The sequence below is a fragment of the Micropterus salmoides genome, unplaced genomic scaffold, assembly GCF_014851395.1.
Source record: "Micropterus salmoides isolate LMB-PRFRI ecotype aquatic unplaced genomic scaffold, ASM1485139v1 Ms_hic_scaffold_9, whole genome shotgun sequence".
Lineage (NCBI taxonomy): Eukaryota > Metazoa > Chordata > Actinopteri > Centrarchiformes > Centrarchidae > Micropterus > Micropterus salmoides.
Window position 1 is genome coordinate 13,783,015 of NW_024044681.1, and position 116,750 is coordinate 13,899,764.

The 116,750-nt window shown below is 39.7% G+C and overlaps 9 protein-coding genes across 11 annotated transcripts in view; 8 read left to right on the forward strand and 1 right to left on the reverse strand.

Moving 5' to 3' along the window:
• The first annotated feature begins 1,194 nt into the window (after nt 1-1,194).
• Nucleotides 1,195-10,704, forward strand: zw10 (zw10 kinetochore protein). 2 transcript variants are annotated; one of them, XM_038707728.1, is made up of 16 exons: nt 1,195-1,377; nt 2,350-2,484; nt 2,627-2,728; nt 3,079-3,156; nt 3,866-4,025; nt 4,389-4,565; nt 4,767-4,964; nt 5,195-5,331; nt 5,925-6,107; nt 7,070-7,293; nt 7,682-7,753; nt 7,841-8,010; nt 8,182-8,312; nt 8,550-8,681; nt 9,212-9,414; nt 9,928-10,704. In XM_038707728.1, the coding sequence occupies exons 1-16, from the start codon at nt 1,273-1,275 to the stop codon at nt 10,046-10,048; spliced, it is 2,328 nt and encodes a 775-aa protein (XP_038563656.1). In that variant the 5' UTR covers nt 1,195-1,272; the 3' UTR covers nt 10,049-10,704. The 2 variants fall into 2 exon arrangements, with proteins under 2 accessions (XP_038563656.1, XP_038563657.1); XM_038707729.1 differs by having other exon boundaries at nt 1,196-1,377; nt 4,413-4,565.
• Nucleotides 10,705-14,426: 3,722 nt separating this feature from the next.
• Nucleotides 14,427-16,939, forward strand: LOC119895551 (G protein-activated inward rectifier potassium channel 3-like). Its single transcript, XM_038708731.1, has 2 exons — nt 14,427-15,600; nt 16,612-16,939. The coding sequence occupies exons 1-2, from the start codon at nt 14,427-14,429 to the stop codon at nt 16,818-16,820; spliced, it is 1,383 nt and encodes a 460-aa protein (XP_038564659.1). The 3' UTR covers nt 16,821-16,939.
• Nucleotides 16,940-18,349: 1,410 nt separating this feature from the next.
• Nucleotides 18,350-30,955, forward strand: pom121 (POM121 transmembrane nucleoporin). The gene is given in 14 exon segments (XM_038707730.1): nt 18,350-18,858; nt 18,860-18,937; nt 20,034-20,243; nt 21,191-21,340; nt 22,208-22,288; nt 22,422-22,593; nt 22,682-22,770; nt 23,450-23,529; nt 24,710-24,831; nt 24,927-25,026; nt 25,577-25,849; nt 26,111-27,571; nt 28,209-28,307; nt 29,559-30,955. Coding segments are annotated over 14 exon segments (3,510 nt in total). The 5' UTR covers nt 18,350-18,364; the 3' UTR covers nt 29,660-30,955.
• A 2,439-nt stretch (nt 30,956-33,394) lies between these two features.
• Nucleotides 33,395-41,687, forward strand: tbl2 (transducin beta like 2). Its single transcript, XM_038708098.1, has 7 exons — nt 33,395-33,592; nt 35,346-35,470; nt 35,907-36,091; nt 36,864-37,015; nt 38,926-39,052; nt 39,467-39,619; nt 41,051-41,687. Exons 1-7 carry the CDS (start codon nt 33,466-33,468, stop codon nt 41,508-41,510), a joined length of 1,329 nt encoding a protein of 442 aa, XP_038564026.1. The 5' UTR covers nt 33,395-33,465; the 3' UTR covers nt 41,511-41,687.
• A 1,132-nt stretch (nt 41,688-42,819) lies between these two features.
• On the forward strand, nt 42,820-63,405 carry mybbp1a (MYB binding protein (P160) 1a). Its single transcript, XM_038708097.1, has 27 exons — nt 42,820-43,055; nt 43,733-43,828; nt 44,644-44,727; nt 44,815-44,889; nt 45,745-45,852; nt 46,075-46,265; nt 46,502-46,669; nt 47,770-47,887; nt 48,818-49,107; nt 49,244-49,351; nt 49,442-49,567; nt 50,075-50,281; nt 50,642-50,750; nt 50,950-51,043; nt 51,864-52,024; nt 53,709-53,816; nt 54,002-54,166; nt 54,486-54,659; nt 54,768-54,925; nt 55,764-55,898; nt 56,380-56,470; nt 57,162-57,293; nt 57,410-57,478; nt 58,906-59,019; nt 61,168-61,269; nt 61,372-61,496; nt 62,912-63,405. Exons 1-27 carry the CDS (start codon nt 42,879-42,881, stop codon nt 63,255-63,257), a joined length of 3,831 nt encoding a protein of 1,276 aa, XP_038564025.1. The 5' UTR covers nt 42,820-42,878; the 3' UTR covers nt 63,258-63,405.
• An 8,620-nt stretch (nt 63,406-72,025) lies between these two features.
• On the reverse strand, nt 72,026-74,332 carry LOC119894853 (uncharacterized protein C11orf87 homolog). The gene is made up of 2 exons (XM_038707545.1): nt 73,908-74,332; nt 72,026-73,521 (listed from the first exon to the last, which is right to left on the reverse strand). The coding sequence occupies exon 2, from the start codon at nt 73,414-73,416 to the stop codon at nt 73,003-73,005; it is 414 nt and encodes a 137-aa protein (XP_038563473.1). The 5' UTR covers nt 73,417-73,521; nt 73,908-74,332; the 3' UTR covers nt 72,026-73,002.
• Nucleotides 74,333-86,815: 12,483 nt separating this feature from the next.
• psmg1 (proteasome (prosome, macropain) assembly chaperone 1) lies at nt 86,816-98,672 on the forward strand. The gene is made up of 7 exons (XM_038709143.1): nt 86,816-87,017; nt 88,575-88,678; nt 92,111-92,256; nt 94,049-94,111; nt 94,965-95,163; nt 96,406-96,536; nt 97,613-98,672. The coding sequence occupies exons 1-7, from the start codon at nt 86,899-86,901 to the stop codon at nt 97,688-97,690; spliced, it is 840 nt and encodes a 279-aa protein (XP_038565071.1). The 5' UTR covers nt 86,816-86,898; the 3' UTR covers nt 97,691-98,672.
• A 970-nt stretch (nt 98,673-99,642) lies between these two features.
• Nucleotides 99,643-107,448, forward strand: ccdc15 (coiled-coil domain containing 15). 2 transcript variants are annotated; one of them, XM_038709408.1, is made up of 10 exons: nt 99,643-100,054; nt 101,196-101,345; nt 101,794-101,922; nt 102,566-102,682; nt 102,787-102,909; nt 104,949-105,059; nt 105,147-105,250; nt 105,536-105,730; nt 106,631-106,779; nt 106,873-107,448. In XM_038709408.1, exons 1-10 carry the CDS (start codon nt 99,881-99,883, stop codon nt 106,920-106,922), a joined length of 1,302 nt encoding a protein of 433 aa, XP_038565336.1. In that variant the 5' UTR covers nt 99,643-99,880; the 3' UTR covers nt 106,923-107,448. The 2 variants fall into 2 exon arrangements, with proteins under 2 accessions (XP_038565336.1, XP_038565335.1); XM_038709407.1 differs by having other exon boundaries at nt 99,645-100,054; nt 102,787-102,963.
• A 2,041-nt stretch (nt 107,449-109,489) lies between these two features.
• slc37a2 (solute carrier family 37 member 2) overlaps nt 109,490-116,750 on the forward strand; it is an 18,067-nt gene continuing 10,806 nt past the window's right edge. Inside the window, exons 1-6 of the mRNA XM_038708402.1 lie at nt 109,490-110,097; nt 112,426-112,507; nt 113,588-113,678; nt 114,027-114,105; nt 114,194-114,329; nt 116,278-116,354. Coding sequence (XP_038564330.1) covers nt 110,039-110,097; nt 112,426-112,507; nt 113,588-113,678; nt 114,027-114,105; nt 114,194-114,329; nt 116,278-116,354 — 524 coding nt within the window. The 5' untranslated portion in view covers nt 109,490-110,038. The remainder of the gene's footprint in view (nt 110,098-112,425; nt 112,508-113,587; nt 113,679-114,026; nt 114,106-114,193; nt 114,330-116,277; nt 116,355-116,750) is intronic.

The window sequence follows — 116,750 nt, forward strand, 5'->3', positions numbered from 1 at the left end:
ACACCTTGAGAAAATCAGCTCCTACATCAAGATACGGTTTGTGTGTTTCCTCACAACAGTTCAAATAGGTGGACACACCTCCTCCACTCTTGTGCTCGACACCAGAGCCCCCAAGGGCCTTGTGCTCAGCCCCCTCCTGTACACCCACGACTGCATCCCGCGACATGGAGAATTGAGAGGAACTTAATAATCTCATGCACAGATAACAACCTACTGCTCAACCTCAGCAAAACTTAGGAGCTGATCAGTGATTTTTAGGAAAAGGGAGATAAAGACACACACTCCTGTCTACATCAGTGGTGCTGAGGTGGAGCAGGTGAATTGTTTCAGCATCACAGAGAACCTGACATGATCATCTCAAATCTCCACTCTGTTGAAGAAAATTCAAAAACGACTGTATTTCTTAAGGAAGCTTAAGAAGTCTAAATTCCCGTGCAAAGTTCTTGTCAGTTTTTACAGAGGAGCAATAGAAAGCATCCTGACTAGAAACATCACAAACTGGCATGGGATGTTTATATACAGTCTATGGATGTACATGGCCCAGGACCGGAGGGCTCTGCAGCGGGTGATTAAAACTGCTCAGAAGATCATTGGTACCCATCTCCCGAGCGTCAGTAACATCGGTGAGGTGAGGTGTCCACGCAGAGCCCAAAGGATGTTAAAGGTCAGTACCCAGTGACATCGTGTTCACCGTGCTGCCTTCGGTGAAGAGATATATAATTGCTATATATAATTGCTTTTTATTGTATATAACAGAAGTGAGTTACAAATTTAATTTAACTTTACAACCTGTTGTAATGTGACAAATAAATCTACATTGTACCTGATTACATTAAAATAGGTGTATACGCCACTCGGTTGTTTATCTATTTTTTTATAGGCTTGTATTTATTAAGTTTTGAAGTAGCAGTTACACATATACAGTTTAAGAAAGCATAAAATAGTCAAACTGTAGCAAACTTCCCAACCAAGGACCCAAGAAGGGGGAAAAAAACGTAAACAGGGTAACGATATTACATAAATGAGATATGTTTATCTGTCCTGGTTTCAATCGTCAGCTGGCAGGCAGGTGATACACACTCGTAACATATGGTGGCGGTAATGTTATGCTATCGTAACAATTTGACATCAAATGTAAAACGAAGAAGAAGAAGGCACCGGAAGAGGATGCAGTCGCCGACATCTCGGAACCAATCAGACCGCCTGGCGGGTCTTGGGTTGTTGTGGTGACCTGTCACAGTTTTGTAAAATCGAATAACGTTATTGAAGACAATGGCGTCGTTTGTGACTGAAGTGCTCGCCAGCTCTGGCAAACTGGAGAAAGAGGACCTGTCCAGTAAAATAAGCAGTATGTCGCGCAAGGTGGAAGATACAAAGGTAATCCAAGAGCTAGCTTAGCATTAGCTACTTTAATTAAAGTTTGAACTAGCGTTAGCTGTTACTGTTAGCGCCGACATTGATCGGTATGAAACTTCATTGATCGTTTGACTAACGTTTGCTGGGTTTTCATGGTTTTCCTTGAAACTACTCTCCACTGCAAAGGAACATTAGCCAGTACAGAGTGGACTATCCAGCTAGTTAAATTCAGTGCGTTAAGTGCAATTTTGTTTGCAAGACCGTCAGCTAAGTTAGCCGTATGTGGTGCACACTCAGTGTTGACATCTGACTACGTGGCTTGATCAACGTTGTTTTCAGTAAAGTTAAAAATATACAGCGTTAGGGACGATGCTTAAGTTAGCTTCTGATTCGGCAGTAATTTACTTGTCAAAAACTAACACGCATAAGAACAGGTCCAGACAGAAATCCACTAAGGCTAGAGCTGTCAAACCTGGACTAGATTGTCCCAGAGAGGCTAAAGATTATTTAAAACACAAGCTCAGAATTGTGAAACTGAGCCTTAAGGACGTAACTTTATATAAGCAGTACTAGCGTTGCCTTACAATGGGTCGGTTCACTATGAGTGCATCAGAATAGCCAGAAATGAGAATCTTACTCCTTACCGCTATAATAACTATTAACAAGAATCATCAATGAAGTTAATTCTACAATTATTGAATCCGTGATCTGTTGTTTTTATATATGTAATACATTTATAAATAAATTCATCCATGTTCTTTTGTTGATGTCCTTGTGGTTTTCTGTGTAAACACTGTTAAATAGACTGAGTACAGAGTAATTAACAGTATGTTTACATCAACTACTGTTTTACAGGAGGATTAGAGTTATGATATAGCCAACTTGTAGTCATACTCTAATGGCTGTACTTATATACAAATTGTAAGCAGTCACGCCCTTAAAGCAAATAATCTCTTTGTTATTCTGTTTTCTTTGTGTTTTTTTTTTTCATAGGAGGAAGTTTGTGACATGATAAACAAGAAGTATAGTGACTTCCTACCTAGTCTTCAAGGATCTGAGGAGCTTATGGTACAGGTCGATGCGGTCTCCAAAGAAATGGATGTCCTTAAAAATTGCATTGAGACTGAGGTATGTGGGAAACTTTTGAAGCATTACTTAAGTCATCTCACCTTAAAGAGCAGAACAGACGGGGTTCAGCCCTACTTGAGGCAGATTTACAGCTGTGTGGTAGTTTTTTAACTGTTTGGTGTTTTGTGCATCGTGGACACAGGTGCAGCAGAATATCCATGTGGCTGTGGCTGAGTATGCAAAGCTGAAGCAGCAGCTGGAGAAAAACACTATCATTCTAACAATGCTTGGGCACCTAAAAGAGGTATAACATACACAGCAATTTATTAAGTAAAATACAGTTTCAGAAGTCACAAATTAATAGTTTCTGGGAGTTTCCAATTATAAACATTTATATAAAATTAAAGTTGCTTTTCTACATAATGAAATCATAAGGATGATAATATCTTCACTTTCTTTTCTATTAATTTCTTCCTCAAATGAGCTCATAATAAAAGGTTGTCCTAAAAAAGAAATAGAACAGGTCTGTGTAATCCAGATGTAAAAAAAAAAGTTTAGCTCTCAGAATTGTATTAGCAGAGAAACAGATTATGAGCATCCATCCTTTACATGTTTGAGTGTTTCTGTGACTTTTATATCATCTGTGTTACTCAGTTTCACAATGCAATGGAGGAGTTCAGCAAAGCTTTACTGGACAAGAAGTATGTTGATGCAGCCAACCAGCTGGAAACGGTAAGAGCTGCTTACTTAATGTCCACACAACCTTACCTCTGTACTATTAAGCATGGCTGGGCAATTAATCAAAAACTGACATCATGAAAGAGCTAATTTAGATAATTGTGTATGTACGATATTTTTTTTCAAACAGGCTGTCAACTACACTATAATACATATGAAAATACAACAACAAAATCACATCTCGCTCTACAAACAACAAATCACTGTCAGTTAGTGTTGTGTGTAACGTATTGCCTCTTCACCTTTTTTTACCCAGCAGCTTTTTGTGACATAATTAATAGCAAATGCCCAATCTAAAGCCCAGGTTAACTTGTTATAGAAAAGGACTCAAATGTTGGAAGAATAGTAACAGGAAAATATGCTGTGTCTGTGTGCTAAAGGGCATGATTTTGCTATAGTAAACAGGACAAAGAACAAACAAAAGCCAAATAGTCAGAAAATAGGACAGTGTTATAAGATTAGTGCAGCTCCTTTGGGATCAGTGTTTATGTGTCACTTAAAGTGACCGACACCACCTTTCAGTCTTGTAAAAAAGAAAAAAAACATTTATACAGTTACAATAAGCATTCCATATTTCTTAAATGAGCTAGATGTTAAGGCAGAAATCTGACTACTGACGTGCTACATGTATTCACCTATTTACAGTAACCTGATCTCTTAAGTGCATGTTGATGTACTGAAGGACTGATAATATTTTTTCCAGGCAAGGGCCAGTGTGGATTCACTCAAGGGCTGGAAGACTTCCCAGCTGCCACTGCTCAGTGCTCTCAGCTCTGAGTTGACTGTCCAGAGAGAAAACTTAATTTACCACCTGGGAGATGAATGGAAGGGCCTCGTCATCTGGAGATTACCAACCTCAAAGGGTAAGACTTCCTCAGAAAACTGGATGAAATTTTTCAATATCTGTGTCAGATGTGGTTATAATACAACTATATGCTGGGCTGAGTTTAAACTTTTTGCAACACAAAATAGTTTCATCAAACAAAATAAGCTAAAAGTTTCAAATGCAACAGTGTTCAGTGTTGTATTAAAGGTGCAAGAGACTTTACTTTATGTGCATGTTGCAAACTAATACTCACTGGCTCTTTCACCCAACAACTGCATTAATTCCAGTCTTTGTCTTAAAATGTCACAAAAGATTGCTGCGCTTCATAAACTGGTCTTTTACTTGTTAGCATTTCCTGGTTAGGTATGTTTCTAAAACATGGCACATGATGCATTTGTAGTGACTGTTGGATCTGTACTACCAGAGCCCGCAGATGTGAAGTCCTTAATGAAGGTGGAACTGCGCCTGAGCCATGCTTGCAGTAAGGACGGTGAACCAAAACCACCTGCTCTGCTGCACTGCGTCCTGCAGGCTCTGGCCATTCAGGGAGACCTTCATCACAAGATCAAACTCTTCAGTAAGAGCAAGCAGGCATATTTGTTTTCCATTTCTGCACTTATCGGCTGATGTACAGCACAGCGCAAAGTACTGTAGAGTACTGTGTCTGCAGTTACCTAATATCAGCTGATTTATTGTCCCAGTTAATCTATTGATCTAGTTCTAAAGCAAAATGTATCCAAGGTCAGAACCTGGTCCATTAATGGTTTCTGTCATTCAGGTCAGGTGCTGTTGAAGACCATGCTGAAGCCGCTGGTGATGGACCCGTCACTGTCAGTGAGGGTAACAGAGCAGCAGAGTGAGGGAACCATCCTGGCCTTACAGTGTTTGAAGGAGAGCCACGAAGAGAGATCCACTCCTTCACAGGTCTACACCAAACTGCTGCTGGTGCTCAAGACACTGCACTCAAACCTGCTAGGTACAGTATGGTTCTCATTCCCAAAGCAGTAGAACCAGTAGACACCAAAAGCAGGTGGACCATTTTAAAATTACAAATAGTTTTCTCAGTAGTGACAATGAATATGAGATATTAACATCAAGAGACTGTATTCATCATATGTGTAACCATGTTTACCTCAAACTTTTTATTGTTGAAATAGTACATTGAGCTTGAGAGAGGTAAGTCCTAACCTTACTGTTATTTTGTAGATGTTTCCATCGGTGATAAAAAGCTTTCGGCCATCTTGGGGGAGATGATTTGGGAGGAGATTTCCCAGTGCATCATCCACGAGTGTTTGCTCCACTCCATCCCCACCAACAGTAGCCAGCTGGACAAATACAACACTGTATGGACTTATCAACAGTTTGTATAGTATAATGATATGCATAAAATATACAGGGATTAGCTGTTAAGTTTTGTGAGCAGTTCTCAAAGATCACTTAGGCTACGTTCACACTGCAGGCTCAATGCTCTATTCCGATTTTTTTCCCGATTTTTTTGTTTGACAGTTCACATTATTGCTTAAATGTTGCCCATACCAGACTTCAGTGTGAGCTGTCCGCGGCCTGAAAGTGACCAGCATGCGCAGAAGTATTAACATGACGTCACACGTAGCACGCTGTCGTATAGAAGTAAATAGAGCCACAGAGGTTCCTCTCACTTGCTAACGCATATGAAAGTGAGCCAAATCCAAACTGGAAAAGATCAGATTCCGTGTGACTTGACCTGTTCATACTGTTGTAAAAAGATCAGATCTGAGTCACATATGAGCAAAATAATTGGATTTGGGTCAATTTGGTCTGCAGTCTGAACATAACCTTATAGACAAGTATCGTCTTTTTCTTGTGGGGAGATTATTTTAGTCTGTGTAATTGTGTAGTATCTATTGATAAGAAATACATTTTTACTGAATTATTTTTGTTGTTGTACATATTCTAGGTGATCAAGGAAACTGAGGAGTTTGAGAAGTCTCTGAAGGAGATGGAGTATCTGCAGTGTGATTCCACAGACCTGCTCAAATATGCCAGAGATGTCAACTGTCACTTTGCAAGCAAGAAGTGCAAGGATGTCATCGTGGCAGCCCGCAAACTCATGACCTCCAAGATGCACAACACTGTGAAAGTATGTGTGAGCTGGGGCTGAGTGTCTGGATGAATAAACTGGAGACTGGTGAAATGCTATTACCTGAAATGGGAAACAGGAAATATTAAAGATGCACATTATTTACTTTAATGTTTAGTTTAGCTGTTTGCAGTGTTTCCCAGAGGTACTGTTAGTCGAAGTCAAACATAAAATAGGCTGCCTTCTATTTCAGCAGAATGAGAATCCTACATTTGTGCAGCTACTTCTTTATTCTGTTTATCAGTCACATACTTGTGCTCTCTCCTGTCAGGCTCCTGGTATCAGTCAGAGTAATTTTCTCTGGCATGTTGGCATTTTTTCAGACTCTTTTGAGCTCCTCATCATGACATTTTGTGACACCTGCCTGAAATTTGATATGGTCTCTGGCCCATTTCTGCAGTATTTCACTCTCTTTCTTTTTTTTTGTGGTAGCCAAACACAAAACCACTGTGAGTTAAACTTCGCCTCCTAAATACTTTTAGTGCCAAAAGATGCACAATAAATGGACCTGAATCTGCTTGCTAGCCTAGAAGCATTAAGGCTTCAAACATCCCACAATGCAACAGTCTCTTAATGTAATTTGATACAAATACTGGTATTGGAGGTGTATTAAATGTAAAGAGAAAGCTTAATAATACATAAATCTCTAGCCTATCTAGTCTTATACTCAAGTATAAAACAACCCTCCCTTTTTCACACATAAGATCCAGAAAAAATATGTATAATTATGTAATATAATAATAATTAATGAAGAATTATTAATTATCTCCATTACAACTGCAATAATAAACCAGGAAACAAAGGAATTTACCTCTTTTACTGTCTCGCAAAAAATGGGGACTATTGTATTAGATTGCACTATACTGCAGTCCAGCTCTTCATGAGATATCCCCCAAAATCTCCCGATGCTTTTTGTTTGTTGTATTTAGTCGATTTTGTTTCTTCCAATCTTCATCTGTTAGATCACACCAGACTACAAGCTGCGTCTTCCCAAGCTGCCTTCTCCTGGATCAGAGGTGAAAGTGAAGCAAGAGACCACCAAGGAAGGGATTACAATGGAGAACGCAAAGCAGCTGTCTGCGTGGAGTCTGTGTCTGCCAGCCTGCCGCATCAGTGAGTCGGTGCAGCAGCTGATGGAGCTGGCACTAAACACCCTGTGTGAAGCTGTTGGAAGCTCCACACAATGGTATGTTACAGTGCTTAGAGACCAAACTGTCCTCTAAGGGTCAATATATATGCCTAACGCATATACAACACAATAGTCCTACTGTGTTTTTTAAAAGCAAAAAACTCCCCAGACAGATTGTCTTTGTCTCGCAGCACTGTTGATCTATCATCATCACGAAACACTAAAACTACACAAGTCAATACAGCTGCAGCCTACTATCAGCAGAAGTGCAGTGACCTTCATGTTGTCAATACATAAATGAAAGTCCTATCAACATGTCACTCAACAAAAGGTGGATTTTTTTTAAATTACCTGACCTGTCTTTCTTAGGCCACCAGCTTGTCAGAAAATCATCTGTGACTTAGTATTGTAAAATCTAATCTTTTACTGTTATTGTTCTTTTCAGTGCATTGCAACTATTCTTCACTGTGAGAAACATCTTCCAGCTGTTCTATGACGTTGTACCGACGTACCACAAGTAAGGACGTTTCCATCACGTAACATAGGCGATCAAACCAACACATTTCCATTGAAGGTGATCGTGGTTGTCTTCTGTTTCATCCAGGGAGAACCTGCTCAAATTCCCTCACCTGGCAGCCATCCAGCACAACAACTGCATGTACCTGGCCCACCACCTGCTCACCCTGGGCCACCATTTCAGAGCTCACCTGCCGCAGCCTCTCAGCGAGGGCGTTGCAACATTTGTTGACATGGTTCCTGGATTCAGGAAACTGGGTAAACAAATAGTTCCACAACTGTTGGCTACATTTGTTTTTGATGACCTTTCTGAGCTTTCTTGTACTCTGCCATTGGGCCAAAATGTCTACTTCTACATATGAAATATCAATACCTATGCTGCAGTTTGCCTTGAAATATGCTGAGCACCCTTTTGTCAAATTTCTGTAGGTGCCCAGTGCTTTTTAGCACAGATGAATGTCCAGAGAGCTGAACTGTTGGAGAGACTTTCCACCGCTCACAACTTCTGCAACCTGGATGATGAAGACAACTACATTGCAGCCAGCAAAGCAGTAAGACAGGTGAGAGGAAAGCTTCATTTATGGTCAATTTAAAGCAAAATTTATGGTAATAATAACGAGAACGATGTATCATAAAAATGGTGATTCAACTCTTCAACTGGTAATTTGTAAGGCTGCATTGCATTGCAGCTTTCAGGCTGTAGCTATGACTGTATGAGGCAGCTCATCATAAGTCTCACCAAGGCATTATTTTTATACATTCTTTCATCCAGGGATCATCTGTTTGCTTGATTGCAGGTCATCCATCAGTTGAAGCAGTTAGGTACAGTGTGGCAGGATGTCCTACCAGTCGGCATCTACTGTAAAGCCATGGGCAACCTCCTCAACACAGCCATCACAGAGGTCATTGCCAAAATCATGATGCTGGAGGTTTGTCTATTTATTTATTTTTTCATCACAGCCTCTTCATATAAATGTAGGACTTGTCTTATACTGATGCAGAGGTGTTACTGCTGTAAAATGGACATTAAAGGAAAAAAAACAGGGTATCATTAAAACATTTCAGTTTTAAAATATCTCCTGAGCTCTCCAGGGAGCACTGTCAACAATGAGTCTGGGACTAAAATTGTGAGGTCCAGCTGGGACACAATTACGACATATTCAATCAATGAGCTAGTGGCCGGCACAGACAAATAAGTGCTGGTTACTAATAAAGGCCAGGTGAAAAACACATAGGAGGGTTGGATTACCTGCACTGTAATGGTTAAGATAACAAATACAGCATGATTTACATTTAAGTTCAAACTCTTAAGGAATCTTTAACAAAGAAAACACAGAAAGTCATGTTATCTTGATAAGATATGATGATGATGAACTGTCTACTCATAGCATACCTTATTATATCACTGATGATGATCAATAATGTAATTTCTCACCAAACTAATATAACTAACCTACAGGATATTTCCTCTGAGGATGGGGAGCACCTCCACACTCTCTGCCAAACCATCATCGAGGAAGGTCCGCTGGTCTTCATTCCTCTGGCTGAGGAAAACAAGAACAAGAAGTATCAGGAGGAAGTGCCTCTCTATGTGAAGAAGTGGAGTACCTTCAAGGAGCTGGTCATCGTTCTGCGGGCCAACCTGCAGGAGATAGTCGACAGGTAAGAAGGAAACGTGATGATCAAGTATCAGTAAATTATTATATAAATAAATAAAAATGATCTATGATTATCTTCAGGTTTGGAAGTTGTAAAATGCCCTAAATGTGTTTTTTACGTAAAGCAGCTGAAGTTAGTTGCTTTTATCTTATTGTTATCCCTTCTGCACATTTCCCCAAATTTACCTACAGCAGAATGAATGAACTGATATTTTAAATTATAGATTCAGAACTTTAATTAACCAACTCTTATGTATAATGTACTGGTTTTCCAGTTGTTATATTTTATAGATTGCTGTACAGAGACATTTTTTTAAAGAATGGTCAAAATTGAATCTGCCAAGATAGCCTGAGGCTTACTATTAAAAACACTGCCACAGACGACATTATACAAACATTCGTTCATGATGAGCAAACTGAATTTTATGTGAGTGGCCCTTTAGCTATGGAAGATACCATTATACTGCTTCCATCAATGTGTGTGAGTGGCTGATTTGTCTGTGACTCCTCTCCACAGGTGGGCTGACGGTAAAGGTCCGCTGGCGATGGAGTTCTCCTGTTCGGAGGTGAAGAATCTGATCCGAGCCTTGTTTCAGAATACGGAGAGGAGAGCTGTAGCTCTGACCAAAATTAAATAGATACTTGGAGCAAATGACCAGAAAGAACGATACTATAGCACTTTTTCCTTTGAGGAAAATATGATCCATGCCTTATTCATTTCCATTTTCCAGTTGCGTTAAATATATACATTTACATGTATGTAGGTTGAACAGTTTGTCACAGAGAAATGGTTGCCCTGTCTGATGGAGGGGGTGTCGCTGATTATATCAGCTGGTTGTAATCAATCTGTGGGAAATGTTCCTTCTCGGACTGCAATTAGTCCTACAGAGATTACATTAAGGCTTCTTTACGTCAGCATCCCGTAGCCTCGGTCATATAGTTTTGTGGGCTTACCACTACAAAGCAAACTGAGGTTGTGTAAGCTTGCCATCTGTTGACATGTGATGTTGTGTCCAGGGTTAACTTTGCTACACATTATTAATCAAACTTCATCTGTAGCTTGTTTCAGAGGTCTCAGCTTTGCAGTACTGATGTCATTTCAGGAGAGAGAGTTTCTTTGGCGATGTTTATTTCAACCTCAATGCCTCTAAATAACCATTTAGTTCTGACACAGACACCCTGGACCTTCCATCTCTTAAGATTTCTTTTTGTACAAGCCATTAAACTGAACTCTTCTTAAATGTATTTATTACTTGTCCAAATAAACCAAAATACTCAGCTTTTCAGAACCTTTTCCAAACTGTTTGTTTTTAATGATTGTGATGATGAGCTCGGTGGAAAGGGCAGGCCGCCTTGCCAGCTGAGTATGTTGTTAGGAAGAAATTGCAACTGCTTATTCTTTTGTTAGCTGTCATGTAATTGTGGGGAAGTAAATCATTCACCATGTTATCTTTGTGTTGGTCAAAACGCAGACAGGCTTGTGGGTGGCACTTGCGAAACTTGTGCGAGCATAGTTTCTGCTGCATGGTCCTTATTGCTCTGCGACATCAGTGTTTTATATCATTTTTGCAAGACATTGAACCCCAAATTGCTCTTGATAGTCAGGTCACCACCTTGCGTGATAGCTCGCTGCAGTCCATTTACAATTACTGTGGTAAAATGACATAACCTAACAAAACAAGGTATCCTTAACATAAATTGGGCATCCATCCACTGCAGGTCTGTGGTTCTAACCCTTCTCTCCTTTGTGTCCTTGGATGAAACACTGAAGTTTTTCCTGAAGGTTAGCCCAGCACCTTGCATGGTAGCTCACCGCCATTGAGTGTGTGAATGGGTGACTGAGAGGCAAATTCTAAAAAACCCTTTCGATAAAATTTGAATGCAGTCCATTTGCCATTTTGCATTTTACTGTACAGCTGACATGTAGCTTTTGATAATCTGTAAACCTGCACAGGATTTGTTAAAGGCACAGTTTGACATTTTGGGAAGTAGTCTTCTTGCAAAGTTAGATGAGAAGATAATTACCACTCATATCTCATATGAAGCTAGAGCCAAGAGACCTTTGCTTAGCATAAAAAAGGGAACCAGCTAGTCTGGCTCTGTCAAAGGTCAGATCAGCACCTTTTAAAGGAAATTAGGAGCCTTCACTCCACCGCCCCGGTCACAGGGCCCGGCCAAGAAATAGTCCAATGCAACAGATTAATTTTGGCCCTTTTGACTAAATACTGACTAAATAAATGAGATATAACGTGATAATTAGTGAGCTTTAGAGGTCCCGGATAGAACCATCCTAGTTGCTTTATGCTTAAGTAAGCTGACAGAAGTGAACTATGATAAATTGACCTGATGTGATGACACTTAAGGGTAGGTAGGTGGTCGACTGACACAAAGCTGCCAGCGCTTTGGGTTGAGGGTTGTCAGTATTTGCTATATGAGTGACGCTGGGGGAGGAGACAAACAGCTGGACAGTCACACAGCAGCTCCTCGCTCACTCCATGTCTCTTCCTTCATCTGATCAAAACTGATGACTTCAACAAGGATGTTAAGTTCTGGCAGAGGTATGAGATTACTTTCTCTTTTTGTGTTTTGTTTTTATAAATGTTCATATTACCACCATTCTCTATTAGTGTGTCAGTTACAAATAATTTTAAGGAACTAAGGATTCTTTTATATTAGATTAATTTGCAGATTATTTTCTTAATTGATTAATCTGTAGGTGTGAAAACTTTTTAAAAAAAGCAGAATATGCAAAAAAATAAAATAAAATTGTCTACAATTATTAAGAATGAATATTTAGGGTTAAATGGACTGTTTCTTTCAAAGAGGTTCCTTGGGTGTGTTTTCTGTATTCTGTACATACATATTAGTCATAATATGCATGCAAAGTATAGCACTATAACTCTTTTTGCGTTGGTTTATGGATTTACAAATTAGTTAAAATAATCCTAAAGGGTATCTGAAGTTTCTGTGAAGATGTTTTTTTCTTCTTGGTACTCGTCTCGGATATATTTCATCATCCTTATGTCAGGAGGTCACTGCACCCATAATCCAAGTTCTAGAAGCTCGCTCAGATTCAGAATAAAAAAAAATTCATGTTGTAAATGAGTCTTTATTTCCTCCCCTCCCTTCTAATAACTGGAGTAAGAAGTTTTAAGCTATTTAAGAGGATAGAGGCCGTCCTTGATAGCTGGGTCACGTGTGGTGTGGATTCAGAAACGTGTTCACCACTTCTGTGTGTTGTCAGTAAGAATATCAATGTTAAACATTTTCACAACAGACAAGTGAATTGACGTTCGCCGTTCGCCGTTCATTTGGCCACATCTGGACAATACTTTTTCTAAGCCTTCTGACAAATACAGTCGGTAATCTTTTCAAATCCGTTGTGTTCCTTCTGTGTTTCTCCGATTCATTTTGAGGATTAGTGATAATCCCCACATGTGTAATAAATTGTAGCAGTGACTGAGACCCTAAAGTAAGTTCAACATGAAGATAGACTGAGAATGAGAGGCTGGGATCATTGTTTTATTCCCCCACAGCTGAGGCCTTTTTGATTTCTTTCAATAAGGTGTTTTATAATTAGTGTTTTATATTGATTTTTACTTGTGCCCATGCACAACTACATCCTTGGGATGCAGTCCCACCCTCGCGTAACCTAACTTCATGTTATGCTGATGAGGAAGAAAAGCAACCTTCGCTTTTGGCACATCATCATATAGCATCACAGCTCAGGCTTTTCTATAGACGTGTGGAGGAATTGTTCATTAACTTGGAAGGGGAGTAGAATATAAATAAGGGGTTGAGTTTAAAATGGAAAATGTAGTAAACTGTACATGTTGCACTGAACTAAATTCTCAAAACCTCTATGCTCTCACCGTTGTCTAAATAATCATTGTACTCTTAACTGTTTCCACAAACCTTTTGTAGAAGTGTTGAATCAGCATTAACAAGTGCCATTTAACTCTGCTGAAAACTGACTATATATATCATAATTCAGTGTAATCCTATTGCCCAAACAGAAGCAAAACTTGGAGAGGATTCAGCATTTTGAAGAGCTCAGCAATGATCTCCACTGTGATATGCCGCAGGGAGATGCTACAAAACGTTCAGTGCAACAGTCACATCAGAAGCCCTGTCAGGATCAAGCCTCGCAGGAACTCCATTCCCCCGACGCAGACTCTCACTGCTAAACATCTGCTGGCATATCTGCCCAGACCCCTGCCAGAATCAATCCATTACACTCCTTATACTTACAAGGTACAGCTTTCTATATTACATGATAACGTGTTATATGAAGTCCCTCTCCTCTCAAAAATGTTTTGCTTATTGTTAGAAAGCTGTTTCCACATTCATATCAGCTTCACTTTAAACCCTACCCAAACCTGATGTGAATAAAATAATTAACAGATCTGATCCAAAATCCAGCCTGAACAGACCCTGATAGAGAGAGAACATGTGGACTGGCAGCTGCCTGATTTTCATTAATTAACAAGCAGCCACCATCAAAAAGAGCCTGCCTCTAAAAAAACAGGTATTTCTCTGCTGTGATGTATCTGATGCGCTACGTGAAGCTGATAGAGAGTCTTCTTGGGTCCACTCTGGTATTAACACATATTGACGCAGACCTGGGACCCATGGCAATACAATGGGACCTTACCCGACCTGATTAGATGGAATGATTTGGATGCAGCCAGACTTAGATCTTGGGTTAGGTCGAAAAGTCACAAGGAACCATGATGACCTGGAAAGACCTCTAATAAAAGCTAATGATTCAGTCGATTCTGTATACCGAGCACTACTACTCCTCCCAAAATGAGACAGCGACACAAAGCGTGCACAGACCACATCACCAGTATCCACAGCCACATTTTAGAGGAGGCTTTAGAATTGGATGGCCTTCAACAGGCCACAGCTTATGAATCTACTTCTGATTTATTTGGTGTTTTTGTACATTTTGTGAATCTTCTGCATTATTTTCCTTCATTTCAGCTAACAGCTAAACCCTCTGTTGCTTCTACAATGACCTCAAAAAGAGCCTCTCTCATCGACAACTGGAACAATGCTAACTCCTCAACACTCCCACCATCCCACGAGGCCTCTCCCTCCCAGACCCAGAGTCCCTGCAGCCTGTCCTCTCTGGCTCTGACTAATCAAGAGCCCCCCCAACAGCCCACTATCCAAGCAGCTCCTCTGGAACCAGTAGAAGAGACCTCAAAGCCTCCTCGTTTGCATTGCAGCATACGTCTCAAGCGTTTCAGCTCCAGATGGCATTCGAGAGGCTCCACTGGCAGCAGCAACACTCCCATCTCTCCAATAGAGAAGCTGCATGTTGCAAGGAGTCACAAGAAGCGCCGTAAGCTGCTCGGTGATGAGCCCACATTGCACGTCACTGCCAGCAATCAGCGCCAGCGTTACGTCACCAAGGATGGCAAGTGCAGGGTCAATCTGGGGCCTATTGCAGACAAGAGTCGCTTTATCTCAGATATTTTCACCACATTAGTTGACCTCAAGTATCGCTGGTTCCTTCTGGTCTTCTCTATGTGCTACATTCTCACATGGGTGGCCTTTGGTGGAATCTACTTCTTCGGTGCCTGGGTACGAGACGACATTTCTCACGTTCAAGACCCACAATGGAAAGCATGCTTCGAAAATGTAGACAGTTTCCTTTCAGCCCTGCTGCTGTCAATAGAGAGCCAGAGGACTATTGGGTATGGCTCCAGGATGGTGACAGCTAACTGTCCTGAGGGTGCGCTGATCCTGATGGTCCAGTCCATCCTTGGCTCCATAATTGATGCTCTGATGGTGGGCTGCATGTTTGTCAAAATCTCCCGGCCACAGCAGAGAGCCCAGACGCTGATCTTCAGCAAGCACTGCGTCATATGTGAGCGTGATGAGAAGCTGTGCATGCTCTTCCGCATTGGTGATCTGAGAGAGAGCCACATGGTGGATGCCAAGATCCGGGCCAAGCTGATCAAGTCCAGGCAGACCAAGGAGGGCGAGTTCATCCCACTGGAGCAGTCAGAAATCAATCTGGGCTACGACACTGGGGGAGACAGGCTGCTCCTGGTGGAACCTCAGACCATTACCCACATAATCAGTGAAAGCAGCCCCTTCTGGGAGGTGGGGTCTGAGCGTTTGAAGAGGGAGAGCTTTGAGATCATTGTAATTCTGGAGGGCATCGTGGAAGCATCAGGTTTGTAGAACTATTTTTTTTAGTCTTGTGTTGTGCTCCAACAATCATCATGTCCACAGTAATGCAGCTACATTTAAAAATGTTGCATTTTTTAGATTCTTTCCCTGTTTTAAAAGATTTGGAGAGTTGTCAAAGAGTTAAATGATCCATTTCATAAGAGGTGTGGTTGGATGGAAAGACCATAGCCTGCTGCTTGATCCTCAGAATACAGCTCTGATCTCTCTACTCTGACTCTCTGTCTTGTTTTGTGTTTCGGTATCACTGAACAAACAACACAGCTGTTATCCTTAATAACTTTTGCTACACTGATACCTCAAATTTAATTACTATTTTATTCCCAGGCAGTGTTGTAACAACACAAAGAGCAAAACATTTCAATTACGTTAGTGTAGGGCGTTATTTTAATTCTGCACAACTGAAAAAATTTCGGGATAAATCACAATCAGTGCTAATGAGAAAACCTAAAGGAAACTGGATGTGAGAGATTTGAACTGCTGTAATTTGCAATGCCTATATTGTATCGATCATAGAGAAAATTGACGGCAACAGAAGAAATTTCAACATCGATGCTGAGCCAAAGTAGCTATGTTTGAGTGGTTGACTGAAAACAATGAGGGGGCTTTCAGACAGTAAGTGGTTGCAACCTCCAATGTTTCCAATGTAAACAGCGTAAACTGTCTGTAAGCAGAAAATAATTTTAGTGGTATCTAGTATTTACTGGTATATTGTTGAAAAAAACAAAACAATGTTAGAGCAACATTTTGCTTTGAATTTTGATTAATTTGATGAAATTTGATGAATTTTGACCAAGACCAATAAACAATGTTTATGACAAAAGATGGAAGATGGAAATTTAAAGTTCTATTTCCATAATATTGGACATAGGCGATTTAAAATGCTACATTACAATACATATGCCTTGATACCAAAGCTGTTCTGAATGTATCTGGCAGATCTTTTTCCAATAAAGTGACTTTTACACGATCCTCCGGTGTGTTTGTTGTCTTGCAGGTATGACATGCCAGGCAAGGACATCCTACACCGAGGACGAGGTCCTCTGGGGTCACCGATTTGAGTCGTGCATTTCCTTAGAGAAAGGGGCATTTCGTGTGGACTACAGTGCATTTGACAAAATCTTTGAAGTCCAAATGTCCCGACTCAGCGCAAAAGACAGGAGCACAGCAAAGGAACAATGTTGTGTTTTAGAAAATGTTGGCTAAACAAGCAGTGTCTGTACATTAAAATGGCATATATTGAGTGACTTAAAGTGATTGTGATATTTCCTGATAAACTATAACAATGATACTTGATGAATATTAGTTTCAGGGAAGCTTCTGTTGTATATGTAATAAGGCTTGCTCTATGTTTTATTATAATATGCCATTTAATAATCATTTAATAATGTTACATTATGACATTTTTATGTTGTCTTTAAATAAAATTTATTTTGAAAATAAAAATGAACATCCTGCTAAACTCAATTGTCTTTGGTGTAATCTGGGCAATTAAAAAAAGACTGTGGCAAAATAATCGTAACTCAAAGGTCTGCTTTCTTTTTGACGTTTTCTGGGCTTTTCAACTCCAGAAGGTTCAACTCCATGTTTTTTTATTTATGTAAATGGTTCAGTTGACATCGTGTGAACTTCTGTCCTGTGGATGGTGGTCATAGTAGTACCATCAGAAAAATGCACTTAAAGTATGAAAAGTAAAAGTACTTATTCTACAGCACAATTGTCCCTGTCAGTTGTTTTCATTATTAAATGAATATTACTGATGCATAAACATGTATAAAGCATTTTATTGTTGTAGTTGGTGGAGGTAGAATTAATATAATTGCCTAACATATACACTGTTGGGCAGTTTAATGATTATTCATCATATTTTATCATTTGATCAGCTTGATTATATGTTTTTGCAAAGTAACTTACTACAGCTGTCAGATGAATGTAGTGGAGTATAAGTAAAAAGTAGCACCAAATGAAACTGCAGTACAAATATTTACTTAAGAAAAGTACTGGAGTGTCTGGAGTAGTTACCTTCTACTCTGGGCTTGACGCTAAATGTGAGTGGATTTCAGCACTGACAGTGTTAAAGATGCTAGGTTCACTTTAGTTTTTATCTTTTCAAGTAATCCTCTACACCCATGCTCCACTTTTATTATATGCAATAGGAAGCTACTCTTTTTGTGTCTTAATCTGAATAGAGTGCATTTTTTCATTAAAGAGCTTTACACACAACCTTATCAGAGGAAATGAAAATCACCTGGAGTGTTATACATTTTATGTAGTCTTGATTTGGGTGTGTACAGTGGTCATTTACATTTAAAAGGGATGTAATTTCCCAACAACAACAATGTGTCCAGTGATTTTGGAAAACTACTAGCCACAGTGCCTGCAAAAACGTTAATATCAAGCCATATACACTGTTGGGCGGTTTAATAATTATTCATCACATTTTATCATATGATCAGTTTGATCGTATGTTTTTGCCTAGTCACTAACCACAGCTGTCAGATGAACGTATAATATACAGTAGCATCAAATGAAAATTCTCAAGTTAAGACTGTACTTAAGTAAAGTACTGGACTATCTTCTACTAGTCCAGTACTAGCTCCAATTACTGAATATTGTTTATGGATGTTTTGGAAACAGTTTTGATTTTTTTTTGAACTCCCGGCCTTTAGATGGCGCTGATTCGCCAAAACGTCCGACGCCGTAAAATCCAAAGAAAAAGAAGCAGCGCCAGAAGAGCAGCATGATGGGATATGAGAGTCCTCCGGCGGCGCGGTGCCGCCATGTCACCTAGAGAGAAACGTATAGCGCTTCTCTCTGCTTTATGCGTAGTTAGTTTTGCTCTTTATTATATTCCTACTTTTCTTTACGTGACTTTAATTCTTGCAGTTTGTTGTATTGTGAGTTACTATCACAGCGGAGAACCGCTTCCCGCCTGGTTAGGCCTGAATCCGCGGGCTGGCCTGAGCGTCGCAGCCGTGCTCCGGCGCTGGTTGTGGGGCTGGGGGGTGACCGGCGTGTCGGTGGCCGCAAGGGGGAGAACGAAGAGTAGCAGAAACAAAACTGAGCTCAGGGAGCCGGAGGGACACTTCAGAGAAAGGCTCGCTGAAACGGGGATATATCGGAGGGAAACACTGTCAAGTGACTCTTTTCTTTTCAGCCCTCGGGATTTCCTCATGGGGAGTTACATCGGGAAACCTGAGAGTCCGACCGCTGATCCTGGGAGGCCGAGAGCGGCGAGAAACCCCCCGAGAGCAACTGCGGGAAAAGCTGTCCAAACCCAACCATGCAGTTTATACCCCAAACAGGAGGCTGTCATTTGCTGGGTACGTTCATAATTAAATCACGCCACACCAACGTACGCTCAGGGTCAGTTAGGAGGCAGTACCGGTAGAGCTGGGTTCAGTTTCTTGGCGGGTTTTAATCATTAACTCAAAGCCTTTGAAAGGATCTTTATCAGCACACTCAAATAAGCAAACATAGTAAGTTAGCCCTTTTCTCAGTACAGTAGGCTTACGTTTTGGAAGACAACAACATGCCTCATCTATTTGGTTTTGGTGTATTGAACATTCTGTAATATGTAAATGAAACACAATATATTGGAATTTTACAGCGATGAAACGATTCAATTATGGACTTGTTTCCGTGGTTGCCACTTGTGTTTACATTGTGCCAGTGATATTGGATGTCTGAGGTACTGGCATATTAGAAAATGGGAAAAATACCATTTGATATCGATATCGATAATTATCATGATAAATATCAAATCATTATAAGTTTAAAGGCTGAGTTTTGCTCCTTAATGAAAGTTGAAGAAACCAGATGGTTAATTGTTGTTTTTAAACAATTCTTTATGGTCAGAACAAACACTTCAAATTCAAAACAGCTCAAATCTCTTTTCCTCAACAAAATAAATATCTTCATAGAAAAATTAATCGCTAATTTGTAAGTGATTCAAAAGAATTAAATCAAACATTTGTTATAGGAAAGTTACACTGCAATAATTACTATTATTGTTTCATTGCCCAGCCCTGCGATCTGCTCAAAGTGATAAAATGTTTATCCAGGGTAAACCCAGCATTTGATTTCAGTAATTCCTATATTGGAACGGTGCGAGATGTGGAAATATTGAATTAAAATGTTGTTTTCAGTGCATGGAAATATGTTATCATTCCTGGCAGACAGTAGACATCTATGGGATGACAAAATAACTTTAAAGATGCAACCAGCTGCTGGACAACAAGTTTTAACAAATCAAGTTTTAACTTTCCCCTTTCCCTAGAGTAAAAAATGGAGGGCTGAAGTCAGAAATGAGACTCATGATGTAGATTATATAAAAACATACACACCGTGGCTGTATATTTGTTATTGGATGCAGGTTACATGTGTTTACTCTTACATCATAATGTTTTTTGTTCTCAGGGAGCCGCTGGGCACAGTGGGCAGGTTCACCATCACGCCCCAGCGTCACTATCCCCTGCAGCAGTCGGGTGTTTCCTCAGTTGGAGTCCTACCTCCGGTCAAGTGGGATGGCTTCCGGAAGAAAAACGTCCTCAGCCCCCGCAACTCCCCGGCTGTCCTGAGCCCCGTCACTGTGAAGATCGCCAGGCCCGACCACCACAGCACCCCCAGGTCTCTACATTCATGCAAACACTTCATCATACCAGTGTTAAACGATTTTGTCCGTTATCTAGAAGAAACCAGACGCAGTACATTGTTTCAGATTCCAGAACGTAGTTGTTTTTATTCATGTCACTGTGCTTTAAAGGTCAACTTGAATCAGCTCAGATTGGAGACAGATAAGCTGAGACTGTCAAGTAATACATTCATTGACAGGTGTTAAGCGAGTTTTGCATGCCTCCTGAGAATTGCATGCACCTCCAAATAATGCTTTTAAACGCAATAATATCATTTGTGGGGTTGAGCAATGGGTATATAGCCAAAAGTATATAGCCTATTCTATGAACATTTAGAGTCGTTAATATTTTATTACACATTGAGATGAAGCAAAAATATGCAGCGATAACCCCGTTTGATCAGAGCAAAGTATCTGAGAAGGACCTTTAAGAGGTGAACGCATAATTCGGCAGAACAGATGAGGAAGGCTAGCTGCCGAGATTTGCATCCACCTCTTGAAATTCTCGCAGGTATGCAGAACTCCGCACAACCGGGCAAGACGCTGACAGCAGAAACAGCTGATCAGACGTGAGTTACAAGTTCGCTACGTCAGAACTTATTCGGAAAAAGTGTTTCCATCTCCCATTTAGCGCATTAACTCTTTTTCGACAAAGGCAAAAACCACCGCAATGAGTGCAAAAACATTTTTGCGAACATTTTTTTTTTAATTTTGCCGTTTTCATCACCCTTTTCTTATGCGATACTTCAAAATGCGTATTAATTATTAATGAATAATAGATTATTTGACAATGAAAAACCCTGGTGATTGTTGATGACTGGTGTTGAGAGAGAGAGAGAGAGACAGAGACAGAGACCAGTGTTTAGTAAATCCCAATTTGTGGGGTGTGTGCTGAGGATTTGCTGTTTGACCAGAGCTGTATTGTTACCTGTTTTGTTTTTAGTTTGGACCATCTGAGTTGTGCAGGGCTCCCCAGGGCCTCCGCAGACCCCTGCTCCAGAGAAAGTGTCCTCAAGGTGTTGAAGGAAAGCCGCAAGAGAGAAGTGGAGGATGAGGACAGAACCTTCGCAACTGAGCAGAAAAGCAAAAGAAGGTACAAGGCTGAAAGGGATCTCTGGAAAGACCACAACAATGCTAGCAAGCTTCCCCACTGGCACTGTTGGGTATTGTAGCCAACCCTCAAGAGCATCCCACATCACTTCCTTTGATATGGGATGATGGAACCAGATGTAGATAAAATGTTAAAACCAGGTGGAAATGGAGTCTTAAAGGCCAAAATAAATGCTAGAGATTCAATGTAGTTTTTAGCTGACAGATCACAGCAAGAACTCCAACATTGGAGTTTCTATATATTGATCCATCAAAAAATATTTAGAGAAGGAACTATGTGCTTGGAGTTTTTGTATTAAGCCGCTTTAACATGCACACGTTTATCTTAATCCGATAGCAATTTCCATATTACTTTTCACATGGCACAAGTCTGAATAGTGTCCGATTAACGTACATACAGAGAGAGAGAAATGCGCGTCTTCTACAACTTTCTGACATCTCCAATGAATCCATTATCATCTCTTATGCTCAAAGAAACCGCCAATTTAAAGTTGTTGAGGAGACACTTTTCAGTTTTTATTTATTCCAACTGCATGGATGAATGAATGAATATACAGCTAAATGTTTAACATGCATACATCAGGCTGGCTCTCTGTAACTGTGCTATAATGTCTGAATTAAGTCTTTGGGACAGACGCCTATGTCTGAAGAACAAAACCGTTTAAAACGCAGAAGAAGCCAGCAATGTCAACATTACTTGTCTGAAAGGGGTTTTAGGTATTTTGTTCAGCTTTCATTTTATAAATCCAGACATCACAACCTTAAAGAACAACTGCTACTCACTACTTGGTTCGTGCATTCAGGCTGTTAAAGTATTTTACATGTTTGTAATCCATTTTTATTTCCCAAGGCGTAACGACAGCGGAGGAAGTGCACACTCTGCTTTTGGGCCTCTTCTGCCCAATGGAACACCATCACAGCTGGTCCCTAAGTGAGTTCCACTTTTCTGAAATCAAATCTTGTCTTTGAGTTTTACTATGTGATGATGTGAAGCCCGTAGCAGTGTGTGAAGTATAGTGTGGCTGTCTAAATGTAGGTGGAAATGCTTTCTCTTCTTCCTCCAGGCCAGGAAACCTGAAAAGAGGGATGACCTCTATGGCAGAGGAGTCCATCATGAAGAGGTCTCGCACCTCCTCCATCAGCTCGGCCAGTGGAGTCCATGCCCCGAGAGGAACCCCGGGCACGAGGAGAAACCCTATCCAAAGCTCCTACAGCTCTTCAGTAGGCCTCAGCCAGGTAAGACTTACCTCCTGCATTACAGTGCACGTGTCCCTGCAGAGGTAAAGTGGAGTTGTTAAGCTTTATTTCCATTTTACCTTCACAGTGGAAGAAACGGTCAGCACCCAGCTCCCCTCTGTCCAGCCCCGGATCATCTCGCTGTCAGACTCCAGAGGGAGCCTCCAAAAGAACCAGGTATGTCTCTGCTGGTTTCCTGTTAGTTAGGGATGCACCGAATGTTCAGCCACTGAAATTAATCGGCCAAAAATAGCAACAAAAGCACTTTTGGTGTTCAGCCTAATAAGTCAAGACTGCATAAATTTTCCGAACAATTACATTGATCAATTGCATTGGAGAGTAATTGTTACGAGAGTCCTACCTAAAGAGAGACTGAATCTTCATGTTACGTGATAAGAGAACCACATACAATATTAGTTATCAAATTGGGTCAGACTTGATGAATTCAGCGCAAGGATACACATGTGACAACGTCCGGTTTTCAAAATAAGGTGTGTCTACATGGTCTCTATATGGAAATAAGATTAATTGGATTATATTCACAGAAAGTATAAAACATTACATGAATCCATTAAAAGTAAATGAACACATGTAATTTTCTTTACTGGATCCTCTTGGGCCTCGGACCCGCCCCTCATAGTCTCTCCATATCCTGTGGGAAACACTGAGTAAAAAGCACATTTTGATTATTCAATTTATGCAAAAAAAAGGTGAAAAAATGTATATGTACTTGTTTGGTATTCAGTAATTGGCAATTTTTTTCATTATCTTCGGCTTTGTCCAAGAATTTTCATTTCGGTGCATCCCTACTGTTAGTCATCCACATTTAATCTAATTTTTAATTTTTCATTACCAGAGAGGACGACGGCCAGTCTCCTAGTTCAGCATCCTCAGTGAGGTCAGAACAGACATCCTCCGACAAGGCACCCGTTACATGTAAGTCTCATTTATCTCCAGTGTCTGTCTGAACAGAGGGAAGCTGAGAAGTACAGCACTGTGATGAGGATTATGCAAGGTTTATTATTTAAATTAATATTTAAAGCTGCCTACTTTGCCTAATGGCAATTAGAGGTTATTCTAAAGCTAAAACATGTAAGTTATGAACAGAATATTATTTTAAAACATTCAAAAAATTATCAGCAGAATGGGGGAAGTTATGTCAAAGAGGTATATGCATTCTGTTGCAGAAATGTCTACTGAAGTTAGCATATTAACGAGCTAGCCCGATCTGTCCTGTCTCGTAATACAACTTTGTACTGAGAGAGGCAATAGTCCCATAGTATAGGTCAGAGCTAACCTAAACCTAAATCAATAGTCGCTGTGTATACTGTTGGTCACTCTTTGTCTGCTGTGAGTTCCAACATGGCACCAAAAGCTAGGGATGCTCTGATTAGGGTGGGCGATCTTCTTTATTTTCATATTGTCTAATCATGGCTACTTGAGATCACAAACTGGCGATCTGATTGCCAGGGGGCCGTGTTAGGTTGCAGCATACCAGTGAAATGCCAACATGGGGAAAAAAAGACTTATTAGCTTTAAGAGAAACCACCAGAAACATCTGTAAATGCTCAATGCAGTGTTTCCCACAGAATTACAGTGCAACTCTGGCGCGTACGCGGGTGGTGGGTGCAGTCGATATTGAACAGCAGCTATGTACAGCGTGCTAACCTGACAACCCAGCTGTATTCTAACGTTAGCCTAGCTAACCTTATTAGCTAGGCTCCTTACATGCTTATTATAACTTATTTGTCTATAAACACACGGCTCTGTTTCCGTTTGTGAGAAAGGGAGCGAGCAAGCAGAGGTGCTGAGCGAATCTATGCACTGCGGGCAGCTCCGCAATGAATCTGCAGGGCACCTCTGGAATTATTTTCATGTAAGGTAACATTAGGAGGGGATTTGTTGTGACACTAAAACTAGTCCACGGTGACTGAGTGAATGTAGCTGACAGCAGAATAACTGAATTTTATAAAGACATGGTGCAGATTCTGATTCAGCATCAGATCAGTGCATCCTTACCAAAAACTTCAACAGTGTTGGTTGTATAGCAGTAGACAATGTGTTTTGTATTTTTGTCGCCTTTTGTTTTATTGTCTATTATATGATGATGTTGCAGCCAAACTTACTCCAGTCCCCAAGGTCCCAGTCACTACTTCAACAGACTCTCCTGGTAGTGGTGGGTTAAGAAAACGGAAGATCCAGCTGGTGTCCAGTCACCGGGATGATCACATCTCTCTGGTAAGGAGTGCTACATCATCAGACTTCCTCTATTGGGCTTGTGTTATCTAGATTTCTCTTTTTTTTACTCTTGTCGATTGCTTGTTGATCTGCAGCCCCCGCCACCAGAGTTGGGCTACACTATCACTGCGAAAGACCTAGATGAAGAGAAAAGGGCTGGCATCAGCAAGATCCAGAAAGTCCTGGAGACGCCTGGTGAGTAGAAGCAGCCACAGGAATAAAAAGTTTAACTCTTCTGCAGTGTTTGATTCATGCTGCACTGTTACCATCCATTCCCACATACAGACTTAAATGCTGTAACAGTAATAGGCTGTCATTCATTGTTAATTTAACCTTGAAATAATAATCTGCTGCCACCCACCTGAACTCAAAAGCCGAATTGAGAGAGATTGAACATTATGCAACTATATTCTGATGCACCGTAGAGACAACCGGGGAATAACCAGTCAAATCTAAGTCCATTTGTGTAAACTGGGTAAATCCACTGATTCAGCTGAGAATCTTTCTCCTAGGTTGCTCTTCACTCTGTGTGGGATTAAACACGAGAGCAAGTGATCACTCATTCCTTATATTCTTCCAAATAGAAACGTAGCTGTTCATTTCTGCTTATTTCTGAGCTGTTAAGTGATTTCTCTTTTGGCTGTTGTGATTTAGGACCCTTCGGACTCTGACCAGTCTTAGGTAGCTGTTGACTGGGTAAGCCCCAGCCTGACCTCTGACCTTCCTGTTGATTTGTCCTTGTTAGCTCTGGAGCCAGAGAAGCCTGTCTCTTCCCCAGCCACCACTTCCACCCAGGCCACCTTCTCTACGGGCTCTACCACCACCGCCACGCTGAGCAGCCTTCTGGCATCTCCTCTGCCCACAGTCTCCAGCTCTGCGATCCCTGTCATCAACCTGGATCCCAGCCCGAGCAGCAGTGTCAGCACAGCACCCATAGCTTCCAACCCACTGCTGGAGGCTCTGAAAATGAAGATCAGCATTCCTGGTAGCTCCACATCTGCTGCCAACACAACTACAGGTACAGTCACTGAACTGAAGGTCTTTCCAGGTGTAAATTCCCAAGTGTGAGGTTAAAAAAAAAAAAGTCACTTCTGCCTTTGAATTTATCTTATCATTTTTTTTTTCCCGGTTACTATTTTGTAAGTTTTAACCAATAGTTTCATATCATAACATTTCATATATATTTCTGTATATCCAGAACATCCCATATATCTCATGAGATGTATTGATTGATCCACATTCTTGTTTGTTCCCTCCAATTGGCTTGTTGTGTCTGTAGTGTCTGCAACAACTACACCGGCACAACCCAGTAGCTTAAACCTGAAGGTTTCGACTACAGTGGATGCCCCAAAGCTCCCTCCTGCCTACCCATCTCAGTTCTCCTCTGCTGGTTTGGAGCAGCCCTCTGCCTTTACTCAGGTGCTGGGTCAGGTCTCCAAGGCTTCCAGCAGCACTCCACCTGTAGCAGCAGCAAACCTGTTTGGACTAGCAAGCCAGATCAGCACGCCCACTGCCTCTTCATCCTCTAACTTGATCACGGCTACTGCTTCTACCCCAGCCAGCAGCTCAGAGTCCATCAGTAACACCAACCCCTTGCTGGCTTCAGGGTTCAAGCCCATCTTTGCTGTCACCACCACCTCCTCCACTACATCAACCCCAGAGAGCAAACCTGTCCAAAATTTCAAGCCCATCTTTGGAGCTACCACTGCAAGCACTGGTTTTAAACAGCCTCCATCCCTCACAACCACCAACCCAGCCTCTACGGTTTCTTCAAGTACTACACCCTCGATGTTCGGTGGACCAATTAGCAGCACCACAGTTGCCCCATCTGTCTTTCCTGGTATGACCAACGCCACCACAGGCACACCCTCCACCGGCTCCATCACCACCACACAGCCTACCGCCCAGCCAGCTGTGAAATCCCTCTTTGGAAACTGGTCAGCACCATCCACAACAAGTACCAGTTCAGCTTCAGTGCAGGCCCCTAATACAGGGAGCACATTTCAATTTGGAACTGCTAGCACCACTACTGCAGCTGCTCCTGCTGTTGCCCCCACAACCTCCACCAACAGCACCTTCGCATTTGGTGCAACACAGCCAGATCCCCAAGCAGCCAACCAGAAAGTATTCTCCTTTGGCCAGACAGCAACCAGCCAGAACACAACCACTGCTTCGTTTGGAGGATTTGCCATGGCCAACACAGCCTCCACCACTGCTGCCACCACCACCCAGTCCACTTTCGGCTTTGGAAAGTCGTCATTTCAAGCGCCAGCTGTGCAGTCAACCTTCGGCTCCTCAGCAGCAACGCCAAAACCATTCACCTTTGGAAACAGCGGAGTATCATCTACACCTGCCTCTAACCCCGCCCCACCCCCTTTCCCCTTTGGGACAGTTGCTGTCACCACAGCAACCAGCTTTGCGACTCCAGCTAAACCAGCGTTTGGAGCCACCTCCGCTGGTTTTGCTTTCGGTGGCACCACCGCTCCCTCAGCTGCACCCTCGGCTGCACCCAGCTTTGGTGCATCAACCCAGACTCAGAGCTCCTCCTCAGCCACCTTCACATTTGGCAGTGCTGCTCCTCAGCAGGCTCCTTCTGGCCCTGCTCAACCAGCACAGAGTGGATTTAACTTCGGTGCTAGTATGCCATGCCCCCAGTTTGGAACACCAGTCTCTAATAATCCTGCACCACAGATGGGAAGCTTCAACTTTGGGGCTGCTGCTACTGACAAACCAACTTTTGGTAAGGAAAAAATAAAACAGTTTTGCTTGTTTATATTGTAAACCCAGACACCAAGGGATTTACACTGACGTCAAACTTTATAGCGTATGCAGACAGACAAATCCTCCCTGGCATCAGGTTCAAGTTCCCTATTTGATTCCCAAACAGAATACTTGATTAATGCAGGTGGGAATCTTTCTTGGTTTCAAAATTTGATTCAGAAACATTTCTAGATTCAATAAATAGAAATGGTGGCGTTTTATTTTTTATTTTTTTTAAGGCTCTTACTCCAGTCTGCTGTGTGTCAAACCATTCAGTCATATGTTGTTTTTTTTTATTTAAACTGGCATTTTAACTGTTCTTGATGAACATCACTGTCTGATTAAACACAGCATTTTATTTGGGAAAAAGTTAACAGAAATAATTTGGAAATATTTTAAGTCTTTTGACTGTACGAGAATAATGAAATGATATGATAATGAAATGGTGTATATCTGAGTAACATTTCCTCACTCAAAATTAAAAACTCTTGGTTAGACTGATAATTTTGTGTTTCTTAAACAAGACGTCTACATTTGTTTCTGTCCCAGTGGAATTCAATGCTTTAGGCCTGGTTGGTTGTTTGGTTTAATCAAGTTGTGTGCTGCTTTCTCTGTAGGGACGTCTACCCCATCCTTCGGCCAGAGTGCTGCTGCAGGTCCACTTCCCTTTGGAAGTCCTGGAACTCCAGTCCAAGGCTTCAATGCTGTTCCTTTTGGTAGGTGATTAATTTTTTTGAGCTGCAGACTCCCAACAACTCCCTGTGGTTTTCTCTGCTTCTACTATTTCTCCCTGCGATATTTTAAAGTGATACACACCCCAAATTGCTCATAATGTATCTTGTTATATGGTTGTTCATTTTTATTGAAGAATATCGCTGCAAACGAAGTCCTGATAACTTGGTGACAAACACAGTATGTTTCCCATAACTTCTTCACAGTCAAAATTTCCTGCTGGTTCAGTGGCGGAAATGTGAAAGCCCGGCAGCCGGACATGTTTTGTTTGCATCACTGGTAACATAACACAGCTACAGTGCAGCTGATGATAATCTGTAAACAGCCAAGTGAGTCTGATATTGAACAAGACGTAGGAGTGAAACTAAACTCTAGGGTTGGGCAATGTCTACAATGAAACATCGGGATGGACGATGTCACCTGGTTCGTGAGCGAGCGCACACCAGAGGGAGGCAGCAGTCGTCTTATGTGCATGTGTTCTAGCACAGACTTAACTCGTTAAAAAATTGGTAGACTATTAAATGATGTTACAAGTGGTGTAAGTGTGTGTGAGTGTGTCAGAGTGTGGGGAGAAGAGAATTCCGAGGCAGGTGCAAAGCATACTTAAAAACAATAAGAAGAATGTTCATACAGCTCCAAAAGTACTGAAAGCTGAACAAGAAAAACAGAGCTTTCTCTCTAGTCGTCAGTAGAGCCTCAGGCTCAGAGCAACAAAGCATCACAGTCTACAAACCTTTACTCGCCCAGTCTTGTCTCAAAGTAACTACAATAGAAATAGGGAGATGAGTGATCTGTAGAAAGGAGAACAGAGTAGCAATATGCTCGCCCTATCTCTTCACCCCTGATTTTGCACGCTCTGATAATCTCAGCTCTGGTGCTGAACACTAGAGACGTTGACTAAACGCTCCCACAGACAAGACTCTGGCACCGCTTACTGTTTCACCATTCAAAGTGATCTCTGATGCGGTTTCAGGAGTCATGCAGTTGAGATGCTCTGCAAAAACAATTTGTGCGGCCCAAAACTTAGGACTGTATGATCAGTTCATACAGAATCACAGTATATCTGACCCATAACTAAATAAAATGCATTAGCTGTTTCAGGTGAATCACTTGGAAAATTGAGGTGGAGCCCTTGTTAAAGCAGTCAACCAGAAAACAATATTTTTGTGAAAAAGTACAAAGAAATGTTAATATCTGTTCTTATAAATGACTCGTTCTATATGTTTTATTATCAGGGTCTCCAGCGACTCCCTCCTTCTCTATCGGAGCTGGATCAAAGCCATCTGGAGCACGTCAGAGGCTGCAGGCGCGGAGGCAACACAACAGAAAGAAGTAACCTGCTGCATGCGTCCTGTACTGCTTTCAGAGGACTTCAGCTGGCTCTGTTTTAAGCCCAACATCCCCCAACCAGGCCACCACCATGCCCTCTGCTTCCTTCCCCTCCTCTATTGGGTTGTGCTGGCCTGAAACATTGTGTTTGCAGAGGAGTTAGAAAGAGCACATCAGCTTGCTGAGTTCATGCTGCCTGGATGACTACATGACCCAGTGAGGAGACAGAATCCATAACAACGTACTATACTTGAAGAGGGAGAAAAGACAGCTGAGTAGTTTGATTCTGAACAAAAGCATATCCAAAGTTATTTTTCCTTTACAGTACGTGGACACTCCCATTGGTTCGTCTTAAGGAGAAAGTTGAGTCAGGCAAAGACATGGAGCCTTGGCTCAAACATTTATTTTTTTACGTGAAGCGCTGGTTTGTATGTTACCGAATGTTTGAGTACATTATCTAAATGAGTCTGAATAGGGTTAAATGCACAGTTGATCCAGATAAGGTACACAACACTGCAGTGTAAATGTAAAGTTATGAGACGTTTGCATTTTAAATTATTTTTTTAATTGGCTCTCTGACCCTGTAAATGAATGTGTTTCTGCACTTGAAGGTCAACTTAGTAAATGTCTTAATGTAGTTAGTGCAGACCCTTGTTTTCTTGTTTCATACTCTGTCATTGCAAGCATTCCCAGAGTCCTCCAATGGACGGCCTTTTTTTGATAGGATTTGCCAACACTCATGCCTGTGAAAAGAATCTGTGATCTTTCTCATCTTTAAATTCTGAGATGTGTTTGTTTGTGCCAGACTACCTCTCTTTACTCCAGGCACTGAATCCATGTTAATTCACTGAAAATATCAATTAGATTTTACCTTCAACTACTGTTAGTCCAGATGGACCTTAAATACATTGAGTTTTTAAACATCTGCACAGCAACACATTCTGAAATATCAGTTATATTAGATTACATGGCATGAACGTAACATCAGATTGACTAAAAATACAATCGTATCAAATTGGAAACTCTTATCTGCATGGTAATTACAGAAATTCTCACTATGTTGCAGGGATTTTTGTAGTCTGTAATGTTGCTTACTTGGACCATGAGTTGAGGAATTTTTTCAAGCAAAGATGACGGTAAATCCATTTGTCAGCAGTCAGTTATTTTATTAAAATTGTTTCTGTTCTCAGTAACAATCATCTCTTTTTGTGAAAAGTGAGCTTTATATATGGCATTTTGTGGTGGTTAATTTTTAATTAATAAAAACTTAATTTTGGACGTGGTAGATGTTCCAACAAGAACACATTCAACCTTTCAAGGTCCAATTCTTGTACTTTTCGACCATGTCACCGGGCCATTGAATTGATTGATTCAGTTAAGTTGTGTCCCAACTCTACTACATACTGTATACACTACATATTAATATTAACAATATATTGTTTTTGTAGTTGTTATACAAGAAATCTGCATACTTTATAGTACTGTATTATTCTAATGGGAAATTATGCAATATGTACAAAAAACTGACTTTAAAATACCACTGCTAGTTAAACTTAAAAAAGAAGGCAAAATGTTTCTCCAAAAAATGCAACAATTATTCATTAATTATAATCATAGATATTTAATTTTTTCGCAGCTCTTACATTTCCTTTGTGCATTTCAGTGTCGATCAACTACACACTGAAAAATCTGGGGTTTTTAGTACACACCGCTCACGAACTGTTTTTTAATGTAATTAATTTAGTCCCTTTTTCAGTTTGTACACACTGAAAACTTGCTTAGAATTAGTTTGTAGTCTGGATTTAGGACACAGCTCATGCCATTTGTATTGTGTCTTTTGTGATCTTTTAGTTTTACTGCCAGCTAATTTATAACACTAACATACAGTACATTACCCATTTCCTTTTTAGATAACAGCAAAACTTAATTTCTAGTGTTGCAAAGTACAGGATGGGATACAGTTACAAAGGAGTCTCTTCTCTTAAGAAGTAAACGTACACCAACTAGACCTACAACAGTTAGAACTAAATTAGTCAGTCGACAAAAATTTATCTGCAACTAATTTGATAATTGATTAATGATTTTGTTTTTTTGTTTTTTCAAGCAAAATATCAAACATTCACTGGTTCCAGCTGCTCAAATTAGAGGATATCAAGGTTTTCTTTGTCATATATTAATAATATAGTAAACTGAATATCTTTTGGGGTTGGGGCTGACAAATCCTTCTTTAATGTAGAGAAAACCGAGATACGTCTCTGCTGTTGAGCTGCACTCCAGGACCAGATGTACCAGGATCCACAATTTCTCAATATATTTTATTGTTCACAGACCCACTGACTGGTAGGTCGTACAGATCTTTTCCAATTCTGATGGCCTTTACTTTGCCAAGATATTTGTTTTGCACTTATTGGTTTATGGCGGGTGAGGGAGATGGTATTTGAAAAGGGACATCAATGCATACCCTCTATGGAGCCCTCTGTGGGTTTTGTGTTGCTACTTGGCACTCCAACAAATCAAGAAAAAATTTAAAGATGGAAATTACAACAAAACTCGCATATGTATCATTCTTTTTATATACAGCCTATGGTATCATTATAGTTTTTGTTTCTGTAATGCCAAACATTTGGCCCATCCCACACGGTTACAAATATCACTTTACAGAGACGGACTAAGAATAAAATAATACTACATTTTATTTATAGGCGCCTTTCTGAACACTCAAGGTCACCTCACAAAACATAATAACAGTACAGCAATAATCGGTCAAATTAACAACTATAATTACAGTGCATAAAATCAGGGTACAAAACAACTGAAAACAAATAGTGAGAAAGTGATCACGCAGGATATGCCAGTTTAAAAAGATGTGTTTTCAGGCGGGATTTAAAAATGGAAAGTGAGTCAATGTTACGGATGTCTGGTGGAAGAAAGTTCCAGAGACGAGGGGCAGAGCGGCTGAAGGCTCTGAACCCCATGGTGGTCAAACGAGCAGGAGGTACAGTGAGGTGAATAGAAGAAGTTGACCTAAGAGTACGCGTGGGGGGGTTAATATGAAGGTCAGTGAGGTACCGAGGAGCGAGGTTATGAATGGCCTTGAAGGTCAGGAGCAGATTCTTGAAATCAATGCGGTAAATAACTGGGAGCCAATGAAGCTGCTGAAGGACAGGAGTAATATGATTAATAGAAGGGGTTCTGGTGATGATCCGGGCAGCAGAGTTCTGAACCAGTTGAAGTTTATGTATGGATTTGAGAGGAAGACCGACGAGAAGAGAATTACAAAATACAGCCCCAAAATTGTGACTCACCAAAACCCACCCATACAGCCCTTGTTATACTTAAATAAATTGAATAGTAAGAAGGGATTTGACAACTTAAATCATAATTTGTAGATCGATACAAGAGACAGATAATATAGTTACAATAATGTGATTGTGAAAGTAACTTAACTACATTCCTTAAAGCACTGAGCTCAGGGCTTGTACTATACATGAGTATTTCCATTTTATGCTGCTTTATACTTCTACTACTTATATATTGTAGTTTTTATTCCACAAAAAAATCTAATGATTAACTTAAATGCAACACATTGTTGAAGTTTTAACCTTTGACCAGTGATTCCTTTGTCACGTTACTGCGGCTCCTAGCTCCGTCCATTAGGTGGCGATAATGGCGGCCAACTCTTTGCTGAAACTGAAGAAGAAGAACGAAAAATATGACGACGAAGAATATTTGTACGCATGCGCAGTGCCCCAGTAGTGAGTTGTAGCCAAGTAGACGTTAGCAGTGAAAAGTACGTGGCAGAAAGCTTTCGATATGGAGGTAGCTGCACTGGTCGCCTTGACGCTTTTATTGGGAGCACTGGTTATTCTCGTTGCGTTCGCGGTGGGCAGACGGAAAGAAGAAATACGAGAGGAACTGGAGCAGGCAGCGGAATTTGCCGGTAAGAGCCACACTAGCTAACGTAACGTAACTCTATCCGCGAGCGGTGAGTCACCATCAACTCTGTCACTGTCTCTACCGTCTTGGACACAAGCTCCTTTCTGTTTTCATTCATTCATTCAGTCATTCGTAACGAGTGTAAACAGGAGTAATGTTGTGCATGCGGTGTAAACTGCTCGTTCACACAAACACTTATTGATAAGAAACTGAAGTAACTTTGAGCGACTGTCATGTGCTGTTGGCCAATCGGCGAAAGTTATATTGACGGACCAATGGGATGGCTGCTTTCTGAGAACTCAATGCCTATCAAACATTTGATTGTTCCTTTGGCCTCTCTGAGGTTCACAAGACGTCCATCACTAATCACAGGGACCTCTCCCCTGTTACCGCTTTTTCCTCCAAGCTATCAGACTTTTAAGCTCAAATTCATCCTCAGCACAGCTCCAGTGATCTAGTTTATTTCTCTCAACCTTTTTTTGATTGTTTTTGGATTACTGTATATTGTCTGCTGACGTGGAAATTGTATGTTTCTGGTCTCTGAAGAATTCATTAATAAAAGAGAATAAACAGAGAAGTACTAAAACGCACATACAGCTGGTCCAGAGACCTGCTGCCTACGGCAACTTCAGGCGTCTGGCCCTGAGCAAAGGGATGCACAATCATTTACCGTCTAGGTTTCTATGTTTTGAGGAACAGAGATTCTCTCCCAGCCTTGAATGAACATTACAGGAGAGGAGAGGAACAACAAGAGGGGGAAAACACCAAAACAATCTCACAGCTCTGACCTAAACCCTAGTAAATGTGGACAGACTAACATAAGGAGTATAGAATAGGAAAGGTTAAGGATAAAAACACAATACATAAATATCTATAAGCCATAACAAAGTTCGTAATAATAATAATAGTAATTAGTAATAATGGTAAAAGAACATGCATTAAAGATTAAATGTAAGAGAACACAATTTTCTGCCATACAAACTCAAACTTAATTTCACTTTACAACCTGTTGTAATGTGACAAATAAACCTACCTCGTACCTTACTCTGCTGTAGTTAATACCTAAGTATTACATTACAAACAAGTCAAAGACTTCAGCTTATTTAGAATTTGCAAAAAAAAAATGCACGTGGGATTTTTTTTTTACACAAAGAAAGACGGTGCGACAAAGTTATTTAAGTTTTAGTATCTAATAACATGATTATCACCACTTCAGAGCTTAGGTATGTTGTCCGTAACCAGATGCAACAAGCTGCTTTCAGTCTGGGCGACATGGCCAGATATATTATTGCAATAAAAGATTTGATATCGAAGGAAGGCTGATTTTTACTCCTGAGGGAAAGTTGAAGAAACAAGATGGTTAATTGTGGTTTTAAACTTTTCTTTATGGTCAGAACACAAACACCTGATGCCAAACAGAGGATCACTAAACAAATCTGAAGTTGAACATTCAAAACATATACGATCAAATCTTTTGTCAACACACATGCATGAGTAAATTTAAGTAAAGTCTTTTTTCAGTCCCTTTTCCTCAACAAAATAAATATCATAAGAGAAAAATTTAAAAGTGCTTTATTGGTTGTCATTCAAATAAATAAATCAAACATTTATTGGACTTTTTTAATATTGTTATTTAAGAAAATTGTATCACCATAATGATCATTATTGTTTTATTGTCAGCCATAATTTTAGATTATGCGACATAAATAAATTATAAATTGAGATGTTCTTCAGTAGCCCTGTGTATTGTCTCTCAGCTGAAGGCAGTGTTGTGAAAGGCCCTTCATCGAAGAAACCGAAGCTGGAGAAGCAGCAGCGCAGCCGTAAGGAGAAAGCTTCACAGCACACTTTCAGCCATCCGCTGTTGGCAGCCTCACTGAAGGTAAACTGGAACACACAGTGACACCGGTGTAAAACACACGCATTGAAACAGCCTGTGAGTACGAGGATTGTTGTTCAGGGACATATCTGTATTTATGAACACCACAGAGGTCCAAAAGGGCCTTGTCTCTGTTTAGTGTTTATTTAGTCTACCCTCAGATGTGCAATTCAGCAGCACCACAAACTGCAACCTCCAAAATGACCTTTGTGTTGAACGCCTCTCTAAAACAATTTGAACAAAAACAACATTAAAAACATTATAAGCACCATGAAAATGTTGCGCAGGGCGGTTGTATTAGAAAGGATTAGTTTTAACTGGTGTATTTGTGATATGTTTTACAGATTTCCATCTTCAATAGGAAAACATTGTGTCTCACTTGAGGCTGCTTCTCGAAATCCACTCTATGAGCACATGCTTGTGTCCATGTTCTTTTCAGAGCCACAGTGGGAACGTGACATGCCTAGATTTCAGCAGTAATGGGAAGTACTTGGCTTCATGCGCTGATGACCGCACGGTCCGGATCTGGAGCACCAAAGACTTCCTGGATCGTGAACACAAGTGTCTGAGGGCCAATGTGGAGTTGGATCACGCCACGCTAGTCCGTTTCAGCCCGGATTCTAGGTCTCCCCCCCCCCTCTCCTACCTTTGACTAAATTTGTACAAACATCAACACAGCGAGTTAGCTTCTGTACCACCATCTCAGCCAGGGCTGCTGTTACCTTTTGGTATTGATGAATCTGTCTGTTATTTCTCTGATTAATTGATTAATTGTTTTGTAGCTGTTTGATGGGTGTGTTTGGTCACTGGAGTTCCAGTCATTATTAAGCCTGACTAAATATTTATCTGACTGAGATATGTCAAACTGGACAAACATATACATATACTGAATACAATAAGCAGTACTATTAGATGTAGCCAGAACACCCATAATTAATCTATTTAAACAGTAATTTCACCATGTTTTAGTAAGGGATAACTGCAAAAAAATGGGTGGGAAAGAACGTGTGTATGAAAAATGCCCCAGTTTACTAGAGCTTCTTCAGATTTCTTTTTTTGTCCAACCAGCAGTCCAAAACCCTTAAATTTACAATGATGAGCTTTCAAAATAGTAGTAGAATTCTTTTCTGTCAGTCAGTTAATCAGCTAATTGTTTCAGCAGTAATGTCAGCCAAAAAGAGAGACTTTGTCGTTCCTTACTGAAATAAGTCTGCATTATTTCACTTTTTAAAGACAGAAAAAGTAAAGTAATTTACATTAATGTAAATATGTCTCAATTTTGCACTCTGTAATATATGTAACTAGAGCAGAAGTGAAATTTGTTCATCGTGATGTGATTTTTGGATACCTGATATTCCCATGACTTCCTTCACTGATTCTCACCTTGTCATTGCAGGGCGTTTATCACCTGGTTGGCCAATGGAGATACCATTCGAATCTTCAAAATGATCAAAAAGGAGGACGGCACTTTAAGCTTCAAAGCTGCACCTGAGGACTTCCCACAGAAACACAAGACCCCCATCCTCAACATTGGCATTGCAGAGACCGGTACAGAACACACAAAATGTCTCTAAGTCACGGACGAATTTACAGTTTTTGTTTGTAAGCCAGGAAAGCACAAGGAAACAAACGTGTTTAGTGTGGAAAGTACCAGCAGCGGGTAAAAGCTAAAAATGATTGATTTCAAATTTCAGTATAGACAGTTTGCTGTGAATCACTGACCATGATTTGAAGACAATGTGTGAAAGTCTTATGGTTCTAGTACATAACCACGATGAAACAATCAGCCACTCTTAGTGTCTCTGGCTTTTTCAGCTCCTTTAGTACATTCTTTTAGCTAGCGGGCCATGAGGAGATATTACCTGAATTTAACAAAAAGACAGGTATTGAATTAGAATCAAATACCCGACCTTAACCTGTACACAAGTTTTAGCAGCCTTGAGCTGGGCTGGATGGGGACAAAATATCAGCCCTGGCATTTTTGGCCCAGGCAGCCCACCAAAATCGGTCGGACACCCCTAACCAGTACACCATGCTTCCATATAAAATGTGTACCTATTGTAATATTCTCCCAAACCAGCTGAGTGGTATGGGCCGTGGATAAATGTACCAGTGCAAGTGAATCAGTATTCACTCATTTATTGACACCATGGTTATCAGAGGTGGCCATAGAGTACAAAACTCATAATCAAGTACAAATAGCCTACAAGTCATTTTCACAGCAGCGTGGGATTAGCCAACGCAATGCAGACAGAATAACCTCACCTCTGCCATTAGGACTGTTAAGCTAAGACTGATATAGGAAACTATGCTAGCTACAAAAACAATGTCAAATAGCTTATGCAGTGCTGTTTGACAGTGAGTTCTCCAGCAGTAGGTGAAAGTCTCACTTTTATGATACCGTTATGATTATGGTATAATCAATTACCTTAATTGAAGTAATCATCATCATTGTCACTATGGCATGGCACACACCCTACCCAAGGGCGTCTCTTTGTGTTGAAAAGTGGTACATTCACGGGCTCAGATTAGGGCTGTGACAAAACACTTAGCCCATGAGATGTGACATTGCACAAGATAGGGGTCATGAGTACAAGACAAGAGTATATTTTAATACTATTTACAAAACAATATTTATTGATGAAATATATGATTGGGGGGTCTGGGGGTTTCTCAACCCCAGAAGATTTTGAGCATGGAAAAACTTAATTTCCTTTTTGTTAAAAAGGGAAACCCGAAATTCTTTTGGCAGATGACAATCCAGAATATAAAATATAATAGAATGCAGTAATCAGTAGCTTATTACCATATTTTATTTACCAGGTTTTCTTATTGTGCAAATAAACCTTTCTTATTGCATTTTCATTTGTTGATTAACATTTCTTGGTGCAAGGTTTTTTTTTTTAATAACATTTTTAACAAATTCTTTAAAAAAAATGGTGGGGACAGCATCTGCCATTTCAAACAGGTTGAGCTACTCCATGCTTACGCTTCACCTCCACTCTCCTCCTGCTCTCTCTCTCCCTCGGCCCTGTCACAGTGACTCTGTTTCGCTCTGCCGCTGACATGCGCCTTCTCCTCTGCCTGGCAGTAGCAAACAGATCGGTTGTTTTTGCGCATTTGTGCGGCCTCTGTCTGAAAACTATTTTGATTTGGCCCACAGTGCAAGAAACAGAGGCCACAGGGGGAGGGGGTGGGGGCTAGTAAGACATGTGATTGGGCCAGCCAGTTTCAGTATAGAAATCCGCTGTCTGTGCTTTATGGGCCAGTCGTTGGACCATTTTTATTTTTATACACACACACACACACACACACACACACACACACACACACACACACACACACACACACACACACCAGTATAGCAAGGCTAATTCCTCGTATGAGAAAATGTTTTTGTCACCATCTACAAGGCGTGTAATGACAACATGGGGTGATTCTGTGTTTCCTCCCTGCAGGCAAGTTCATCATGAGTGCCTCCACTGACACAACCATCCACATCTGGGACCTGAAAGGAGAGGTACTGGCCTCTATCAACACTAACCAGATATCCAATTCTTATGCTGCCATCTCCCCATGTGGCAGGTCAGTCACACCCCTACATCACTGCAAATCTTCCACTCAAAACATCAAATAGTAATCTGTCAGATTTATGGTGGCTAAGAAAGTAGACATGTTTTTCTGTTTGATTTCTGTGCTTCAGATCGTACTCAAGACATATTTGCTTTTTTTTTTACACCTTCGCTACACATGCCACGAAGAAATGTGCTGGGCATTAAAGCCAGTTTGACATATAATGGGGCAGCTTTGGCTCAAAGGGCAGAGTGGCTGTGGCTTAGGGGGTAGAGTGGGCGTCTACTCGTCAGAAGGGCGGTGGTTCGATCTCCGGCTCCCCCCTGTCGTATATATACCTCATACTGTATAAACAACAGAAATACAAATAATGCAATCCTATATGTCTTAGCTGTAAATGTGTGTGCTGTCCATCTTTGTGCTTAGGTTTGTCGCATCATGTGGCTTCACTCCTGACGTGAAGGTGTGGGAGGTTTGCTTCGGAAAGGGAGGAGAGTTCAAAGAGGTGGTGCGAGCTTTTGACCTAAAGGGCCACTCTGCAGGAGTTCACGCATTCGCCTTTTCCAATGACTCTCACAGGTAATGAAGGCTTTTCTAGAAATCTGCCAACAAAGATTATATACACTGCTCAAAAACATTAAAGGGAACACTAAAATAAAACATCCTAGATCTGAATGAATGAAATAATCTCATTAAATACTCATTTCTTTACATAGTTGAATGTGCTGACAACAAAATCACACAAAAATTATCAATGGAAATCAAATCTATCAACCCATGGAGGTCTGGATTTGGAGTCACACTCAAAGTGGAAAACCAAACTACAGGCTGATCCAACTCTGATGTAATGTCCTTAAAACAAGTCAAAATGAGGCTCGGTAGTGTGTGTGGCCTCCACGTGCCTGTATGACCTCCCTACAACGCCTGGGCATGCTCCTGATGAGGTGGCGGATGGTCTCCTGAGGGATCTCCTCCCAGACCTGGACTAAAGCATCCGCCAACTCCTGGACAGTCTGTGGTGCAACGTGGTGTTGGTGGATGGAGCGAGACATGATGTCCCAGATGTGCTCCATTGGATTCAGGTCTGGGGAACGGGCGGGCCAGTCCATAGCATCAATGCCTTCCTCTTGCAGGAACTGCTGACACACTCCAGCCACATGAGGTCTAGCATTGTCTTTCATTAGGAGGAACCCAGGGCCAACCGCACCAGCAGATGGTCTCACAAGGGGTCTGAGGCTCTCATCTCGGTACCTAATGGCAGTCAGGCTACTACCTCTGGCGAGCACATGGAGGGCTGTGCGGCCCCCCAAAGAAATGCCACCCCACACCATTACTGACCCACCGCCAAACCGGTCATGCTGGAGGATATTGCAGGCAGCAGAACGTTCTCCACGGCATCTCCAGACTCTGTCACGTCTGTCACACGTGCTCAGTGTGAACCTGCTTTCATCTGTGAAGAGCACAGGGCGCCGGTGGCAAATTTGCCAATCTTGGTGTTCTCTGGCAAATGCCAAACGTCCTGCACGGTGTTGGGCTGTAAGCACAACCCCCACCTGTGGACGTCGGGCCCTCATACCACTATGTTTCTGACCGTTTGAGCAGAGACATGCACATTTGTGGCCTGCTGGAGGTTATTTTGCAGGGCTCTGGCAGTGCTCCTCCTGCTCCTCCTTGCACAAAGGCGGAGGTAGCGGTCCTAAGTGGACAGTTTATGACTCCAATGACTTGGAGTTACATTGTGTTGTTTAAGTGTTCCCTTTATTTTTTTGAGCAGTGTATTATGGTTTTACCGGTGGTTATGTGCAAGTCTCCTCTAAATGCCTGTCAACCTCACAGTGATGACGAGAGTCCAGAAAGTTACTGCTCTCAGCCAAGAAATAGTTGAGCACATAACCCCCTGTAAGACCCGAACTTTAAATGCAGGATTAAAGAAGAGGTACGACATGTTAGTAAGCTTGTGCTTTTAACATGCACTGGCATCAAATTCTTTTCTTTCTTTTCATTTGTCAGAATGGTGACTGTCTCCAAAGACGGCACATGGAAGCTGTGGAATACAGATGTGGAGTACAAAAAGCAGCAGGATCCCTACCTCCTGAAGACCGTCCCCTGTACGTCGTCCGAAGGTAGCCTGGTGGCCTTGTCTCCAGACGGCCGGGTGGTGGCCATCAGTGACGGCTCTAATGTTGCGATGTACAACGCGGCCAGCGGCCAGCTGGAGGAGGAGCTGCACGGCGTCCACAGCGGGGAGATAACTGATCTTAGATTTGACATTAACGGGCGCTTCTTGGTTTGCAGTGGCGACAAGGCCATCCGAGTGTTTCACAACGCCCCGGGCTACCGGGCAGCCATTAGAGACATGCAGGACATGCTGAAGAAGGCTCAGAATGAGGCCATGAAGCAGAGACTGCAGCAGCAGATCAAAGAGGCTCAGAGCGCCCTGGACACTGTGCTGGCCAGTCCCGTTGACTGAATGAGCCTCAAGAAACCGTGCTGTGATCGTGTTTGTGTCTGACTCTTATTGCTAATCTTTTTTGCAACTTCAGCTCTCCCTCTGCCATTAAATGATCTGGTCAGGGAAAAATAGAATTTGCATGCAGTTTTAATAAATATCTTTTTATGGAAAGAAAAATACAATGGTTTGAGTTCAGATCTTTTTCTCTCTTGTCCTTTTGTAATTTCATGTCCAATAAGGTCTTGTGTTCTCTTCTGTGGTTTTGTATTTGCCCTCTGCTGCTTCAACTTCCACAAACATATGTTGTGCTTATTGTTACTACACTTGGATGTTTCAGCTTAACTAGACAGAATGATGTTTGTGCAGAGTTTTCACATTCATCTGCTGAAGTGCGAACATTTTCTGTGCTGACCTTCAATTCAGTGTGTACATATGAATTCATAACTAGTTTGAATGTTTTTTTTTTAATTAGGTTATTCAACATTTTGTGTAAATACCACATCAGATTCAATTCTTACCAGTAGGGAGTTCAGAGTGTACAGTTTGTCCTGAAGGTGGCACTGCGCTAAGTCAGGTGCTCATCCCCTTATTTGAGGATTAATATACAGAGGGAACTTTATAGTCCCACAATTTGAAAGTGCAAATGTTCGCCTGTTGGTAGTCAGGGTGGTCAAGATCAGGGTGCACAGAAAAATCAGTAGTTTTCATGGAAACCTGTCCAGTATATAATTTGTCATAAACCAAAGTACGTACCAGTGATGGTTCAAAAGTTTAACTGAGAAGCAACTTCATTCCATTAACATAAAACAATATAACATACATTTGCAACATACAAATAAATACAATACAAAATATAAATAAAAGAATCTTAAATCCATATAAATAGATTAAACTACTAGAGGTTATTGATTTGGATGAACTGGCCATTTTTACATTAAACACACAAACCAGCTGTGGCACCTAGAGGCTGTAATCAAATATCTGATTCTAACAGTAAAAGAATAGTTCACCCAAATATCAGAATATTTCAGTATAATAACAGTAGTATAACAGTTGTATTTTTTTAACTGCTGCCACTTACAACAGACATGCCTTTTATTATTAGTTTGCTACTTTAGTAAACACACAGAAAAATATGTACTTATGTAACCGTGCAACAGAAAAGCTCTACTGAAAGACATTTGATATTTTGCCAATTATTATACTATCCCACCTTTTTGGTAAAATTCTAGTTATTGGTTCGTGTTCTGCATTGTTCAAGTTGTTAAATAAAGTTTTTGGGGAAAGAAAAAAAAACTGAAGCGTTGACCCGGAAGCTGTAGCTGCGCAGTGAGGCACGTTTTCCTCCTGCAGCAGCATGGACAGCAGTTTCTCCTGTGTGAGGAGATGTCTGTAGAGATGGTTGAGGTCTCAGTGAAAGCAGCCGAGCCGGTCCGCCCGGCCGGGATCCTGCAGCAGAACCGCGTCTTCCTCGATTTCTTCTGGGACTTGGCCAAACCGGATCAGGAGGTGCGACTGAAGGCCGTAGAAGACCTCATCCAGTACCTGAAAACCAACAACAAGGTGAGACAGACTCAGATCACTGTCACTGAGAGGCTGAATTTAAACCAGCATGGTAATCTTCTGAAGTCAGGATAGTAAATGTTGTACGTTATTGTAGTTAGTCTGCCAGGTAGTACTATATAAAGTAGTCATGTAAAGTTACTTAAGTAGAAGTATCAAAACTACACCATAAAAATTCCAAATTACAAGTAATGTTTTGCTTTCAAATTTTTACCTAACTAAAAGTTCAAGTATTGTCACCCTAATTTATCAAGTGAAATTATTCATTATGCTGCATAGGCCCTGTCAGTGTTATATTATAAACATGTTAACAGAAATTTAATGTTTTGGTGAAGTCATCAAATTTTTAATACCTTTATATAGTTTAATCAATAACAATACCTCATATTTTACAAGCTCACATAAGTTTATTATGTAAAATGTCAGAGTAACTACAGCTGTGAAATAAATGTAGTGGAGTATAGAGTACAATATAACAATAAATTGTATAGATATGATCAATATGTTGGTTGATAGCGTAACTTTTATGTTATTTTGTAAACTATTCGAACTGTGTTACTAACATAAATTCTATGTTATAGTTACAGTGCATTTAATATATAAAGTTTTTTTAAAAAGGCTGCACCGTTCGCAGTAGTATTTGTGCATCATGTTGTGGTGCTCTCTGTGTCCTGCAGGCAGATGAGCTGGATTACACCTTTAAAAGGCTTGTGGATGGACTGGCTCACACACGAGAGACTGCGAGACCTGGATTCAGCCTGGCGCTGGGACAGGTGAGAGGAGACGACTACCTAAACCACTTTAACCTAATGTAGCAGTGATTATGTTTCAGACCTTTGACTTGTATTTGTGGATTTCTGAAATGTGTGTGTGAAAAAATAATCTCGAGTAAGTGGACCTTTGAGTTGAGAATATTGTGTCACATACAGTTGAGATATCTACAAATACAAGTCAGTCAGAATTAAAACAAAATTTTGCAATTACTGCCTGATTAGCTCGACCAAAACATACAGGCGAGGCCAGTTTATTGCCGATACATCAGTGTTGCCGTATATATGTCAGTTTATAACGAGGAATTGCAGATTATAGTTTGTCCACCAGAGAGCACTGATAAGTTTATTTCTTTACTGTAAAATGTCTCTCTCAGTATATATCTGGGGCTTTACTCTTATCTAATTTAAGTGTAAAAATGATAACTTGTGGTGTAAAACCATAACATGTTGCTGTTACACTTTTGGTTTTTGTGCGGATTACATTAACGAGATCTAACGTGTAAATTAGTGAGCTTTAGAGGAGCTGGTAGGTGGTGTGTGTTACCTTTGGAGAGAGACAGGCTAGCTGTCACATATAGATATCTGTATCTGTCCCAAAGATCTAGTAACTTGTATTTTAATGAGTCTTGAATTCTGTGTAGAAATATGTGTTTGTCTGAAATGGATTTGCAGTGGATACAGAGCTACAAACCACAATTGATAATTTTTTTGCTGAAGAAGCGATGGCTTTGTAATAACTGAGCGAAGCAGAAAATAAGCCAAGCAGAAAATAATGAATAAAGAATACTTTGTGAAAATGAGTTTTTGTTTTTCAGGTCTTAAGTGCCTTTGAAGACGTCTCTCTGCAGAGTGTACTCAACAGAATCAAAGAAAAGCACAATTTGCAGACAGTGAAAAAGGTGGGTGTTTGACATTTTCTCTGTCGGCTCTGAACAAAAGCTAAATGAATCTGTGAATCTCAAGGTCTTTTTTTGTTTGTTTTTTAGAAACTCGTCAGAAATGCTTTGTTTGGAAACTTGTTTGGCGTCCTTGCCCTTCATCAGTCCAGCCGCCTCTCTAAAGTAAGTAGTCTCACCACGATTTATTGTTTTTAATGGACAGGTTCAGATTTGTGTGTTTTTAAATGGGGAGAGATCATAACTAAAACAAAACATCCACGGTTTGTAAACAGGCCTGACCCTGTTTCGTAACTATGAGTACTGTTGAGGTTCGATGAAGCACAGTTACACTTGACAAATGGGTATTTTCACAAAAGACATTTTGACATGTCACAGTAGGAAAATCACAGGTGTAAAAATAAAAATAATCATGATGGTTAAATTACATTTAGCTGCTTCAGTTTCAGGGCCCTGGTGTGCATGCTGCCTCACTATCATGGTTTACTGAGAAACTGGAATATAACAGAGATATCATTAATGCCAGCAGTTAACATGCTGTGCTTTTCCTGGTATGACAAGTCAAACTATATACAATACGAACTATGGTTTCCAACAAACTGTCACTGGGAAGCAGCTTTAAAGGGGATTCCACATATTTTACACATCAGTGTTTAACAGACACTGAAGCCTTATATTCGGGTATTAGCTGTATATGCATGATATAACATGTGATCCAAGGCCATAAATGTGTCCTTAATTTATTTTCAGACCTTTTTTTTTTCTTCAATCCACTTTCAGTGGTATTGTCATTATGGCATAAGTTATTCCTATAGTGCAGCTGAGTGATTTACTTTAAATAAACACCTTGATCTTGGAGGTAAACAGGGGTCCAGTAGCTTATTTCTGCCCCCCCAAGCAGATTTCGGTGTGGTATCATTGTGTGGTTTATGCTGTGTATAAAACTACTGCTGCAGACTCTAATGTGTGTGAAGGGTGGGTATGTGAGCTGTAGTGTAACATGTTGTTGTGTTTCTGCAGGAGCCACAGGTGGTGTTGGGCTGTGTGCAGCTCCTCCAGAGCCTCAGCCAGCAGAGACAACACCTGAAGGACCTGCCCACTAAGACCATGATGGACATTCTCAATGAGGTGACAACTGCTGCTTGGTTTTACCTTTTATAGCACAGGGGACATATCCATATAACCTTAATACATAAACATAGATAATGCTCAACAAGTTTTCATTTGATCTTTTATATAAGTCCTGAATTTCACTTTTAGTCATTTCATAAATTATTTTGTTTCTGCAAATTTAAAAAAACACATCCTTCTGTATTTTGCTAAAGCTAAAGTGTATGTCCTGTCCGTCAGATCCCAGAGGAGGTGTTTGAGGAGGTCTTGTTTAGCGCCCTGAAAACTGACCTGGCATCAGCCTTCAGCACCCCAGAGCAGCTGCAGCTGTTGCTGGTAGCTCTGCAACGGTTCCCGCAAACCCTCAAACCCAAGAAACTCAAGAAGCTGCTGGGGTCCTCGACCATCATCAATGCTGACAACATCCCCAAGTAGGAGGACTGTGATTGGCTTGATTTGGTTTTATGTTCCCCCTCCTCTGTCTCACACATGTCCGCTTTCTATCACTGTCTTTCTTTGTCTTTGCCTATATTAGCAGTTATTAATGTACGCCATATCAACGCATCATAGAATTATGCTAAATGTATGCACCAAATTTCCTCACTACACCTGCTAATTAACAGCTTTTGTGTGGAAAATCTAAGCAATTTGTGATGTTGTCTGGCAGGTTGACAGAGGTGTTGAAGATGGCAGCCCGCTCAGTGAAGAAGGAGTGTGTCCTCCCAGCAGTGGTCCTGGACCTACTGAAGCTCTCTCTGAAGGAAGACAGCTTCCAGCTCTTCTGGAATAACGCTATCATCAATGGCATGTTAAAGGAGCAGCCAGGGCCAGCTCAGTGAGTGAACAAGTGGTTAAGATTGATCCTAAAATACAGAGCTGAGGGCATTTTTGTTGACTTACCTTACATTAATTGCTAAGTTAACTTTTTGGTTTATCACTGTTTTCTGTCACTACTGCTATTGCTCCATTGTGCAGTCTTAAAGGGGTTCTATCCCATACACACAACACATTTTTAAGACTTCTTTTAAGCAGTAAGCTACTTACCAATGTGTTGATTTTAAGTTATTTTTAAATTTTGATGAATTCAATCGTAATGGTAATTGCTGCCTGCACCACTTGATTGCAAAAAACACAAACATCTACCTGTTAACAGTTTTCTTCCTTCAATATGGAACGGATGTTAATGTAGTTATTAATCCATACTGTAGTTAAGTTTTTTTATGGCCATCCGCAACTTTGTAAAAAAAACACAAAAAAAACCCCACCAAGGTACAGCCAAAGCAAGTACATTAAATGATTGTACTTGCAATGAATTATTAAGTAATGGGATGTTATTTTACAGACAAAATCATGTGAACTAGTTCACATATGATAGGATGCAACAGTTTATATTATTACTATTTGTCATTAGTGTTGATTTTACACTCAAACTTAAGTTCAAACTTACGATCAGCTGGTGCAACCGGCTGCAGGCTTTTATCTGAAAAGTAAATGAGTGTTTGGCAGACATGTTCACTGTTTCAAATTTATGAAGTGATGTTACCGTAGAACTTAAATTAATTGCCTGGGCTTTTATTTGCTTAAATCAATCGACAAACCCTGCCTATATTTGGGGCAGGCGTCTAATTGGGACAAGGCTTTTAATTGAAGGTTCACAGTATGTCAGTGTTGTGTTTTAAGCTTAGTGTGCTGCCTCCCAAGTGGCCAGAAAAATAAATTAATGCAGGTTCAAGTTTTACTGGTGCAACCCTATTTAGTAAATCACTAGTTTGAAACCAGCCAGTAGAATTTAGGATGTTCTTAATCTAAAATCTCCTGTAGGTGCTCACCTGACTTGTATAGAAGTATCAGTTCCACCATCATATTGTCCAGTTCTAGTTCAAGAGACCACATTCTGCTAATATGTCCCCCTGGTGTTGTCCTGTTTGTGTCCAGTTACCTGAGCTTCCGTCTGCTGGGCAGTGCCCTGCCTCTCCTGTCTGAAGCCCAACTGAAGGAGGTGTTGTCTGGAGAGGTGATGATGCACTACGGGGAACATGTAGTGTCAGCTCAGGTCAGTGGGCCCTTGTAGTTGACTATAAACAGCAGGTTACTCTTCAGCAGGGATGAACTAAGAAAACATTAAGAACTGATTTGTGTCCACATCCAATGACCCAAATAACCATAATATGTAGGTATGTTCAGTTCACAATATGGCCCAGTGTAATGTAAGAAACTGTTTACTGAGATGTTTAATTGGAGGTGCTGGGTGGAAAGCTCTGCCTTCATGTTTTAAGTTGTAAGTTGTAACTGATGGCTTTATTAATGTTAAATCGTTTACTTAAACAACTTTGAACAATTGGTGGGATGCCAGGTTGTGAAAAATCTCTGCAGCTACAAGTTTCAGTCATTAATAAAGATTCTTGCAACAACGCATCGCCTCAGCAATTGTAAATGTCAGTGAGTTGATGAAAAAACTGATTTTGGAACAGTCCAGCAGAGAAGTCTTGATGTCCTGATGGATTAAAGAGCTAAAATGCTGAATCAAATGTCTTGCTAGAGGAGGATGAATCATACATTATAGAGAGAGACTTTTCACAACCTGGCAACCCAGAAGTTGCATATAACAGATTTGTAAAGCATTGGTAAAGTATTTGTAACCATTATTAAAGCTTTGACTTACCGCTTATTCAAAGCGGAAAGTGGTACCTAAAGTTACAATCCATTTAATGTAGTTGTAGAGAGTTTGGTTTGTTGAGGTTGAGTGTTGTTTATGTATTTTTACCATAGTTTTTTAGAAATTTTGACGGTATCTGACAAAATTGCAAGTTCTCAGAAAAGCTTCTAAATTATTGTGACTATAACAGTATATTGAATTCAGATGTATATTTATGTTGGTTATTGTCACATCCCTGATTGGTCAGTATCTGACCTGCCTAAACCAGTGATCGTAGACATTAACAGCTGATTAATATGAATCTCATCCATTACTTTTCTCTCCCAGAAACCGGACCGTTTCAAGCTGGCCCCAGAGATGGACACCTACGTATCGGACTTCTTACAGGGCTGTCAGGACTCCGACAAACAGCTGGCAGTGATGGTGGGCTTCTCCTCACTGACCAACCAGGGCTACCCCGTGGTGCCGTCGGTGTGGAGGGTGGTGCAGCACCTTCAGCCTGCAGCTCTGCGGCACTACGTGGACTGGCTGAAGAAGACGTTCCTGCAACCTCAGCTTGACAAACTGCTGGACTTCAGCACTCGCAAGCAGAAGGGCAATCAGGAAGGACGGGAAGAGTAAGTGTACACACCTGTTGTATGTTTAGCAGCACGTTTATCTCTCAGCTCCGGTCCTGTCTTGTCTGGTGACCCTGAACAGGAAGCCGCAAGTTTGGAAACTGATACAATGTAACTGTTAAATGTCCTCCTTCAGAAAGGAAAACATATTCCGCCTGAGGAAGTGGATTGTTGCTCGTCTCGCTTCAATCATTGACAACCACCAAGTGAAGAGGCAGGAGGATCTCATCATGGATGTGGCCAGGTGAGACCCGCCTGTAGTTGAACAATGTCAGGGTTTCAGTGTTTGATGAAGAGGAGGCCATCAGCTGATCTTGTGTTGTTTCTTTCCTAGGTTTGTCTTTTTCCATGCTTTCTTCAGTGCCAAGAAGGCCTGGGCCGACATCCCAGAGACGGAGGGGAAGCTTTCTGTCCCACTGGATGATAAAACCAGAGGAGTGCTTGTCAATTCTTTCTTTGGGTGAGAGATTAAATCTTTTCTGCTGTTCTTAGACAACTGCCTCTGAAATATCAGCCGCTGATTACAGCCAATGTAGTTTATTCCTCTCAGCTTTGGTTAAAAATGTAAAGATGCCATTGGAAGATAGCGTTGGTGGACATCACAGGTAAGAAGAGGAAACCAGCTGTTAAGATACAACAAATAACCTTGAGCTTAATTGAAGTCACAATGTGTTTAAATACTTAACTACAGCTTTCACACCAGCCCAATTAATTTTACACAAACTGTGCAGTTTAGTATCCAGCTTAGGTGTGAAAAGCGCCCTAACATTAACACGTAACTGATTCACCAGATTTCAGTCTGGAAACCAGACAGCTTCTTCAGAAAAACAGCAGCAAACCACAAAAGGAATACAAATGTGACGGCATCACAGCCAGAATGGACCATGTTTTGTCCAAAGACCAAAAGGCTTTTCAGGTGTCTTGTGGTCACTGCTGCATCACTGATTTCTGTCTGTCCACCCTCCAGACTCCTCTTGTCCATGCACCATTTGCCCCTGACTGACGACTCGGCTGAAGGCTCGGCTGTCAACCAAAAGCGCGCGCTGGGTGTAACAGCCGACGGCACCATGTGGATCTACCACCTAGTCCAGTATGCCCAAGTCCTGCTTAACCAGCCAAAACACGTCCAGAGCAGCCAGCCCTTCAGCCCTGAGCAGAGACAGGCCTGGGACAGGTAGGACAACAGAATCTCCTCAGACTATGGCCTCTGTGATCCCAGAGCAGGAAGAAGATGGGATACAATTCTTCCTTTTCTTTTAAATTGGTTAAAATATTACAGCCACTCTCATGAATGTAGTTGCACAAGTTGAGGATAATTCAGTTTATTACAACTTGGATCTTATTTTCGTAATTTTGACCATCGATTTTTATTATTGTGACAGTGATTTTTTAAATTTACGTTCACTTTCGGGTTAAACGTATAAGACAGCTTAAGATGTGTTCCTGGCCATACAAGTGTATCTGTTTAATGAGTCCTACTAAATGAGGTAGGAATATGTTTGATAGCTCTGGCTCTACATGTGTATTCTTCCAGCATGCTGGAGTCGGTGGCAAATCTGAAGAAGAAAGCAAAGAAAGGCGCGAGTGCAGAGAGCGGCGCGTTCCAGCAGCTCTTCCTGTTGGTCGGCATGCACCTCTTCAAGGTACAGCATAATACCAGAGCCACGATATAGTAGTGCTGTTGTTATTGGATTATTGCAGCGTTGATACTGTAATTTAATTTCCTATCAACAAACACCGTCCTCTGACACAAAAACAAAACATCACCACGGACATGAGCTGAATCACAGCGAGATAATATTCTTGACTCTGAACACTATCATGAATGTATTTCCCTTGAAGGCCCCTGAAGAGCTGCTGGACATCATGAAGGACCTGCAGAGCTGTGTGGACAAAGCTTTGGAGAAGAAGGCCAAGAAAAAAAAGAAGAAACAAGGTGAGGCCTCATTCACAGTGATGATCCTGATGCCTCCGTCATTATCCTTTAGCATCTTAATGTTGCACCATATAGGTTTGCAGAAGAGACGAGCATCTCCATTAACTGAGATGCAACAGATCGGTCTTTCTTGACACTTGACAAATGTTTTTTTGTATAGACGGCATAGTATGGTATCATTTGTTAACTAATTGTTCATTCTTAAAAGCCAAGAATGAGCTTCCAAGCTCATATTCAGTTATTCACGTTTTCATAGAATATTCAAAAAGAAGGAATTAGTCATTTGATCAACTCTAAATCTAAAAATATTAATTAGTGCAGCTTTCACTGTGTTTATATGACAAGGGGTCACTTATATTGATAAATCCCTCAGCTGGACACAGTTTTGTAGCATCGTTAATCTCATTGTTTTGATTTTACAACTCCCAGCTTTTCTGTTTTTGGTTCACTTACTGCTCTCATTAGTGTCATGTTCAGACGAAGCTGTCAGCTCTGAAAACCCACTGTACGATACCTGCCCAGCATAAAACAGGAAACAGACACGGTTAGCGACTAGCGAGTGCATATAGTGGAACATTTAGGAACTAAAGAGACAGATACTTCCCTTAGGAGTTGGAGGAGACTAAAACAAGAGCCTAAAGGAGAGTGAATGTCAAACTTAATGATCCAAACTGTTGCTCCATGTCTGCTGGATGTGTAAAACTTTTGCTATCATGTTTGTCGTAACATTACATGACTGTGTTATAATATGCCAGATGTTTTGTTCTTACTGCTTTAAAAGTGTATGAATGTCTGTGTGTGTGCCTTTTCCTTGGTGCAGCCACAGAGCAGGAGGAGGAGCCTGAGTGGGTGGAGGTGATGGTGGACATTTTGTTGTCCCTGCTGTCCCAGCCGAGCCGACATATCAGACAAGTCTGCAAAACGGTCTTCACCTCCATCTGCCCCCATGTTACTGCTGCAGCTCTCACCGCCATCTTAGATGTAAGTAAGACTACAGGGTAATTCATTGTCGAACCCTAAAGAAAAGTAATTCTCAGCACCTGTTGTAGGTGATGTTTGTAAACATGTTTTTTACAGGTAGAAGTGGATCAAGATAGGTCTGTAGACTTTCATTTTAGTATGAAATTGGCCCAATAACAAGACAGCAGCGACCTGCTGTCAAAGGAAAATGGCAAAATGTGCAATAGTGCTGTGTGAATGTGTATTTCTGTTTCTGATGCATCATTATACGAATATGTGTGAATGTGATGGAGTGTAAAAGCGCTATAAAATGGTTGGTAGAAAGGCACTATACAAGTACAGATCATTTACAGTTTACCTTTGCAGAAACATCATGCAAAGGAAAATTACAATGTTTTACAACAAATATGTGGCCTTTCCATCTCTAAATACCATATCTGTATTTCCTGCAACAGCTGGGCACTATAGTTTTGTACGGAAGTTAAGGAGTAAATAGTGACAAAAATAATACAAAAACATTTAGGAACCACTGCTCTAGTGTGTATTTAAGGCAGCAGTAGAGTGTATGTGAAACTGACTCAGAATAAACTGCTGTGTGTGTGTGTGTGTGTGTGTGTGTGTGTGTGTGTGTGTGTGAGAGAGAGAGAGAGTATGTGTTGGTGTTTGTGTTGGGGCTGAACAATTAATCGAAATCGCAGCATGGCCAAGTGCAATATCCAAGTGGCAGGAGCTACAATTTTTTGATAAAGGTAAAATGTGTCACAACATACCATTATAAATGAAGCGTTGTGGTGCTACAGGGATGCGCCAGCTTACAATTCTTACATATTCTCCAGACGCAAGTGAAGGTGCTTGTTTGGTTCAGACCCTGGCAAGAACCACATAATCATCAACATTTATTATCATTATCTAGTTTTATAATAAGTGAAAATGAAATGTAAAAATGACCAAATTGTGACATATATCGCAATCGCATTATGATTTTTTAAATTTTTTATTTATGCCTATCGTTCATTCCTAGTGTGTATGTTCATGGGGAAGAAGGAACATGCCCCCCAGTGCAACAGTGTGGCCCATTGATGAGTTTTAGATAGTTGACGACAATGAAGCTCTATAGCACAGAGGAATAAGAGAGATTAGGCGTTGGATACACAAACACAATACTTCGTTAGTAGATCAGTTCATAGTTGGTTTTGGTTTTTATGTGGGGTTTGTTGAAAATAAGAAAAATGTGGAATATCACCACCTTACCGTCTAAAGACACTTTGTGACGTTGTTAAAATCCCAATATTTAAAATGGATGCATTTGTTTTATAACTACCTTAACACATAGACTGAGAGTGATTAGTTTGTTTAGTACCTATTTTATCTGATGAAGTGCTGTGTAGTTCTCTGTGGAGCTACAGTTGCAAAGACAAGTCTCAACATGGGAGTTTATAAAGAGGTGTGTGTGTGTGTGTGTGTGTGTGTTAAACACAGGTCTCTTGTATAAACATGCTGTTATCTTGCTGCCACTACGCTCTGTACCAGATCCCTATCAGATAATGAACAAATTTCTGGGTGCTTACTGCACAGATAATGCACTCTCAACTGTCTGTACTGTAAATAAGTGGTCTCTAACTGGATTCAAAGTCACTTAGGTCATGTGTGTTGCTCTGGAAGCTTTGTAAGTGGTTGTAGTGACGGTGATTTGGCCTCTGTGTAGGTTCTGGACCCAGAGAAGGATGATGAGGAGGACAGTGCTGTAGTCGTCACTGATGACAACAAAACCAAGAAACCCAATGAGGAAGATGACGAGGATGAGGAGATGGAGGTCAGTAATCCTCTGACTTTTTCACAACTTACTTTCTTTTGTCGTCTTATCAATAACATCATCTAATCGACTTGTATAAAATTCTACCCAGATCTGCCTTTTATTTACTGTGTCCTTTTTAATAAAAGCATTTGAAGATGCATTTGATACTGATATCCTAAAACACGTGGTGGTGTCTCTGTCAGGATGATGAGTCTGACGGATCAGATGATGAGGAGGATGAAGATGATGATGATGAAGATGATGACGATGATGCGATGGAGGAGGAAGAGGAGGATGTGGAAGAGGGAGAGGTGGATCAAAATTTCCGTTTGGAGCTGATGAAGGTCCTGCAGCAGCAGAATGCTCTGGTGGGTTTTCAGGCTTTCAGTGTGTAAGGGAATAACTCCCCTTATTATTTTAGCTAAACTTGACAGCATCATAGAGCTGCTAGCATGGCGGTAGATGCATCATTGTGGATGTGGTTTTTAGCAACATCTTCCCTTCAGTTGTCCAGTTTCAGCCTATATTTGATGTTTTAGTAATTAATATTGTAATACTGCTAGATTCATTTAGTCATGCCCTTGTTTCTTAGATATATATGATCCACCAGCAGCAACCGGACCACAGCAGACTGCAGCAGGAATGAGTTACATTGTGTTAAACTCCTCTGTTGTGCTGTATTTTCAGGCCACAGAGGAGGACGGCAGCAGTGATGAAGATCTGGATGATGAAGCCATGATGGAGCTGGATAAGGGCCTGTCAGCGCTGTTCTCGGAGCAGAAGAAAAAGAACCAGGCTAAGAAGGATGAAAAGACCAAACTACAGAAAGAGAAGACGCTGGTCCGAGACTTTAAGATCAAGGTACCTCAGGCTGTTGTCTTAGCTAGCTCCATTAAAAGTGAAAAAACACACCTTTCATCAACCTCAAAGTTGACTCCCTCCCTTTAATGACTTTTACTTATGTTGTAGGTGTTGGACCTGGTTGAGGTGTTTGTGGCCCGGCAGGCTGGCAGTCCTCTTGTACTGGGTTTAGTGGAGCCTCTGCTCACCATCATCGACAAAGGAATGAGCTCTGACACCCACCAGCAAGAGCAGGACTTCCTCCGCCGAGCTGCAGATATCTTCAGGTAACGCACTTTTAGCTGAGGACTGAGGCACTCTTCTTAGCAAAGTGCTAGAACAATTTGAGTCGGAACGATGGGAGGTTTTCCTGTTCTTCTTATTCAGATGACGCACTGAAAGGGAGGTGGTTTGAGCTAAATGAGGCAATTAGACCAGAACAGACGTTCCTGGCTTATTGTTTTTTCCCCCCATAAAGGTATCACAGTTGATTTTTCTTAAGATGTATTCTAAAGTCTATATTGCGATATGGCAGTATAAAATTGTGTATAGAATGAAAGAGGATTTAAGGCACCAGTGTACTCTGTCAAAACTGCTTGTTGGATGGTGAATAGCTTCAGAAACCCCTGCCCCTGTCCGACCATGTAACCGACATGTAACTTTCCTAAACCAATGGTTGAATAAACATTCACACTGTGATTAGTGAGCTGTGCGGAGATCAGTAAGTAAGCTGGTTTTGAAATGTTAACGTGACATGGTTAAACAACATGTTGTACAAATTAATTCTTCTCTAGCATAACCCCCGCCCTTACCCTCCTAAGATGTAGGCTGAATGTTGTTTATGTAACTTCAATGCTCTGCACATCTGAACCTGGCCTGTGTCCAACATCCTAGATGGTAAAAGCCCTAAAATCTTAGCCAAAAACACGTCATGAGTCCGATACAAGTTGATGTCTTGAAGTGAAACTGACACAAATCTTCCAACAGGTTCTGGTGCTGCGAGGCTCAGCTAGTTTTCAAACCTCTAGGTCTTTAGGTTGGACAGTGTAGGCATTTACTGATTCTTTAAGGGAATATATTTGTTGTCCTTTTGCATGATTGATTTCTTATTTGTATTTTTTTTAGGAACCAGCTGTGTAGGTCCAAGGTTTACTGCAGGACAGTGGGTGACAGACAGGGGGAGCTCCATGACCTGCTGGACAAACTGATGACTAAAACACAGAAACTGTCCGACTCCTCAGTTTGCCTCTACTACTTCAGGTACATACGTGCTGTTTAGTGACTACAATTAGATATATGATGTATAATAATGTCACAATGATATAATGTGATCATGATATGCAGTTGAAAGCTCTCTCTCTCTATATATATATATATATATATATATAAATGTACAGTATATATGAGAGAGAGATGGTTTTGAAAATGTTGTTACATGTGTGATATTTTGGCCAGTACTGTATTAAAGCACCCTACAAATACTTGGCAGAACAAGCTCAACTCAAGATCTACTTTCTTTCTTCTGTGCTCTCAGCTGTATCACATATACAGTATTTATGAGCAGATAGAGTTTGCTCATTTTCCATGATTCTGAGACATCTACATTGACTCAAAAGTCTGTTTACAAGGGTGAGAATGAAATATTGGGGCCCTAGGCCTATAGATAATTTGAGTCTCTTGTGAACAGGCCAATTGTGCATCTGGTATGTTGTATTTTGCTGATGTTTAACTGGTCTTGCAGTGCATCTCTGTACGTGGTGAAGGTGTTGCGAGGAGCTCCAACTGCTGACACCAAAGAGGAGCAAACAGCCGGCAAAGCTGCAGCAAATGACGTATGTTTACACACACTGATTAGCCATTACCTCTGATTTCAGGAAACTAGGCAGTAGTTAATGTTTTTAACGTAATGACACTGTTGTGCTGCCACAGATGGTCGCCAAGCATTTCTCCAACCTTACCCAAAACAAATGTCACACAGGTCAGGCCAAGCTTTCCTTTTATGGTCACACGGTTGGGCAGTAGATGAATGATAATTAAATATTTACGAGGAATGCAATTGATTCCGTTGCATTTTTCATCTGGAGCTTTGCACTACATAAGCTCCGGTCTGTTTCAAGAGGCAACCTCCGAGGCTTAAAAATGGGGTCACGCTAAGTGCTAAAAACTGCAGTTCCATGAAGCGTCTTCCTCTTCTTTTTGGTTTTATTTATCAGATATCTGTCTCCGAGATTTCTGCATCCACCCCAGGGCAATGTTTAGTTTGTGGATCAAGAAGAACAATTAACGAGATTAGGGTCAAAAACAGATTAACTAGGATGCTGGTTAGTTTGGTTTTGCACAATACCAGGACCCACGAAGTTGAAGTAGCTAAATGGAATTCAGCCATCACTGATTTTATTATTTGCACATGTGCTTATCCTACTCGGACGTGTTAAAATGCCTTCTGTAAAAGAAAGCCAGATATCTGATGTTGTTTGTTTGATCTTTCATTTTGTGTGTGTGTGTGTGTGTGTGTGTCTGCAGTTGAGGTTCATGGGCAACGTGGATGTGGATCGGGTCTCCGCCGTCTTCAGAGAGGCTCTCAGCTCTTTCATGAGTAAGAGGAAGAGCCCTCTGACCGCTCAGATGTTCACAGACTTGTTCAACAGATTCCCTGTGAGTACAGCTCCACCTTCTAATTACAGAGTACAGAAGTTAACTCAGGTCACTATGTAGAACAGAAGCCTTGTCTCCACTGGCAGTAACTAATGCAGCGTGTGTGTTATTTCCAGGTTTTGTGTGTGAACCTGTTGGATGCTGCAGTGCAGCACATCACATCTGGGATCAGAGTACACCAACAGGTAATGACCATTTTCACCTGCAGGAACAGTTATGTAGCAGAATTCCTGACTGACAAATGAGAGAGAAATAAGAGGATGAAATAAAACGTTATTTGCTAATTGATGGAATATCAATACCTAATAAATAACTGGGGGAAAAAGAATCATCACTACTTTGGACGAAGGCGTCTCTTACCTCAACCATCAAAGTTGCAAAAGTGTAAATTAATGAATGACAACACAGTGGGGGCTGTGTTGTTGCCTGCAAATGTAATGTCTCAAATAAATTTGTTATTTTAAATCCTTTATTGGGGACATCAGTTGCTGATGTAGTCCATGAGTTTGGATCCTTTGGCTCCTTAGTTACTGGGACCATATCACGTCTGCTACATGTATTATTATCTTGATTTATCAAAAGGTCTTTTCTAAAAGATTTAAAAGATTTTCACCCTGTCAGTTACTGAAGAGGCTTTTGATATATGGTAAAAATGTGAGACATATATGATATTATTTACTGGCCAATCCTCTATATACTCTAATATTGATATTTCTCTGCATGTAGGTGTCATTTACACCACTTTTTGAAATGGCTGATTTTGTCCCCACCACTTTTTTAAAGCATAATTTGTTAAAAAATGTGTGTTAAAAAATGTGTGGCTTGCACTTTAAATAAAAAATTAAAATGGTTTTAGAAAGGTTTATTTGCACATAGAGAAATGAAATGCAATAAATATAGAAGAAACAAATGTGCATTGTCCAAATAAAGTAATCTAAGCTTAAAAAAAAAAAAGCTACTGATTATAAAATGACCCAAAAACGTGCATGCACCAATCAGTAAGTTTCACAACTTCAGTTTCTTTTTGGCCAAGTTTTCCGTTCTCTCTCTGTGAACATGACAAAAGAGGAATGAAGACTAAATAATGCCTACATTGCGTTGCCTCAGTAGGGATTTTTCATGAGAAAAGTTGATCTACAGGAGAAACAGATCTGAAAGCAACACAGAATGCCTGAGAGCTGCACTGACTTAGATTCTATTATATTTATATATTTTGAAATGTAACGAGCTACCTGAATTTTGTATTTCCTTTTACATAAATAAAAACATTTCCACCATAAATTGTTGCAGAAACTTTCACCAGAATGCAGGAAATGTCTGTCAATTGTTAAAAAAGTGTTTAACAATTTCCTGGGGGAGATCCCCCCTAGACCTCCCGCTCATATATCGCGCCTTTGAGGATATCTAGGAGAACACCGTCTTTTTCTCGCCATTGTTTTTTTGATAAGCTAAAATCATCGGAATGGGTCTGGCCAAATCAAACGTCAGTAAACAATTTTTTAATCCTCTACTTAAACTTAATCTCCACAGCGGCTGAGTCCTATGAAGTTGTCTGTTGCAGTATTTCTCAACGTGTGTGTGTGTGTGTGTGTGTGTGTGTGTGTGTCTTTAGGGCCAAGCATGTGTGCTGGTGTTGCGGGCGATGCAGAGCAGGGAGGTTCAGCAGCTGCTGAGTGGTGCTAGGTGGACGGAGCTCTGTGTGAAGGTCACAGGTCAGCTGGCAGCGGTAAGTCAACGCAGTCTACACAGTCTCAGGATACTTCACAGGGTTAACACTTAAGCTGCGTTTTGACCAAAGGAACTATACCCCGGAACTAGGAACCTTTGGAGGAACTCACTGCGTTTCCACCGGGGGGACCAGGGTCTAAAATTAGTTCTAGAGTCTTTATTTTACCCCCCAAAATGTAGAAACGACACTGTGTAGTAAAAGAACATGAACATATTACAATGGCTTTGTAGATTATGGAAGTTATTAAAAATGTGATAAATGTCATGGAATGTTTCATTAAGGCCACTGTGCCCATTTTTCAGCTCATTGTTTGAGACAGATATTTAACTAGTTACTGGAGAGACCATAAACAGAGCTAAAAGGACAGTGAATGTTATACTTAACATTCATCATATGGACGGAAACACAACTCCAAATGTTGCTCTCTGTCTGGATGTGTGAATAGACAACTGTTTGCTAACAAGTTAGTAACTTCATAAAGTGATAAGATGTCAGATGCAATGTTTGTAGATAGCTTTCTGTCTGCAAATGTCCCAAATATCAATTCATGCCTTATTCAGGGTGTTTTGGCTATATAGTGTATGTGTGGGCACCAGAACATTACACTCATGATTGTTGGGAGGGATGCACTGGTCTGTGTTTTCTCCACCAGTACCGTTTCCTGCTGATACAAAGTACCAGTGCTCTCTTTCCCCCCAATTTAAATTCTGTAAACATCTCTGTGTGGAACTGATTAAAGTCATTTTTCTATGTGCAAGAAAGCATGAGGCAATAACTGCACATCAGTTCTTCACTGTAGGTGGAGACGTTCATTCATAAACATGCTTTAGGCTTGTGCAAATTTTAATTGTGTTATTCTAGAGGGTTTATGAAATTGCATTGTGTTGTGATGAACGATGATTAGAGGCAATACTGCACTCGCTGTCCTCTGTGTGTCTTCAGGACAGCTGAGGGTAAAGACATGCATAATTACATGCTTCTGCAATTCTTCACCAAACCACCTCACATTCACGTTGGCCCATCTTTTTCCTCATAGACACAAATGGACCTGCCCAACAGCACAACTCCTCTGTATGGTTTTTTAACTCCAGTTGCCAAAGATCAGTCGTTAATAAGATAACATTAGTCCTCCTTTTCTGAGCTGCTCTGTTATAGAAACAGTGCATGCAGTGTTTCAAAATGACTAAATCTGCCGGTGTAGCTGAAAATTACTGAAATGTTAATGGAGAATTGCTGTTAAATCATCTGTTGAATAACTCAAAAGGGGCATTACTGAAGATGATTCAGACTGTCTAGTTGTAAAGATTAGAAGACCTTGGGGTTTCTCACTTTCTTGATATATGTTTGGTTTAAACTGGTTCTGATTAGATTTCTATTTTAGAAGAAGACAAGATGGCTAAGAAGAACCATAAATGCCTTTTATGACCTTGTTGGCATGGTAGCTTGGTTATAACTAGGCTTGGGGATTGGTTAGCTGACTCTATGCAGCCTCTGATGTTTCCTAAATACATAAATTTAAGACAAGAGAGATGGACCAGAGACTGTTTCTTTATTCATCAGCAGGGCAACACTTTAAGTATTTAACATTCATAAATAGGTCTAAGCAGATATTAAAGTTGATTAATGTATTTGTCAACAACTATTACTCCTCATGCAGGCAACTTAAAGTAGAGGTTGGTATATAAACAGATAATGACTGACAATATAAGAAAATACAGTTGTATCAATATAAAATATGTCTTCATAGGATAAATAATAATTGATGACAAGTGCTGTTCATTAAAGCTAGGGTAAGCAATTTGTTTCAGAAGCATTTTTTGTATTTTTTGAAATTCTCTTTACAGCGTGACAGCAATCAATAAATCAAATGCTCTGACAGTAAAATGAAAACAATCTTCCATCGGTGGCTGTTGCAGGACTATAATAAGCATGGCGAATCATTTTGTTCAGTTTGAATGGAATGACGTGCCGGCATACCCGTCTCAATTTTTGGTAACATTGGTGGACCAGGAGTGTCCCTAGTAAAAACATAATCAGTCAAACTCTATGATGTCTGTCAAATCAGATGTGGATGGTGATGACTGGATCAGCTGACGATAAGGCCAACATGGATAGCAGTCTAACCTCCATGTCCTTTTCTTTCAGAGTCTTCAGCAGGTCGGTCAAACTGAGAGCAAGGTGGTGAAGGAGAAGGTGGTGAAAACCCTGGAGCTCTGTCAGTTCCTGGTCAAGCATGTTAACCAGCAGGTAGGTTGGCTATTGACTGTGAGGATGAAATCACGAGAGGGAACTGTTAATGTGGATTCAGTCCTGACTGAAGTGTCTGCTTCCGTTGCCTGTGCTCTGTAGAAACTCTCCGTGGACCTGGAGCCCCTTCAGAGGGTCCTGCAGTCCCTGCCCAGCATCATCACCTTCAACAAGACCGGCAAGCTAGAGGACACCTACTGGGCTGTGATGAAACACTTTGGAGTCATGTGAGTTATTTTAGCGTCTGTGTGTGTGCACGTGTGTGTGTGTGTGTGTGTGTGTGTTTGCATGCACATTAGAAACAAGGTTAGCAGAGAAATCAGATTACGCAATAGTATGGTTCAATTAATTTTGTTGGTAAACATGAATGTAAAGATATTACATGTCATGCACGGGTTTAAGGACTTCAAAGACAATACATGAAACAACGACAAAGAGACTATTGCAGAAAATATTATTCACTCCACAGGCCACTGACGAAGGGGCTCGGTCTGAAACGTTTGTGCATTAAATCCTATTTCTCGCATTAGTCGTGGTGTGGTCTAGTTGTTGTCTGTGTGTGTGTTGGAGCATTTTGACTAGAGGTGCAGTTACAGGACAGGCTCTGTAATGAGGGCACAGTTTTTCTAGTGTGTGAATTAGTTTTAGGTGTCAGGTTTAGTTTTAGTCAGAGTTTGAATTAGTCATGGATGAATATCTGTGTAATGTTTTTTCCCCCGTTTATAGTCTTTGTCATGCACATGCATACATGTAAAAAGCAGATTAGTCACACATATACATGACCAAGAAATAATCCAATTATAATCTAATTCCCTACCCTGATCACTAAAACCAAGGTTAATGTCGACAGTAAAGCAGTTAAATTAATGTAACTCAGCCATCACCACCAGCATATCCTCCTTGTATGGAAGCAGTAGTTTTCTCCACAATTTTAATGCTGGCAGTAGAGTTAACACAATAGTACCAAACTCGCGCAACGTAGACTTCTTTATTTATTTTTTTTGTGCGTTTTTAAAGTAGTGTACTGTGTGATATAAATGACTTGTAATATCAAATGGCAAGTGCTTAGTCATTCTGTGGCGGTATTGTTCTGAGGTTTAAACCTTGTAACCTTGAAATGTGAGCTAAAAAGATTTGAAAGCCCACAGATAAAAAGAATATTGCATTTGTGCCCTTTTGATTTTAGTGTGCTTCTCAACACCACTGACTGAAGGACACTTAAACAATTACAGAGATATTTTCTTTATTACACCACAAGCTGTTCTGGAAACTGAAATTTTAAAGTTCAGCTCATTAGCTTAACAGAGATTTAATCTGATTCATGATTTAGTTTTGGTGATTTAATTCACAACAAATTATTTTTATTTGTTGATTTTTTTATGAATCTTAATTTGGTTTACTGTTTTAACTGTTAAACTAAATAATACAACCAATAATCAAACAACTTCATTATTATTATATATGAATATATAGTTATTTTATTTAGAATTTCTGAATTAAGACATTAAATGAATTTGCTGTGATGCCTCTGATCAATCACTTGAATCAGCTCTTCAACCAGCATTGCTTTTTGTTTGTGTATTTTTTGGACAGTGTATTATTGAAGCTATTGTGTTGAACTTGCATGTGTTCACATTCACAGGAAACCCAAAGTTGAAAAGACAAAGCCTGACATGGAGGCCAATCAACAGCAAGTTCCCAAGAAGAAGAAAGGTTTTCTACCAGAAACAAAAAAACGTAAAAAGCGCAATAAACCTGTTTTAGAGCCAGCAGGAGGCAATTCGACCTCCACAGCCAGACCGGGAGCAGAAAAAAGACAAGCCAAAAAGAAAAATGACAACAAAACAAAACAGAAACGACCAGCCAATGGCGCAGCAGCTTCTCAGCCCAACCCAGCCAAGAAGAGCAAGACACAGTCTGTAAGCAAGCCAGCCAAGAAGAAGAACAAGAAACCCAAACAGAAGAAAGAGGGAGGAGGGCAAATGTAAAGTGGACATTTAAATGTTAATTTTCTTTTAAGAGGCTGTTTTCATCTGTTAATTTTTCTACTGTTCATGCAGTTTACTTTGGACAATATGTTGGTATGTTTCAATATGAGTTTCATAGAAAACATTAAATGTTGGAAAGTGAATTAATTTTTGTAATGTGTGACTGCGATTGATTAGAAAAAAATGTCTACAATAATAAATGAAATACATCTCAGCTGTGTTTCCAAAAATGTAAAATAACTAGAAAGAATAAGATTACCTAGTCACATGTGTATCTAACCAACAGACAAAATATGAATATACAGTGAGGAAAATAAGTATTTGAACACCCTGCTATTTTGCAAGTTCTCCCACTTAGAAATCATGGAGGGGTCTGAAATTGTCATCGTAGGTGCATGTTCACAGTGAGAGACATAATCTAAAACAAAAAAAAAATCCAGAAATCACAATGTATGATTTTTTAACTATTTATTTGTATGATACAGCTGCAAATAAGTATTTGAACACCTGTCTATCAGCTAGAATTCTGACTCTCAAAGACCTGTTAGTCTGCCTTCAAAATGTCCACCTCCACTCCATTTATTATCCTAAATTAGATGCACCAGTTTGAGGTCGTTAGCTGCATAAAGACCCACCCCATACAATCAGTAAAAATCCAACTACTAACATGGCCAAGACCAAAGAACTGTCCAAAGACACTAGAGACAAGACATTGTACACCTCCCCAAGGCTGGAGAGGGCTATGGGGAAATTGCCAAGCAGCTTGGTGAAAAAAGGTCCACTGTTGGAGCAATCATTAGAAAATGGAAGAAGCTAAACATGACTGTCAATCTCCCTTGGACTGGGGCTCCATGCAAGATCTCACCTCGTGGGGTCTCAGTGATCCTAAGAAAGGTGAGAAATCAGCCCAGAACTACACGGGAGGAGCCGGTCAATGACCTGAAAAGAGCTGGGACCACCGTTTCCAAGGTTACTGTTGGTAATACACTAAGACGTCATGGTTTGAAATCATGCATGGCACGGAAGGTTCTCCTCCTTAAACCAGCACATGTCAAGGCCCGTCTTCAGTTTGCCAATGACCATTTGGATGATCCAGAGGAGTCATGGGAGAAAGTCATGTGGTCAGATGAGACCAAAATAGAACTTTTTGGTCATAATTCCACTAACCGTGTTTGGAGGAAGAAGGATGATGAGTACCATCCCAAGAACACCATCCCTACTGTGAAGCATGGGGGTGGTAGCATCATGCTTTGGGGGTGTTTTTCTGCACATGGGACAGGGCGACTGCACTGTATTAAGGAGAGGATGACCGGGGCCATGTATTGCGAGATTTTGGGGAACAACCTCCTTCCCTCAGTTAGAGCATTGAAGATGGGTCGAGGCCGGGTCTTCCAACATGACAATGACCCGAAGCACACAGCCAGGATAACCAAGGAGTGGCTCTGTAAGAAGCATATCAAGGTTCTGGCGTGGCCTAGCCAGTCTCCAGACCTAAACCCAATAGAGAATCTTTGGAGGGAGCTCAAACTCCGTGTTTCTCAGCGACAGCCAGAAACCTGACTGATCTAGAGAAGATCTGTGTGGAGGAGTGGGCCAAAATCCCTCCTGCAGTGTGTGCAAACCTGGTGGAAAACTACAGGAAACGTTTGACCTCTGTAATTGCAAACAAAGGCTACTGTACCAAATATTAACATTGATTTTCTCAGGTGTTCAAATACTTATTTGCAGCTGTATCATACAAATAGTTTAAAAAATCATACATTGTGATTTCTGGATTTTCTTTTTTAGATTATGTCTCTCACAGTGGACATGCACCTACGATGACAATTTCAGACCCCTCCATGATTTCTAAGTGGGAGAACTTGCAAAATAGCAGGGTGTTCAAATACTTATTTTCCTCACTGTATATGTGTGACAAGTAGGATTGAAAAGTATTTGATATTTCTGCAGTGAATATGATGGTCTCATAATATTGAAGTCCATTTTCAAAGCCAGGATTTGAAATAAAAACTTGTGTGTGTGTGTGTGTGTGTGTGTGTGTATATGTGTGTATGTATATATATATATATATATATATATATGTGTGTGTGTGTGTGTGTATATATATATATATATATGTCTAAAAATACCAGAATCAATCTGCAGGTTGTTTAAACTCCCAAATGCCCAGGAAAAATACCAAAGGACATGTGTTTTCAGGAGTAGCTACTAGTGTTGTAACCAAGACCCCCCAACCAAGACCAGAGATCTTGATCTTGTTTTTGATGAAAAAGCTCACTCTCAATTGCCCTGTGCTTTCAAAGACAAATCTGCTGCTGTCATTGATGATAATGATTGCACTCCCTTTAGGTTTCATTAGCATTTTGCTAAAAAGTGGTTTGCAAGTAATGTTTCACCTTGGCTCTCTATAGCGCTCGGCCTCTTGGTGGCAGCAGTAAGAGGTGAACACGGCATTGACATATCAATACCTTTTTAAATTGATATGGCAAATTTGTTGGCAAACAGTTGCTTAGTTACACATCCAGCAGATACAGAGCAACATTGTCATTCATTTGTAGTAGTGTTTCCATCCACCAGATGAATTTAAGCCCAATATTCATCTCTCTTAGCTCTGTTTGTGGTCTCTAACGTCTGAGAATGTCGTGACTCTTTAGCAGCCTTTCTTTAGAGATCTTTAGAGCTTTTCTATTTATAATGCTGCCTCCTGCAGCCTGAAACGACACCACAAGGGCAGTGAGAGTGAATCAAAACAATAAAGTTGCAGCTGTTGAGCTAAACAATGAGCTGAATCTCTATAAAGCTCAATAAAGCAGAGAGGAGCTGCAGATTCAGGTGATTATTCTCTGTAGGTTCATCACTCACCACTTTCACATTATTTTCACATTGTCATTTGATACAGTGTTATAAAAATATTGATTATAGCTGCGCTAACTAGACATCAAGGATCGTGTGAAAGTGTTAAATTCATAAGCTCTATGGCACAGAGAAACAAGCTATTTTGGGCTTTGGCTACACATTTAGGACCAATTCATTGTTGGTTTTAACGTTTTACCACGTTATTGTTGACAATAAAACATATAAAGAATATAGTGAGATGTCTCCTTTAAGTGAGAATCTGTTTTGTTTTGGGATTTTGTAATTGAGTTCACCGACCAAAATCTTGTTTCTAGGCCTGCCAAGGTTATTCATTGCTACGACTGAACGTAAGAACCATTACGGAAAGATCTGTGTCAGAATTGGCTTTTCTGTGTCACATGTATTGACTGAATTGTAACTCCATTGCATAACATTCTTATTAGGAAAAATGTCACTAGCCTATGCACAGGATTCGATGTTGCAAGCCTTTGTGCTATAAACTATGGTGAGCAATCTCACATAACCCTATTCCAGCTGTCAGAAAAATGATGTAGTGTCCCACAAATGGATTACTATACAGGACATCAAGCCATGCTACCGTAAATCTATAGAAGTGCCAGGCAGGCAGCAGACTCATCCATCAGTTATTGTATCTTAAAGCTCCTCTCCACTGCAGAAACCTTCAGTGGTGGGATTCAACAGGAGCCATCTTACATCCAACAAACATGATGTGTTGTTTGGCCTTGTGCATTCAGTACATAGTGCTGTGATGTTTGGGATCCTGATGACACAGAAGACCCAATATTAAGACGAAGAGGTGTTTAACCAGGAAAAATGAGTGAAAGGGAACCAGGAGGTGAGTTTGTTTAGGGCAGATAAGAAGGCCTGTCTCTATGGTTGTGTATTTGTCTGAGTCAAGTCAAGCCAAGTCGAATAGATATTTGAATCAGTAGAAAAAAGGAACAGACCTGTCTCAAATAAATAAAATGTGAATCTGTACTCAAAGTTTTAATATATATAATATAGTTTGATATATTAACAACGGATCATATGACTACTTGTATGTGAAAGTCATTCATAGTGATGAACCCAGAGAGAATTACCCCCCAACTGCATGGAGTCTCACTACTCTCTTCAACCTAATTCCAGCAGCAGACAGCTGTTTTGAGCAAAAAAGCAATGATTGATCTATACTGTACACTCCATGCCCAACACCAAACAGCAGACAAACAATGTTACTGACTATCTGGTTAACGTAGAGGAGCTTTTAGCAGTTACAAAGCCAGATATTTCACTCAGGAGTTGGTGGAGACCAAAAACAGAGCTACTAGGAGAGTGAATATTAGACTTATTCATTGGGTGGCCCTTAACATTACCCCAAACAAATACTAATGATGCTTCAGATTTACTGGATGTTTAAATAAACTGTTTGCCAACAAGTTTACTTTCGAAACCGTTTATGGTGATAATATGTCTGTATTGTGTTTTCACCCCAAGGTAGGTAAAAAATCAGTTCTTGCAAAGGCGAATTGGTTTAAATTAATGTTTAGGTCTTAGATCAACTTGCTGGATCCGAATGGATGATATCAAATGATCTTGGTGATCCCTGCAACCTTTCGTATGGCATTGCCATGGTTTAAGATTCGACTAGCACAAAATAAATATCAAACCCTAACTGGCAGTTTGCCGTGAAATTTACTGAGCACATTATTGCTTAACAGATGATGAATCATTCATGTATTACAAAGCCCATGAGCTTTTCTTCCACCAAAATCTTAACTTTGTACAAGAAACATTTATGAAGGTCAGGGTAGGTCATTAACATCTGACAGCAAATACCAACAAAGTCCTAAGGATTCTTCTTCTGGGATCCACAAAGTTCCATCTTAAGGCATCTGATAGGAGCTGAGGTTTTCAGTCTGGATCAAAGTGATAATCTGACCAACATACAGACAGACATTACCATCCCAAGAGCCAGCTAAATATACTGAGCAATAAAGCAATGTTTTATTTCTGTCACATTCATACATTTAATAAACTCCTGTTGTCCCAATTTTAGTTACCCTATAACTCATATTTAAATCACCAAGTTCCTCTAAAACTACTGCATCTCTCAGTGATGTGCATGAATAGCTGTGTCAATAATGGTTCCAGTCAAAATGTGGTCTATATGAATGACAGGAGCATGAGGGCAGAACAGATGGTAGAACTAAGGATCATCAAGTTTAAAAGTAAAGCTTTCACAATAGAAAAATGATTTAAAACTTTAACATAAGGCTGATCTGTTACTCCTTCTTTGGCCTACAGAGCAGTGGGGTCCCGGTCCTGTACCTTCGATGTCACAGTTTGAACCTGCAGTAATGAAACATATAAACAGACACTGGTGGTGAGAAATCACTCACCTCAAACCTTGACAGCAGGGGTGAGAATAGGAGCAGTGGTGTTCTCTTTTTCTGACAGTGAACTGTCACTTTGTCATCACTCTGTGTTGAGATATAGAGCGCAGAACCAATCTTCTAATGCAGCTCAGTGGAATAATAAGAGTGAGCTGTAAAGTCGAGGACAAAGCCTCATCAATATGATAAATCTGTAACTGAATGCATGTCTGATTCGTCCCTTCACCTTGTGAAATATTTTAAATCCGATTGATTAATGCAGTAAAACTGTGATTTTTTTCCAATCTTTGATGCAGTGCACTGTGGAGTAGTTTTCCATCTTTACCCATGTTGCTTTTGTTAAATTGTGGCCCTTCCCAGTCTGATGGTCCACATCAGGCAGGTTGGCAGGCTGCTGGCAGGGTGTTAGTCTTATACTGAGTGTAAGCGGAAACCCATTAATTAGTGCACCCAGTAGTTTACTTGCCAGGCCTTGTAAAAAACAACCTGAATTGAGTTTACTACTTCTTGGAGAAGGCCCACTTCACACAATTTGATCTCCTGTGCAAAAAATCTTCCCCTTCCTTTAGTAATAATTTAACAGACCATAGCCATTTTCTTCCATGTTTCTTTTTGCTGTCTACAAAACACATACTGCATATTTTATAATAATTCGGACCAATTTTCAAAGCAAGCAAGAAGAACAAGTCTGTGTGTGTTCAACAAAGAGACTGTAGAACTGAGAGATGAACCACACCAAGGATTGCAGACTGAAGATTCAACCATCTGCAGTTCGTATTTCCGAGAAATGAAAGAAAAGCAGTGGTTGTCTGGAGGACTGAAAAAAACACACTCAAAGGAGAGAAAATGTGGAAAAATGTGAAGACTGCGTGTTCACTAGATTAGATTCAAAACTGATTTTAGAACTGAGACAATCCAAACCATTTTTCAAAAACCGAGAACAAGTTTAAATAAAATGTAAAAGCCCTCAAAGACTTTCAGTGCATTGATTAGAGCCTTACCAATAGTGGTAAGGCAGACGTGTGTCCTGGGGGTGGTACTAGGGGAGAGGCCTTTTTCACTTGAGAGCACAATGCTCACCAAATTTTACATCAAATCTTCCTAACAGATTATGTGGTCCTAGTTAAAATTTTTTAATATGTACTACCTGAAGACCAGTTGCCTAAGGTGACACACACATTACACACAACCATAATATTGCTATAATAAACAGCCTCAGAGGACCTAATCCACTCATTGGCCAACCAACGTCCCTTTTAAAGTCTATCTGCAGCACTGAGGAGCAGACCCCCTGGGGCAACAATACCCTGAAAACTGGCCTCATTAATTCTAAATTAGGCTATACACAATAACTAGGCTATTCCCAGAGCAAACTTATATCACACAAATGTTTCATCCACTGCCTCTTTCTAATGCAGCTCTATATGTGTGACATTAAATAACAGTAGTCCCAGTTCACCGATCCCTAACTAAAAACATCATCTTATCAATTCCTAGCTACTGACTTCTGATCTCAGAATCAGAATCAACTTTATTGCCTAGTAAGTTTACACATAAAAGGAATTTGCTTGGTTGTTTTGGTGCTTGACAATGAACATACTAGGTAGAAAAATATAAGATATATGAAATATCTCCATCCATACCCAGCCATTGGCCTTCAGTGAATTCTAGCCACTGAAACTCATCCATTGTGACCCACCGCCACTGACCTCCTTCCATTCCTCCATCCATTCCTCCATCCATTCCTAGCCCCTGACCTTCATCTGTTCCTAGCCACTTAACGCCTTCCATCCTTAGCGTCGTAGTGCCGCTGATCTGCATCCATTCCTCGATCCATTCCTAGCCCCTTAACTACATTTATTCCTAGCCATTGTCTTCCATCCATTTCTAGCCACTTACCTTCTTCCATCCCCAGTGACTTAGCTCCACTGATCTGCACCCATTCCTCTATCCATTCCTAGACCCTTAACTTCATTTATTTCTAGCCATTGTCTTCCATCATTTCTAGCCACTTACCTTCTTCCATCCCCAGTGACTTAGCTCCACTGATCTGCATCCATTCATCCATCAATTTCCAGTCCCTGACCTTCATTTATTCCTAGCAGCTGACTTCCATTCATTTCTAGTCCCTGACCTTCATTTATTCCTAGCCACTTCACTCTTTCCATTCTTAGCGACATAGTGCCACTGATCTGCATCCATTCCTCCATCCATTCCTCGCCACTGACATCAATAAATTTTTAGCCACTGATTGTCATCCATTCCCAGCCACTGACCTCCTTCCATGCCTAGCTACTGAGAACCACTGATCCCCTCCTCTCCTAGCCATTGACCTCCACTCATCCATCTCTATCTGTCAACATCCATGTATTCACCATTGTCCTTCATCCTTCCCTGGTTAGTCGCATCCATTCTTTGCCACTGACAGCCAGCCATCTTCATCCCTAATCCCACTTTACCGGCAAGATGAACAATAAAATTGAACTCTACCTTTAGCAGACAGTGTCTCACAGTTAGGTCAAACGATTAGATGCGTATTTCTTTAGGAAGTTTGGTGGGCCAAAGTATTGGAATTATATCTGGTTATGCCTACCACAAACTGTACCTGCTCTCAGTAGCTTTTAATTGCAGAGTGCTGTTCCATTAAATCCCATTATTTGTTATCTGTTTACGCTGAAAACATGTATGATGTTGTGGATCCTAATCTATAAATTGTTCTGAAGGAAACATATGTTTGAATGTAGAATGCATTAGTCATCTCTCATTGACTTACTTCCAATTTCCCTGTGAAGATAAATGGTTTCATTCTGTTGCACTTATGCCAAAGAGATAAGATAGACTGGCAGTCTGTCATTGCATCTTACAGGACTGGAGCTTTGCCAAAGACTGCTTCATATTCCCAGGCCTTTCTTGCTGGGGGACAATTAGGAACATGGTGTCCTGGTACCTGGCCAACACACTGACTGATGCTGATTCACTTCTACTGACCTCCAATAAGACAGGCTGTGGCGCCATTACAGGGAGATGTTGAGATTAAGAATGGCACTTATGGATAACCTTCATGTCAAAAAATCACATTAAAAGATTTATGGGGTCTACACAGGAGACTTTGTACTATGTGCAGTGGATCTGATTCTGTATTCCACGTGGTTCTGCAGTATATATATTTGACAAGGTCCTATTACCATAGAAATTGTGTAAGCAGAGACATGACATTGGGAGCTATAAGTGTCCCTATGCAGGAGACCCTGTGCAAATTCTACAGATCTCCCTTAGAAAGGTCACTTGTAGTTGTTTAGTGGAATGGGTGACGTAATGATAGTCCATTTAAACATTTGCTTATTTTCAAATGGCGTCTCTACTACAGTATATTTGGGGTGAATGGTGGGATTTTTACTCTATATTTTTTACACACAGTGTTCAGTACTGTGTAGTTGCATATTTCCCTGAGTAGTAGCATTCCAGTTTGTTAGATAATCGTCAACAGGCTTCAAGGTTACTGACACATTCAAAGGATTAACATAACATAAGTATTTATTTATAAACTTTGAATATTACATATTTTTCCTTTGATAAGGCAGATTATATGAACTCCAGAAAGATGATGTTACTGTAAAACATTCCAGCTCTCATAATGGCATACATTTACAGTGAATTCATTTAATAAATGACACATACTTTCTATAGGCCCACTATGATACAATATGAAGGGTCAAAAAAAAAGACTGGCTGAACTGAAACCCTCTCTTGGAAGGATCCTCAATTTATTACATATCAGAGAATAGATTATAAATACTTAAAAATTAAAACACTGTATAAGCGCTAAAACTTACTATCTGACACATTAAAAAAACATCTTATGTGCATAACTACAGCAAAAGTCTTGCATACTGTCAGGCTAACTAGAGCTACCTACAGATGTCTAACAGACATTGGAGGACAGTACTCAATGCAAATATGCTAAGTCACTTAATTCAAGGAAAAAATACTACGCATACAAATAAGCCATTTCTACAGCCTATATGCAGCTTTGCACTGCCTAACAGCACCACAACATCCATTATAGTCTACAACTACATACTGGTAGTGTGTCAGAGGACATGCCAAGGAAGATCAGCGAGCCATTAAGGTCTGTGTTGTGTCACCAGCTCTTAATAATTGAACACAACCGTGTGTTACATGTCACAGGGAGGATATAAAGTTTAAACATATTTGAGGTTTAAACGATATTTTAGGCTGGGGAAGAGAGGAGGAGGTCCAAAAGTCAAAGCAGGCAAATACTTTATACAGTTCCTTAAGGAATACTGCTACTAGTGTATTAGCAAGGTGAGTGGCCATAGCTAACCTATGTGCCACTGTGGTGTTACCTCTAGGCCTACTATTCCTACTGTTTCTAAGTAATCTACAAGCAGCAGAGATGGGTGTGGGAGTCCTTTGTGCCTTATTGCTTTTCCTGTTTATTCCACAGTCTCATTCCCTGAAGTTGCACTAAGTTAACAGTCAAGGGGAACTGTCTCGTGCAGCGCCTGGTTGTCCCCCGCCGCTTCGGTGGCGTCCCCGCACGACAGCTTCTCCCCGCATCTCACCGGCCGGACGATGACGCACGGCCTCACAGGCTCCCCGCTCGCCCCGGCGCGCGCGGGGCTGCGACGGTCGCGCTCGTATTCCTCCTGCGCGCGCTGGATCTTCCTGTTCCGGAGCTTCCTCTTGTGGAAGTGGAACGTTGCCAGGGAAACGAGGACGATCCCCACGAGCACGGCCACCAGCACGAGGAGCGCGAGGGTGGAGGAGAACGGCGGAAAGATGCTGAGCTGCTCCACGCAGGTGCCGTTATTGGCCTGGAGAACCCCGTGACAGCGGTGCAGCGGCACCGACAGCCCCGAGGCCTCAGAGGTTCTGGTTGTCATCCGGTCCACCTTTTCCCGGCCACTCTTGTCACTCTGACCCCCTGAAGCCTACCCTTCGTGCTCTCCGGGCTCAGCGCGGTGACACCGGACCGCGCATGTGGTTACCTGCACCGAAAAGAAGACACTATGAGACCCGCTCATCCAGCTTCAGAGGAGACTGCCAATTAGAACAATCAGAAACACGCCCACCAGCACTCATTAACTGGCCCGGGCTACATTAATTATACCATTCTGAAACAATTAGCCTAACATTGGGAGTGTGCACCATTTTACACTAAATCACAACCTGACGACCCTTAATAGCGCATATACTGATGATCAGTTTGTATAAATGTAAGAAGTCGGGAAAATCTATTGTAATGTGCAGGCCTCCAAGATTTAGCCAAACATAATCCATCCTTTCCCGCACTCCACGCAGCAGAATATCCGAAAATAATGTGTGGATTCCTTCAAATCTCAAGCCTTTATGTTTGAATAAAGGAAATTCTTACCTGATGAAATAGTCAGTGCGAGGAACAGTCCGTGAGTGGAGAGTCGATATGTGTAAATGGGAAAACTGGATCACGGTGACGCATTTCATGCAATGTGATGCTGCTGAGCTCCGATCACTGAGGACGCTTTGATTGCCGCAATCCGCTCGGTCTGCGTCCAGGAGAGCACTTCCCCCAGCTAAATACTATAAGTATGCATCTCAGTAGGTTTTAAAAATGCGATTAGAATAGAGCTGCGGTCTCGTTTTCCTAGAAATGCGTCCCTCCTCCGGTCATCCGCTGCTCCACTCAGCATCTGAATGAAGAGCTGCAGCTGCATTAAAGGTCCTGTATAGCCTACCAGTCAGCTGGCAAGGCTGTTTTTTTCTACCTTCAAATGTAGTCAATGTATCACCAACACCAGCGTGCTTAGGTTTCACTCTACACACTAATGAATGCTAATTAGTTCATACTTGATACAATGAATAAAACAGAGGAAAATTAGTTTTGATATCAGACACTGGTAGGTACCAACTGGCATTCCTGAGGGTGTGGTCCTTCAAATGCTGCAAATGACTTGAAGCATTTAAACCTTGAGGGCTGTAAATAATATCCAACTTCCATGCATTCATTAGGGCAACACTGGGTGTCAATTATAAACCTTTCCTTGAAAAAAGAACAGTTGGTAGAAAGCCATATGTTTAGAAATCATTCCTACACCCTTTCACAGGCATAATGGAATATGTACTTGGTAAACATCAATCTGTATTTATCACAAATGTACTCTATTGCTGAACATTGCTTGATGTTAATCAAACCATTCCATCACAACTGAATACCGCTACTGTTCCTCAAACACCCCTGAAAGCTGAATTTGACCAGTGGTTGAAGTGTGTCCTATAGGGCCAAACTGTCAAAATAATTTACTTCAACTTGATATAATTTTTGGCATTCATTTCATGTTATCTTCATATGGTAGCCTAAAATGGCCAGTCTTTCACAAAACATCAGCATTTATCGAACTCCCTTCAAAAAGTCCCAATTTCTAAAACGTCAGCCATGATGTTGGCCAGGCCAGCCATGGATTTTAAGTGGAACTTAAATCAACTGGACTGACAGTTGCCTTTGACTTTGTCCTTCCAGATACCCTATCACAACTGGCAATCTTCAAAGATATAGGACAGTCATGAAATGTTTTATATGAGAGGCTTAACAGAAGTGTAAAAGCTACTCTAGAATAATAGATTACATCTTTGCTTTTACCTTTGGTGAAGAGAGAAAATCATTTACAAAAAAGGTCACTTGAATTAAGTTTGAAAACCAGTAATTTAAACCACCACCAGATTGAGCTCAGCTCCTCCCTGACTGGAAGATTACTGCAGGCTGTGTGATGTGTACTCCAAATATAGAAGTGTGGGTGAAGGAGAACGCAGAGAGGAGATGTTTCTACAATGAGGCCACACCTTGACCTACCTTATAAGCATGTCACTGATACAACTTTCCCATGCGAAAAGTAGCTCATCCATTGTCTAAGTTATGTCTAGTTGAGGGGTGACAGCTACATAAAAATATTTACAAGTTCTGAAATTAATCTCAGAAATGTAAGTAATTTCAGAAATCAAATAAGCTCAAATTAGAATTAAAACATGTAACTTGCATCCTGTCTAAGACTGTGTTCAGACTGACGTTAGCCCTATGTGAAAAAAGCACAAGTAAGCAGTGAAATCCTTTCTTCTGATATTTATAAATTGCTGTGTAGTATTTTAGGGATCTGATAATATTTCAAACTCACAGATTTGTTACTTAAACTGGACTTCCAGGGTTGTATTCCATCATCATAGTGGTACCTTAAACAACAAGCCACCATAAATGTATTTCATGACAGTAAGGATCTCCTGTCACCTTTGGTGATTCATCCAGAAAGGCTTGAGGAAGTGCAAGGTATTGTATGCTCTGTAGTGCTCACCTCTTTGACACCTCCACCAGTGAGTCAAGCTGCACCTTCCCCCACAGGACAGAACGAGCCTTCCTGATGTTTATTCTGTTGGTGTCAGATGCTCTCAGTCTGCTGCCACAGCACATCACAGCGTAGAACAAGACACTGACCACCACCAAATGATCAGCTGTGTCAGACAGGAATGCCGATGTTGAACGATTATACAAAACCCCGGATTACGTTCAATACCAATGATTTTTTTATGTCCAATACCAACATGTTCAGAATTCTCACTTTCTACAATACCTGCACACAGAAGCTATAGCATTGTTAAGTAAGAAATATATTGTGTAAACTGTTGTTGAGGTATATTTAGGCTTAAGCAACCACAACAATAGATTGAAACCTGCAACAACTGATTTTTTTTTGTGCAGTATTTAACATATTATCACATTGTAAGCTGATATGGCGGACCTGTTAGTAAACACTAGCTTATTTACACATCCAGCAGTTACGGAGCAACATCAGCATTCATTTGGAGTTTCAGGTTCAACAGTTACTTTCTTTTAGCTACGTTTATGGTCTCTACCAACTCCTGAGGGAAATATCTGGCTCTTTAGCTACTAAATGCTCCACTACGTTCACCAGCTAGTTGGTAACTGTGTCTGTCTGGGATAGATAAGAGACACCATCATTACCTGAAATCTTAGCCTTAAATATTAAATCTGCTTTTTTTTTCTCAAAAAAGTTTATGAATATGTTTATATTTATGCATACTTATATGGGGAGATATGTAGTATTAACAGATAACAGATAAAAGCAAAGAGGAATGTTAAATCAAATAATAGCCTCTGTACTTTTCTGTATTCGTACCGCAAAGCGTATGAGATTCTCACAGTAATTTCCCAGTCCTACTTGTGCTCCATCACCAGAGGGGTTCTATGAAAAATGAATGGCCTTGGAGGGAGAGAGGTCCCCTGGATGATGAACTTATAGTAGATGAGTGCATATGAAAGATTCATACAACTATTCGTGCACGGTTTAAAGCATGGCATATGTTAGAGGGCTGTTAAATGAAGAATGATTATAGCACTTATTTTAATATTCATACAGGTTCCCTCAGCTGTCCAGGTCAATCTGACCCACATTAGACTGGGGACCTAACACCAGTCCATCTTCATCTTCAGCCAGAGCCTTTTGAGGCCCTGGAGGTCGATATAAACTCAAAAAGAAATTTAAAAAACAGGCTACAGAAAACGAAGAAAAGTAGCTGCATTTTCTGGTGAGTTTTGCAGCTGTGGCAGGTGTAGAAGCCTGTCTTTCAAGACTTTATACAGATTAAGCCACACAAAGTGTCATCAAAACACATCTAAAGGCAAAAGTCTTTATACCTGCCCACTTGGAGGTGGAGCAAAAAAATGGTGGTCTCCTCCTGGCTGCATCCCACTGCCTCCAAGAATTTGGTGCCTTTTGTGTGTCTTTGCAATCTTGACATGATGAATCATACAAATGGAGATTATGGTGCACACATTCAGACGGTTTCGAGTAGTTATGTGAAGGATGAAGAAACAGCTTGAGAGAGAAGTTTAAACGCTGTCCAATTTCACACTTCTGCACACTGCACCAAACAGCAGTTAGTTTATCAGTGCTTTTTCATCACCTGCTGAGGCTAGAAACGATGAGGCTGATGAGATGGGGAAACACAACGGTAAGATTGTGGGCTGTAAAATCAAAACAGTTAGCCAAAAAATGCTGAAACTCTCTGTGGAGCTTAGTGGGAACTACAGAGTTGAGTGAAAATCCTCAGTGAGATTAGTTTCTACAAGCAACAATTGCACATTACACATAGTTTTTTGACCGATTGTAAAGTAGCAGAAAATGAAAATACTATAAGTAAAGTACGAGTACCTCAAAATGTACAGCACTCAGTCAGTTTCCATCACTGTCAGTTTCATTATAAACCCATGCTATGACTGGAACAATTTTTCTCTTTCTTAATGACACCGTACATTATGTCTGCTTATTATTGAGCCATATTATTCTCTTGCTCTGCCAGGGCACTCTGACTGCAGCTTGTGTTAATCAGGATTATTAACTGTAATGAGAAAGATTTGTGGGTCTGAATGCTAAACACATATTGATGTACACGGTGCTGTTGACTCAGTGTGTGTGTGTGTGGGACGTCAATGGATCTTCATATGAAGGAGCTGATATCTTTAAAGCTGCAGGCCATCTCCAGGCAGGAACAATCCTCACGTATTCCTCACACCGCCCCTTGCACTTGCACTTTCTCTGTCAGCAGAATTTCTAATGAATTGCACAAAAGCCAGTTTACCATGCATGCACTCATGCGTGCGCACACACACACACACACACACAAACACAAACAGATACAGACCAACTTTCCTTTTGTGCACAACAGAAATGGCTTTAGGAAAGAATGAATGAGGCTCTCGCTCACGCAGAGAGGAAACGTCTTCCTCAAATTGATTTTTCGTCTTCCCTAATGACGACCCTGTCACCAAGCACTTGTGTGCGACAAAATGTGTGCATTTATCATATGAGGATTTTACATTTCTGCATTCAAAATGAACACATACAACCTCCCAGGTTTGTTCCTCTTGAAAATGCCCTTATTGGAAAGTGAAAGTGGAGGCAGAGTCAGGAAACATGTTGAGAAAGTAAAGGTTATGACATGCTACAAAGGTCACAAGCCTAACCTGAACCACAGCTATTTCATTAGCCACAAGGCGACCAGGACACCTGTCTGTAGAGATTGAATAAATATAAGAGAAAAGATACATGTTTAAGTCTCCCATGTCTTCTTTTCCCTAAGAGGGGATCTCTTCACAGCCAATGTGGACAGGAGAAATGATTATAGCCTCTAATAACTCTTTCAGCATACATATGGGCATGTTAGAATCATTTTAAAATAAACTTATGAACCAATCCTTTAAAATGTTGTTGACACTGTGCCTGAGAGGTGTTGATTGAACTCTTCTCCATGTCGAGGTCTCTCCAGCTAATTGGTTACACACACATTTCTCAGCACTGGATTCACTTTTTCGACACTCTTCACACAGTTTTCTAAACAAGCCCGAAGCTCCACAGTGCACTAATGCGACCAACACATTCAACTCACACTACCATAACTCCAATTACAAGAATACTCACTCATAACACAGTGACTAAAAACTAACAATGGTCTAAGACAAAGGTGTTTATAGCTGTACCAAATTGCCAATCTTGAAGGTGGGGCGGAAAGCATCTGGAGAGATGTGATAATTGTACAAATGGGCATAATGGGGCACATCATTTTTTTTCTATTTCATTTTGTATTTGGAAAATAATTTGCAACATAACTGTTTTCCCACCACATCACAATTTTACCATCTAACAACAAACACATAAAAAGTATAAATGGTGACATGTTTACCTGCAGGTTTCAAACTTGTTTTCTCTTAAAGCAAAAGTTTATTTTTTCCATCACAAAAATATCATGACGATGGGAAAAAAGTACAAACTTTTGAAAACTCTCTCCTTGAAGGCATTAAAAATGTGTATGAAGGGGGTTTCAGAAGTTGAGCGATGAGCCAACAAATACTTAACATAAAATACTTTAATCACACTGATGCCTTTTCTGTATGGAATGTGCCACCTTGCATATGTTAGAGGAAATTAATCAGACATTCTACAACATACTGCAACATTGCTCTTTACATTATTTTGGTGGCAATCAACCCTGTTTTCTGCATTCTGCCACTATAGTTCTTGTTCAAATCTCACCCTCAGTCCTCTTTTGCAATACGCCATCCCTGACAAACCTCAGCAGATATGTCCAGGCATCCAGTAATCTGTGACAAATCTGGTTATCTGGCAGGTAAAGTAAGGTAGGGTTGTCCTGCAACAAATACCGCTCAGCAACAGGTCGCCGAAGGCAAACAAATCCAAAAAGGGAGCAGGCAAAACATATTTCTCACAGCTGGTTAGGTTGTTTTTTTTGCAGAGTTGCCGAAATACCTTTGTTCCTCTGTGTCATAACACTTTTGTTTTCAATTGACCGCACAGTTTTTTAATTATGAGCCTCTGCCAAATGGCTGAGATGTCAATTTAATTTAGAGTGAAAGCAGACTTTCAACAATCTGCATAGCTTTTTGTACATCAATGTCAAATAAAAGACATTTTTAGTTTATTGACAAGAGTATTATGTGAAACTTGAAATTTGACATATAACATATACATTTTTTTTTTAACAATTTTTTTAAATGATATAAAAACAAAAAAAAAATCATATAATCTGAAATACAGTCTTTATTAAACTAGGACAGACTTGCTTTTTGTGATTTTCAATAAACACTTTCTGACTTGATTTCATGTAGGTATATCCTATACACTTCAATCTAGATAAACCTTTTGGGCAGGGGGTTGTACCGCCCCTGCGATGGATTGGCGACCTGTCCAGGGTGTACCCTGCCGTTTGCCCGATGTCAGCTGGGATTGGCTCCAGTCCCCTGCAACCTTTTATGCAGGATAAGTGGTTGGCGATGGATGGGTGGATGGATGGTTGTACCGCCCCCAATGACCAGAGTGAGGTTTGTAAATGTCCACACAACTCTTAGTGTGCTTAAGTCTTTTTTTGTTGAATTGTTATTACCAATAATATCAGAATGGACCTGATTGATCTGATTAGTAACTGTATTTTTTGAAAATCTTACTGCTATAATAACTTCAACAAATATGCAATGACATATTAGATTGATCAAACTGAACAGTTGCTAATCAGAAGACTTTGGCACTATTCAGTTTTTGCAAAAGATTGAACACAACTATTGCCATTAATGGACTTTTTGTCCAACCATTCATGTCATGGTTTTGGGTTTTTGGATTTTATTTTGACAGCCTGTCCTCATGTGTCATGTTTTGTTTTACTTCCTGTCTATGTGTGTTTTCCCATCTGGTTTCTTTCTCACCTGTGTTGCATTAGTTAATTAGCCTCTTGTGTATTGTATTTAGTCCATGTGTCTTCCTCTCTGTCAGTTGTCAGTTGTCTGTTCCCCAGTCGTGTGTATGCTGCTTGTGTCTTTCATTATTATTCCTGCTTATGTTCCTGGTGCCATACTGGTTTGTTATTAATTTAGCATTTTTATTTTCACCTTTGTTTTTGGGTTCTGCCTCAGCTGGATCTCTCTGCTTTTGTTGCCTGCTTCTTTTGTATATCTGGAATCTATTTCTTAAACCTCCCCGCCTGGAGTTCTGCATTTGGGGTCCCTTTCCACAACCATAACAATTAATTTACACCATCTGTTCAGTCTAAAACTAAACTACACCAAACAACTAATTGATAAATGATATCATTAGTAGTGAAACAGGACACACGCCAACATTGCACACTGGGATTTGTTTTGGCCTAACATAATTCAGTAGAATGCTGGAGCTGGATAGAGTTAAGCAAAACTAAATTTTCAATAAGATACAATGCTCAAATCAAATATCTACCAAACAGACCACCATTTCCAACTGAAAAACATTTAATTTGTCAGCAGGCTTGTTTATATAAAACCACATATTTCTTTAAACATTCTTTTCTTCACAGTTTGCTCACTGGAGTCTTTATATTGATCTTTTCTTCAGCTGGTAGATGGTGCATCATCAGTTCACCTTTTCCACCCACCTCTAGGCACTATGAGCATTATCAGAGCCCTGCTAGCATTTACACACAAGTTCGTATGATTAATCCCACACCTTGCTCAGAAATGATCACACCCCTGGCTGATGAACAATTCTGTTCCTAAGCAACTGATCCTCTCTGCGTGGGGTTTGCATGTTTGCTGCGTGTCTGCGTGGGATTCCTCCAGGCACTTTCCTCCCACAGTCCACAGACATGCAGCTCAGCTGGAGTGAACACTGTAAATTACCCCTGCGAGTTAATGTGAGTGTGAGTAGGTGGTCTGAGTTTGAATGTGTTTGAGAGTCTCCATCCCTCTGTGACTACAATACATACGGAAATAAATGGTGGAATGATGAACAATAACTTTAACAAATATACAAATGTCAAAGGTCTCATGTAGAATTTTTTTAATTTCCCCTCCAGTTTTCATGCATCTGTATATCGAGGGTAACAATTTGTTTTAATTTTATTCCCACAAAAAGTCCCTAAAAGCTGTAGAGTACGTTACTCTGCACAGAAAGGACCTTTGCCCCGTAAATTCTACGGAAATCGGAAAGTTAGATATAATTAAATGGTGGCATTGATGAAAAGGTCAGGGGGGTCACCAGTATAATTAAGAATCCTCCTCTCAGGACTATGTACCCCTCTTGACCCTAGAAATAAAAACAGCAATCATTGGGCTATATCATGGGAATCGATGGTAAGCGTCTGTTCTTCAGTTGACGTCATCATCTTAAGTAGCAGTGTTCATTTCTTTCGGTAACTGAGTTGAGAAGGATTTTCCCCCCTAAACCTTTAGCAGTTAAGGTTGGTTTGTATGTTTGCCTGAAACTAAGCTGGGATTCCTTATATAATTAATTTTCAATGTCTATACTGTGGAAACTGTTACTGATTCTGAGTAGTTACTAAGGAATGAATGAGTAACAACCTTACAGGGTAATTAAAAAATCTCTAGTTATAATCTCTAAGTTTTTCCAGACTGAGGACTATATAGTAGCTAATAATTCAAATGAGAACAGTAATGTTAAGTTCATAGATATCTGTGAGATGACATACTGAGCACTTTCTCCATGAAATGTTCCTGAAACAACCACCAAGAAGCACAAAACAAAGAACAACTCATTACAGTTTGTTGTTTTTACAACTGGTTACACATATTTCAGACTACAACGTACAGTCAGGACTGCAGAAAAAATAGTCGGTGCCAACCTGCCCTTGATTCATGACTTATACATTTCCAGAGTCAGGAAACGGGCAGGAAACATCACTGCAGATCCATCTCACCCCGGACACAACCTGTTCCAGCTCCTCCCCTCTGGTAGGCGCTACAGAGCACTGTACGCCAAAACCGACAGACTCAGGAACAGTTTCTTCCCACAAGCCATCACTCTGATGAACAGCTGATTTCTGACTCACGGTGTCAGGAACAATTCCTGTGCAATAACCCAGTAACTCTGCCTCTAATCAGCACCTGTTTACTGGTTTCCACTTATTATTTATTTATTCACCATTCTCTGTTTCAGTGCTGTTCATACTATGTCATATTGTATATACTGTATACCAATACACCTACCTCAGGTCATAAGGTCATAGGTCTTATTTATTTTTTCCAGCATTCTTTGCACTATGCTCCATCACACTGTGTACATGTGTACATGTGTACATGTATGCATGTATGTGTATCTGTACCTGTATATTATATCCACCTTCAACATGTACATAATGAGAATAATAGTTTACTCTTGCATCCTTTGCACTCTGATCACTGCACTATTTGTCAATATGTCTATATTGTTTTGTTCATAGTGTGTATATTAGTGTTGTCTACTGTAGTTTGTGTGCGATTTTATTTTATTATTATTTTATTATTGGGTTATGGTATTATTGTATAAGTAAGCACATCGTGAGCAATGTACAATCCTGAGTCAAATTCCTCTTTTTGTGTACACATACCTGGCAATAAATCTGATTCTGATTTCTCCATACCAGAGGTCTTTAAAGTGGTGGGCAGGTATCCCCAGGGGGAACTCCAAACCATTTCGTTAACGGAAGTGAAAATACATTACGTTTGTTATCAAAAGGAGATCACATAGAATATCCTAAATGTGTGGGATTTAGTTAAAGAGAGTTGACACGGGTAATGTATGGGAATTTTACTGTTGTTCCCACTTTACCAGAGTCAGAAACTAATAAATCCCTTTTATGTATTTGGTGGAGTGTCTATGGGATCAAATAACATATTCATGATCCCATAGGCATCCAGGAATTGAACAAAACTGAGCAAGTGATTTACTGACATCTATACTGAATTACTCTTTCAAAACACAGTCGGTACAACAGAAGTCAATGTGGACTAAACTGTCGATCAGTTTTTATTGTTTTTGACACAAAATATATTTAATGATCACATCTTTCAAATGTCATGATTTGTTTTCTCACTCAAACTCAACCAGAACCAAACCTCTGTGTATTTAAAGACAATTTTACATACTATTTGACCTCTTTGAAAGATTTGTGCCAGGAGATGAAAGGGGTCAAGAGAGGACATAATATGTGATGTGAATATGGAATGCAGAAGCAAAGACTAGCTCTGCTGTATCGTTAGCTATCCTAATAAATGTATGCAGTATAGGATATACCGTTGTTTTGTATTCCAAATATAAAACAAACAACTGCTTATAAACCTACTGAAGCATATTATATATTTCTGATTCATTTCTGTAACATATTGTATTGTAATTTAGCACAATCCATGCAGTAATGAGGTGCCATTTATTTAAATTGTGAGAATGTTGGTTTATGCAAATAAATAAAAATAGATGAACATAAATAAATGCATCTTCAAAATAGCGATACATATTATTTTTAGGTCATTTTGTTATTACTCCATTATTATTTACCATTGCTTACCCATTTTGTGCCCACCCAAAACTGTTCTCCATTACCTCATAATTATTTACTGTATAGTCCTTGATGATATTCAGGAAATAGCTACTAAGATTATCTGTATGCCTTATTGTAAAGTATTTTGATGCATTAAAAAGGCCTGTCTCAGAACTCAAAATGTGCTAATTTGAAAGTGATTCAAAGTGACTGTGGTTAAAGACTAAAGTTAGAGTACTGTCTATCTTTGCATTATAAATAAGTTTTGCTTTATCTTGGTATATGTCAAAATATATCTATTTATATATTGAAATCCATCTCCTTTCTACAGAGCATGGAGTCATGGAGAAAAGCAAACAAATGTGTGCACACAAATGAATAATAGTAGTATGAGAGGAGGAGGTAGAGGAGGAGGAGGGATGCCTTTTTGTTATTGAACCACTGCCAAATAAAATGTCTGTGCACGTCCCTGCCAACCAGCATGGCAGTCTGGCAGTAGGAGGGATCAGGTGCTCTTGACCCAAGTGTAGGACAGACAGACAGACAGACAGACAGACAGACACAGACAGATGGAGTGAGGACTATTAAGGTGATGTAATGACAAACAGGCTTACTCAAGATCCTTTTGTCTTCTGAGTGTCCTGTTTCCTTATTTTAATAGTCAGTGATGTGGGGGCATTCCTTGCTTGTCCTGTGGTTGACATTCCTCTCTTGTTGTCTTGAGCCTAGAGGCTTTAGTGTTTGTTAAACTGCAAAACATCCCTCCCTCTTACCCTCCACTATCAATTATATTAACACCCGCCTGAAGCTTCCTCCTAGCATGTTGCTCCATTTTGGGACACAAACCCTTTCTGCTGCTACTTTATGGCCTCCTGCTACATTATTGCACTGCACTGGTAATAGAGCACACTCTCTATTCTACTCCAGGCTTTGCCCTGCAATCCAATTTGTCTCTCCGACACCAGACATTTCCTGGTGACAATGAAGTATTTTTATGGCCGTGCTGATGTCATCACATTTCTGTTTGTCCCTCATCTCCCAGGGCACAGCTTACAGAAACATGAATTATACAACACAATGGAAAGGATGGATGTTCTGCAGCCACGTTGAGGCCAATTTGCCCTAACATGACGTGGCTTATGTTTCCAGCTAGCTATACAACTGGAGATGATCAGCCAGCATCCTTTAACAGCTGTGTTTTCCTGCTTTCTTCCACTGGTGTTAATTATTTATTACCACTAAGAAGCTGGTGGAGTCATGTGGTATGTCAAGTTTACCCGTGATTGGTACAGGGGCCAAAAATAGCACATCAAGCGTTCCTACGCTAATTGTTAGTCATAGCAATTCAAGCCCCTATGCATTGTATAACCACATGCCATGTGAATCTACTGGAGAGCCACGGCCTTAAATCATTCAGTGATTTAAGTGAACAGCTCAGGCAGAAATTCGTTGGACAGGCAGTACTCATGCATACAGCCCGGGGGTTTGAGCTTCCCACAGGGATTGTGGAGAGTGACTGGTGTTGCACGTCTCTGTGTGTATGGACAGTGTGTTTGAGCTGCTCAATTGAACGTGTTTCTGTACATTTGAAATATGTATTCAGATCTTAGTTGTTGGAATTTTGACCAAAGTAAATAATATGTATAGGTCATGTTGACATTTTCACACATCTATGTAATAACAATAATCACATGTCCATATAGATATTGATAGCTGTCATCATTCTCCCTGTTCATACAGTGCCCTGAAAAGGCAACAAAAAGCTACAGTATAGCTGAAGATCATATAAGGCTTCAGCAGTCTGAGTTAGTGACATCAAGTGGGTATTTTCTAAATTTAGTATTTTTATAAAGAAATTCTCATAGTGTTTCCCTGGACTGTATTGCTGAGCTGCAGTGTAAACCCAAAAAAGGACTTTCATACCAAAACGGCTGTAACTTTAGAATCACTATTTGGACAGCAGGAGCATTTGCAGTACTACCTGAAAACTCTTTCCACTGTTGAATGGGAATGCAAGTATAGAGACAGACTTGAAATTTCTAAAATATATATATATATAATTTAATATAATATAAGATTAAGCCACTGGGAATATGGTTCTTTTTATTTAGTTGGAGGATATTTACAAGGTGCATCTATTGGATCTTCCTGCGATGGATTGGCGACCTGTCCAGGGTGTACCCCGCCTTTCGCCCGACGTCAGCTGGGATTGGCTCCTCAATAAACGTATACAGTTTAAGGTGTTATGTTTTTATTTAATTCTGGTAGTTCCTTATCTGATGTATTTAAACTCTTGCCTTTCTCTCGTGCTCCTGTAAAATGTAAATGTAAGCAAAGTCTTACCGTGTTGTCTGCCATATCTTGTTTTGATTTTAGTTTGTCGAATTGCGTTTTTATTCTGAAGGATTCCAGGTTTGAAGCTTTTATTCTGAAGGGTTGCTGCTGCTGGCGGAAGTATGTAATGGTTGCAGTTCTGGTCTGAATCACTAGCCAAACTTTAGCTTTTGTCTGGAAACCTAAATATAATGGCAACGTTTTTCGGCGAGGTTTTGTCTGTGTATTCTCGTGCCGTGGAGGAAGATGACGAGGATCTCGATGAAAACGAAGAGGATGAACAAATCCGCAGAGAACTTGAGGAAAAGAGGTAAATAACGTTAGCCCGCTAATAGCACGGAGACAGGAAGTGATAAACCAGAAAGCATGGACATGTTAAATACAATTTAGTAACGTTTCATTCAGTGAAGTGAACTGGTGAAATTGCTTTTTAGACATAAAATTGTAATGTTGCCCGCATCCTTGGATTTATATTTTATTTGTAAGACACACCACACTTGTTGTCGGCTATAGCTAACGTTAGCTAACATGACACATGAAATCTCTGTAACACTTTACTTTAACACCCCCTCCCTTTTATAGACTACTGCTTAAACGTTAACATTAATAACACTAGCCAATATCTCATTAATACACGGTTACACTATAATTTAGTTTCCACGTAACGTTAGATATAAAGACACTTGTTTCTGCTTGTTAAAGTAACTTACAGTATTTGTCAACAAATATAACTTCTGCTATAAAGACATACTCAGTTTCTCGTTTATTAGGTACACCTGTCTAAAACGAATGTAGGCTAATACAACAAGCCTACATTGATGACAATGTTTGATTATGTTTAAAACGTTTTAGAGAGGTCTTTTGGGGGCTGTAGTTTTGTAGAATATTCTATTGTATTGACAGGTATTTCTATTATTTTGTCCACCCTATTTAATCAATGACGGTAGGCTACATAACCAGTGTTTGGAAGGTTACTTTCTAAATGTTGCAAAGAAAACTCCTACACAAAATTATTCAACATATAGCCTAGCTTTTTACAGAAAATATTTAAGATGTAATCAAAAACACTTTCATAAGTTACTGTAATTTAACCGATTTCGGTTACATTTATTTTGAAATTAGATTACCTAACTAAATTACATGTAACTACTTACCCCCCAACTCTATACATAACAGAAATACCTGTCTGTATAATACAATACAATTCAACAGCTCCACAAATGTAAAAGCTCCACAAATGTAAAAGCTCCAAAATGATCATAATTAACACTGCTGAAAAGTTAAATGCATGTCAAACTAATCACCAAAGCACTGATCTCAGAGCCTGACAAACATTTTCACTACTCATTAAACAGTCATAAAGACAGAGTAACCGGGTGAGATGTCTTACCTTAAAACAGGCATTTCTTTATCCTAGGTTTCACTTTCACCTTAAAACCGTCATCATGGCAGTATTTTTAGTGGTGCAAATTTCCAAAGTTACAACTGAATTACCAAACATCACTTGCTACACAGTACAAAGTAGCATAAACTGAAAATACTCTAGGACAAATACCTCAAAATTGTTCCTAAGTGCAGTATGTGTTAGTAGAGGGTGTTCTGGTTGTTGGCCATGGATCGAAGAGGATTCATTTGAGCAGACAAAGATTGTGTTAGTAATAAAGACTGAGGAAGACTTGAAAAACAAGCCCATAAAAATGGAAACACCTGATGTAAGGAAGGTGGTTACTTCTTTATTCCATTTTTGTACAACATCCCTGCTGCTATTCTCTCCTACCTACTTGCTGCAGTTCAGTAAAAATCTTTTAGATGTTTAGTTGCAGTGTTTTCCAAAACTGTTCTCTGATCCTACATCACTCTTCATCAGGGAGGTTCATCTACACTGGAGCCCTGAAGTCTCCGGATCACTGACGTCTGGAAACAAGTTGCAGTGTTCAGATTTCATCCTCGCTGTGGGGCACAACGCTGCCAGTAAGTGTCTGCCAGCAGCTTCCTGAATCCCAAGGCCTCTGTAGCTGTGATGAGTCCTTCTAACAGTACCCCCAATATTATCAGAGATCAAATTAAACTTTAGTGATCCTGTGAGGAAATTAGAACAGAGTAATCCAGCGACAAGCTTTTAAAGATGATGAACTCAGTAATGAGTAAATTCTCTGATTGGTAATGAACAGAAATTATTGAAACCTATTAATATCAAATCAGCACAGTTTTTAAATCCGATTCAAACTACAAATGCAATTAATGTAAATAAAAGCAACTTTACAGCTTAAACATTTATGGTTGAGATTGTGCTGGATGTAATTACATTGTAGATGGAAATGTAAAAAATGGTTTAGGCTGAACCACATACCTTATTTTCTGTATAGATTGAAAATATATTAAGAAATTTGTAGAGGGAAATCAAATTAAATTTTATTTATAGAGCACCAAATCACAACAACAGTTATCTCATAGCGCTTTTCATGAAAGAGCAGGGCCCTGTTCCAGAAAGCAGGTTTAACAAACTCTGAATTTAGGACCATGATAGGCTCTAAAATACAGAAGTGGAAGAAGGATCAATGCGTTAACATTATTAGGCTCCTATACAGCATTGCTCATTAATCATTTACCAGACTGGACTTTCCTTAATGAATGATTAAGTGCTATAGCCTGTTACATTCGATTTTATATAGGAAGGCCATATTTATTAAGCTGTAACCTGACGGGACTAAATGCTGGTGGCAGTCGGCTACCTAATTATGAAAATAGGTTGGCTATAGATCAAATATAAGACACAGTTTACTTGTGAACCTGTGATTGTAAAGTCACAGTCACACCCAGCATGTTAGCCTATTAATTATTTTTTGCAGTGGAAAATGTGTCTATAGGTTCAAACTGACTGTAAAGTTTTAGATGTCTATTTTACATTAATAAAATCTTGCTCTTTTTGTATTTTATTAATGCTGTAAAAACACAGACTATCAGCAGCGAATAAAGAAAAACTCACTTTTAAACCTTATGTAGGCCTTTCAGTGACACCACAGTTATCCTCACTCAGAAATAGTCACATTATCTCCAGTTGAGAACTAAGATAGAAATGTTCCAATCAGTGCGACTGCAATATGAAAGTTTTATAGGTTACATATTAAACAGTGATTAAGTGTTTTCAGTGCGACTGTCCACAGAGTCACAGCGTTAAAGACGGACATAGATTTTATTCTGTCCTGAAATAAATCCACGATGTGCGGAGATCTGTCCGTACATCGATGACAGATTAAGCGTTCATGTTCAAGATCATGTTTGGGTGAAAAACTAATAGCCTATCTAACCGGGATTTAAAAGTTTTTAAAGATGTAAATGCATTCAGATTTTTGCTTTGATATGGACAGAATGAATGAAGAAATGAAACGGTGTGTCAGACAGCTGCCTCAGGCTCCGCAGGAGGGGGGGTGTCAGAGAGAAACTGACGGTTTTCCAACTTATCCTGTGAACCCGAGGAGGTTAGGTTCGCAGCATCAGTTGCCGGAGTTACTGATCTAGGGACCATCTGATCTCACTCTCTGAAACGGAAAACTCAGAGTTTCCCTTATCTCAGGCTTAACATACAGCAATTTACAACAGAATTTTCATTAATCCCGCTTTCCGAAATGGCTCAGAGTGGGCGGCCATCGAGAGAGAGAGGATGGAATCCATTGTTCAAACACAGTACTTCCATGTTTCAGGACTACAAACAGTAGTACTTAAAAGACAGCTGAAGTCCTGATCTCACTTTTGGTCTAGCTTCTGCTCCACCAGCTTCTTTATCTCAATTCAATCTTTAATCAGGTTTTCTGTTAAATTAAACGGGTTCTTGGGTTTTCTACACACCCCTTTCTGATTTTAACAGCAGTAGTGTGTATTTCTCCCTTATCCATTATATCCCCTGACACGCTCTTCTTATATCATCTTTCCAATTTTTTTGCCGTTATCTCTGCTTTCAAAAACCCTTGATGAAAAACCCTTGCCGGTGAAGGCTGCTAAAAACATAAACATGAAATAGTAAACAGTATTAGCTTTTTTTTAAAAGTTGTATTTACTCTCCTTGTCTAGACAAATGGGATAAACCACACAACATACTGTTTTTAGTAAAGTTTTGTAATAAATTCATTATTACAATTGTGAAATTGGGATACAGAATTTAGATTTTAGCAGGTACAGTTGCACCCCCTACAGGTCAGCAGAGAACAGTGAAATTTAAATTCTTAATGAAACTTAAAGCTGCAGATCATAAACAGAAATGCAAAATGGTTTAAGTGGAGTTATATATGAAGTAAGTTTTGTTGTTTTTAAATTTCTGTTTATGTATGATACAGCGTGTTAAGTATTCAACTTTAGAGTAGGGCTGGGCAATAAATTAATAATGATAATTATCGCAATATAATTTTCCTCAATCACAATATAGTAAATGTTTAATATATCGTAAAAAAATATGATTGAATAAATTTGATTCACAAAGAAATTAGCACTTAATTTTTCTATTAATATATTTATTTTGTTGAGAAGAAGGGACTGAAAAAAATTTACTTATCATATTTGTTTTTTAATTAATTATTATTTTTTTTAATTAATTATTTTTTTAAATAATTGTTTTGAATGTTCTACCTCTGATATGTTAAGTGATCCACTGTTGGGCGCAAGATGTTTTTTCATGTTCTGACCATAAAGAATAGTTTAACCACACAATTAATTATCTGGTTTCTTAAATTTTCACTCAAGGAAAAATCAGCCATTAAACTTGAAAGAAATGATGATTTAACATTTATGGTGATAATTATAGATATGGAATGGTATGATGATGGTAATTTTTGGCCATGTCGCCCAGCCATACTTTAGAGGTGGTTGACATTTTTAACTTGATGACAGAGGCAGGCTAGCTGTTTCCCCCTGCTTTCAGTCTTTATGCTAAGCTAGGCTAACAATAGCCACACAGCTTCGTACTTAACAACAAGACATGAGATTGTTGTTGATCTTCTTATCTCGCTGAGAAAGAAAGTAAAAAAGTGAATTTTCCAAAATGTTGAATTAGTTATTATAAGCTAAATCCTCACAGTCAGTTGGCCATTAATTTTCTCTAATTGATAGATGGTAAAGGATACTTTCGGTATGTTTAAACCCGGGGCCTATTTTCACATATTTAGCTTTTATTTGTAATGCACTTTACATTTGAAGCAAATCTCAAAGTACTACAGTTAAGATCATAAAAGCAAAACAACTGCAATGTTTTCGTTTGGGCAATTACGCCTGTCTGATACGGCAAACAGTAACTTATTAATTAATAAAATTATATATATAGTTTCACAATGTCAAGTAAATAAATTATGAAAAGAGAAAAACTCCTGTCACATGTGAGCTGTTGTTGAATGCTGAGAGGATCTGTCTTCACAGGGTTTCTGTCAGTGTACGTTCTCACCTCTGCAAACTGGGATGCAGTGGGACGTGCATCAGTGTGGAACGAGAGGAGCCGGGCTGTAACTGGGCAGACCAGCGAGGAGTCAGCATGTGTTTTCTACAGACACAAGGAAAACCCATCAGTGAGTGACACACCGAGCAAAAGAGCTGAGAGTGTCTGTCAATGTGGCTGCTATTTTGGTAACGTCACAGAAATCTCCTGAGTGTTGTTCAGTTAAATGAGCTTGGTACAGATCCTCTATTTCATTTTTCTGAAGTGCTGTTTGAGATGTGCATTATAATTGTTCATTGTCATGCTACGAACATGTGAAATTCTTCTAACAACAATAGAAGTTAATCATAGAAACAATAATAGTTTGTTGAAGATGATGACCGCTTCAGTACAACTCTCCTCCTTTCTATCATAATTGATCTGAAACAGCCGCGTTTGCACCGTGATGTGTTTCGAGAATAAAACATTAAACCCCACTTCAGCTGCAGAAGTTTGAAAGTAGGCCATGACACACAGGATTAATGAGTCCTGCTAATCCGGCGTCTGTTGCATAAACTGTCAGAATACAGAGTTATAACCGACCGCTCTGATGTGTGTAGAGGCTTGTGTGGTTATTTTCTACTCCTCTTGTCGTTTGCACGTGATTTAATCAAGATAAACCTAGTTAATGGCCGTGTGTTAGATAGCACCGCGCTGCTGAAGAAGCTAAAGATTTATCACACATTCTTGTTCTGCTGCCTTCAGATGGCTGCAGGGATTTAATGAACTGAAGGGGAAGACTGTCACAGAGTACAAAGCAGGTGTGGATAACAGAAACTGTAATTATCACCTATTAAAATATGGATTACTGATTTACAGAAATTCCTGTTATCACAACCTTGATTTTTAATGCTCATTCAAATGGAGTATTTTTGGGGCATTTTTGACAGTGGACAGTAGAGAGGTGACTAAAAATGAAGGGGGAGAGAAAGACAACAGAGGTCCCCAGGTTGGGGTTAGAGTATATATGGTATAGAGTTGCAGTGATTTGTCTATTTGATTTATCACTTTGACGAATTAAAGACAATTAATTAGCAACTACTATGATAATCAATTAATTGTTTTAAGTCAAGCAAAAATGCCACATATTTGATGGTTGAGGTCTCATATGTGAGAATTCTCTGCTTTTCTTTGTCTTTGTATTTTGGACTGTTAGTTGGACTAAATAAGATGTCCTGGGATATTGTGATGGGTATTTTTCAAAGTGATGTTACATAGAGCAAACATGTAGAAAATAATCTGCTCATTATCTGTTCAATGAAAACTGTTTATTTCAGTTTTTAAGATTAGTCCATAGCTGTGATGTTGTGCTGCACGATATGGTAAAAAAAAATCACATTGCAACTATTTTTGACAGGTAGTATGATTTGTGAAATTGTTCACGTTTAGTGGAAATTGTCAATTTTTAAATTTCACTGAAACTAACCTACTATGGGCCAGGGCATCTCTGCAGCACTACATCACTGATGTTGTTTTGTTTGTTGTTTAATTTGGATATTGCACTTGCCATATTGCGATTCTGATAATATTTCGATTAATTGTGCAGCTCTGTTGAGGTGTGTTTCCTCCCAAGTACTAAGTTTGTCTGTGTTGAAAGAACCATCCTTAGATGTCTATCCTCAGTGCAACTAGACCCAATTTTCACCAAAACACTACCCCTCTCTTTGCACTGCCTCATTTGAAAGAAACCTCCACCTGTTTACGTCGCTCTTAAAGATAGGATTTCCTGGTCAGGAAAAGAATGTGCTGGGGTTTTCCTTTTAATTTGTCATCCATCAATATTATCAGTCCTCCCTGTTTTTGAGTTACATGTATATGTTTCAGACAAATATAAGTGTGTCTTTAATCCACTTATTTTCCATAAAATATCTCTTTCCCTGAAGGTTTTGATATGCCAAGTGACTTGCTACATTGCAGAAGACCAGCTTTTCCAGTGGACAGAAAAGGTACTTTGATTAAACTATATAAACAACAGATGGCAAACTGATTTGAAACCATGTACAACAGGAAGACTTCATTGGATTATATCAGCTCAAAGTCTGTTGGATAAAGAAGGAGCACACAACACAATTATAAAATACATAGAATTAATGCCCTGTACATAATTGTCCTAAAAAAACAAATTCTTGTAAGATATTTTTTATATATATATATATATATATATATATCTCAACACTGGCCACTTGATTAGGTACACCTGTATCCATGATGCAAATATCAAATCAGCAACTTAGTGCATAAAAACATGTAGACACGATAAAGAGATTCAGTTGTAGGTTCATAATGTGGAAGAAATGTGATTTAAGTCATTCTGACAGTGGATTGAGATGCCATGGCTGAACAAGAGAGAACAGTCTCCAGAGTGAACAGAGAATGGTGGGAAAAACAAAAAACACCCATCGGCACTTCTGTGGGTGAAAATGATTTGTCATTGAGAGAGGTCAGAGCAGAATGGCCAGATATCAGTCCAACAGAGCCCCTGTGGTGGGACTGGAGATCATATCATGTCAATATGGAGCAGAATCTTAAAGAAATGTTTCCAGCACCTTATATGTAATCAATATCAAGGCTACTAAGACTGAGGCTAGTTCTCGGGGCAAAGGGCTATCCTACCTAGTATCAGAAATGTGGCGACTGAATGTACAGTAGTTATTTGTCCTCTGACTCACTTCAAACATTGTTTACCACAGAGTTACATTACAATGGTAAAAGTCAAACATGCAGGGGTTTTTCAGGGTGATCAACACGGTAAAGGTGATGTTGTGCTGAGTTGACTGTGTGTTTCCCTGTCTCTTCTAGGTTTTTGACTGTCTGCAGCACAGAGAGCTGAATGTGACAGTGCTGTCAGATAGCTCTGTGGCTGAGTACAAGGCAGCAGACTATCTGTCGGGAGGCTCCGCTCCCTTCCTGCGCTCTCTCCACACCGGTGCTTTCAGAGGTCGGGCTGTCTGCCAGCCACTGGAGCAACCCAACATAGTTACTGGACTTCCAGCTGCAGGTACTGCTATTGGAAGAGTTTCTCTATTTCAAGTGTCTCACACTCACAGAATCTGGGGTCCAGGTTTTTCTCTTATCGTATCTCAGATTTACAAACACACACAAAGAAACCAAAGACGCTTCAAAGCTGCACAATTCAGCTTTCCTTCTTTCTTCTTCTTCTTCTATGTCTTTCATACTTGATGTTGATGATGATTATAATAATAATAATGACAATAATAATAATATAGTAGTGCCTCTTGAGATTTTGAGAAAGGCAGCTTACTTCTTGCAGATGAGAGGGGAAGCATTTACATTAAACCCTTCAAAAAGAAAAAACAACCACCTGTCTTGAAACTCTGTGCACCATTCCTTAAAGTTTAAAGAGACATCTCTGTGTTTTGTGCGCCGGTAAATTGGAATCCTGCTGGTTCTAGCTAATGTCTTTATTTTAAATTGAGTTGAACAGTAAGACGACACTTGTTAAATGTAAAGTTGCAATATGTGCAATTGTATTTGTGGTCTAGATTATATTATAAAATATTATATTAATTAAACAACATACATTTGTACTAAGTTTGTGCCAAGTATGAGGTGGTAAAATTCAAATTCTAAGTAAACATACCTAATGAAAAACATTATATTCATTGAGAAAGGCTGGATAGTCGGTCAGTTATGGTAATAATGACAAATGTGTGGTAACTCTCCTCTGACAGTGTTTGATATCAGACTGACAACTGTTGACAGCTCTGCTCTGTAGCTGCTGAAGCATACGTTAGCTTTGCAGACTGACAGGACAGACTGCTTCACAGCTCTGGATCCTTTTCAGTTAAGCTCAAAATGACTTTATGATGTTTTCACCACAAAACGACCACCAAAAAAACAACAGTAATGGGACTCAGCGAAATAATGTTACCTGGAAGTAAAGATAATAAAGCATGATATAGGGGACTCCTGTTAGCCCTGAATATAAACCCACATTTAACCATGTCCTTGAGCAAGAACTGCAAATTACTTGTGATGTGTGTGTGTGTGGGGTGATAAACTGTGAGTCGCTTTGGACAAAAGCCTCTGCCGACTGAATGAAATGTAGTGCCATTAGGCTCCTCTCCACTCAATGGAGTGCACACAGTCTTGCATCCTGATTCGGTCGTTCGGGTGTTGGTGCACTTAAAGACACTGAAAGTCCAAACAAACAGATGTATCATCAGGATAAAGATGTAGTCATTTGATATCCTCCTTCTTCTTTGTGCTGTTTCATCAGTGCTGAACCACTGCGAGGTCCATCGCATCAGTACAGTTGTTTACCAGTGTTACAGTGATGTCATAGGCCCTGACTCTGTCACCATGGAGACCTACAAGCCTGCACTAACCAAGCTTGGCAAGTCCATACAGGTGAGCTGCTTTTATTTTTATATCTTATGGGGCTTTTGAAAGGTCTGAGTGGTCAGAAAGAAGAACCTGAGTTGCACTTAAAGCTGCACTTCCTGTCGTTTTATCTGCTGATGGGAAAAGAGTTGGAGGAGTGCGATAACCTTTTCTGTATTCCCATTAAAAGATATCCCCAATGTTACTAAACAGAAACACAGATAATGTAACGATCATATAGGCTTATGTTATGACCACCGGTTTTCATTATGTCAATTTGTCTGTGAAATCAGGTTTTGTCTGTCATTTTGGTATACGAGATGTCTGTAAATACTTCAATGAGCCTTAGCCGCCATTGTCATGGAGAGACACACAGTTACAGGCGCAAATAAGAGCTGTGGCGAATTTAAAACCCCATAGCTGTTGAATCTGTTAACAGAATATGGTACCATAGTTGCTGAATTCTTATGTGAATTACTTTAGGCTGCAGTTGGTGTTTTTTAGTTTTCTCAACAATATAATGTTACAGAATTTTAAGCTATGTGATTGGATGTTTCTGGCCTCAATGTATCATGAGAGTTGTAGTTCTCCCCTGAAGTTGTTAATGTGCACTGGCTTGTAACTTTCGACTTAAAGAACCAGATATTTTTTTAAGTTTAAGTTTCTATGTTTTCTATGTGCTCCAACTGTGAGTCACGCAACATTGTTGACAATGACAATAAAGGCTCGACCCACGCATTAGCTCTCCTTAACTTCCCCTCATTACTTTATATTACCTGGTACCATACGAGTTGCGAGTGGCCTCTTAAAAAGCGAGGGATCAGGGTGAGGAAGATTTCAAATGTAACAGTGTTGCTCTTATCTGTAGACTCCACAAAAACTAATGTATGATGAATCACTTGCTTTTCTGCCTGGACATTGCAGTTACTTTGTCTCATGTATCAGTCAATGTCAGCGAGGAGGCTGTTTAAACGCAAATTTAATATTAGCTGTCAACCAACATTTGAATGTCACTCACAGGAATGTGAACAAGATCTAAAGTGTTTCCCTGCTCTCCTCATTTTGAAGATTTTAATCTCTTGCTTTTCTGTTTGTCTCCTCAGCTGGACCCGTCTCCGAGCACAGACGTTCTTCGCAAGTTTGTCACAACCACCAACATTCAGAGCAATCTTTATATCTGAAAATAGACATTTCATTTTATTTTCCTGTGGTAAAATACTGTCATTTTTTTAAATAAAGAAATTAAGTAAAGAAAGACTTTATTTGAATGAAAGTAGTTGAATGATATACTTAATTTATATTGTAGTAACAAAGAGATGGGAATTAGAATTTGCATGTACCAATTTGCTGTTCCAATTTCTGAAGCAATCATATGAGGGAGCTACAGTGTGCCTGCATCATAAATACCACTGTAAACCGCTCCCATCTTTTCACTACGTAGAATTACAGGTTATCACATTGTCAGGTGAGTAAAGGAAGAAGACACAGGCGGAGATTCTAAAAGGGTTCATGTGAAAAGAGTTCAACAAGGTAAAAACATTTATGCCCCAGATTTTGTAACTTGAAAATAATTTTGTGTTGTTATCCCCCTGATTCCCGAAGATGCAGTTTCTGCAGGGTGAATTGTATCAATGTTGACGATCCCTTGATTTTTTTATTTAGTGCCACTAGCAGGTGAAAATATTGAACTTATGATTTATGACTGAATGCTTGCAATATTAATGGCATCTCAGTCTCTTAATCTTGTACTAAAAAAGATCTAAATATGTCATTGAGTATCACTATAACTATAATCTCTTAAGCTTTTTAGAATGACCCACATTCAGAAGATCCTGCCTCTGGTTAGCATAAGAATAGAAAGCCTTTTATCAGTATACATGCATCTTTTAGTATGTGTTCATGCTCCCACTGATCTCCAGTCAGCTGTGCAGCAATGAATCCAGAGTAGGACAATAAAGCTGAAACGATGCAGTGTGACTTTGAAGAGTTTGCAGAAACAGGTCAGAGCCTGAGAGAAAAGAACAATTTGTCTGAGCCTGTTCAGCTGACTCTGAGGGTTTTAGCTATCTTTCAGCCTTCAGACCAGACATAATAAAGACTACCAAAATTAGAAGAAAAAGAAAAACGACAGAGAAATAAAATGGACCATATGTCTGAACTTGATTCTGCCTCTTTTATACAGTCTATGCTCTTTGCTCATTAAACTGCCTGCAGCTTGTTATGAGAAGAGCTGGTGTGAATGCGATTATTGAAGCCTCCTGCTTTTCTGAGCTATATTTAATTATTAATTTAATAAAATACTTTTTTAAAACTTTTTTTGTATGTGAGGATGGATTAGTTGATATTGATCCAGTGTTGGGAAGGTTACTTTGGAAATGTAATAGGTTACCCTATTTAAAATGTAATTGTAGTGTAACTATTTTAAAGTAAACTAACTACATAGAATTACTTTTCTAAATGTCTAATGAATGTTTTCAACTGTTAACCATTTTCTAAAGACAGCTTGAGAGGCATTTTAATTATCAGGCGGGTGGTGGTGCAAACTCATTTACATTAATTTATCAGTCATTCATTACGTTTACAAAGATGAGGCTTTTATCCTACTAATGCTATATATACCTCAGAGGTCACACGCCTCTGGAGCAACAAGGGGTTAGGTGTCTTATTCAGGGACACATTGGTGGATGTGTCACAGAGAGAATCGAACTGGGTCTCACACCAAAGACGTGTATTATCGTGAACTGTAATGGCTTATTGTTAAATACATTTTGTAGTTAAATAGTGTAACTAAGTTACTCCCCAATTTTTATTTTTTCTTTCTTTATTGAATCTTGAATTTGTGGCTTACAAAGATGTTTAGCCAAAACTAAAGTACATAGACCAACAAATTAATAATAGAACAGGACATAACTATAAACAAAAAACAAAGCAGACCTTAACAAACAACAAAGACATTAAAGTAAAATATTTAAGTCATAAGTACATATTTTAACCCCCCACCACTGTTTTACCTCCCTCCCTTTCTGCGTGTTTTGGCAAAATGAATTTTCACAATGTCGCCTCCTGTCCAGATGGGGCAGTAATGCGCCAGTGAGCAGTTTGCTAAACGCCAGGAAGTAAAAGAAGATTAAGTGAGCGAAACTCAAACAGATCTGTCGGTAGTTTGTTGTGCTTTAACAGATGTTACGGGTGTGTTTGCTTTGCTCTCCTTTGTTTTCCTTGTGGTGGACGAATATCTTGAATAATACAGTCAACGAAACCGCTTTAACGTTACGTAACGTATAACGTTAACGTCGCCAACTGACTACCGAGATAAGATATTTTTAGCAGTGAGTTAGCATCACATTGAATTAGCCCGGCTAACGTTACCAATGAGCACCAGCCGGATTAAACCTGCGAGACACGACAGGTGTAAAGCTTCAGCCAGCCGGACCACGGAGCTCCCAGCCTCCAGAGCCAACAAGGTGCTGGCCGAGAGGAACCAGGCGGTGGTGGCGGTGGGAGCCTGGGTGGAAGGCGGACAAGACTTCTCGGAGCACCCGTGTGTGAGTTTGGTCTTTAACTGTAACGCTAATGACCAAAGCTAACTTAGCTGTTGCCAAGCTGTTGGGAGACAGTTCAGTAATAACTGAGGCAACCTGCAGGTTTTAGGAAGTGATGAGTTTAGCAGAGTTTAACGTTTATCACCCCTGTGTTTTGTTGAGCTGGGGTTTTGAATTCAATTCAATATGCTTTATTGGCATGAATGTTTAGGTACACTAATGTTGCCAAACCCGAAAGTCACATGTAAACAATAAAAATGTCTTTTTGACATGAAGTAGCACATTCTCTAATAATAACAATTATTAAAATAGCTAGCTATAATAATTGTGATAATATTACGGTCATTTTATAAAAACAACAACAATTATTTGTTTCCACTGGTTTTTTTCGTGATATGAGGAAAAAAAATTAGCTGTAAGGATTTGGCATTTGGGCATTTCTCCCAGTAAGTAGGGAGTTTCTGTGTGTCTGATTTAGATTGGAAATCAGAAAATGTTTTAGAGTTTAGGACATGAGGTGAGAAACTGTCTACCTATCCTCAGAGTCTCTCCTCTCCAGGTAGCCAGCTCTTTCTGAAGTGACCCTTTTCTATGGCCAGGCTGTGTTCACAGAGTCTGTATGTAGTCAACGTTTTCTTAGTTTAGGACATTATATTGTGCTCAGGTAATTTGTGAGTGTGAATTCTCTTTTTAGGGCCAGATAACATTGTAATCGCCCCCCACCAAGTAAATGGAGAGCTATATTTGTAATGTGTACAATGTAGATGTGTTTTTTTAAGAATTGTAACTATGATTCATAATAAACTTGTCAGTGCACTCTGGTGGACAGACTGTGTAATGGTGACACTTTCTAAATGACCTCAAACCTAGTTTGGCATTGCTGTACTGCATTCCTTGCACTAAAATAGTTATCTTACATAGTGATTTTGTTTATGTTTGAGGTCAATTAGACCCCACCAAGGTCTAACTTAATTTTACCTCTTATAATAAAAATTTTATAAAACACCAACAACAGTCATTTTGATTATTGATTTATCTGTTTATTACTTCCTCAATTATTTGTTTGGTCCAAAAACTATATAAAAAATTATAAAAAAACAATTTTCAAAAGCCCAATTTGACATCTTCCTGTGTCTTGGTATAGGCTCTTGCTTTACAAACTGAAAAGATCCAGGCAGAAAAGAGGAGGGAGACTGAAGAGAGCCTTCGACAATTTCAAGATGAAGTACGTCATCGTGTGGCACAGCAAGTTCAAGTCAGCAAGAAGAGACAGCAGCCTCAGGCAGACTCAGTGGTAAAGATAACATTATTTTGACTGACAGTATTAATGAGAACACATATAAATCAATCAGGGGAGACAGCTGTTTTGGGTAAAATGAGCTCTTAATGACTTTGTTTTAATGCACATTCGAGTATGTTCAATGTTGAATATCTTATTTTATTTTCAATTAATCAATGAAACATTTAGTCTGTAAAGTGGTAGAAAAGAGTGAAAATGCCACTAATTTCTCACATCTTTTAAATTCCTTTATCCAACAGTCTAAAACTTAAAGATATTCAGTTCATAAAGGTGTGAAACAGAAAAAAGAGCAAATCCTCACATTGAAAATTATTGTTAAATTTTTCTGTGGATTGATGTACTAATCAATTAATCGACTAATTGTTTTGGTACTATTTGGTTGCCCACACTGCTGATGTCTCTGCCTGATTGACGTCCTCATTATAACACTGTTTATGTCCAGATGAAACCTGATAGGAAAATCCTGCAACAGCAGTATCAAGTCTGGACCCAACATGTGTCTGCTGGTGATAAACTGATGTCTGCGGGAGGTGCTGTACAACAGAGGGTGATGGAGAGGAGCCCTCAGGAGGTGAGATGGTAGTATATAGCACTTCCACCCCAGAGCATGATTACATAATTGAAGTTTTAGCAAAGGAATCTCATGTTTTACTGCAATAAAAGAATAAGAGTTGTAATAATACATCAGTGGTAAGCAGACAATATGAAAAATCTTCTTTGCGTTGACTCTGTACAAGCTGCAGCCGGACCCTTCTCCATAATTCAGAAACAGTTTATCTGTTATATTTTATCCATTAGAGAGCACCAATGAGTGTAAAAGTGTAGAATGTCTCCCTCAGTACATATCTCTTGGTCACAGTTGTTTAACAGCCAAATTTAAGAAATCCTTTTAAAATGTTTCATTATTTTATGTGAGGATGTCAAAAAATCTTTTGAATCAATATTGGCCTCAATCTGCCTCAGAAAACGAGGGTTTGTCAGGCTCTTATGTTTACTATGGATGATCAAAGTCTGCTCAGGGACCCAGACTAACTTCTAACTTCTGTATAGTCAGCCCTATGTGGTCCTATTTTCTGCAGGACATAGTGTGAATCTCAAACGCATTGTGTGTTTGTTTTTGGCAGTCATAATGATTGCATTGTTTCCTCGTGTGAGTGATAGAATAATGTGACAGTGATTAATCTGGAGGATTATTTATTTCTATGGTTTTCCAGTCTAGTGAAGGCATGAGGCAGGTCAGACTCAGACTAGCTGCCTGTCGAATGATCCCGCATGGGGAAATGATGTCAGACCTCCCCGGAGGCAAATGGAACATCTCTCCGAGCAGACATGTGAGTGCCTGTGTCTCACACTTGTTCCTCTTTTTTAAAAACATTTTCCTATAACTGTGCACATCCAGGTTGTAATAAAAAATATTTTCATCTGCTCCCAACAGAAAGCTGAATCTCACGTGCTGAGAGCAGAGCAGGAAGTGGAAGAAGAGGAGGAGGACGTTGAGGAAGAGGGAGATGATCATCTCTTCACCAGTCGACACGAATGTCCCCTTGTTCAGCAGAAGGTTAATGAATACCCATGGTGCAGCAGTGGCACCTTTCATCATGGTTCAGCATGTGTGAGTTTTATTAGTAAACTTATCTAGGATGCTTAATGTGGAGACATAATATCCAAGACCAATATCCTGTAAACCGTTGTTTCTATGGCCATATCAGCTACGGGTTCAGAGGGATGTTTCAAGTAGAGATGCAACTAATAATAATAATACTAACTTCATACTGTACTCACTCTTTCCATTGGTAGCGGTGTCAATGAAACATTCATAAATTGGCTTAGAAATCACACAAAAAGGCTCTCATGATAACTTCAGTTTTAACAGAAACTGCTAGTAAGTAAAGCAGCATTACTTAAAACAGATTTGCCAAAATGTAAACAAACACGGGTTAAGTAACAGTGAGATGTAGATATTTTTAAGTTTGATATTCAGACATTTGACAAGGTTATTCCTCAGTAACTTTTCAATTGTAGCACCAGTTTAAATCAGATATGTTGTGTAGTGCAGACAAAGCTTGACTAATGTGGTGTTTATTTTTTGTGATGTGATAGTAGATGTAAAGTCTGACAAGAGTTAAGGAGTTAAAGTTAAAAGCTCTATGGTTGGAGTGCTGTATTTCTGCTTGTGTGGTGTTCATTTATGCCAAACAAAGCATTTAGTAGAGGCAAATAATTAACTTTGGTTTCAGCAGACCATAAAAGCCCAGACAGACCAGATTTATGTGAGTTATTAAGAGTAGCTATGTCCGAGGTCAGGGGCAGGATCCTCCAAAGGATGCAACTTGTGAAGATGGATTTCCATCATTCCAAATGAGACAGTCCAGCATCACAAAACCTAAAACGTCTTAAAATCTGTCTTTAGGTGGCTCTCATAACTCATAATCAACCCAAATAGTTCATAGTTTATGACCATGAGATAGCCCTTTGAACAGCAGACAGTGTAATTATTTCACAGTTTACAGGACCAGTTGTGATATTTCACTTGACACCACATGACTGATGACTATGACTTCATTGTCATTAACCTTAAACACTTCACCTGGTCATTCACAACATGTCTAGGCTACTAACAAGGAACAACAACAACAACAATAAACAGTGCTGTTTATACTTGGCTTTGTTTTTCTACACCCTAATAGTGATGCTGATCCGTTAACAATGTTTCTGTAGTTTTTAAAGGTAATGTAGTAACCAGATTTATTCCTTCCGGATACAGTTGAGCTTACAGTTAAGTTTAAGTTAAACTTGATCTCCAGTCAACATAATATGCAATTTATGCAACTGGTGGAACCAACAAAGAAATCAATTGGCTCCACCAGTGATGATTTTAGGTGTGTCATAGTAAAGAGGGTGAATACTTATGCAACCAGTTCTATTTCTGTTTTATGTTAGTAGTCAGTTAGCAGTTGCTGCAGCTCGACCTGCGGTAGATCCTGGCTTCTTTGCAAGTATTAGCAGATTTAAACCCCATCTATGGCTGTAATCCTAATATTTACCACCCCATAAACTACAGCTGAAGCATTTGAATGAGATAAAGTACAAGGCCGCTTATATTCTATATTTTTATTGTTGTAAATAAATCCCATGACAAGACCAAAACCAACAATGTATTAGTCTTTCCAACTTCCCTACCCTGTCTGCGGCACTAGCTCTCCAATCTATTGGCTCCGACTGAAGATGTAAATGTTTAAAAGCAGCTCAAAATAATGTAGTTTCATTTAATAAACAGGTCACCGAGTGTAGCAGTGTGGATTCACTGATGTGTTTTAATTGTTTTTGTACAACAGTGGAGATCTATGGCACAGAGGAACACACCATATTAGGCTTTGAACACACAGACCATAGTTGTTAGTAGAATCAGTTTTTTTATGGGATTTGTTGACAAACAAGAAAAATAAAGTGGCGAGCCTGAAGATCTACAAAGAATATTTTGTTATCAATTTAAATTAGCACTGTTGGCAGCTGGGTACCTACTGATTTCAACGGATGATCAATCAAATCCTATTTTCTTGGTGTACTGACTCAGTTCTGACTGTGTATATGTTTCAGATGAGTGGGACTGTGTTGTGGGATTCTGACAAATCACAGCCTGATCCTGGTTTCCAGTCCAACCCACAGGTCCTGTGGCCTCTGACTGACCAAGAAGAACTGAAAAGACAGGTAGACCGACATGTGCATGAAGTTTTGGCTGTACTTGTTTGAACCCTGTCAGATTAGATCTTACAAATAACACGTCTCTCTCTGCAGCGTCAGTTTCAGTTCCTGATGCACCGCCGTCTGTACATGAACATAGAGCGAGAGCAAGTGAAAGACAACAAACAGCACAGGAAACACCTGAAGAGGACTGCAAGGTGACGAGGCTGCAGTATTCTCATGCACCACTTCCTCTTATTTGTGTGAATGTGTGTATAAGTAGTCATTAGATGGCTACTAAATGTTTTATGAAGATGAGTAGCTTGAAAAAAGTTGTAGTCATTGGTTAGTGCTGATAAGTATTCACCAGACAAAAATATCAAAACGTCAATATATTTCACTGATTTACCAAAATATGACTCAATACTCAATACTGTGTATGGCAAATAACATGTTTGGTCTCAGTGAAAATCTGCTCTCAAGTGTCAATGTCTTCACTGAAGGATCAAAGCAGAGAAAGAAAAGCTTCGTCTGGAGGAAGAGAGAAAGTTGGAGAGAGTTCGGCAGCTCGCAGAGGCCAGACAGAAGCTGGAGGAGCGAGAGCTGCTGATTCTGGAGCGACTGAAGCTTGAGGAGGAAGAGAGAGCCATGGAGCTTCAGAGGAGGAAAAAAGAAGAGAAAGGGAAAGAAGCTTCAAGGTAATTAATGTAGATTCATTTGCCAAAACTTAAAGGGGAACACATCAAAGTCTGGTGACAGGTCTTTGGAAATACTACTGCATTATGGCGAAACAAGTCATCACTCCTCATCTCTGCTTGAGGTTATTGTCTGGTGGCTACATTAGCTGCTACTAGCATAACACACCTGAATCTCTGACCAAACTGTCAGTGGTGGAACTGCATTGTGGGTAATGTAAGTGCCAGGAAGAAGAATGTGTGCAATAAAAAAGACTGTTACTGCTGCCTCAAACATCCAAAGTGAGTCTGACAATTTTATAGTGTGAGTGCAATGCTAAATCAAGGATTACTCTTTTAACTTTGTACTACACAACTGTGCTGAGACTCTCCAAAAAAGGTGGGTCTGCTTCTAAGCGGACTCGGGTGCGATTTTTGTTTTTTGTGGCGTGAAAGCAAAACAGAACCACCACAGCACTGTGTGACAGTAGATGTGTGGTTTTTAAATGATTTCAAAATCTTAACTACCAGTGCTGTTAATTGTGAGCTGAAAGTGATCTCCTGATCTATATAAGAGATGTATAACTACATTTATGCCAATTATTTTGGTAGCCATGGTAACGTGTGTCACCACCTGAGTGCAGGGATTTTTCCTGACCAGTCAGATAGCGAAAAAGAGTTTAAACAGGTGTGTTGAGCTTGTGTACAACCAAAAACTGGGTAAAACATATTGGCCACACAGTAACTATACCTGTAATATTACAGCACAAAATGCCTGGGCCAGTTGCAGTCAACTATTAATGCTCATAATCAGAATTTTTTTTTTGTGAAATCACTCCAGAGAATAATATATGCATCTTTGGGAAAGAAAAGTAAATTTGTAAATCTGAACGTTTGATAAACAGAAGGGTTGTGACTCTGCAGGTTCATTGAAGCTCTGAGAGCTCAGATGAAGGAGCGACTATCTCAGGAGAAGCTGGAGCTCCCTCCTCTCTGCTGCTGCGCGTTCTCTTTCTGGGACTCCCATCCTGACACCTGTGCTAACAACTGTGTGTTCCACAACAATCCCAAAGGTACTCCCTGCACACACCGCCACTGAGCTTTAGTGGAACTATACATGGAAACAATAACAGTGCTGTTGACAGTAACATTTGTCTCTTCCACAGCGTATGCCAAGGCGTTGCATTCAACAATGTTGAGTTTGGATTTACAGTAAAGGAAGCTGATGAACTGCAGGCTTCTTGCTGTCTGTTTAAAGGAACAGTCCAACATTTTGGGGAAAAACAGTGTAACCCAGAGTCAGTTTTATCTCTTTATGTCTAGTACAGAGATAGGTCCAGTACGTGTTTAGACTCCCGCCTAAAATATTTCACTTAATATTTGATGGATTACCTTGACATTTTGTGCAGGCATTCTTGTTTTTTACATGATGAATCCAAATGACTTCATCTTGCGTTACCAGCAGGTCGAAGTTTTAATTTATGCTGTGAAATATTTCTACTTGATGGATTTGCGCACATTTTGTCCAGGCATTGATCTTTCCTAGATGATGTATCCTAAAGTCCAAAGGAATAATAAAAAAATTGCTTGGTGAAGCAGTTTATATGATCGCATCAATCCGGTGCTATTTCATTCATTCTACTGTATTTTACATTGTAAATGGTCACATCGTGTCTTAAAATGTGATACAGCAGTGTTTGCTTTGTAATTCATTTCAAGAATAAAACATGACTGCTGATTAATTGATTTTGTTTTTAATTGGAAAAGAGGCTGTGACGCACAATGCCGAGTTATAGCTTCTGTCTATGGAGGTGTGTGTGGTTATTCTGTAACAACCTGGTGTCGTCTGCATATGATTTAATGAAGATAAACACAGTGGAGAGCTGTGAGTAATCTTAATTAAACATGGGAAGTCAGACGTTGCAGATTTATGAGTACATCTGTCCTGTTGCCTTCATATTACTGCAGGGGTTTAATGAACTGAAGCAGAAGCTTTTCATACAGTGTAACAAGCTGTGTGGACAACAGATACTCTGAGAATCAGTCATGAATTTGTAGATGAATGCAGAATGATTTACAGATGATGCTGCATTTACCAAATTTAAATTCATTTTATATTTTAAATTTTTGTGTATTTATATTAAATGTGTTTTGTTTTACTACTTTATATTTTGGCTGCTGCTGTTGAGAACACCATCAGATTGGCAACAGATTAATGTTTCACCAGAAACAGATGTGGTTCTGAGATGTCTATTCTCAGTCTACATTTTGTTTATACAACCTCACAGGAATTTACTTTTTATATTTATTGATAAGACATGTACACAACATACACTCTGCATGTAATAAATGGAGTCAGCTTATATAAGTAGTAAAGCATCAAGGAAGTCAGTAGATGCATAAACCTGAGAATGAGCTTTTGATTTTTTTAAAGTTTCAAAGTTCTTCAGGGCGGTGTTTAAAAAATTAAATAAACTCAGTTCTGTCATCTATATGATTAAATGTTACTTTACTGAGCTGGGTTAACCCATCATAGTGAACATCAACTCTGCTTTGTACATAAATGCAATTGACACTGTGTACTTACCACTGCAATAACACATTTATAACAAATCTAAATGTGCAGATGAAATTACCTAACACAAAAACCTAAAGACTGTAACATAAAAAAAACATTCAAAAACACTGTAGAGGGCACAATACTGCAGTATTGTGTACATCAGTTGTAGTAAATTGGCTTAAAATTCATGTCTAATGTCTAATAGTGTAGTTTTTTACTCCACTACGTTTATTTCACAGCTATAGTTATTAGCTACTTTTCAGATTTAGGATTTCACATAAATAAAACACTCAGGTTAGATACACCTAGCTGCTGTTAAATTGTATTGTTATACTGAGGCTAAATAACAGATAGACCTCTCTGAATAATACAGCACAGTTTAACAGCAACATAAACTGCAGCCTCCCAAATAGTCAAGTTGAACCAGTAGTTTAAACAAAAATAATATTACCGTCATGAAGGTTGTATTTATTGCAGGACTGGTGTGTAACACTCCTTTAGTTGTAGCTAGGTGTACCCAATCAACTAGCAAATGAGTGTATACATGAACATTTAGAATCAGATTCAGCTTTATTTGCCAGATATATGAACACATAGGAGGAATTTGACTGGATCGTACATTGCTCACGATGTGCTTACTCATACAATAAAAAATCAGACACAGACTACATTATAATGAACACATATATATATATACACACACACCATAAAACAAAAACAATATAGACAGATCAAGACAGTCCAATGAGCAGTCTGGAAGGATGCAGGAGTAAATTATTATTAGATATAAGGTTGCATAGACTTAATTAATCAAAATTATCATTTAATCAATCATTTTGATCCACCTAAATGTTAATGCATCAACGTCAGCGTTATATTATTGGACCATTACAATAATATAAAGCTTTATTTTTTTTTTATATTTGGCGCTATATAAATAAAATTGAATTGAAGCTGATGGGGCTCATCCTACGTTTACGTTTTATACTTTATGCACGTTTTACTCATAATACTTTAACAAATATATATACTTTTTTCACAAGAAAACGTTAACATCAGAGGTAAGCCACAAAAAATCACAAGTAGAACGTGTTTTCCGTATTTCCGATCAAGTTAATCATCCTGCGACCCTTCATAGTCCTGTTACGACCCCTTAGAAAGGGTCCCGACCCCCCTGTTGGGAACCACTCTGGATGGTCAGCTGTTCTTGTGACTTATTTCCTGTTTGCCGTGACGTCAGAGATCGGATCACGTTGTCGCTGAGAGACGCCGACTGGAAAATGTTAATGGAATAACACATTCAGGCTAACAATAATTATGGTTTTATATTAATAACGGACGGCATTTTTTTTGAACCGGTACGTGAAACGTTACTACAGCTGCACAGAGGTAGGCTGGCTCTCCGGACCGGGCCATATAAACTCAGCCGCACAGTATGGAAAGCCGCTGGATGTCGGACTCCCACCACGAAGCTGCGTGGTTGCTGCTTTATTCATCCAGCAGCTAACGTCTCCTGTGAACCAGTGGCTTTATTTACATGCCAAAAAGGTCCGTTTTCTTTAGGTGACGTTAGTACAAAACAATTAAGCGTTTGTTTTCAACCTCCGGCTAGCCTACTGTCGTTACACCTTAATAAGCAATCTCACCTTACAGTAAGTTAGATTACGTTACAACCGGTCGAGCAGTGTGTTGATATATCAGTACTTCGAGGACATGTCTGGGACCAAGCTGTGACTGTTTCTGTGTAAAGTCTGACAACGTTTTCATCGAAAATGAAGTCGTCCGTGGCTCCTGGCATAAGACTGATCACGTCCTTTTCTCGAGATAGTTGGTGAGTTTCCATTATCGTCCATTCCTATTGTTCACTTCCAAATCAGCCAGTTTAATGGCACTTACTTATCTCCATGCTGTAAATGATTAGCTCAACCAGGTCGATAAACACACATTATGTGAATTTGAAATGGGGATGGTAAACCCAGCGTGTTTGTTACACAAGTACCACATCATACCATCTGTTACAAATTCATTGACTTATTGTTTTCAGAGAATCTACAGCCACGACGAACTGCATTTAAAAAAAGTGGCAATTCAGAGCTTTCATCCATATCGATTCAGATTTGACCTTTATCGAATCGATATGGTCGTCCACAAATCCAGCATTTAAGGAATTCGCCAAGGCAAGGGGAACTCTTATTTTAATAAAATCTCAGTTTCTAGTTTCACTTCACTAGGGAACACTACATTACTTTGCAGTTTAGTAATCACTCATCATTATGCGATAATCTAATTATGGCTGCAACTAAGAATTATTTTAATTATCTGCAGATCATTTTCTCAATTTCACTATCAATTGTTGGGTTTAAAAAAAAATAATAATGAAATGTCCAGTCTAATTTCCCAGAGCTCAAGAGCCTTCAAATTGCTTTTGTTTTTAGACAGTCCAAAATGCAAAGACTTTAAATTTACTGTATAATAAATCCAGATATTTGAGAAGCTAAAACCATCAAATGCAGTTTTTTCTTGAAAATGACCTTGAAGGTAAATTAATTATTGAAATAGTTAAAATTATGTTCTCTCATTGACCAGTCGATTAGTCGACTCATTGTTTCAGCACTAGTGGTGGGAATGATTTAATGTAAAATAACAAACAAATCATGTTTTTTTTTAATCAGCACCAAAACTAAATGTTCTTATCTTACACATTTACACACTTGACATCCGTTCAGTAGTATTTCCAGCAGTCTGTCTGTTGCAAAATACTTTAAACACTTCAACAGAGTGATGAATGGTTTGTTAATTGAAACTCTCAACACATGTTTCTAGTGCATGTGATAAAAAACACAATGAAGAGCTACGGAAATGTAGAGTCATGACACTTGATCTTACCTGCCTGTCATGTACACCTGTATAATCTAATACAACAGACCTGCAGTAAATCCCATCTTTGTGAAGTTTGCAATGTTCAGTTTTTGCTGACAGTGTCAGAAATTGCTGGTAGAAGTACTCAAATCCTTTACATAAGTACCAAATACTGATATGGCGGATATATTATTAATTATGACATTGTCAAAAGGTTAATACTGATGCCTCAATGTGTATGTAACATTTTACCCTGGAGATGGCAGAGGTGGAGTTTGTATTAACCACTTTATATACAGTTTGATAGTTTAGCCTAGTCCTGTGATTCCCAACCTAGGGGGTGGGCCCCTCCAAAAGGTCACAAGATAAATGTGAGGGGTCAATTAATGGGTTAGGAAAGAGTCCACCCCCATTCTTTGCTTTTTTTGTGTGAAATAATTGATAATTTGACCTTTTTGGGCCTTCAGTTGATACTTAAATGAAACCATCTAAGATGTTTAGAGGGAAAATGTTTCTTTGGTGGAACTGAAAGCACTTTTAGACATCAAAAATGTGACAAGCAGCCGCAACAAGACTATTCTGTAAGGACCACTGGTTTAATCTTTAACAATGTGTGTTGTGTTTTATAAGCTTGTTGTTTTAAATAAAGTCTTGATTTGTTAATTAAATATTACTGTGAGCGTAGTGGAGTAAAAAGTACAACATATCCCTCTAAAATGTAGTGGAGTAGAAGTATAAAGTAGTAATAAAAAGGAAATGCTCAGAATTGTATGGGTATAAGTGCATGTGCTACAAGTGATGATGAATTTTGAAGCCACATTTACTGGTGTTTCTGTATTGACTACATTGAGGTGGTTCAATTATCATGTCCCATTGAGGCCGCAGAAACTGTATTTATGAAATAAGTAAAAACTCAATAGGTTTCTAATATTTTATCAGTTTATAAATAATAATTTATAATTGATAATAGAGGTTATTATCATGAGAAAGATGTTCTCACACACATGTTCCACCTTAAAATTACGTTATATTTATAATAACCTTCTGATGCCACCCAGTATGAACAAAGTTGGACCATGACATGCTGATAGCAGCTTGTTTATGTTAATGTCTGCGATTATTCATGTTACTGACGTCAATGGAAAGAGTTCTGATTACATAAAGGGTCTTGTTTTTTGACAGCAAAGTCACATCTTTTTTTTTAAGATCATTAAGCAAAGTCAAGTAAAATAGATTGCCAAGTTTGCCCTTATTTCTTTCTGTTTTCCACCACATCGTGATATTAAGCTCTCTTTTGCAGGTATCGCAGTTTCATTCTTTTGCTCACCTTCCTCTTCTACACGGCCTATCACCTCTCACGGAAACCCATCAGCATTGTTAAGGTGACTGGGACAATTGAATTGCTTTTTATCTACAGTTTTTGCAGGGTTATTGCAGGAACTTGACATGTGTGCGCCATTATTCAAATCCTCTGGAGCTCCTTTATATGAGTTTGGAAATCATGAAAAAGAAAATAATCACTATCTTAAGTTTATGTTGCTCTTCCTTTGTTTTAGCTAAGTAAAACTGAGGCACTTGGCTGTTTTCACCTCAGTTAACAAAAGAGTAACTAACTTTAAATAAAGTACAGGATCAAGAAAGGCCTTAGTCCCAGTTAGCTTCAATAGAATTTGAGCGTATGTGCAGGTCTTCCCCTCAATAAAGAACACAAGAGGATGAGAAAGGAGATAAATAAGTGGATGAAAACACTGCCTGGATCTCTTATTCAGAGCTAGACAAAATATTTATCTTAATAGTGCCCATCCAAGGCATTTGTTATCTGAAGCAAGAGTAAAGAATTGCTTTGAATAATTTGATTAAAATCTTTAATAAGCCAGATGCAGCTACGCTTGACGATTTTCTGTCCCATGTAAAATTACCTAAACGCTCACCAGATACATCAGAGCAGGTGGACAAGAGTTCTTTACTGCTAAAAAAAGCACCAATCCACCATAAATGGTCTACAAAAGCTAAAGGTGAATGCTCTGGACCCATATGTTTCTCGTCTTGTACTCAGTGATCGAACTGGTTTGTTTTTTTCAAAAATAGACATGCTACAGATAATATCAGACGACTCCTGCACATTATTCATGCTCTTTCTTTAGATGCTGATAAAGCATGTACTTGTTTATAGGTAAGTACTGTATTGTCTTTTAAGGCTACAGTTTGTGGACATAATATTATGAAAGGCAACAAAATATGATTAGTACATTGCAAAAAAGATGTTCAGTAGTCTGCACTCAAGTTCCTGCAACTTCTGAATGATAACACCAATATTGAAACATTAACCACTGACCAACTAAATTTAGCACTTTACCTTATTTGTTTGTAGCCGTTCTAATATTGTACTCTAGTGTGTCTGTGAGAGTTTTAGCTGTGTCGTTTCACCCTCTTCCTTCTGTGTTTTTCTTTCTGATACTCAGAGTCAGCTGCACAGAAACTGTTCTACAGTCATTCAACCAACAGACCTTAACATAACCAATAATGCTACTTGGTGTGACTGGTCGCCCTTTGGTAAGTCCTTTACTTGTTGCCATCTATACGTCAACTCTGACTCTCCTCTGATGATTAGGGCTGGGCAAAATATATAGATATATTCTTATATGAGAGGTTATCTTATTTTTGAGAGGTTTTTTTGGTAATCAGAATACATACATCTTCACTACATGTAGGTTACCTTATATTTTCATTTCCAGTTATTAGAATTGGTATCCAACTTCACAATTCTGGGGGTGGGAAGCAGTTGAGGGCTCACATCTTTGATGCTGCACAACTCCTACTTGTTTATTAGAGGGAGAAACATCAACATTATAGATGGTGATATGGAGAAAGCTAACAGTTTCATCTTTGCCATCTCTCTAGACCAAGACAACTATCAGACACTGTTTGGGGTCTTGGATAACTCCTTCCTGGTTGCCTATGCCATCGGCATGTTTATCAGGTTTGTATGTGCTGCTGCTGGCAGACCTTGTTATCTTTTTGTTTTTTGAGTGTGTGTGTTATATTGAGTCATAATCTTGTGTTCACAGTGGGATATTTGGAGAGCGCCTGCCTCTGCGGTACTACCTGAGCTTTGGCATGGTGATGAGTGGATTGTTCACATGTCTGTTTGGCCTCGGCTTCTACTGGAACATCCACTCCCTAGGGTACTACGCCTTCATCCAGGTGAAGACACAACACCACACAGTTATTTTGTTCCCCGACTGGTTTTAAACACAGGAGGCAACTTGTTGATGACTTGTCTGTTCTGGTTGTGAGCAATATGACCGTGGTATGTATCATTTAGATATAAGAGCGGTAATGTTCTTTGTATTACTAGTAGGGACCTACAAATAGCAAAATTGTCACTATTTTGTTTTTTCTAATCCTTAAGAGAATTTAGCAGAATTAGCTCGCAAGTGCTAATTGTGGAGCAGTAGTTGGGATAAAGAGGAAATAACTCAAAACCAGTGCTTTTATTCTCATGGTGGTTTGGTTTAAGACCCAATCTATAATTTTTGGTACCATATAAATTACAAACATTGCTGATGTAAACCTTAATCAGTATCAGAAAACACTAAAGGGATTATTGTGGGCACTTTCGTTCATGACTAGAAGATCATTAAGACTAGAAGCAGGGGGGGAAACAACTGGCTCTGTCCAAAGAGAAAAATACATCTCCTCTAAAACTTACTTGTATCTTGTTTGTTTAAGGTGTACAAAAACAGAAATTAAAAAACAATTTGTTGCTGTTGGAACAAGTTCTGTGTGAAAAACAGCTGGACACAGTAACTGAGTACAGCTTTTTTGGTACTGTCATGTCTCTGCGTTTTTACATTTCTGTTTGGGTACGTATCTTATTTCAGTCTCTGAAATAGAGGAAGCATTCTGTTGGACTTTCTGTTGTGGCACAACCCTTTTGTTTACCTTTTTAAATGAATTGTACCTAGAATTAGGAAGCTTTGAATGGCTATGAACAACCTCTCATTTTGGCAGGCAGAACTACTGCAAACATCAAAATCAGGGGAGAAAGAGGGAAGCACAGAGATCAGATGAGCTGTTTATCGCTGACTCACCATAGAGCGTTTATCCATATCAACATGCAGTAGCCACGTTTCGTTGGTCACTTGACTCTGTAGGAAATGAATGTTTGTCCCTGTGTTTATGCACGGTCAAGTTTTGTTTCACTTCAGTTTTTAAAAAACGCCCTTTGGACCAGTCCTAACAACACCCATAACTCAATATGTATTGCTGCTTTGACTTTAAGCTCAGATCTCTCACCCTACACAATCAGATTTTAGTCATGTAACTCAGAAACCACAGTTTTAGACACTTTGCTACTTTCCATTGCTGTGTTTTAAGGCTACAGAAAATTTTTTCCTATTTACTTATTTAGCATCTAAAATGTCAGAAAATAGTGTAAAATGCCCATCATAATTCCCCAGAGCCCAAGATGATGTCTGTAAACCCAAAGATGTTTATATAATATTTATATGCAATTTTTAAATGATATAAAACAGTGAAAAGCTGCAAATCATCAAGAAGCTGAAACCAGAGAATGTTTGATGTTTTTTCTTAATACATGACTAAAATGATCAATTGATTATCAAAGTTGTTGATGATTAATTCAACAACTTGAATTAATCTGAACAACAACTGTAGCTCTGAGGTGTCAGATGAGCTTGACACCATCACGTGACCCTCCCCTGTAGTCAAATTACACAACCTTTACAGCCTTAGGTAAGCTATAATTAAAAGAATTACTCATGTTAGAAGTAACAAGACTGAAGAGCCATCAATAAATCACTTATTTATTGTAGTGATTAACAACCCTTTTACCCCATTACAGGTGTGATCTCTGTGGGTCAGTACGGACCTTATTTATCATCCCTTCCCTGTATAACTTTAGAGATCTCACAGTGGCTTAGTTAGGCTTAGCGCACACAAATCACATGACTCATAGCTGCATCATATGACTGCAGGAGCGTGTCTGGGCTTGGTGTGGGAATGTGAAGAATCACTGCTCACTGGGCTCCTCTCATTCACCTTTTATGTTGAATTTGTAGTGTTGTACCTGTGTTAAGAGGCTTTGATGCAGTAAGTGAACTTGTTGATTTGTTGCCTTTCTCTGCAGGTCATGAACGGGCTGATGCAGACAACCGGCTGGCCAGCGGTGGTAGCTTGTGTCGGCAACTGGTTTGGAAAGGGGAAGTAAGTATTGCGCGATGTGCCCTGGGGCGCAGTCCTGCTGATTATGCAGTATTAGATGACTGACTGACTCACACATGTACATTTGTCACATTTTGCAGGACACAGTGAATCCAGGCTTTGATTTGTCTCAGACCACCAGCCTCAAATCCATATTATAAACCTAAACTGCCCCTTAAATATGTGTGGAAGCTCAAAAACTGATCAAACTGGTTCTTTACAAAGTAGAATCACAAGCACATCACTCAGAGTCACACGGCCATCTGACGGGAATGAGTTTCACCCTTTCCTGGTCTACACCCATGGATTATGTTGACCTGCACAAAAGAAACCAGGCTACTCAGAGGAATTAGGTTTTCACAGGGAATCATGTTTACATTCTGATGTTTACATGTGACC

Coding starts and splice junctions, on each gene's coding strand:
- zw10 (XM_038707728.1), top strand. CDS start 1,273: ATGGCGTCGTTTGTGACTGAAGTGCTCGCCAGCTCTGGCAAACTGGAG. Junction 1,378..2,349: donor GCAAGGTGGAAGATACAAAG/GTAATCCAAGAG, acceptor TTTTTTTCATAG/GAGGAAGTTTGTGACATGAT. Junction 4,566..4,766: donor TCACAAGATCAAACTCTTCA/GTAAGAGCAAGC, acceptor TCTGTCATTCAG/GTCAGGTGCTGTTGAAGACC.
- LOC119895551 (XM_038708731.1), top strand. CDS start 14,427: ATGACCTCAAAAAGAGCCTCTCTCATCGACAACTGGAACAATGCTAAC. Junction 15,601..16,611: donor GGGCATCGTGGAAGCATCAG/GTTTGTAGAACT, acceptor GTTGTCTTGCAG/GTATGACATGCCAGGCAAGG.
- tbl2 (XM_038708098.1), top strand. CDS start 33,466: ATGGAGGTAGCTGCACTGGTCGCCTTGACGCTTTTATTGGGAGCACTG. Junction 33,593..35,345: donor GCAGGCAGCGGAATTTGCCG/GTAAGAGCCACA, acceptor ATTGTCTCTCAG/CTGAAGGCAGTGTTGTGAAA. Junction 39,053..39,466: donor GCCATCTCCCCATGTGGCAG/GTCAGTCACACC, acceptor CTTTGTGCTTAG/GTTTGTCGCATCATGTGGCT.
- mybbp1a (XM_038708097.1), top strand. CDS start 42,879: ATGTCTGTAGAGATGGTTGAGGTCTCAGTGAAAGCAGCCGAGCCGGTC. Junction 49,352..49,441: donor CTCATCATGGATGTGGCCAG/GTGAGACCCGCC, acceptor TTTCTTTCCTAG/GTTTGTCTTTTTCCATGCTT. Junction 53,817..54,001: donor ACGAGGATGAGGAGATGGAG/GTCAGTAATCCT, acceptor TGTCTCTGTCAG/GATGATGAGTCTGACGGATC.
- LOC119894853 (XM_038707545.1), bottom strand. CDS start 73,416: ATGACAACCAGAACCTCTGAGGCCTCGGGGCTGTCGGTGCCGCTGCAC.
- psmg1 (XM_038709143.1), top strand. CDS start 86,899: ATGGCAACGTTTTTCGGCGAGGTTTTGTCTGTGTATTCTCGTGCCGTG. Junction 92,257..94,048: donor GACACAAGGAAAACCCATCA/GTGAGTGACACA, acceptor CTTTCCCTGAAG/GTTTTGATATGCCAAGTGAC. Junction 95,164..96,405: donor TACTGGACTTCCAGCTGCAG/GTACTGCTATTG, acceptor CTGTTTCATCAG/TGCTGAACCACTGCGAGGTC.
- ccdc15 (XM_038709407.1), top strand. CDS start 99,881: ATGAGCACCAGCCGGATTAAACCTGCGAGACACGACAGGTGTAAAGCT. Junction 101,346..101,793: donor AGCCTCAGGCAGACTCAGTG/GTAAAGATAACA, acceptor GTTTATGTCCAG/ATGAAACCTGATAGGAAAAT. Junction 105,731..106,630: donor AAAGGGAAAGAAGCTTCAAG/GTAATTAATGTA, acceptor GTGACTCTGCAG/GTTCATTGAAGCTCTGAGAG.